General features: G+C 42.6%; 1 protein-coding gene across 1 annotated transcript; it reads left to right on the top strand.

Moving 5' to 3' along the window:
* Positions 1 to 36,508: 36,508 nt before the first annotated feature.
* Positions 36,509 to 131,210, top strand: LOC124711961 (cytochrome P450 6j1-like). Its single transcript, XM_047242243.1, has 7 exons — positions 36,509 to 36,905; positions 47,047 to 47,171; positions 96,674 to 96,933; positions 109,119 to 109,263; positions 112,494 to 112,715; positions 125,326 to 125,577; positions 130,656 to 131,210. The coding sequence occupies exons 1-7, from the start codon at positions 36,517 to 36,519 to the stop codon at positions 130,826 to 130,828; spliced, it is 1,566 nt and encodes a 521-aa protein (XP_047098199.1). The 5' UTR covers positions 36,509 to 36,516; the 3' UTR covers positions 130,829 to 131,210.
* Positions 131,211 to 144,179: the final 12,969 nt, after the last annotated feature.

Below are 144,179 nucleotides of genomic sequence, written 5' to 3'. Positions count from 1 at the left end.
GACTGCACTTTTCGGCGCCAGGCACGTGTGAGTTAATAGTATTTTGTAGTTATTCCTACAACTCATGAGAAAAGTAACCCATGAGACTTCTGTAAAATCATTCTCATTCCGTTTTATTTCCCACACTGATCTTTCCGCTCCGAGGCCATTCTGACATGTCGTCCTGCCTAAAAAATGATACGTATTATTTTCTGCAATTGTGTGAATGTGTGAGACTTTACGTGTGAGCGTATGTACGCCCATGTTGCGCTTTTGACCTTGCCTTACCCCTACTGAACTATATCTGTTAATATAGCCTAATATAGTATGTCCTTATGGAACCATAGTGTTAGAATTTTTATACATGCTGCATGCGTAGGTTCGGGAGTAGACTCCCTCTTTAAAATAAATGTGTTGTATTCATCTGTTTAGTTCTTCCCCAGTGGGAATACAAGCAAGAAATATTTCATTAACCTCATGCATCCTGTAGGAAAATGTTGAGGGAGACAGTCAGAACAGTTCAATCTCTGGTAGCCGATCGTAAGTCCGATAGTTAGATTTCCGTTGTGCGTTTTTCTTTGGGTAGAACCTAGGGCTAAATTCACTCTATGTTTTTGGGACTTCAGATGAATTGGTACTCATGGGAAGGCAGAGAATGTTAGGCGCTGTGTTCGTTCAATAGGAAGCTCGCGACTACATAAACTCCCTGTTACAGGGCGAAAGATCGTCCCACCAAAGAATCAAAAACTAATATTTACGAGGAGACATCTCAAGGGGCGGGACTGACTTTTTAAAACAATATGTGGTGACGTAGGTTAGCGTCCCAGTTATCTCACCCTGAAGCAATTCACTCTAGTGGGTCCTGTTTGCGAGTCATCGAAGAAAGAAATTTGGTAATTTTGTATGATCTTCTAGTATGTTGAAACTGACAGTCATGCGTTACTGGTGTAGTGGGATAGCAGTTGGAATAGAAGATGAGGTGCTTTAGGTTGTAAACGTTGAAATCTTGAGAAATGCCTCAAAAAGTTATCTTTAAACAGTTACCGAAATGACTTTTATCCTTACTTCTATTCAATTAATTTGCTTAAATTCAATATTCTGAAATTTCTAAGCGTTTGTCAAGCGATTTTCATCATCGTATTGACATTTACACTCGCTCTTAAATTTTTTTTGCGATCATTCTGTTTCCATTTTGAATCTTTGTGGATGTGGTTTTAATTGTGTTTATTTATACATCACCGTATTTAGACATTTGAAAATTCCGATCTGTTGGTTAAAAAACGGAAAATGCAATAATGTATTAATACTGAGTGTGCAGTCGACTCAAAAATATATTTCTCGTTACGTCAATATATATATATATTTTTTGGATGGTAACCGTCGCACAAACATTTAAAACAGAAATTCCTGCTGCATTATGGACAAAATAAATCAGATGAAGAACGTAAATAAATGCGCAAAATGAGGAATATAAATAATGAATGCAGTAATACGGAGAAAAGCTGATCAAACGGAAGATATTAAATCGAGATAAACGCAGAAATAATTAAAATCAAATGCACACAGATTTCATTAAAAAAAAAGAGATAGGAAAAAGAAACAGGAGTAAATGTAAAAGGTAACACGACAGTAAAAATGCTGTGGAAAGGGGTGAAAATTATAAAATATTACGTTGAAATAGAATAAAACTAATGGTCCCAGTCGTTTATATAACTGTTTAAACAATTTATGAGAGGCTGACAAGACTGATTTCTTAAACTTCTGAACGCCACTCTCGTACTCTAACCACAATGCTACAGCATAACTAATGCATAAATGCCAGTTTTAACTGTCTAGAACATTACGAAAAATTACCAAATCTTATGGTGAGTGGCTCCAGGGTGACACACCTGGGACAACCTACATCACCATACAGATGGTTTCAGAAAGTAGATCCCATGCGTGGAGATTTCTGCGGATAGGTGGCGCTGGATGGCAGTGTGGGTCGACCGACAGGCGTGCCAAAATACTCCGCGCAACAGCAACAAACAGTGTGTTCCGGGTGGCGCAGTGGTCAGCCCACCTGCCTAGCGAACAAGAGATCCCATGTTCGAATCTAGGCGCAGCACAAATCACTAGGCCCTTTCCTTTCCTTCCCTTTCTCCCCTTCCATCTTCAATTTACATGTGATGTATCACAGCTGCAGAATCCGCGTGGTGTCTGTTCATTAGGACATGTCCGAAAGAACAGACACCCTGCGTTCATGTAATCCGTACAAGACGCCGCGAATTGATATCCTTGTCAGACGTTTTTTGAAATCGAGAAAGATTGTGTGTCCTATTAATTACAAAGTACACACACCTTTAATAGAGGCGTGATGCCAGTTCTGAGTGCGCTAAGTGGGATCATATAAATTAGTGTTAGGTTACCATGTGAGCAAGGCGTTCCTGACGTGACAGGTGACAAGGGAGAGGCTGTTTAGGGCACCTGTCTCTAATTAGGATTGGCATGATTTTTTTTTTCATCAGTCTTCTGTCTGGTTTGATGCGTCCTCCAAGAATTTTCCTTCTGTGTCAACTTCTTTATCTCCACCTTCTACAGCTACCTATAGCACCACTAAACTTATTCTCTGATGTCTCAACATATGGCCTACCTTTCTGTCCCTTCCTCTTGCATTGGTTTCCATATATTTCTTTCCTCTACGATTCTGTGCAGAACCTGTGTTCGATCCTAGCAGACTTCTCTTCGCCGTGAATACCCTTTTTGCTAGAGTAAGTCTATTTGTGATGTCATCCTTGCACCGCCCGTCAGGGTCTCTTTCACTGCCTAGGTAGCAGATTTCCGTAACTTCGTGACCATCTACCCTAATGTTAAGCTTTGCGCCGTTATCATTTTTGCTAATTCTCATTACTTTCGTCTTTCTTCGATTTACTCCCAGTCCATATTCTGTACTCAGTATACTGCCCATTCCATTCAGCAGATCTTGTAATTCTTCTTCACGTGCATTGAATCTTGCCTTTGATACCTCTTCTCCTTGAATTTTAATTCCACTCTTTTATCTTCCTTTCATTTGCATCATAGCTTCTTCGATGTATAGATGGAACAGCAGGGTCAAAAGATTACATCCCTGTCCTACACCCTTTTTAATCCGAGCACTTCGTTTGTGGTCTTCCCCCCTTATTGGCCCCTCTTGGTTCTTGTACATACTGTATATTACCTGTCTCTGCCTACAACTTAGCCCAATTTTTCTCATAATTTAGAACATACTGCCGAACGCTTCTTACAGGTCGTCGAATCATATGAACGTGTCTTGATTATCCTTTAGTCTTGTTTCCTTTATCAATCGCAACGTCAAAGCTGCCTCTCCGTTGCCTCTAGCTTTCCTAAAGCAAAACTGATCGTCATCTTACACATCCTCAATGTTCTTCTCCGTTCTTCTGTATATTATTCTCGTCAGCAACTTGGATGCATGAACTGTTAAGCTGATTGTACTATAACTCTCATACTTACCAGCTCTAGCAGTCTTTGAAATTGCGTGGATGATATTTTTCCGAAAGTTGAATGGTATAACGCCAGATTCATACACACCAATGTGAATAGACTTTTTGTTACCACTTCTCAAAACGGATTTAGATATTTTGATGGGCTGTTACACATCCCTTCTGCCTTATTTGGTCTGAAGTCTTGCAAAGCTTTTTAAAATTCTAGTACTGGATACCCTGCCTCATCGGCTTTTGTTTCTTTTCCTAACACGTCATCAGGCAAGTCTTCCCCCTCGTAGAGACCTTCAGCGTACCCTTTCCGCCCATTAGTTCTCTGCCCTGCATTTGACACTGGAATTCTCGTACTTTCACCACCTTTTTTTTTTTTAATTTCGTCGGAGGTCATTTTGACTTTCCTACGTGATGAGTGAGTTTTTCCGACAAGCATTACTCTTTCGATTTCTATGCATTTTTCAAGCACCCATTCCACTTTAGCTTCCCTGCACTTCCTGTGTATTTCGTTCCACACTATGTTTCTCTGCGTTCCTGAATTCTCCAGAGCATATTTTTACCTCCTTCTTTCATCGTTGAAATGAAGTATTTCTTCTGTTATCCCTGGTTACGTCTCAGTTAACTTCTTTGTACTTACTTTCCTTTCTAACTTCTGTGATTGCCTTTTTTGGAGATGTCCATTTATCTTCAATCATACTGCTTACTGAGCTATTCCTTCACGCAGTATCTATAACCTTGGAGAACTCCAAGCGTGTCTCTTCATTTCTTAGTACTTCCGTAACACACTTCTGTGAGCATTAATTCTTCTTGAGTAGTCTCTTAAACTTCAAGCTACTTTTCATTACTACTAAATTGTGATCTGCGTCTATATCAGCTGTTGGCTGCGCCTGACAATCCAGTATCTTACATCGTGATCTCTGCCTGACCATGAAGTAATTTAACTGGAATCTTCCGTAGTTTCAGACCTTTTCCTAGTATACCTCCTTGTCTTGTGATTTTGAAAAGGTTATTCGTTATTACTGTCAGAAATTTATTATAGAACTCAATTAATTTTTCACCTATCTCATTCCTACTACCAAGCTCACATTCTCCAGTAGCCATTTATTCCACTCCTTCCCCTGAAACTGTATTCCAGTCGCCCATAACTATTAGATTTGCGTCCTCCCTTATATACAACCGTTCAATGTCATTATACACTTCCTCCGTCTCTTCTTCCTCGGTTTGTTCTAGGAGCTACAGTCTGGAACCGCGCGACCGCTGCGGTCGCAGGTTCGAATCCTGCATCGCGCATGGATGTGTGTGATGTCCTTAGGTTACTTAGCTTTAAGTAGTTCTAAGTTCTGAGTTTGCGACATCGGCTTGTATACCTGAACTATCGCCGTCAGTGTCGGTTTCCTGTCGATTCTGGTGAGAACAACCTTTTCACTGAACTGCTAACAGTAACACACTCACCGTCCTACCTTTTCCTGTTCCTAACGAATCCTACACTCTTTATACTATTCTCTGCTCCTGTTGACAATTCCTTGTACTCATCTGAAAAGAAATTCTTGTCTTCTTTCCATTTCACTTCAACTGAGCGCCAATATATCTGAATTGAGCCTTTGCATTTCCGTTTTCAGATTGTCTAGCTTACCAACCACGTTCAAACTTCTCACATTCCACGCCGTGACACGTAGAATGTTATTATTTCGTTGATTATTCAATCTTATCCTCATTCACCTCTCCCTCGGAAGTCTCCGCCCGGACATCCGAATGGGGGACTATTCCGGAATCTTTTTCAAATGAAAAATTCATCATGACACTTTTTCAATTATGGCCACATTGTAAGTAGTCTGTTTAGGTTCTTATATTGGTAACACCACGTAGCACTCTGTATGAAAATCACTGGCTGTGCTGTGTGCAGTCTGTGGCTAGTTTGCATTGTTGTCTCCCATTGTAGTGTTGGGCAGCTGGATGTTAACAGCGCGTAGCCAGCAGTGGTGGATGTGGGGAGAGAGATGGCGGAGTTTTGAAGTTTGTAAGACTGGATGTCATGAACTGCTATATATATTACGGCTATTAAGGTAAATGCATCATTTGTTCTCTATCAAAATCTTTCATTTGCTAACTATGCCTATCAGTAGTTAGTGTCTTCAGTAGTTAGAATCTTTTATTTAGCTGGCAGTAGTGGCGCTCGCTATATTGCAGTAGTTCGAGTAACGAAGATTTTTGTGAGGTAAGTGATTTGTGAAAGGTATGGTTAATGTTAGTCAGGGCCATTCTTTTGTAGGGACTTCTGAAAGTCAGATTGCGTTGCGCTAAAAAAATATTGTGTGTCAGTTTAAGCACAGTCATGTATATTTTTTCAAAAGGGGAAGTTTCAAATGTCGACCCTTAGCCGAGGATACCTCACTGGAATCTTCTGACTTTTTTCTTGTAGTTTGTGTAATTAGTGTAGCCTTTGTTTATTGCTAGCGCGTAATCAAAGAGAGAATTTCCTTTGTAATTGTAGTTTTTCATTGTTGTACAGTAAAACAGTTGTGACATGCATGTAGATTTGCACCAAGTATTTCGCTGCTGCGCTTGCAATTAAGTAGAAATTATTTCCATTGCTATGTTATCTTATTTTGCTCTTCAAATTGTGCTTTTCTGTGTTATCGTGTGAAATATTGTGACAATTATGGCGCGTGAAAAACGTAATACTAGGCTCCAAAATAAACTGAGAAATGACAGTGAAGACGAAAGCAGTGTGTTAGCGCCACCGTGCAATGAATTAACTAATGTTTAACATAGTAATTTGGTAATTGTGCATAGGGAAATGGAGCTGGCGGCAAACAATGGCGTAGGCAGTGATACAATTAGTGAACAGGGAAGCATTATCGATCGATCGGTCGGCAACAGCTCGCCTCAGGATTCCGAAATGACAGGACACAATTCTACAAATACTGTAGATTCAGGTTTTGCGTCCTCACCGTTTTCTCAAATAATTCAAGACACATTTTCTGCTTGTCAAAATGTGAATGTTGCCGGTGCAAATGCACTGCCGAAAAGCGTAGAGGAACAGATTCCAGACACTAATGCATTGTTATTAGAGCTAATGCAACAAATGGAACAAAATCAGAGACAAACACAGCCAAAGCTTCAAAAGTTGGACACAATGGAACAACACCAGAGACAAACACAACAACAGTTAGACACAATGGAACAAAATCTTCAAAAGTTAGACACAATGGAACAACACCAGAGACAAACACAACAACAGTTAGACACAATGGAACAAAATCAGAGACAAACACAGCAAAAGCTTCAAAAGTTAGACACCACACTTGAACAAACACGTGAAGATTTAACTACTGAGGTACATAACATTGAATCGAAATGTAAAAAAGTCTGTAATGAAGTAAAAACACAAATTTGTGAGCATTTTCAACCTAATTTTTCGCAGCATGAAAATGCATTTCAGAATCACGAAGCAGCCATAAAAGAACTGCAAACCATTGTTCATGAAAATCACGACACCTTGCAAGCTAAGATTGACTCAGTTGCATCTACCGATTCGGTTACGCAACTTGCAAAAACTCAGGAAAACTTAAAGGACACAGTAGATACTCTGAAACTTGGTTCAGAAAAACACACTGAGGAAATAAGTACAATATCGGAGAAAGTAGCCGAACTTTCGGATCAGTTCACTAACTTATCTACGAAGGCAGATGATAATCTGAATGACACAAAACCGGTAGTCTTTAATGAGACAGAAGAGTGCGAACAAATTAGGAAACTGAAACAAAATCAGAATCAAATTAATACGCAACACCAAAGAGAAATCCGGGAAGTACAAGATCAGCTGACACAGGTAATACAAGAATTACGTATTTCAGAGGACACTCGCGCCCCAATACGGGATGAGGGACACAGAAATATGGAACAGACACAAAATAATAACACTGGACACTTCGGAAATTATGAAAGAAATTGGCAGGGCGCATTGGATTTTGAGATGGAACCGCCGAAACGAAGTAACAATGAGCGGTGTGCGACTCGCCGACACGATGATTTCGACTATAAGCTGTTCATTACTACACGTAAATTAAAAACATTTAAGAATTCTGACAACGATATTCATCCACAAGCATGGCTTCATCAATTCTCTCATTGTTTTCCTCCCAACTGGTCGTTAGAACACAGATTAGAATTTATGTGTGCCTACTTAGAGAGTGAACCAGCTGTAAGAATGCGATCGGTCATTCACGATTGCCACAGTGAAGGAGAATTTTATCACGCCTTCCTCTCAGCATATTGGACTCAACCTACACAAGACCGAGTAAAACATAGCATCATAATGATGAAACGTTTCGAACAATCTGAATTTTCCAGTCTTGTGAAATATTTTGAAGACATGTTGCACAAGAATCAGTACCTGTCAAACCCATACTGCCCCTCAGAACTCATCCGCATTTGCTTAATCAAACTGCCAGAACATTTAAGAAATATTATTTTGGCAGGGCGTTGCAAAGACGACATTGAAGCTTTTCAGGGACTCTTACAAGAATTAGAAATTGACAGAGACAGTCGCAGGATGCGAAAACAGAAAAACAATCACTACAGGTCACATCCATCACAATTCCGTGACGACAGAAACAATAACTGGACACGACAAGTCTATTCTCACAACACAAATCGTGACCAAAACAGACACCACCCGTATGACAACCACTGGCAGAGTAATAGTTACAGAGAAAGATCGCGTTTCCGTAGTAATGAATATGACAGAGACAATCATAGAAACAGACAATACGGCAACCAGAACTATTATTATGAAGGGAGACACAATAACTTCAGACGCAACGGTCCACAGTGCAGTCATAATTCGGGGGGAAATTCTCCACCACGTAACCGACAAGAAAGAAACTATGGTATCTACCGACATGACGACAGACGATGTGATCGTAGCGACAGACCTGAACTGCATCAGAACTGGCGGGATTCAAACAGAGCAGGGCTCCCTTGACAAGGTGAATTTGTAGAAGTTAGGTCTCATAATCCCAATAACGACGCGCACCAACAAAGAAACAGTCAATGACTCGCACCGCAGGCAGCCACGTGCGCCTGCTGGCTCAGGAAAAAATAACATAGACGCTAACCTTGAGGAAAATTCCAGTATTCTTTACCGACGTATACCACATGATAATTGCGTTAAAGCTGAAATCTGCATACTAGGAAGAGCAAAGGGTTACACCACATTTCACATGTAAAACCATTTGTTGAGAGATAATCTGCTTTTTAACTTAGTCTTTGCTATAAAATTTTTCACTTCACGTTACTAGTATTCTTTTTCAATCTTAGAATCTGTTAATATGCAACAATGTTTGAAGTTAAATATCCAGTCAAGAACCCAGAGAACTTATTTAGCCAGAAATTACGAATGCATTGTTATTGTGAACAGACAACACGATGTTATTGTGTGTGTAGATTCTTGCTTGTTAGTTGCACGATTACGTAACGAATATAAGGCTCACATACGTAGAACACTTACCAGTACTGCTAATGAGATTTTAATGCAATATTTTGGTTTACTTGAAAATATATTCTGGATTTAAAGTACTTTCTGTGAGATACCAGATGACACAGTGGTTAGTTTATGTGACAGCTACACGATTTTATCACGACGCTACTAATGAGTGACAATTTACAATGTTGCTTTTGCGGTGTATCTGTTTTATATCTGCACAGTTTTTCTGAATCCTTCTGGAAAGTAAAACATGTTTTAGTAGTAACTTTTGTGGTATAGCTACAAGGAGACAGCCTTTTCTGTAGCACAACAATACGTTACAGCACAGTACTTTCTTCATCAAGGCAATAAGCGTAATAACTAAGATATCTATATGCAAAGCATTTCACTTTTGTTTATGATGAGGTAAGTACATTGACTTCAGCAGAACTTTCCTTACAGAGGATGATAACTACGACACTTCCACAGAATTATCTTACAGCAAGACGCACATTTAGCGCTACAGGACACGCATTTGAGTGATTAATTTTGTACTTAAAACATTTATATTTTAAAAATTTTTGAATTACAAAGAAAGTTTTCCGTGATACATTTCACTCCATTGCTGTAATCTGTAACACCTGAGGGTAGAATTACATTAATCCTCAGGGGGGTACATGCTTACTTTGTGTACCATGTGTCTGGCAAGCACAAGGAGCCCTAGCTAATATGGTATTTGCTTATACAACTTTACACATTGGTACCATATTTCTCTAACACACAAATTACACAGCTATCTGATCATTTAACTGAGAGATAAACATTTTTTTACTACATCAGTGACACATGTTTACGCAATTACACAGTTGGGTAACTTCACACTTACGAAATTGTATTTTGTCTGTACTTTGTGAACTGTTCATATTTTTTTGGAACCATTGTGATATTATGAGAGCTTTGAATGATATATTTGGTATGGGATCACGATTTTTAAAGTACGTTTGAGGCAGATGATACTTTTGACATGAGCAGTGAATTTTTTTAGGTTTTGAAATTATTGGAGGAAGCTACGATGATTTTGAGAGTTGAATAAGGTGTTATGATGTTATTATTACGATGACTATGTGTATTATGCTGTTGTGGTATGTTTATGATCAATAAGCTGATGCTATATGAGTTATTTGAGTATGCTACATATCTGTTATGATGAAATATTGAAGAAGTGTCGACAAATAAGGTAAGGAATAATGAGTAGTGGTTAGGGACTCTGACTTGTGAAAAAGTATGTTGGAAACCAAGAATCGTACTTTAAGAGTTATGAAATGTATGTAAATGCGTGAATGTATTACAATGCCGACAAAAATTTTTTGGACTCTGTTATATCAATAGGATTTTGTTTCTACAGATTTGTAACGCAAATTCTTGACCTGTGAAATGTTTTTATATGAGACTGTCACTGTAGAGGAAACTGCTGTCATAAATATTTCCATAAGAAAGTTAAGTGACCACCTGCACGTAATGGGTCATGGGCAGCTGCACGACAGTCGCCTTTCAGAGGCACAGATGAAAAAAAGGAGGCCATTATCCTCGCTATTGATATTTCTTTGTAGAAAGCATCGCAAATACGACACGCTCAAACTTGAAAACATATGATTATACTGTGGAGCTTTTAATTTATGATATTTACTAAAATGCCTAATGAAATGATGAGAAACATTGTACATCTATTGTCTTTCTAGTTGAGAGTTTGCTCATTATGTTTAATATCAAGTTTCTAGCTGCAGCAGCATTGGTTAAAATAGAATTTTATAGATGTACTAATATAAATATTTTCTGTCTACAGATCCACTAAATACAAATTTTGTAATACACTTCCCAAAAAATGAGGGAGCACAAAGACATTTCCCTTCACAGGAACTGCATACATAATTTACTTCTCAAGTACTTGGTAATTTTTACGGTAGAATGAGTTGTGGTTCACCACTTTAACTACATAGACATTAAGATGTGAATATACATTTCCCTTGTCTGCATTGTTATCTTTAGTGTAATATTTTTTCTGCTTGAGCTATGTCATGTTCAGATATAAGTTACTGCATTTGCTGCTGCTGTTTGCCAGGCATAGTGCTACTGAATTTCACTTTGTATTACTCTGTTAAGCCAGTTTTACTACTGATTTATTTTTCTTGTTGCTGCACATTGGCTCATAATAGTTGTAATGTTGCATTTTCTCTGTTAATTTAGATTTACAGCTGCTCGGTTTGGCAATTTGTATTTTTTTTGTCATTGCTGTTCGTGTTAATTGTTTTGTGCTGCTGCATTGCCTCGTCCCTTAGTTTAGCATCTGGGCTCAGTAGATTTACGTTAGCTTAAGATGGGGTAGGCCATATAAGAGAACAAGTTGTGATGAATTAGAAGAAATGCATTGAGAAACTACAAGAAAATGGTTTGGCCAAAAAAGTATTTGGAAAGAGGATATGAACAAAAAAATTAGGGTTTAGGGACAATAGGTTTAGGTAGGATTTTCTTGGAAATAAATGATGAGGTAAGATAATGGAAAATAAATAATGAGGTAAGAAATATGTGAACATGTAAATACAGAAAGCATGCTTGGATAGGATTTTTTTGGTGGAAACAAATGTTAAAATAAGACGAAAGATCTATGGAATGAAGTTTTAGGTTGGACTGCAGTACCAAATGTTACACTGAAAACAAACCCTGCCCTTTCCTCTTGTGTTATTCTGCTATGTGTTTGTGTACTCTTGTATATTTGTGTTTTTCCTGTCTTTATGTGTTTAGCTGATATGAGTTACGTTGTAGAGTTTTTCTAATACTATGTTATTTACTTTGTAAAGATGTTTAGACATTATTTATCTGTTCTGTTTTGTTGCTCATATGTGAAGTTGATGTTTCAAAAGTTATTCTGATCTTTATGTATGTACTTATGTCATAATTCTTGTAACACTGATGTGCATGTTTATTTCTATTCTTTTGAAAGCCTGTTTTACTACAAATGTTATGTGTACTATTATGTTCTTTAATGATGTATTTTGTACCTTTGTTATTGTATTCTTATGTTATAAAATTGTAATTGACACCAGTTCATCAAAATTAAGTAACTTGTAAGTTACATTTCACTGCACACGTTTCTGTTGGTCATAGTATATGGACAATATGTGAGAAGTAGGGACTGTTAGTGTTTGCATGTGTGTTAATAATTCAGCAACGGACTGGATAACAGCATTGCTGGTTCTAAGGACAATTCCAAAAACTGTGTGAGTGCACAAGTGGTGGTTTATGGACTTGCTATATTCTCCGTAAGACTCTTCGATGGAGATTGTGCACCTGCACAGTCGCAGCAGATGGCTGCTGGCCATCTCTACAAGGACTACAGTGGATCTACTCTGTGATGACCTACCTACCAATATTCTTCAAAACCTCGACTGACTCTGCGGTGGGTTTTCTCTGTTGTGACCCATTACCTGTCTGCATGTCAAGAGTCAGCACTGTCTTTTCGTTGGAAGGACAACATTACTTCTTCAAGACTGCATGGAAATCCACTACTTCCGTGTGCATTTTCTTCTACTGCTCAGACTTTGAGACAAACACTGCTATTTTACTGTGATGAACGATCAGGACTGTCTTTATGGACTGTGAGAAAATTTTAGGTTTTGACCAACATTGTATCAATAAGTGTGTGCATTTGATTTCTTTGTTATTGTAATTATGACAATTTTTTTCAAATCATTATTGGCCACTGCCCAAAACAGTTTCTAAAATTTTTTGTGGGGAGCATGGGGGCTATGTAAGTAGGCTGTTTAGGTTCTTATATTGGTAACGCCACGTAGCGCTCTGTATGAAAATCACTGGCTGTGCTGTGTGCAGTCTGTGGCTAGTTTGCATTGTTGTCTGCCTGTTGTTGGGCAGCTGGATGTTAACAGCGCATAGCGTTGCGCAGTTGGAGGTGAGCCGCCAGCAGTGGTGGATGTGGGGAGAGAGATGGCACAGTTTTGAAATTTGTAAGACTGGATGTCATGAACTGCTATATATATTACGACTATTAAGGTAAATACATCATTTTTTCTCTATCAAAATCTTTCATTTGCTAACTATGCCTATCAGTAGTTAGTGCCTTCAGTAGTTAGAATCTTTTATTTAGCTGGCAGTAGTGGCGCTCGCTATATTGCAGTAGTTCGACTAACGAAGATTTTTGTGAGGTAAGTGATTTGTGAAAGGTATCGGTTAATGTTAGTCAGGGCCATTTTTTTTGTAGGGATTTCTGAAAGTCAGATTGCGTTGCGCTAAAAAAATATTGTGTGTCAGTTTAAGCCCAGTCACGTATATAATTTTTCTAAGGGGACGTTTCAACATGTCCTGTGGTTACTCTTTATGTGTTTTTAATGCAGTGGTTCCCATTGCGTTCTGCAGCCTCACGTCCTTGATCATTGGCGAATCTTCTACCTTTAGAGGCCGTTTTCTACTCCAAGGGCCAGAGAGTGCTCTGAATCTCTGTCCGCTCCTTCGACTTCTTTCACAAGGCCGTTGCCAGAATTAGGGTGATTTCTTATGCCGGAAGTCTTCGGCCGCCAACGCCGATGATTTTTGATCTACATTTAAATTCCGTTAAGTGGACTTCTTTAAATATTCTTTTACGTTGTTGTATGCTACTACCGATGGAGTTTCTAGGTTAGAACGTTTGATTGTTCACCCAAACGTGAGGTACACAAGAGTATATTAAACATTAGCATTAACTGATTCTCCTGATCCATAGACCCGCTTGGCTATACGTGATTCTGACCGATGTACTTGCCCCAGGCGAAGGATTGTGCGGACCAACAGGTCGAACGAAAAATCGGTTTTGAAATCGTAGGTACCAGTGACACAGGAAATCTCCTCATTGTAAATGCGCAATAACATCGCCTTATTTACAGTGACCTTAAGGAAATATGCCCACTGAGATAACAACTACAATTACTGGACTTTACAGATTAGTAGAAAGGCGACTCCTTCCCATACTGGATAACGGTTATCAATAGACTCGTTCCTAACAAACGGTCGCATATCAGGAAAAGGCAATTACAACACGTTATCTTCGATAAATTATTTATACGTCGGACGACACCGAAGGCCACTGTGACACATGCGTTCTGGTACAGTAGTTTCACCACACACAACATTGTTTTCCATTCCAAACAACACTCAGAAGACCTTTTGTCACATTCCAGTGGAACGATAGATACGAAAGGACTGCAATTTAACGGAGACGTCAATCACCTAAGCTGTAACAAGATTATTCTCACTCCTATTGCCGCATATTTAAACTGTAATTATTAAGTGACTACCCTTTCTTTTGGCAGAAGGGATATGATACACAGTTTAGCCCAAGACTGATATGAAGATCTATCCGCGTCTCGAGTAGTTCTGTGGTGTCAAGACAGATTAGTTCATGAGTACTTAAAGTACAATTCACAGTCCTAGAACGGTATCGAACTTACATAATATACCAGGACAGTGTGTTAACCCCGCGTGGGTCAAAACATTTGGGAGCATCATAGTCTGCATCACTTGCGGTATTGGTCTGCTAAAAGAATGTGACCGCTCGTCACCCATACAGACAAACAAAGATCCACAAGCTGCGAATAAAACAGTGACCCGTATATAGAATAAATTTCCTTTACTTTACGTCTATGGTCACATTTTTTTTTTTTTTTTTTTGGTCAACGGATTACTGGTTTCGGTCTATAATGACCATCTTCAGATCTGTTTCATAAAAACAATGAAATAATCTACTGCAGCCACAGTGGCATCGTCAAATGTTAAATGCAAAATCAGCACCAGCATCGTCAAATATAAAAGAGGGTTGGAACTTTAATAGTGGCAACTATTTATTTACAGCCTGTACAAAATAGATATGTGTTTTAAGTTTTACTGACCTCCAAAGTAGTCACCAGCATTGTGTATAGCCCGTTGCCAGCGATTTGGAAGTCGTAGGATACTCTTAGCAGCGCCAATCGTATTGACAGTTCGAGCGGCGCGGTCTATTGTCCGACGCATTTGTAGCAGTTCGGAAGCGAATGTCGTGGAGCGTTTCCTTTAGTTTAGAAATCGAGTTCAACTTAGAGGGCTTAAGTCAGGGGAGTGCAGAAGATGGTATAGCACTTAGCAGCCCCATCAGTCAAACAAATCAGTAACAGTTTGCGCTGTACGTCCTTGAATCTTGTCCTGCAAAATGATGGTCAAGTCCTGCAGAAAGTGTTATCACTTGTGTCTCTAAGGTGATCGTAGGTTGCGTTCCAAAAATGAACAGCATAGAGAGGGTCCATCCAATATGGTCTCCAGTCCAGGAGAAGCTCTGCAGGCGATGTCGTGCTGTTAGCAAAGTTACACGCGTCGGTCGTCTGCTGCTATATTACAATAACGCCAAATTTCGCCACATTGTCCTAAGGGATACGAACCGACTACTCGAAGCAAAGGCCCGCTGCTCTCGGTCGTTAAATGAAGTCCTTCGGCCACTGTGTGGTCCGTGGTGGGAGGTAACGCCAAAAATTCGGTATCCTCGACGCACTCATGATATTGTAGATCTAGGAATATTGAATTCCCTAACAGCTTCCCATGCGTCTAGCTCCATCTACTATTCCCCATTCAGTCTATTATTTCCCGTCGTGCGGCCATAATCACATCGGAAAAATTTTCACGTCTCTCATCACAGGCGCAGTGCACTTTTATAGCTTGTGTACCGCAATTTGTGTATGTGCATATCGCTCCCCGAAGGTTCTTGCAACCTGAGGAGCGGATACACTAATTGCTTCAATGGGCTGAATTTTAATTTTCGTTTACAGTACTGATCAGAATAATAAAATATCCATTATAGCTATGGTTAAAAGCTCAGTACAAATATACTCTGAAGAGCCAAAGAAACTAGTACATCTGCCTTATTTCATGTAAGGACTCCCCTTCCTCCCCCCTCCCCCCCCCCCCTTCAGGAGCATGCAGAAGTGCCGCAACACGACGTGGCATGCACCCGAGTAATGTCTGAAGTAGTTGTGGAGGGAACTAACACCATGAATCCTTCAGGACAGTCCTTGAATCCGTAAGAGTACTGGGGGGTGGGGGGGGGGGGTGTAGAGGGGTGGAGATCTTTCCTTAACAGCACGATGCAGGGCATCATAGATATGTTCAATAATGTTCATGTCTGGAGTGTTTGGTTGCCAACAGAAGTGTTTACATTGAGAAAAGTGTTCCTGGAGCAATTCCGGAGGTGTGTGGTATCGCATTGTCCTGACTGCATTGTCCGTCTGAATGCACAGTGGACATGAATGGATGCAGGTGACCCGACAGGATGCTTACGTACGTGTCACCTGTCAGATTCGTACCCAGACGTACCACGGGTCCCATATCACTCCACACCATTACAGAGTCTCCACCAGCTTGTACAGTCCTCTGCTGACATGCACGATCCATGGATTCATGAGGTTCTCCCCGTACCCGTACACGTCCATCCGCTCGATACAAACTGTAACGATCCGTCTGACCAGGCAACATCTTTCCAGTGAACAGTTCAGTGTCGGCGTTGACGGGTCCAGGTGAGGCGTAAAGCTTTGTGTCGTGCAGTCATCAAGGGTACACGAGTGTGCCTTCGGCTCCGAAAGCCCATGTCGATGATGTTTCGTTGAATGATTCGCACGCTGACACTTGTTCATGGCCCAGTAATGAAATCAGCAGCAGTTTGCGAAAGGGTTGCACTTCCGTCACGCTGAAAGATTCTCTACAGTGGTCGCTGCTCCCCTTCTTGTAGGATCTTTTCCGGACGCTGCGATGTTGGAAATTTGATGTTTTACCAGATTCCTGATAGCCGGCCGAAGTGGCCGTGCGGTTAAAGGCGCTGCAGTCTGGAACCGCAAGACCGCTACGGTCGCAGGTTCGAATCCTGCCTCGGGCATGGATGTTTGTGATGTCCTTAGGTTAGTTAGGTTTAACTAGTTCTAAGTTCTAGGGGACTAATGACCTCAGCAGTTGAGTCCCATAGTGCTCAGAGCCATTTGAACCAAGATTCCTGATATTCACAATACGCTGTCAAATGGTCGCGCGGGAAAATCCACATTTCACCGTTCCTCGGAGATGCTGTATCCTATCGTTTGTGCGCCGACTATAAAACCAGGTTAAAACTAACTTTAGTCTTGATAACCTGCTATTGTATGAGCAGTAACCGATCTAACAACTGCACCAGACACTTGTTTTCATATACAGGCGTTGCCGACAGCAGCACCTTATTCTACCTAGTTACATACCTCTGTATCTGAATGCGCACGCCTGTACCAGCTTCTTTGGCGCTTCAGCGTATTTACAAGTGTATTGCATTGGACTTAATCATAGACATTACTTCTAATATGCTGAATTCAATTTTCTTCCGATTTCTGCCCAAACTGACTTCTTTTGCATTTAGTTTTCCAACTCGACGTCAGCCATGTTCCACAAAATATGTAGTTCGTCTACCAGCTCGATAAGCTGCTCATCCTCTGTGGCAGAGAAGCGCTCAGTCGACACTTCTGGTGAACGTTTCAGTAGTTGGATAGGAAGAATTGTCTACTCCCTTACTGCCCGTGCGGGCGAAACAGGCACCCCAGCCAGCTATCGCCCAGTAATCGCTGCTGCTCAGTTCGACTTCCTCCCAAACTCTTCTAACCAAGCAAATCGTTGCTGCGTGCGTGACGCGCTCCTCGCGCAGGTACAGCCCGCAGCGGCACAAGGTGGCCCGCACCCTAGGAAAACGGTCTCGTATGTTTCCTCGCACGCGATTGTCGCAGGTAGGAAAACGTAGCATGAGGGTAGTGCAGTAACTCACTGTCTGCTCTTATCGTGCAGCGGAATGTGTGCCGCGTCGGCTATTAACGCGCTATCGGTTGGCGCTACATCCTGAAAATAATGCGGTCGCCCCGCACTCAACGAAGTCATTGTCAGCAGGTAAGTCTTGCGCTGTCGCGGACGCTTTGCAACTGTCTCGGCCTACAGCAAGAGACAGGCCGTCTTACGAAATACACCACTGCCCGTTAAAATTGCTACACCACGAAGATGACGTGCTACAGACGCGAAATTTAACCGACAGGAAGAAGATGCAGTGATACGTAAATGAGTAGCTTTTCAGATCATTCACACAAGGTTGGCGCCGGTGGCGACATCCACAACGTCCTGACATGAGGAAAGTTGCCAGCCGATGTCTCATAAACAAACAGAAGTTGACCGGCGTTGCCTGGTGAAAAGTTGTTGTGATGCCTCGTGTAAGGAGCAGAAATGAGTACCATCAAGTTTCCGACTTTGATAAAGGTCGGATTGTAGCCTATCGCGTCTGCGGTGTATCGTGTCGCGACATTGCTGCTCGCGTTGGTCGAGATCCAATGTCTGTTAGCAGAATATGGAATCGGTGGGTTCAGGAGGGTAATACGGAACGCCGTGCTGGATCCCAACGGCCTCGTATCACTAGAAGTCCAGATGACAAGGCATCTTATTCGCATGGGTGTAACGGATCGTGCAGCCACCTCTGGATCCCTGAGTCAACACATGGGGACGTTTGCAAGACAACAAACATCTGCGCGAACAGTTCGACGACGTTTGCAGGAGCATGGACTATCAGCTCGGAGACAGTGGCTGCGGTTACCCTTGACGATGCATTACAGACAGGAGCGCCTGCGATGGCGTACTCAACGACGAACCCGGGTGCACGAATTGGAAAACATTTTTTCAGATGAATTCAGGTTCTGTTTACAGCATACGAGTTTGGCGACATCGCGGTGTACGCACATTGGAAGCGTGTATTCGTCATCGCCGTACTGGCGTATCACCCGGCGTGATGGTATGGGGTGCCATTGGTTACACGTCTCGGTCACCTATTGTCCGCATTGACAGCATTTTGAACAGTGGACGTTACATTTCAGATGTGTTACGACCCGTGGCTTTGCCCTTCATTCGATCCCTGAGAAACCCTACATTTCAGCAGGATAATGCACGGCCGCAGGTTGTAGGTGCTGTACAGGCCTTTCTGGATACAGAAAATGTTCGACTGCTGCCCTAGCGAGGACATTCTCCAGATCTCTCACCAATTGAAAACGTCTGGTCAATGGTGGCCGAGGAACTGGTTCGTCACAGTACGCCAGTCACTTCCCTTGATGAGCTGTGGTATCGTGTTGAAGCTGCATGGGCAGCTGTAACTGTACACGCCATTCAAGAGCTCTGTTTGACTCAATGCCCAAGCGTATCAAGGCCGTTATTTCGGCCAGAGGTGGTTGTTCTGAGTACTGATATCTCAGGATCTATGCACCCAAATTGCGTGAAAATGTAATCACATGTCAGTTCTAGTATAATATATCTGTCCAATGAATTCCCGTTTTTGATCTGCATTTCTTCTTGATGTAGCAATTGTAGTGGCCGGTAGTGTACTACTGTGCATATTTTCCGAAAACTGTCTTGAAAAGATAGTTGTACAACCGACAAGCAATGGAAGTATTTTAGGCCTTGTAGCTACAAACAAATCTGACCGTATCGACGGTGTCAGTATAGAGGCAGGGATTAGTGATGTTGACGTCATCGTAGCGGCGATCGCCACTGAATGTAATGCACTGACGTGACGAAAGTCATGAGATAGCGAGAGGTGCATATACAGACGGCATTAGTATCCGTTACACAAGGTGTGAAGGGGCAGTGCATTGGCGGAACTGTCATTTGTACTCAAGTGATTCATGTGAAAATGTTTTGGTGATTATGGTCGCACGACGGGAATTAACAGACTTTGTACGTGGAATTGTAGTTGTAACTCGACGCATGAGACATTCCTTTTAGGGAACTATTAGGGGATTCAATATTCCAAGATCCACAGTTTCAAGAAGGCGCCGAGAAGACCAAATTTCATGCATTACATTTCACCACGGACAACGCAGTGGACGGCGGCTTTCACTTAACGACCGAGCAGCGGCGTTAGCGTAAAGTTTTCAGTGTTAATATACCAGCAACTCTTCGTGAAGTAGATACAAAAACCAACGTGGTACGTACGACGAACGTGTCCGTTAGGATAGTGTGACGAAATCTGACGTTAATGGGCTATGGCAGCAGACGACCGACTCAAGTGACATACCCTGCAGCACCCCTCGTGGCCTCATGACCATATCGATTGGACCCTAGACGACTGGAAAACCGTGGCCTGTCAGAAGAGACCTGATTTCAATTGGTAAGAGCTGATGCTAGGGTTCGAGTGTGGCATAGACCCCACGAAGCCTTTGACCCAAGTTGTCAACAAGGGACCCTGTGAGCTGGCGTTGGCTCCATAACGGTGGGGGTGTATTTACATAGAATGGACTGAGTTCTCTGGTCCATCTAAAACGATCATTCTCTGGAAATGGTTATCTTTGGCTACATGGAGACCATTTGCACCCATTCATGAAATTCAAGTTCCCTAAAATCAATTGAATAGTTATGAATGACAATGCCCCATGTCACCCGGCCACAATTGTTAGCGATTCGGCTGAAGAACATTCTGGACACTTCAAGCGTACTGTTTGGCCCTCCATATCGCCCGAAATGAGTCCCATCGAAAATTTATGGGACATAATGGAGAAGTCAGTTCGTGCACAAAATCCTGTGCCGGAAACACTTTCGTAATTGTAGACAGCTGTAAGGCAGCATGGCTCAGTACAGGGTACAGGCAAAATAATTTGAACAGTGGTAGTAATGGGATGGTTGTGTTTGACGGTCAATAACGTTAGTAGGTCACGTGTCGTGCAGAAATGTGTGTGTTCAGTACTGACTACGCATTGTACCAAGTTGTTTACGAGTCCCCCCCGATGAACTATGGACCTTGTCGTTGGTGGGGAGGCTTGCGTGCCTCAACGATAAAGATCGCCGTGCCGTTGGTGCAACCACAATGGAAGGCATCTGTTGAGAGACCAGACAAACGTGTGGTTCCTGAAGAGGGGCAGCAGTCTTTCAGTAGTTGCAGGGGCAACAGTCTGGATGATTGGCTGATGTGGCCTTGTAACACTAACCAAAACGGCCTTGCTGTGCTGGTACTGCGAACGGAAGGGGAAACTACAGCCGTAATTTTTCCCGAGGGCATGCAGCTTTACTTTATGGTTAAATGATGGCGTCCTCTTGGGTAAAATATTACGGAGGTAAAATAGTCCCCCATTCGGATCTCCGGGCGGGGACAACTCAAGAGGACGACGTTATCAGGAGAAACAAAACTGGCGTTCTACGGATCGGAGCGTGGAATGTCAGATGCCTTAATCGGGCAGGTAGGGTAGAAAATTGAAAACTGGAGATCGATAGGTTAAAGTTAAAAATAGTGGGAATTAGTGAAGTTCGGTAGCAGAGGAACCAGACTTCTGGTCAAGTGAATACAGGGTTACAAATACAAAATCAAATAGGGGTAATGCAGGAGCAGGTTTAATAATGAATAGGAAATAGAAATGCGGGTAAGCTACTACAAACAGCATAGTGAACGCATTATTGTGGCCAAGATAGATACGAAGCCCATGCCTACCACAGTAGCACAAGTTTATATACCAACTAGCTCCGGAGATGACGAAGAGATGAAATGTATGATGAAATAAAAGCAATTATTCAGATGGTTAAGGGGGCCGAAAATTTAATAGTCAGTGACTGATACTCGACAGTAGAAAAAGGAAGAGAAGGAAACGTAGTAGTGGAATATGGAATGGGAATAAGGAATGAAAGCGGAAGCCGCCTGGTAGAATTTTCCATAGAGCATAACTTAATCCTAGCTAACACTTGGTTCAATAGTCATAAAAGAAGGTTGTATACGTGGAAGAAGCCGAGAGATAGTGGAAAGTCCCAGATACATTATACACTCCTGGAAATGGAAGAAAGAACACATTGACACCGGTGTCTCAGACCCACCATACTTGCTCCGGACACTGCGAGAGGGCTGTACAAGCAATGATCACACGCACGGCACAGCGGAGACACCAGGAACCGCGGTGTTGGCCGTCGAATGGCGCTAGCTGCGCAGCATTTGTGCACCGCCGCCGTCAGTGTCAGCCAGTTTGCCGTGGCATACGGAGCTCCATCGCAGTCTTTAACACTGGTAGCATGCCGCGACAGCGTGGACGTGAACCGTATGTGCAGTTGACGGACTTTGAGCGAGGGCGTATAGTGGGCATGCGGGAGGCCGGGTGGACGTACCGCCGAATTGCTCAACACGTGGGGCGTGAGGTCTCCACAGTACATCGATGTTGTCGCCAGTGGTCGGCGGAAGGTGCACGTGCCCGTCGACCTGGGACCGTACCGCAGCGACGCACGGATGCACGCCAAGACCGTAGGATCCTACGCAGTGCCGTAGGGGACCGCACCGCCACTTCCCAGCAAATTAGGGACACTGTTGCTCCTGGGGTATCGGCGAGGACCATTCGCAACCGTCTCCATTTAGCTGGGCTACGGTCCCGCACACCGTTAGGCCGTCTTCCGCTCACGCCCCAACATCGTGCAGCCCGCCTCCAGTGGTGTCGCGACAGGCGTGAATGGAGGGACGAATGGAGACGTGTCGTCTTCAGCGATGAGAGTCGCTTCTGCCTTGGTGCCAATGATGGTCGTATGCGTGTTTGGCGCCGTGCAGGTGAGCGCCACAATCAGGACTGCATACGACCGAGGCACACAGGGCCAACACCCGGCATCATGGTGTGGGGAGCGATCTCCTACACTGGCCGTACACCACTGGTGATTGTCGAGGGGACACTGAATAGTGCACGGTACATCCAAACCGTCATCGAACCCATCGTTCTACCATTCCTAGACCGGCAAGGGAACTTGCTGTTCCAACAGAACAATGCACGTCCGCATGTATCCTGTGCCACCCAACGTGCTCTAGAAGGTGTAAGTCAACTACCCTGGCCAGCAAGATCTCCGGATCTGTCCCCCATTGAGCATGTTTGGGACTGGATGAAGCGTCGTCACACGCGGTCTGCACGTCCAGCACGAACGCTGGTCCAACTGAGGCGCCAGGTGGAAATGGCACGGCAAGCCGTTCCACAGGACTACATCCAGCATCTCTACGATCGTCTCCATGGGAGAATAGCAGCCTGCATTGCTGCGAAAGGTGGATATACACTGTACTAGTGGCGACATTGTGCATGCTCTGTTGCCTGTGTCTATGTGCCTGTGGTTCTGTCAGTGTGATCATGTGATGTATCTGACCCCAGGAATGTGTCAATGAAGTTTCCCCTTCCAGGGACAATGAATTCACGGTGTTCTTATTTCAATTTACAGGAGTGTATAATGGTAATACAGAGATTTAGGAACCAGGTTTTAAAATATAAGATATTTACAGGGGCAGATGTGGACTTTGTCCACAATCTATTGATTATGAACTGTAGATTAATACTGAAGAGAGTGCAAAAAGGTAGGAATTTGAGGAGATGGGACATGGATAAACTGAAAGAACTAGAGGTTTTAGTGAGCTTCAGGGAGACCATTAGGGAACGATTGACAAGAATGGGGCAAAGAAACGCAGAAGAAGAAGAACGGGTAGCATTGAGAGATGAAATTGTAACCGTAGCAGAGGATCAAGTAGGTAAAAAGACGAGGGCTAATAGAAATCCTGGCGTAACAGAAGAGATACTGAATTTAATTGATGAAAGGAGAAAATATAAAAATGCAGTCAATGAAGCAGACAAAAAGAAATACAAACGCCTCAAAAATGAGATCGACAGGTAGTGCAAAATGGCTAATCAGGGATGGCTAGAGGACAAATATAAGGGTGCAGAGGCTCAGATCACTAGGGGTAAGACAGATAGTACCTACAGGAAAATTAAAGAGAACTTTGGAGAAAAAAGAACCACTTGTATGAATATCAAGAGCTCAGATTGAAAGCCAGTTCTAAGCAAAGAAGGGAAAGCAGAAAGGTGAAAGGAGTATATAGAGGGTCTATACATGGGCGATGTTCTTGAGGACAATTTTATAGAAATGGAAGACAATGTAGATGAAGATGAAATAGGAGATATGATACTGTGTGAAGAGTTTGAGAGAGCACTGAAAGATCTAGGTCGAAACAAGGCCCCGCGTGTAGACAACATCCCATTAGAACTACTAACAGCCTTGGGAGAGCCAGGCCTAACAAAACTCTACCATCTAGTGACTAAGATGTATGAGTTAGGCGAAATATCCTCAGACTTCAAGAAGAATATAATAATTTCAATCCCAAAGAAAGCAGGTGTTGCCGGTCGAAGTGGCCGAGCGGTTCTAGGCGCTACAGTCTGGAACCGCGCGACCGCTGCGGTCGCAGGTTCGAATCCTGCATCGGGCATGGATGTGTATGCTGTCCTTAGGTTAGTTAGGTTTAGGTAGTTCTAAGTTCTAGGGGACTGATGACCACGGCAGTTAAGTCCCATAGTGCTCAGAGCCATTTGAACCATTTGAAAGCAGGTGTTGACAGATGTGAAAATTACCGAACTATCAGTTTAATAACCCACAGCTGCAAAATACTAACATGAATTGTTTACAGACTAATGGAAAAACTGGTAGAAGCCGACCTCGGGGAAGATCAGTTTGGATTCCGTAGATATGTTGGAACACGTGAGGAAATACTGACCCTACGACTTATCTTAGAAAATAGATTAAGGAAAGGCAAATCTACGTTTCTATCATTTGTAGACATAGAGAAAGCTTTTGACAGTGTCGACTGGAATACTCTCTTTCAAATTCTGAAGGTGGCAGGGGGTAAAATACAGGTAGCGAAGACTAAAGATCACAACAACAAAAACAACATTTACGTGTAGTGCACACAAAGTATTTGCTTTCAGAGGCTGAGGTCGACGTGCAATGAAAGAGCTAACAGAGTTCCAAAGAGAGCAGATTGTGATGGCCCGGTTAGGTGGAACATCAGTAACCGAGACAGCCAACGTACTGAATGTTTCAAAAGGTACTGTTTCAACGGACATGACTGCCTACACATGCCTAAACATGAAAAGACATCATCGTGTACACGTAATACTGGGTGCAAATCAAAAGTAAATGACAGAGATCGTCGCACGCTAGCACAAATTGTGTCAGAACAACCCAAAGGTCGTGTTACAGCCGACGACTATGTGAACATTTAGGTGATCAGTTGCACCCCATGATTCAAATGTTGTTCGCCAAGAATGATGCCGTATTTCAGAACGATAATGCACCCGCACAGTCAGAACAGTACAGTCGTGGTATGTCCTAGCGTTGCTGGCTATGGATCACGGGGTCCCGGGTTCGATTCCTGGCCAGGTCAGGGATTTTCTCTGCCCAGGGACTGGGTGTGTTGTCCTCATCATTTCATCCTCATCATCATCATTAGTGACAGTGACTAGATTGGGCTGTGTAAAAATTGGACTACGTAAAAACTGGGTCTTTGTACGGGTTCTAGTGACTGTAAAGCGCCTCACATACCAAGCATCATCATCATCATCATCACAGTCGTGGTATTAGGAGCTTACGGCTGAACTGCAGCGTCTTCTCTGGCCAGCAAAGTCCCCGGACTTCAACATTATCGAACCCTTATGGACGGTTTTGGAGCGCAGATTCCGGAGCATAGATTCGGCGCCCTCGTCACCGCAGGAGTTAGAAGAGGTTCTGATCGAAGAGTGGCATAACATTCCATTGGAAAGTATACAATCATTATACGCCAGTATTCCAAGAAGAACTGCAGCTGCATTACGGACAAATGGTGGTCCAACCCCTTGTTAACAAACCATTCCCAAGTAAGTACAGGCGTTCACATTATTTTGCCTATCCCCTTTATTTCTGCAATGGATTTCCAAATACTTGTTGAGTCAATGCCAAGTCGAGTTGCTGAACTACGCCCTACGAAAGCCGGTCCGACTGATATTAGGAGGTGTCCCATGACTTTTGCCACCTCAGTGTACCTCAATCAAGGAGGCCAGGGATATGTTTTTGCATGAAAGGCAGATAAGCAGGTCTTACCTTCTGCCTTGGACATTGAATGGACATCATTTCGTTCCGTTGGGATGAAGGTAGGGGAATTATGGGCGATGTTTAAACTGGTTAAAACTGGTGTTCTGGAGAAGTATCAGCCGAGTAAGTGGATTAACAATGGAAGAGACCCAGAGTGGTTCAATAACTAAATTAGGAAAGTGCTGGGGAAGGAAAGACTATCGCACTCCTGGTTGAAAAGAGGCCATGCGTATGACGACAAGCAATAGTTAACAGAAATTCGTGCATCTGCGAAAATATATATGGGCGAATTAGCAAAAAACCTTGTAGAAGACCCGGAAAGTTTCTGGCCCTAGGTAAATTCGCTCAGCAGGCCGAATGCTTCTATTCAGTCAGTCGTTGACCACTCTGGTGTGGCAGAAGTTTTAAATTTAGCGTTTAGGAAATGGTTCACGCAGGAAGACCGTCCAGACATGTCGTCGGTTGGAAGTCGCAAACACTCCTGTACGCAAGATGTAGTAATAGGCGTCGTAGAGAAGGAACTGACACAGTTGAAAACAAGTACGTCGTTAGGTCGGATGGAACCCCATTTCGATTTTACAGAGAGTATTCCACGGCTTCTGTCCCTCACATCAGCCTGCATTTATCGCGAATCTCTTTTCCAGCCTAAAGTGTCAAGCGAATGGTAAATACAGCAGCTGGATCAAGTATATATACTACTTTCCAAAATTAAAGCAATAAATGGAAATTTTGCAAGGTTGCGTTTATTTTGCAACAAAACAGTGTAAACAGGTAATACACTCCTGGAAATTGAAATAAGAACACCGTGAATTCATTGTCCCAGGAAGGGGAAACTTTATTGACACATTCCTGGGGTCAGATACATCACATGATCACACTGACAGAACCACAGGCACATAGACACAGGCAACAGAGCATGCACAATGTCGGCACTAGTACAGTGTATATCCACCTTTCGCAGCAATGCAGGCTGCTATTCTCCCATGGAGACGATCGTAGAGATGCTGGATGTAGTCCTATGGAACGGCTTGCCATACCATTTCCACCTGGCGCCTCAGTTGGACCAGCGTTCGTGCTGGACGTGCAGACCGCGTGAGACGACGCTTCATCCAGTCCCAAACATGCTCAATGGGGGACAGATCCGGAGATCTTGCTGGCCAGGGTAGTTGACTTACACCTTCTAGAGCACGTTGGGTGGCACGGGATACATGCGGACGTGCATTGTCCTGTTGGAACAGCAAGTTCCCTTGCCGGTCTAGGAATGGTAGAACGATGGGTTCGATGACGGTTTGGATGTACCGTGCACTATTCAGTGTCCCCTCGACGATCACCAGTGGTGTACGGCCAGTGTAGGAGATCGCTCCCCACACCATGATGCCGGGTGTTGGCCCTGTGTGCCTCGGTCGTATGCAGTCCTGATTGTGGCGCTCACCTGCACGGCGCCAAACACGCATACGACCATCATTGGCACCAAGGCAGAAGCGACTCTCATCGCTGAAGACGACACGTCTTCATTCGTCCCTCCATTCACGCCTGTCGCGACACCACTGCAGGCGGGCTGCACGATGTTGGGGCGTGAGCGGAAGACGGCCTAACGGTGTGCGGGACCGTAGCCCAGCTTCATGGAGACGGTTGCGAATGGTCCTCGCCGATACCCCAGGAGCAACAGTGTCCCTAATTTGCTGGGAAGTGGCGGTGCGGTCCCCTACGGCACTGCGTAGGATCCTACGGTCTTGGCGTGCATCCGTGCGTCGCTGCGGTCCGGTCTCAGGTCGACGGGCACGTGCACCTTCCGCCGACCACTGGCGACAACATCGATGTACTGTGGAGACCTCACGCCCCACGTGTTGAGCAATTCGGCGGTACGTCCACCCGGCCTCCCGCATGCCCACTATACGCCCTCGCTCAAAGTCCGTCAACTGCACATACGGTTCACGTCCACGCTGTCGCGGCATGCTACCAGTGTTAAAGACTGCGATGGAGCTCCGTATGCCACGGCAAACTGGCTGACACTGACGGCGGCGGTGCACAAATGCTTCGCAGCTAGCGCCATTCGACGGCCAACACCGCGGTTCCTGGTGTGTCCGCTGTGCCGTGCGTGTGATCATTGCTTGTACAGCCCTCTCGCAGTGTCCGGAGCAAGTATGGTAGGTCTGACACACCGGTGTCAATGTGTTCTTTTTTCCATTTCCAGGAGTGTAGTTAAGCATTAACAATATCAAGAATACAGATCGTAAACAACGGAAGACGGAAACGTTCTTCGTTTTTTCCAACTTAACTGATTTCTACGCACATTTCGACAACTGATTAATGTGCGCAGTATGGTTTGTCACTACATCTGGCAACAATAGAGGCCTGACAACGATAGGGAGTGACAACAATCTCATTCTTTCTGCAGGGCTGCTCGCAAGTCTTGGCGAGTGTAGCTGGTGGATGAAGCACCCGTCCCTACAGCGTGCCAGACATGCTCTGTGGATTTCAAACGGGGAGAGCAAGAACGCCGTCCCATGCGTGCAGTATCTTCCGTTTCCAAGAAAACATGAACCACCTGTGCTATATGGGGTCGAGCATTATCGTCTATCAGTACGAAGTCTGGATCCAGAGCAACTCGCGACAACCGCACATAAAGTCCAAAGATCTCGTCACGATATCTGACTGCAATTAAACCTTGCCTATCAACCAGTACAATTTCATGAAGAGGTGTTCAAGTGGTCAATATAATCCATGCCCCCCCACCATCCTCCTCGACATCGGTCTCTCCCACAACGGTAGGGTCCCGAAATCGTGTTCCCCGTTTCCTCCAGATACGAATCCGTCGAGAATCAGTCTCCATATCTAATCGGGATTCATCTGTGAAAAGAATATTGGTCCAGTTTTCTCCTGCCCAGGTGGCATGTTGACGTCGCCACTCTAGAAGTTCCCTTCTGTGAAGACCCGTCAGAGGAACACATACAGCAGGTCTCCGACAGTAAAGGCCACTCTGCCGAATCTCTCTGTACCCCGTTTGTGTCGATACAACACGTCCAGGGGATTATGCGAGGTCAGATGCCAGTTGCCGTCCAGCACTAAGGCGGTGCTGCAGTGCCCTTACAGCCAAATAACGGTCTGCACTGGTCTTCGGGATACAGTTTCGGTCTCTGTAAACTGTCGCCACACCCGAGAAACAACGATTCACACTAAGCCATAGGCCAACATCAGTTAGCAACTGTGCCGCTTCTAGTTCTCCTGTGTCCCTCCACCACGGAGAGTGGGGTAGGCCTCTTCCCTGTGTCATACTGCAACTGTGTACACAGCGACTATGGATGTGGGACTAACCAACAAACACTATCCGTTTGATAGGTGTCCTGACGTCATGGTCAGTGTGGTTGTCCTTTGACCAAAATGCCATCTTCCATGGGGAACACGATCGTACGAACACCTGTAAACATTTTGTGTGATTACATCGTGAATGTGACACGGAACGGCGAAACAGCTGTTTGTTGCTTGAATTTTGGACACAAGTGTAAGGAGATTAAGATACAGCACACACAAAATTACAGCCCAATACCCTTCACTTCGGTTTGCTGCACCGTTCTTGAACATATTCTCATTCCGAGTACGATAAAGTTCCTCGAGATGGAAACTCTACTGTCCAGAAATGAGCTCAGTTTTAGAAAGCATCGCTTAGGCGATACAAGTTTGCCGTTAGCTCACGTGATATACTGAGAACCATGGATCAAAAGCAAGAGGCAGATTCCATATTTCTAGATTTTCGGAAAGCGTTTGACACGACGCCAAATTGCAGGCTGTTAATGAAGTTACGAGCATATAGAATAGGTTCCCACTTATGTGAGTAATAGAAACTAGTATGCAGGACAATGGCATAATCAGTAGCACCCCAGGGAATTGTGATAGGACCGCTGGTCTTTTCTGTATACGTAAATGATCTGGCGGATAGGGTGCCCAGCAATCTGAGTACGTTCGCTCACGACGTTGAGCCGTATGAGAAGGTGACGCCGTTGACTCACAATAGGAGGATGTGATTTGGAAAAACTTTCTAGTGGGTATGGTGAATGGTAGCTAACTCCAAGTGCAGAAAAATTTAAGTTACTGGAGGTTAGAAGGAAAAGTAATAGCGTAGTGTTTGAATACGGAATCAGTACTGTGACGCTTGGCATAGTCACCTCGCCTGAATAAACAGGCGTCACGTTGCAAAGCGATGTGAAATGGAAGTAACATGCAATAATTGTGGTGAGGAACGCCAATAATCGACGTCGGTTTATTGACGGAATTTTTGGGAAATTTGGGTCGACTGTAAAGAGGACCGTGTATGGAATACTAGTGCGACTCATTGTTAAGTACTGATCGAGTGTCTGAGATCCCAACCAGGTCGGACTAGAGGAAGAAGCGAAGAAATTTAGAGGTGGGCTGCTGTAATTGTTGCAGGTAGGTTCGATCAACACACAAGTGTTATGGAGATGTTTTGGGAACTCAAAAGGAATGCTACTGGGAAAATTTAGAGAACCGGCATTTGAAGCTGACTACGGAACGACTCTACCGCCGCCAGTGAACATTTCTCATCATGACCATGAAGATTTGATACGAGAAATTAGGGCACATATAGAGGGATATTGAAAATCGTTTTTCACTCGTTCTATTTGCGAGTGGGACAGGAAAAGAAATTTATTTAATTTTAATTATATAACCTGATCTGATTAGAGCCATAAGGTCCTATCTTACACAGGACCAGGGCTTAACACACATAGTCCCATAGTTAATTAAGAAATTATAGTTTCAATATGACAAGTCGTATTAATGTAATTTCAGTGTCTACTGTGATCTATAGTGGCAATGTGAGTAAATTTACCGACTATGAACTAATAGAACTAATACCGGTTATAAAGTTGATGCATTAAGTTGTTCTGAAAGCGGTGCTGATATTCAAAATAATAAAAGCGGGTTAAAAGCTGTGAGCTATCTGGGGAACTTGTCCTTGCATTACTGAGCAACTGTTTCACCAGGTATCCAGTCTAGTTTACCAAATTGCCAACCAGACTAACATTAATTATAATCTTTTAATAGTCATCTTATGACAATCGGTGATATATATATCAAAATAGAATTTAAATAAAAATAAATAAATCAGTTTATATTTGGACATTAATTTTAACATTGGTCATTGTTCCATTAAAATTTCAGCATATTAAACTTGATTCATAACTAAACTGGTGCCTTATTTAGGATTGTGAAAATGTGAGTTTGTAATCTTACGGAGCACATCAAATATGGAGCCAAGATTGGGAGGCTGCATACAACACTGCATTCATAAAATAACACGAAGAACGTTGAAACATATGCAAGTGGAAGTTAATCACAACCAACCGATTCAATTTTCACCCAAAGAAGTTACGTTCGTAGCGCAATCCTGTCTGTCATGAAATTACCACACACTGCTATACTAAATTCATACTAACTCTTTGTGAAATCTTCCCGAAAAGAATAGTTGAGGGCTACTTTGATGATTACACCACATGCTTCACGTGGTCAACTTGGTTTACACGAAGAGTGTAACTCCACAATAATTTTGATAATGAAAATAAATTACATCGAAACGCAATTTACGAAAGAAAAACCTTGAACTGGTTATTATCGTCTTACTATTAACCTGATGGGTCAAACAATTGTATAAGCACATGCTACTGCTCTCACAAAGTACACCCCACACGGGTTGAACATAAAGAAAAGTTGCTATACTGAAAAATTTTGTCAAGACGAGACGTTATAATCTCACGCACATTCGCATTTAAGATTGATGATCTTAGTTAGAGTTGCAGATCATCAACACATGGTTCCACTTTACTCACAAAGTAGTGACAAAGGAATTACTGGAAGATATTCTGAACTTCACACTCGAATTACACTGCATTGCAATTTAAGATAACATTAGATATTTTAGATCTAAACCTGAAATAAAGGTGATTAAATTTTCAGTTAGGCTGAATTTAAGAAATCTATTGTCCTATGGACTTAGCAGAGACGCGCTTAACCAGAGATCTTACCACTTCAGACGCTCGCCGCGGACAGACTGGCGTGGGCCCCTACCGAGGGTGCTTCACAGATACATTCGGAAGTGACCAGAGAAGCAGCTTCCTATACCAACATGACAAGGGACAGACAGGACCATACTAAGAATAGAAAAGCGTAGCTACCTGTTCCACTGTTGGTCCTACTGTTCTCTAGCAGACAGGCTTGTCTGCTACCACCAAGCATGCAACTAGAAATACATTTGCTCATTCATCCTTTGACACAGAAGGGAAGGTTATCTTTCCGGTCCTGCTACAATAGCGGCCTGCCGTCACCCTATTGTGCTCCAGAGCTCAAGTGCCATGACGTCTGTCTAGCTACTTCCTGTTTTTAAGCAGTAGCAATACCTGCACGAGCCTTCCACCCAGAGCCATTTCATCTCCACTGTCGTTCCAACCTCTACTAGTGTAGTCAATCATTAATTACGCCGTTCTGATAATGAAGATAATCCGTCCCCTTTCATGCAAAAAGCGTTAATAATTATTTACAAGGCATACGTGGCAATGTCAGTCTCCATTAAATATTCATATATTCGATGTACAACCTATCAAATGATACCTAATTGTGGCTCTAGTCCACGGCGAAGTATGTGGGTGAGTGCTTGCAGAGTGCGAAATTATAGCCACCTTACAGGTGTACAAAACAGATTCTTGACTAGTACTCACACAGAACATCGGACCCACAGACCAGGTTATCTCCTCTGCCCCCAAGTCACCAGAACAGCTATATCCCTGCATTCTCGCAACTAACACCTCAACTGAATCGTGTAACTGTTTACAATGTCCAACCTCGGTAATGACGACAAGTAAATCCCGAGCTCTGTTAGTATAATGCACCAGACGAGCTTTAATTCTACTAAGCTGTGAGAGCGAAGCACCTGTTGCTCAAAAACAGACAAACTGATCTCTTTGGTAGCGCACACGCAGTGCTAAGAAATGCCCCACTCACCTCAGCTACTGACAGATTAGGGGGCCTGCAGGCCGATCAGCTGTTTCCTTCAACCGGCGCGCCATGTCGGCCACGCTTCCGTAAGTGTCACATCAGTTACTACTCAGTTCGTAGATAATCTCGTCTTTCTGTAACTCCGCTACGCCAGGCACCTCCCTCATAGACATACTTCCTCTGTAGCACGAACAATTACAAGTAGTTTCCACAAGACCAAGCAAGATCACAAAGAACTATTTGTTACGATTAAAAACAGTTAATAGTCTAAACTGAAGGAGAACGGATATTAATGATAAGATCTACAGATAACATTGCTATGCTATATGAAAGTGAAGATGAATTACACGGTCTGCTGAATGGAACGATCAGTCTAATGGATACCAAATCTGGGCTGAACAAAACCAAAGAAAGACGAAAGTAATGAGAAGTTGCAGAAATGAGCACAGCGAGAAACTTAACATCAGGATTAGTGATCTCGAAGTAGAGGCAGTTAAGAAATTCTGCTACCTAGGCAGCAAAGTAGCGAATGACGGACAGACCAAGGAGGACATCGAAAGTAGATTAACACCGGGAAGAAGGGCGTTCCTGTCGAAGAGAAATCTGCTTAGTTTAAAACGTAAGTCTTAATTTGAGGAAAGAAATTCCGAGAATGTATGTTTGGAGCACGGTGAAACATGGACTGTGGGACAACCGCAAAAGAAGAGAGTTGAAGCATTTGAGATGTGGTGCTACAGATGAAGGTTAAAATTTAGGTGTACCGATAAGGTAAGGACTGAGGAGGTTCTGCGCAGAATCGGTGGGGAAAGGATTATATGGAAAACACTGACAAGGAGACGAGAAATGATGATATGACATCTGTTAAGACATCAGGGAATACGTTACATGACACCAGAGGGGGTACAAACTGTAGAGGAAGACAGTTCTCTGCCAGGAGGAGTTGTCTCCAGATGAACCTCGAACGTGTTTGAGAATTAAGAAACCTACAAACCAAAATCATAAAAAACCTATCACAGAACTCTCTTAAAAGTTGGCTGTCCATGACACAGACATACAAATAACTTTCTAATAATAAACAAAATAGTATGACACCAATATATTTTATTAGAAATAAATAATATTCACGCGGGACTGGGCTTGGAGAATATTAATCGAACTGAGCGGAACAAGAAAGGAACTCAGGAAACAATGTCCCAAAGCAAGTGGTGATATTCTAAAATACCAAAAGATGCTTTAAACGACAGTCCTTGGACTAAGCGCGAAATATCAGCCACTAACTCCAGCCACACCAGCTGGATTACAAAATGTTCTTATTCCACTTGCTCGTAAATTACAAAACACACGAAGTAATACATCCACCTTCGGATTCAACACAGTGCAGGTGAGTCAGAATATTACAGTGGAACAGCTTCCAAGACACGCAAGCGCAATTTTTTCCCCATACACGATGCAATAGCTTCTTAGCAGCAAGTTCCCTGTGCTCTTAATACATGGAAGCCATCGGAAGCCGACACCTGCCCAGGTGTGGCCGCATCGTCGTCTTCGTTCGAGACGTATGGCAAAGCTGACCGGTGCACAGAAAGAATTCTTCTACTGCTGGGAGTACAGTGCCGCCCGTCCAGTCTTCATTAAAAGTAATCGATTGTTTTTAATCGAGAAAGATGTCGCCATCCAGAGATAGTCACACAGTGGCACCACGTGGAGTATGGTGGTGCCCTCTATAAATGCGACAGCCCCTCAATACTTCCAGGCAGTATCCGTGTTACCTCGCTAGATGTCTCCTGCAGTTCGAGACGAAACGTTAGGAAGCAGTTTTATACATGGGTAGCACTCATCTCACGCTAGGTGAGGAGAATCCTATGTCATAGTGACGTAACGCCACGTCATCGTGACGCAAATGACCTACATCTACTACATGAGTACGTATATCGATGTTCGCAGTTGTGCCGATAACGTCAAAGCTAAATGTAAATACATGTGTACAAACGAAGTGACAGGAGTTGTGTGGTATACTCATCCCAGATGTCTTGATTATTAAGCTGTAATCCCAACAATTTGGGATGTTATTGTGCGTTTTATGACTTATTAGTCATTTGATATCTTCCTCCGAATCACAGAAACCACAATACTTGCCGTCGTTACCGATGGCAAAGTATTTCAGGCTATCCTTTAGGATCTCCTCGAAAGCTTTCTCATCCCCTTTAGAGACCATGTTCAGAACGACGTTACAAGCTAGCAACACCGGACAAGAAGACAATAAAAACACACAAACAAATAACAATGCAGATTCAAGACGCACACAACAGTCGATATGTACAGAATGCACACGACAGTCGATAGGACAACTCGTGAAACTCACGATGACGTGTACCTATGTCACTATGACGTAGGGCTCTCCTCACCTAGCGTGAGATGAATTCTATCCATTATACATAGATCACGGCCTCGCTGCCCGGAAGTTTCAACTGAAGAAGACGACTTGCATGAAACCCTACATTCAACAATAAAAATCACAGTCGATCCGCGGTTGAATTATCATAGTTATTTACAACATTCAGCGAAGCTAACACTATTCATAGGGTCTAATATTTGCTTTCATAGTGTTCACGTCAAAATTTGGTTCTGATTGGGTTCAAAAAATATAAACTAGTGCATGAGGTTGCGTGTGTTTTCATCCGACATAAGGCTTACACGGTTCAAAACACACATGCCTACACGACACGATACTGGACGCCCACTAACTGTCACTTTTCAGATTAACTATCGATACCACTCTCGCCTCACAGTTTATATAACAGTTCTCCATATTAAATTTACGTTTGCACAGTGTATTTAGCAAAAACATTACATAGAAGCTCAAACATTGCTTGAAACTGAATTAATACAATTTTCATGTATCAATGTACATAAAGGAAAACGTAGTCATATTTCATACCATAGAACAAAACAAAAAACATTGTACACCATCACAGATATACGTACAACGTAGGTCAAGGAAAGGAAAAGAAAGAATTTATCACTCATACTTTTTTCCTGTTTGGACAATGTAGTATTTGTTGCTATTACTCCATGTAAATTAATAAATTCCTGATTTTCTCAGTTTCCGTGTAGGCTTTATGATGTCATGGACCAGTTTATTTCTTGAGTTGTTGTTGGTGGCGAAAGTGATCCTGATATCAATGTTTTCAAACAGCTTGGTTATTTCGTATGAGATGACTCCAAAACATGGTTCAAATGGCTCTAAGCACTATGGGACTTAACATCTGAGGTCATCAGTCACCTAGACTTAGAACTACTTAAACCTAACTAACCTAAGTACATCACACTCATTCATGCTCGAGGCAGGATTCGAACCTGTGACCGCAGCAGCAGCGAGGTTGCGGACTCAAGCATCTAGAACCGCGCGGCCACAGCGGCCGGCTCCAAAACATGGCTTTGTTGAATGCTTAGGTCTTTGTATGCTGTCGGCGCTAGCAAAGTATGTTTGTAAGATTTTGTTTTTAGTTATGCTTTGTAAGAGTATATCTACTTCGTGTTCATGATAGCCTTTGCTGTGTGCAATGAATGGTCACTATGGCTTCAAATTACTGTAAGAACCTCTTTGAATCTCTTAACAGCAATGTAATTTTTCTACAGTGTTTCCCTTGAGCTATGGCGCTAGTGACGAGCAGTTGGATGCTGGATGCAGTCTTGCTGTTGGTACCCCTACTTTGCTGGTACACGACGCGGAACTTCGGTTACTGGAAGAAGCTGGGAATCCCCTACATGCAGCCCATTCCCTTCGTCGGCAACATGGGCAGTGTGGTGATCGGTCAGAAGCACATGGGGGAACCAGTGCTGGAGTGCTACCGTAGAGCTGGTAACACCCCCTTTATGGGCATGTTCGCCTTCGACCAGCCGCTGCTGATGGTGAAGGACCCAGAACTTGTGGGCCGTATCATGTCCACAGACTTCTCTACCTTCTACGCCACCAATGCGAAATGCGATCCAGCTGCTGATCCGGTGCTTTACATGTCCTTGTTTGGACAACATGGGCAAGGGTGAGCACTATCTCATTCTCTACAGCAAGAATATGTGTATGCATTCACCGATAACAATTTGTAGCAACGCGAGGGAATCACAGGTCCATAAAGAACACGTTACCACATGACACTGACAGCGATAAGTTTGACACCGAGGTAATCAGATCAGTATGACACAAATGTTTTCTAAATCTGCAGTAAATTAGAATATAATCATCTACTCTGCTGGGAGAAAACTGTACACCTTGTTAGAGGTTTGCAATTCATTCCATATCTATTTTCGCAAGAGTGAATATGGACTATACGAAATAAAAACATTTACAGAATAACAGGGCAGCCCGGTCACCCATGGTGTAACTGTAGCATTAGTAATAAAAACGTGGTATGTCCCGGGTTCGAAAGCCGCCATCACTTAAATTCTGAATAACAGTCAGCACTAGCGACCCAACCGGTATAGCGAGTCATCCACAATCTGCCAATGGCCTTGTCAAAGAAGGCAGAGGAGTGGACAGAGGTTCAGGGCACTCTCTGGTCCTTGGGGCGGGATTGTGTCCCTAAAGGCATGAAGATGCAGAAGGCAATGGATACCACTGCAATATAGATACATAATGTGTATCCACAGGAAATGTGGCCTGCAATTGAAAAGGTGCTATGATGATCTCTCCATTGACACAGATTCCAGAATAGACCCCCATCCGGATTTCCGGGACGGGGCTGCCAAGAGGAAGGTGATCACTACAAACAGACTGAATAATCAAAGAAGGGATAACGTTCTACGAGTCGAGGCATGGATTCTTAGAAGCCTGAACGTGGTATAGAAACTATAAAACCTGAAAAGGAAAATGGAAAGGCTCAGTTTAGATACAGTGGAGGACAGTGAAGTGAAATGGAAAGAAGACAAGCTTTTCTGATCAGATGAGCATGAGGTACTATCAACAGAAGTAGAAAATGGTATAACAGGACCAGGATTCGTTATGAATGGGAAGGTAGAGCACAGAGAGTGTTACTATGAAAAGTTCGGTGACATTCTTGCTTTCATCAGAATCGACAGCGAACCAACACCTTCACCCAACGATGCTTCAGTTATACATACGGACGTTGCAAACGGAGGATGAAGAGACAGAAAAAGTATATGAGGATCTTAATAGGCAATTCAGTACGCAAAGGGAGATGAAACTCTAATAGTCATGGGGGACTAGAATACAGTTGTTGGTGAAAGGAGCAAAAGAAAGGGTTATGGGAGATTATGGACTCGGGACAAGGAATGAGAGAGGAGAAAGACTAATTGAGTTATGTAATAAATTTCGGCTAGTAACAGTAAACACTTTGTTCAAGAATCACAACAGGAGGAGGTATATGTAAGTCTGCAGGCTTTCGTGGCCGTTGTCACTGAAGTTAAAATCTTCTGGATTAGTAGGTGGCTTCATATTTTTTCTAAAATGATCGACGTTTCGACGCTTCTGCTGCGATCTTCCTCAGGATATTCTGGTGTTCACTACTGCCAGAACACAGCAGCAGTAGTGGACACCAGAAGATCCTGAGGAAGATCCCAGCAGAGGGATCGAAACATCGATCATTTTAGAAGAAATATGACGCGGCCTCATAACCCCGAAGATTTTAACTTCAGGAGGAGGTGTGCATGGGAAAGGTCAGGAGATATTGGAAGATTTCAGTTATATTACATCATGGGCAGTCAGAGATTCCGAAATCAGAGACTAGATTGTAAGGGTACCCAGAAGCAGATATAGCTCAGATCATAGTTTAATAGTGATGAAGACTAGGCTGAAGTTTAGGAGATATGTGAGAACGAACCAATATGGAAAGTAGTGGGATATGAAAGTAGTAAGGAATGAAGTTTTCTAAGGCTGTTGATACTGCTCTCAGTAGGTAGTACACTTGAAGAGGAATGGACATATTGAGAGAGAGAGCAGTCACAGAAGCTGCAAAGGAAAAATAGGTATAAACCAGGTAACTGCGAAGAAACAAAGGGTAACAGAAGATATGCTTCAACTGATCGATGGAAGACGTAAGTACAAAAGTATTTAAATCCAAGAGCACAGACACAAAAGTTGCTGAGAAATGAAGCAACTATTAATTCAGGATAGCTAAGACGAGACGTTTGCATGACAAATGTGAAGAAATCAAAAAAGGAATGATTGTCGGATGGACAGACTCAGCATGCAGAAACTTCGAAACAACATTTGGTGAAATTAAAGGCAACGGTGGTAACATTACAGGAATTCCACTAAGAGAAGAGAACGTATAGATGGAAAGAGTGCATATAAAGGGGAAAATTTGTCTGGTATGATAGAAGAAGGAACAGGAGTCGATTTAGAAGACATTGTGGATCCACTATTAGAAACCGAATCTGAAAGAGTTTTGGAAGACTTAAGATCAAATAAGGCAGAATGATGGAAAACATTTCACAGAATTTCCAAAACCATTCCGGGAAGTGGCAACAAAACATTCGCGTTGGTGTGAAGGTGAGGGTTGTAATAGCCGGTAAGTGCCAGAGTTATCCCACAGTTACCTTAAAGGCTCATGCATCCAAGATGAAGTTAAGAATAAATTACAGAAGAATAGAAAAGAAGATTGGGCATGTGTTAGATGACGATCAGCTTGGATTTAGGAAAGTTAAGGCACCAGAAAGGCAATTATGACATTATCCTGTTGATAAACGAAGCAAGACTAATGAAAAATCAAGACACTTTCATCGGATTTGTCGACCTGGAAAAAGCGTTCGGCAAATAGTGCTGGATGTTAGAAATTATGAAGAACATAGGGGTAAGCATTAGGGAGGGAAGTGTCATATGCAACATCTACAAGAGCCAAGAGGAAATAATAAGAGCAAGGGACCGAGAATGAAGTGCTCGGATTAAAAAGGGTGTATGTCAAGAGACGTAGTGTTTCGTTCCTACTGCTCAATACATACCTCGAAGAAGCAATGATGGAAATAACAGAAAGATTCAGAAGTGGAATTAAAATTCAAGGTGATCGGATGTCAATGATACGATTCGCTGATGACATTGCTATCGTCAGTGAAAGTGAAGAAAAATTACTTGATCAGCTGAATGCAATGAACAGTATAATGAGTACAGGATATGGAAAGAAAGTAAATCGAAGAAAAACAGAAGTATTTACAAGTAACAGAAATTTGAACAGCGAGAAACTTAACATGAGTATTGATGGTCACGAAGTAGATGAAGCTACGGAATTCTCCTACCTAGGCAGCAAAATAACCAATGACGAACGGAGCAAGGTGGACATCAAAAGCAGACTAGCACTTGGAAAAAGAGCATTCCTGGTCAAGAGAAGTACAAGTATACTAGTACTAAATATAGGCAAAAATTTGAGGAAGAAATTTCTGAGAACTTACGTTTGGAGCACAGCATTGTATGGTAGTGATGCATGAACTGTGAGAAACCCAGAACAGAAGAGAATCGAAGCATTGGAAATGTGTCGCTACATACGATTGTTGAAAATTAGGTGTACTGATATGGTAAAGAATGACGAGGTTCTGCGCAGAATCGGAGAGGAAAGGAATACACGGAAAACACTAGTAAGAAAGGGGGGACAGAATGGTAGAGAATAATATCCTTGATACTAGAGGGAGCCGAATAAGATGGAAATTGTAGAGGAAGACAGAGATTGGAATACAGCCTACAAATAATTGAGGACGTTAGGGAGAAGGAAACCGTGTTCTCAAATACCATGTTTCGACGCATGCTGCAAAGCCTGTACGTGACGCAGCCTCCATGGGCGGAAATGCAGGCGATCGTACAGATGGCGAGTACTGTTCTGGGATACGATATTCCACGTCTGCTCGACTTGCTCTGTATGGGGTGCTGGTTGACGAGTCACACAATTCACTTCATCACTTCGTATGTCATACGTGCCAGATTGGAGACAAGTTCGGAAATTGTGCTGGCCAGGGAAGTTCTGCACGTCGTTCAGACCATCTTGAGTTTCACAGGCAGGGTGTGGACGAGAAATACTCTGTCAGAGCAACACATCACCCTCCAATCACAAGAACGTAAAAGTGCGAATCTAATAACATTCTGCACGTACGGAGCTCTGGTTAGGGTCCTCTCCAGAAGCATGAAATATGTATGGGAGTAGTAGTTTATCCCAAACTGACCATGAGGTCTGGGGTGGGGCCGGTGTGTTTTGGATGAATGCACTCTATGGCAGAGCGCTCGCCATGTCTACGTCGTATCGCGGAAATGACGGTCAGTTGAGTGCAGGCAGAATCTGCTTTCATCGCTGAAGGCCATTCGCGCCATTTCATCTTCCAAGTGCTCCTCTGACGGCACCATTGGAGCCTTGCACGTCTATGCTATGGTGTGAGTGATTATGCGTTAGAAGTGTGCTCGCCCGTAGTCCCACTGCTAATAACCGTTTCGCAACAGTTCGTGTTGATACGTCTGGGCTCACAAGCCGTCTCTCGGTGCTGTGGTAGCTGTACGATACATCACGGCTGCCCTTGCAATACGACTATCTTGGCGGGCGTCTGTGCTGTGTTGACGAGCAGAACCTTGTCCACAGGTGCAGCATCGTTGCAAGAATTAAACAGCACGTCCAACTAGGGTGGCATTCTCTGAATGGCCATCCTGCTACTTAGAAGGCCACAATTTGATCCCTTTCAAACTCGCTCAGTTGGCAACACGAAGCACGAGTGGGTCTCCGTGGCACGGTTACCTGCTTGCTTCACATGTCTGCACCAAAGTGCGGGTTTTGGGTGTGAGTGTTCCCTATTAAAGTGTAGACACAGGTAGTGCACTGGTAGCTATGCTACTATTCTATCTGTTGCCGGTCGATGCTGAAACTATTATTAGGACATCTGCTAATCCGCAGGTGACATAGTCCATCATTGGAACAAAGTCAATGTCGTCTTTCCAGGTGTACTATTTTTTTACGGCTGTGTATATGAAATTAATTGCAGTCCCGTGCAGTTGATGGGCACCGGCCTGGAGATTCGTTTCCAGTTGTGTGCAATTCTGAATTTCCCCATAAAATATTGTCGACGAATAGCTGACACATACCGCTGCAAACTTTGCAGCTACTCTCTCAAGAATGCACCACACTTCTTGTCTCTCACGTTCTATGCACTCAAGTGCGTAAGGCTGTATTCCTCAGTTTGATGTCATAAAACACCTGCTTCTTAGGAATGGTCTAGCGGTTTCCGGAAAATTTTGTTTGTATTTTACTTGTATCGTCATTAGGTAGCGTAAATTATGTATCCAACTGATGATTCTCTCCCAGTGCTACAACAACCTTGTTTTCCGATTTTCATTTTTCCTTGCACGACACTGTACGCATGTATTAAATTTTGAAGCGCTATAATGAAGTCAGGATAAGGGAATAGGTGATTATTTTTACTATGATCGATAAAATTTCGGACGGATCCTCAGTAAGCAAAAGTGGAAGTGGTTTTTCACCCTCCACCAAAGACAGCAGCACTCCTGGGTTCCGTTAATGATGATCTGGTGCTTCAGAAGCCTGAGGTTTGCAAGATCCCCTAAGCATGCAGCCCGTTCATACATCAGACAGAAGACACGTACTGTCCACGAGAGATGCACAGAGCACCGCAGGTACACCCACCTCTTACAAACTAATAAATCTGCGGTTGCAGAGCACTGTATTGACACTGGTCACTCTATGGTGTACGATAACGTCGAAATTTTAGCCTCGACTTCGCCTGTCTGGGACTCAGTAGTGAAGGAAGCAACTGAAATTCGGTTGGCGACGAATTTAATTAATACAGATAGCGGCTTCAGCTTGGGAAAATCATGGAATCCGCCAATTTCTGTAATAAAATGACAAAGATGTCGAGATAGTGCAGGTCGATGATACATCAATATCACAGTGTGGATCGACTGTGCTGCCATGATCTATTTCCATGCGTATGCCATACCTCTTTGCCCCCGATTAACGTCTCTGGTGCCATTTGTATCTGTGGCTGCATGCGCAGTGGTGCAGTCTCCAGGTGTAAAAGGATGGAGCAAGTACTGGAGTGTTCTGCTCATCACCTGTCTCTGGCTCCCCACCTTGCACCCACACCCAAGGTAGTCGATGAGTACCGTCGCGCCATCTGGGATGCCTACTGGGAATCCATCGCTACCCAGGTCGAAAGCCACGCTCTTACCTATCACCATTCTGACGATATCGTCCACACCTCGTCCTTCCTTCAGACGGCTATTACTGACGTCTTTGAGGCCCATGTTCCCACTAGCTCCATCCACCCCCACCTTCCTACTCTCCCTCCTCCGGCTGTCCTCCTCCTCTGAGAATCCCTCCGCCTCTATCTCTCCTTCCTGCCCACTTGTGACAGGGATACACCAATGCCACTGGGAAATGCTGCAACTTGTATGGAACCCCATTACAGCAGAGAAACGACGGGACTGGTGCCAGCCTTGTACACGACTCAATGCCACCCTCCCTATAAACTCCAAGTACTGGTCAGCCTTCCATCGCCTTACTGGTTCCCATTCTGCACCCCATTACCCCCTTCTCCATAACGACTGCCCCTTACCGACAACCTCAGTAAGGCCAACCACTTCGCTTCCCACCTTTCTGAGGTCTTCTCCGTCCCTGATGATCCCCACTCGGATTATTCCCTTTTCCCCACCATAATGGAACGCACCGATACCTCGGTTGGATCATTTGCCCCCCACCCCCCCTCAAACATAAACACTTTCATCACAGTGCACGACATTAAACTTACTTTCCAGTCAAAATGCAACACTGACCCTGGTCATGACTGTATCACCTACCACCACCTCAGAAACGCCACATATCCTTCCTGACTGTCTATGCCAATTTATACAACGTAATCCTCTCTACTGGCTCCTACCCCGACCTGTGGAAGAGTTCCTGTATCCTCTTATTCATCAAACCCAACAAACCCCCTTCTGTCACCTTTTTCAATCGTCTCATCTGCCTCATCTAAGTCTATGAATCAGCTAGGTCTTTGAATAGATCCTTTCTTGTCATATCCATCATCACCTTCAACAACGCCAACTCTTCCCCCTTACCCAATGTGGCTTCTGACACTCCTTCTCCACCGAAGACCAACTCCTTAACTTCATCCACCTTCTCTCCCTGCAACTTAACTCCCGTTGCTCTGCCATTTTTGTTTCCCTCAACATCCAAAATCCCGACGACCACATATGGCATCTCGGTCTCCTCTGTAAACTCCAAACCTAGGCCCTGCTTATCAATTTTGTCCGACAGGTCGGTTCTTTGCTGGCACACCGTCCTTCCTATATCACCTGCCACAACACCAATTCCCATATCTATTAACCCACTGCTGGCATCCCCCAGGGCAATGTCCTCTCCCCTCTCCTCAATCTACTGTACATTGCAGATAGGCCCAAGCCACTGCACCTGTTCACCTCCTACAATATGCTGATAACACCACCTTCCTGGCTATCTATCCTAACCTTCAACGGTCCCAATGCGCCTTTCAACCCGACTTTGACCAGTTCACCATTTGATGTAACCAGTGGTTCCTTCATATCAACGCCTCCAAAACCCAGGCAATCATCATAGGCCAGAGCACTTGCTCATTCTGTCTCCATGCTTGTTACCTAAAAATTTATGGTCGTCCTATCTGGATTACCCCAATCCTCTGACACCTTGGCCTCACCCTTAACCGTCACCTTACCTGGAACCCTCATCTCCAGACCATCCAGCAGAAAGCCCATTCCTGCCTCTGCCTCCTGAAACTCGTGTCTAGCCAGATACGGGGATTGCATTCTTCCACCATCCTCCACACCTACAAATCCCTTATCTTATCCTCTGTTATGCCAGCATTACCTGGATTTCCTCCCTCCCCCCCCTGCTATTATAAGTCCCTCCAAATCCTAGAACATCACGCACTATGCCTCGGCTTCCATATCTGCCTTCCTTCCCCCACATGCCTCCTGTATGACCCTATCCCCTCCACTCACCCACTCCTTTTCCTCCAACATCTCCACATCAGTTACACGGTCCACAGGTTTGATCCCACCAACCCCCTGGTTTCCTCCTACCTCTCCATGCCCCACCTGTTGATGTACCTCTATCACTGTATTCCTCCATATCTCCACCTCCATACCCTCCATCTCCTTCATCAGGGCAATTTCCAGCATCTCCTTCTTCTGGATGTTGAACTTCGCTGTGACATCTACCATTCCTACCAATAGTAGCCTGGCCTTGTTTCCTTCTCCTTCCAGGGCACCCCACTGCCTGTCCCCTCCTTCTCCTGGAGCGGATTTTCCTCCTTCACCCCCCCTCACTCGTCCCTGCACCCCCTCCTCAGCTATTTTCATCTCCCATCCCTCCCCTCCCCTGTTCCCTTCTGCTCGCCCCCACCTCATCCCCCTTTCTTTCCCCTCCTCCTCGCCTCCTTTTCCCTTCTCCCTTGTCCCCCACCCCTGGCAGATACTCCCATGTTTTTATTCATCATCAAGTGTGCTGCATTACTGTTGTTGTCGGTGTTATTATACAGTGTCATCAAGTGTTATTGTTTTAACTGTGTGCTCGACCTGTATATAGTCTATGATTGTTCCATGTTACGCCATCCTTCACGTGGCTGTTTTAGTTGTTCTTCGACTTTTTATGCTCTGGCCTTACTTTGCCTGGTGCCTTTCAATCCTTACAGTGTGGTTTTTTTTGTATAAAATACTTTTTTAGACTTTTACCTCCGTTTCACAGTCGCCGCTTTTTGTATGTGTGCTCTCCTATCTTACACCCTTCTTTTCTATGTTTCGCCATGTTTTCTTCTTTGTATTGTTTTAAATGTCATCCTGTCTACTTGTAATGTCTTTCAGCTGAAGAGCAGCACCTGTGCTGCTGCCAGCTCACCCCAGATGGGGAACTGAAGATAGAATATAGGGAAAAAAAGCTCGATCGTCAGTCACCTCGGCTCATTCAGAAAAATGGCTGAACGGTATTCAACAGAAAAATTAGAAGAGGAAGTCGAATTCATGCGGTTGCACGCCCTAAATCTTATGGATCAGTTTTTGTGCCGCGAAAATATAGATATTTTTACTATTCTTGCCTCTAGCTTCTTCATATTTTAATTGGCAGAAGACGGGAAGGCCCATGGAATCTGCGTTCCGGCACCGTTAAACCTGAAGTACAGTTTAAAATAGCAGCAGTCACAGAATTACATATGGATTTTTGTGAGAACTCTAATTTTTATTGTAGCATTATAACCATACGTCAATGATAGTACAGTGCTTGTTATGCGAACCAGTTGAATATTTGTCGGCCACTCTTAACTTCACGGGTACTTTACCAAAGAAACACTCAGTGCAGTTATGAATCTGGCTTAAAATGTGACTGAAACAATTTAGAAATGGTTCTAATTTCCTTGTTCCGCCTAAACCTTTCTGAATTTCACTTAGCAGTTAGGTGGAAACTTGAAGCCCAGTTCTGGTTACGGTATTCCAAATTTGGCGCTCGTTTGCCTCAGTTTCATCCGTCTGGGATGTGGGTGAAAAAATGAGACGCTCTTTTTCCTCTTGGATAGACAATCAATGCTGCAAACCCCTTTCACGCTTCAACGCTTGCTATGGCAATACTATAAATGGTTGACAACTCTTTTCTTTATACTTCGCACCACTCTCTGAGGGCAGTAATTAAATGGTACTGACGTAGAACAATGCTTAAGTGCTTAAGGGAATGTTATCTCTCATCAGTACTGCTCTCATTGGTGAATCGCTCTTACTGGATTGTATTGGATACCTGTACAGTCTTATTCATTGTTGTCTCCGGCGTGTGCCTTCCTCACGACATAATAGGTCGATTCCAACTCGGTCAGCGCAAATGGTGCGTATCATTGTACATTACCTCGTTTTACGGATCTTTGTACATATACTATCAGCAGGTTTTACTAGTGGATGTCAGCACACGTTTCTTTACATACTCTAATAAATAATTAGTTTATTATTATTATTATTATATTTGAAGTAATTCCAGAATCATCTATCGAGTTTACTGTGATCGTAGCGTACACAGGGCCAGAACATTTTCGTTAACTCATTATCAAGTTTTGGGACTTACGATTTTTCACATTAATTAAAGACGTTGTAAGTTGCTCTGCCTAGTGGTCCACAGCAGTTTCGTGGTTCTTCGATCGAAAGTGTAAAAAAAAAAAAATTATTTGTTACAGGTGGAAGAAACTACGCACGCTGCTTTCTCCTGCTTTTTCTTCTGTTAAAATGAAGCTCATGTTTCACCTCGTTAACGAAGTCGGACAGAATTTGGCACGTCAGCTTGAGGCCGCTGTTTCTGAAGGTACTGTGCCATTCCGATGACAGTTAAATAATTGAAAGGATGAGTCTGAAAGAAAAATCTGATGATGTACTCGTTCACGTAATTGCTACTTCGGAATTTAGAAAAGCAATTAGTTAGGTTTTTACAGAATTTTATAAAAATAAGTCTGTGGTACAAATGTTGATGAACAGTCAAAATAAATAAATAATAAATAAAAAATAGAAACTGTAAATGAAAACGAAACGTGGTAATACTCTCATCGGTTTGACTATTTTATAATGTACATATTGATTTCATTTAGTCATATGTCGATAAATGGCACAACTGAATCATTCGCAGGAAATACGAGGTGTCTTCAAAAACTTCCGCAACATTGTCCACAAATTTTTTCACTCTTACCTTTTACTTGTTCTGCATGGTATCCTTCGAAATACTCTCCTCCGCATTTGACACTATGCTCCTAAAGCCGTTTTCACTTACGGAACCAGTCTAGGTACGCCGCTTGCTGGATCGCTCGAAACTCCGTCTGCGAATTTTGTTTTATCTCGTCTATCGTTGCGAATCTTCGTGCTCTTAACGGGGTTTTCAACTGGTCTAGACACTACGAAGTATGAGGCAGCACAGTAATTTCATTTTTTGTCGAATAGTCACGCACCAACACGGATGTATGTGCTGGGGCGTTATGTGATGAAAGAGCCATGAACTTGTCTCGCCACATTTCAAGCAGTTTCCTTCTCACATTTTCTTACAGGCGTCGCAACACGTCCCAGCAGTACTATCAGATGGATGGTTCAGATGGCTCTGAGCACTATGGGACTTAACAGCTGAGGTCATCGGTACCCTAGAACTTAGACCTACTTAAACCTAACCTACCTAAGGACATCACACACATCCATGCCCGAGGCAGGATTCGAACCTGCGACCGTAGCAGCAGTACCATCGATTAACAGTTTATCCCTGTGGCTCGAATTCATGATGAACTAATCCTTCAAAGTCAAAGAAAACTGTCAGAAGGGCTTTGACATTTGACCAGACCTGACGAGCTTTTTTTTGATCTTGCAGAACCTTTCCCGACCCATTGTGAAGACCGAACCTTGCTATTAACGTAATAATCCACGTCCAATCACCAATCATGATTGTCTTCAAGAACATTTCGTTATTTGTGGGATCCAAAATCTCTTGACAGACTGCGACGCCAAGGTCTTTCTGTTCATGATTCATAAGCTGTGGGACGAACTTGGTAGCATCACGATGCATTCCAAGATGCTGTGTTGGGATTTCATGACATTTTCCAACCAAAATGTTACATTCTTCGGCAATCTCTCGGACAGTCAGTCCACAATTTCGATGACGTTCCTGACAAGAGCGTCGACAGTAGCCGTCCAAGGGCGTCCTGAACGAGGATCTACATCTACATCTACATGATTACTCTGCAATTCACATTTAAGTGCTTGGCAGAGGGTTCATCGAGCCACAATCATACTATCTCCCTACCATTCCACTCCCGAAGAGCGCACGGGAAAAACGAACACCTAAACCTTTCTGTTCGAGCTCTGATTTCTCTTATTTTATTTTGATGATCATTCTTACTTATATCGGTTGGGTTCAACAAAATATTTTCGCATTCGGAAGAGAAAGTTGGTGACTGAAATTTCGTAAAAAGATCTCGCCATGACGAAAAACGTCTTTGCTTTAATGACTTCCATCCCAACTCGCGTATCATATCTGCCACACTATCTCCCCTTTTACGTGATAACACAAAACGAGGTGCCCTTTCTTGCACCCTTTCGATGTCCTCAGTCAATCCCACCTGGTAAGGATCCCACACCGCGCAGCAATATTCTAACAGAGGACGAACGAGTGTAGTGTAAGCTGTCTGTTTAGTTGACTTGTTGCATCTTCTAAGTGTCCTGCCAAAGAAACGCAACCTTTGGCTCGCCTTCTCCACAATATTATGTGGTCTTTCCAACTGAATTTGTTCGTAATTTTTACACGCAGGTACTTAGTTGAATTGACAGCCTTGAGAATTGTACTATTTATCGAGTAATCGAATTCCAACGGATTTCTTTTGGAACTCATGTGGATCACCTCACACTTTTCGTATTTAGCGTCAACTGCCACCTGCCACCTGCCACACCATACAGCAATCTTTTCTAAATCGCTTTGCAACTGATTCTGGTCTTCGGATGACCTTACTAGACGGTAAATTACAGTATCAGCTGCGAACAACCTAAGAGAACTGCTCAGATTGTCATCCAGGTCATTTATATAGATCAGGAACAGCAGAGGTCCCAGGACGCTTCCCTGAGGAACACCTGATATCACTTCAATTTTACTCGATGATTTGCCGTCTATTACTACTAACTGCGACCTTCCTGACAGGAAATCACGGATCCAGTCGCACAACTGAGACGATACCCCATAGGCCCGCAGCTTGATTAGAAGTCGCTTGTGAGGAACGGTGTCAAAAGCTTTCCGGAAATCTAGAAATACGGAATCAACTTGAGATCCCCTGTCAATAGCGGCCATTACTTCGTGCGAATAAAGAGCTATCTGCGTTGCACAAGAACGATGTTTTTTGAAACCATGCTGATTACGTATCAATAGATCGTTCCCTTCGAGGTGATTCATAATGTTTCAATACAATATATGCTCCAAAACCCTACTGCAAACCGACGTCAATGATGTAGGTCTGTAGTTCGATGGATTCCTCCTACTACCCTTCTTAAACACTGGTGCGACCTGCGCTATTTTCCAATCTGTCGGTACAGATCTATTGGTGAGCGAGCGGTTGTATATGATTGCTACGTAGGGAGCTATTATATCAGCGTAATCTGAAAGGAATCTAATCGAAATACGATCTGGATCTGAAGACTTGCTCGTATCAAGCGATTTGAGTTGCTTCGCAACCCCTAAGGTATCTACTTCTAAGAAACTGTTGCTAGCAGCTGTTCGTGTTTCAAATTCTGGAATATTCCATTCGTCATCCCTGGTGAAGGAATTTTGGAAAAGTGCGTTCAATAACTCCGCTTTAGCGGCTCAGTCGTCGGTAACAGTACCATCGGCACTGCGCAGCGAAGGTATTGACTGCGTCTTGCCACTTGTGTACTTTACATTCGACCAGAATTTCTTCGGATTTGCTACCAAATTTCGAGACAATGTTTCGTTGTGGAACCTATTAAAGGCATCTCGCATTGAAGTCCGTGCCAAATTTCGCGCGTCTGTAAATTTAACCAATCTTCGGGATTTCGCGTTCTTCTTAACTTCGCATGCTTTTTCCGTTACCTCTGCAACAGTGTTCGGACCTGTTTTGTGTACCATGGGGGGTCAGTTCCATCTCTTACCAATTTATTAGGTATGAATCTCTCAATTGCTGTTGCTACTATATCTTTGAATTTGAACCACATCTCGTCTACATTTACATAGTCAGTTCGGAAGGAATGGAGATTGTCTCTTAGGAAGGCTTCTAGTGACACTTTATCTGCTTTTTTAAATAAAATTATTTTGCGTATGTTTCTGGTGGATTTGGAAGAAACGATATTGAGCTTAGCTACAAGAACCTTGTGATCACTAATCCCTGTATCAGTCATGATGCTCTCTATTAGCTCTGGATTGTTTGTGGCTAAGAGGGCAAGTGTGTTTTTGCAACCATTCCGTCTGTCCATCTTTAAACCGTGTGAAGCATTCGCAACAACTAGTATGGCTTAAGCACTCATCACCGTGGGCTTCCTGCATCATTTGGTGAGGCTCTGTAAAAGTTTTCTTGAATTTTACGCAAAATTTAATGTACATAGGTTGCTGCTGTCTAACTCGCAAACTGTGCGATACGACGTTCTACTCATTGTAGCACTGAACAATAACTACCATACACACAGCAACGAAACTCTCAACTGTTACATGTTAACCACAGGCGTGTGCAGGGATGTCAACCGCATTCCGCTCCGATACATCATTGGCACGAAATTACGAACGTTCCGGAATTTTTTGAACAGACGCTTTACAGTACATTTCACAGTTCCTAGCGCAGCGATCTTGAAGTTTTACAGGGTACTTTCTACACAGAATTCTGATGAGTAATCCACGTTCGGAAATGTACCGTTTGGATGCAAAATAACTCTGAAGATATGATCACTTTCAAATCTCCTGCTTCACGGTAGGTACGCAGCGGAACAATAGGCCATGACACGGGCAATGTTTCGTGTACACACCATCGGGTTCTCTGATACCTGACGAAGGACGTCCTCTGCAATGTAGAGAGTGCGGCGCGTGGGTGGAGTACCACAGTCAGTTCCACCTAGGTCCGAACGTACCAGTCTCTCGCAGCCGTGGTTGGAGTCTGACGAAAATGGTGTTGGTGATGTTATAATTACAACACGGTTTGAAGGCAGCGCTCCCTTCTCAGTTCGTGTGCGCACTATGAAGCCGGTGTTTGGAAATGCCCCTATATTCAAATTTATTTTATATCTAAACGCTGCATTTCTGGACACCGCTTTCTGATATGGTAGGAGCTATGAAGGAGTGGTAAGGTGCCGGGCAAAGATTAATTGAGAAATTCTACAACACAAATTTATTGATAAACAATTCTTACTCAACACTTATTAAAAACACATTGCCATAACTATTTTCTTTTTCTTTTAAAGGGTAACCATTACAATGTTTACTCTTCATTAATTATATTTACACTGATAAGGTGTCAAGGTTGAAACACCGGTGATACGATAGTGTGAAAGTTGAGCCCAAAATAATTACAATATCAATTAAAAATTTAACCTCTAGCTCGATAACTGCTTGTGATAGGAAGTTTAAAATCCCCATTGCTACCTTAAACATGCATTTAGTAACCCTTAAACAAATTTATAATAAGAAACTGACAGCAATTCAAACCAAACAAATATTCAGATAAATCAGTTTTAGCAAACGCACTTGAAATACACAGCAACAGATTACAGAGGGACCTCCGTATCACCTTCTGTACGCACCAGTTTTTCTCGGGCCAAAACTTAAAATTTACCATTTACTGTACACGAGTACAGAACAATATCAAAACAGGTTTACGAGCAAAACTCCTTCAGATGAACGTCAAATTAACAGAAGTGAACTGTGCAATTGCAATAGGTAATTCCTTAACACAACAACAAATTTATCCGCTGCTACCTCAGCGCGTTTACAGAGGTGTAATATTGCTATCTTATTTCATTTCACACTTCAATCTTGCGCTCACTTCCTAACAATTAGTTACACACTTCATTAAATTGACACGATAAGACCTGAATCATAAATCAGTTACCACTGGCCCTACACATGCGTACAAAATAATGGTTCAAATGGCTCTGAGCACTATGGGACTTAACATCTGAGGTCATCAGTCCCCTAGAACTTAGAACTACATAAACCTAACTAACCTAAGGACATCACACACATCCATGCCCGCGGATGGATTCGAAACTGCGACCGTAGCAGTCGCGCGGTTCCGGACTGAAGCGCCTAGAACCGCACGGCCAAAATAATGGTGCCCACAAGGGCAAACTAAATGACAGTCTTGCAACACGAACAGTTAAAACAAACAAATGACCAGTCACGATATAATGGAACTAATGGCGTCCCCAAGGGTCGACTCAATTACAGTTTTCTAAGACGAACAACTAAAGCACGCAGATGGCCAAGTGCTCAATAATGAAGTTACCCGACTTCGCGTGGAGTTACCCAGTACTCGTGTGTCAGTGCAACCACGTCGCAGCGACAGTATAGCGACGGCTGTACAGGCCTCCAGCCGTTGCTTTAACCGTCGATCTCGTCGTGGCAACACCAGTATTAGGCAACCGAAGTGCTCTTGCACGCAAAAGGGAAGCTCTTTTCCAAATTACAGCTTTCCAAACAACGGCGACCCACTACAACTGGGCCTAGCTGTCACTCCACGTGAGGCCAAGTCGTTTTCTGCCACATACGGGCTGATCCCAGCAACGAATACCGCTCGCCACCTTCCACGTGCTGCTGCTACTTACACACTCCCGCTGCAGCTCATCAAACGTCGCCTCGCGGAACAGTTTAGCACCCAAGCCTCTCTGGCAAAGAGATACTACACAACCGCTGATTCCACCAGAGAGGCAGTAACTCGAAAAAAAAATCTAAACTTTGCGGAAGGGATCGACGCACGGCACAGTTCCTTATCAAAACTTTATCCAGTAAGATCCAACCTAATAAGCTGCAATACGAATTGTCAGACAGCCTGTATATTTTAGCAGAAACAATGGAACATACCACACTGCGAATGTTTCACAGAATTCACACTTTATCTTCGCATTTACTTATTCCAGGCCATAAGCTGTAACGCAGGACTCTCAAGAACTATTTCCGAACATGCGTCTGCTGCTTACAGAAACATTTAACTCGGTGATATAACACGTCTCGCTGTGTGAAACAATTACAGCACCTCTTAGTGAGAACTAGTACGGATTTATAGTGCGAATTGCTATACAAATAGTTGGTCAAATCTCGAGAAGAACAAAAACATAAAATCATGTCTCTCCAAACTGTATCAGCAATGTCACTAGACTCCGTTGTACGAGTTTGCCAACAATTGTTGGAATTTTGCGAATTCATAATAAGTAACCGCAAGAATGACCTGCGATTTTGATGAACTGGAAATGAAATGGAAATGAGCGTTTGGCGTCATTGGCCGGGAGGCCCCTTGCGGGGCAGGTCCGGCCGCCTTGGTGCAGGTCTTATTAAATTTGACGCCACATTGGGCGACTTGCGCGCCGGATGGGGATGAAATGATGACACAACACCCAGTCCCTGAGCGGAGAAAATCCCTGACCCAACCGAGAATCGAACCCGGGCCCGTAGGACGGCAGTCCGTCACGCTGACCACTCAGCTATCGTGGCGGATAAACGGCAACACCAGTGGAACACTAGATTATTAATTTCCAGCCTGGGGGTAGTTACACCCTGAAAAAAAATTCCAAGTGGAGGAAAAAGGGGGGCCATTATTTTCTGTTCCATTTGTCTTGTAGCTTATGTGTAGTAGATGAAGTCATTTTTATTGTTATATATATTATGACAAGGCTGCTTGCTTTTCACATTCTTTAATTTACAGGGACGACATCGAACACATGCTCTTTATGATTGGTCTTTTTTTATTTTATTTTATCTATTTATTTAACCTGATCTGATTACGGTCAACAGGCCCTCCCTTACATGGGATCACCGTTTCACGCATTCTTTAGGTTTTTACATTGTAGTTATCTAAGGATTAATAGTTTCAGTAGGACAAGTAATATTAAAGTGATTAGAATGTCTGAGATGGGAATGTGACCAAATAATACTAAATATGAACTAGTAAAGTTAATACTGACGGTACTAGTACCACTGCTGCTGTTGCCACCATTAGTGATAACAGTAGTTGTTGTTGTTGTGGTCTTCAGTCCAGAGACTGGTTTGGTGCAGCTCTCCATGCTACTCTATCCTGTGCAAGGTTCTTCAACTCCCAGTACCTACTGCAACCTATATCCTTCCGAATCTGTTAAGTGTATTCATCTCTTGGTCTCCCTCTGCGATTTTTACCCTCCATGCTACTCTCCAATACTAAATTGGTGACCCCTTGATGCCTCAGAATATGCGCTACCAACCGATCCCTTCTTCCAGTCAAGTTGTGCCACAAATTTCTCTTCTCTCCAAATCTATTCAATACCTCCTCATTAGTTATGTGATCTACCCATCTAATCTTCAGCATTCTTCCGTAGCACCACATTTCAAAAGCTTCTATTCTCTTCTTGTCTAAACTATTTATCGTCCATGTTTCGCTTCCATACATGGCTACACTCCATACAAATGATTTCAGAAACGACTTCCTGATACTTAAATCTATACTCTATGTTAACAAATTTCTCTTCTTCAGAAATGCTTTCCTTGTCATTGCTAGTCTACATTTTATATCCTCTCTACTTCGACTATCATTAGTTAATTTACTCCTCAAATAGCAATACTCACTTACTACTTTAAGCGTCTCATATCCTAATCTAATTGCCGCAGAATCACCCGATTTAAGTCGACTACATTCCATTATTATCGGTTTGCTTTTGTTGATGTTCATCTTATATCCTTCTTTCAAGACCATGTCCATTGCGTTCAGCTGCTCTTCCAGGTCCTTTGCTGTCTTTGGCAGAATTACCATGTCATCGGCGAAAGGCTCCTCCAAACGTGTACTGCACCACGGACGCAGGCTGGGAGGAGCAGTATTATGCGATGATAGACACTTTCCTACCCCTGCGTGGTACCTATGCCGAACGGAAAATTTCAGTTACGTTGTAAGACGTGTATATTTCTATTGTCTATTGTCAAATCACTATTTATGAAAGATGTTTATATTTTATTAATAGGATTAAGTAGGAATAATTAATATTTGTCATGTTGGAAATAATTGTGGTAGGAAGGAATGTCTGCACCAAAGTATTGTTGGCAAGAGAGACCGCACATTGATACAATTTTAAAAAGGGCGGGAGAGACAGCGCATGGATACATTTTAAGAAAAGAGCGGGGAAGACGGTGCATAGATACATTTTGTAATGGTAGCAGGGATTGTCTGCACCAGAGAGCATTGTTGGCAGGAGGGACCGGAGAGGAGCGGTGTGCCTGCCAGCCACTAGCTATGATTTACAAGAGATTATAAACGGATGTACAGAGACATCAGCTAACTATTATCATAAGAGGAACTAGTATTATTGAATTAATTTTTTGAGAAACTCAAGACTACTGAAGGTAGGTTTGCGCATTGCTAGTTGTAAGGTTATTGTAAAAAGTAAGTCGCATTTGAAATTGTGTAAAATAATTTCATTCAGAATATAACTGATTTTTGCCAGCAATATTGCATTACTGATTATAATCCATCACAAAAACCATCAACGTAAAACTTCACCAAATTTTATTGTTGTCAAGAAAACGTTTAACTATGAATTACGTAACGACTGAGGGCCACGACGACGACATATTCCATGTTTCGTCGAAATAATCAAAAAATAACTTTTAATAAGCAGCATTTAAATTTATATGCGAAGATAGAGAAAGAGAATTAATTTCAAAGGGAAGATTTCATTTGTTATTATTAAGTAAGAGGTAGAAATCGTAAGGGAAGGTTTCATAGGTTATTGTAGAAGGGAAGGTTATCATTAACAAAAAAGATATAGAGGAGACGGGAGGATTTCAACGCCATATACACTGACGAGCCATAACATTAGGACCACCTGATTAATAGCTTGTTGGGTCACCTTTGTATCGCAGTATACCACCGATTTCTGCGCGTCATTGATTCTACAGTTCCTTGGTAAATTTATGGAACTGCACGGCAGCAGGTGTCTGCACAGGTCATATAATTCCCGTACGCAGCGACGGGGCTCGATAGCGACCCAAACGGGAACCACCGGATTCAGAATAGGCGAATTTGGTGCCCAAGACGTTAACGTGATTTCGCTATCATGCTCCTCGAACCGCTATAGCACGATTCCGGCTTCGACACACGGATTCTTATACTGCTGGATGATGACATCTTCGTTAAGTAATACATCAAGCAGCTGACACTGTGTCTTCGGTTACTACCACAGGTACCACACAAGGGTAGGAGGGTGTCTATCATCACATAATACTGCTCCTCCCAGCCTGTGTCCGTGGCGCAGCGCACGTTCGAGGAGCCCTTCGCCTGGATGATGGCGTTTATGGAGAGGACCATCGACCTGGTGTCCAAAGCGTGGTTCATCCGACGAGCTGACCCGTCACCCTCGATCCTCTGTCATCATGCTCTGACTCTCAGTTGTATCCTTGCTCTTTCTCTTCCGACTGACTTGTACTTCTCACCAGTATTCTGGCCACAGCCTTCTCAACATGGCCAGTAAAAGCAATTGTCCTATAGTCTTTATATTGACTGACATTGTATTTGTTTGGTGAGGGAAACATTATGGTCTTAAGGAGATATTCAGTGGGCTGTGCTGCGGCTCGCGTTGGTGCCAGACCGTATCGTTTAGTTGGCATGTTTGCGTTGTTTCTCTTCTTCTCGTGTTCACTGGCGCCACTCAGTTTCGTAAGCGTTGCCAGTCTGCTAGCGGCAGCAGCGGCGCTTTTCGATACGTAGTTATGCTGCCCTATCTTTGGGGCGACCTCGTTCTTATTCCGTGTGGTGTGAGTGTGGAGTTCGGTTGGCGAGGCAGGAGAAGTGAGGTCCGCGCAGAGCGACAACACGCCGGGACCGCTGGCAGCGTGTATGGACTGCCGGATCCTGCATGTTTAAGTTGAGTGCATTGCAACTCGCAAAGAGAAACCTCCACCGCTGTGAAAGCTCGCGATTCTCCAGTGACTTGGGTTCGTGTTGCTGCTCGCAGTGTCGCCGAGGCGAAAATTTGGTGAGTGGAGTACCTTGGAAAGGCTGATCTGATTAGCCTTCCTGAGCTTCTCATTGTTATTTACATCTTCTTACATTTTTAAATTCAACCAGCGGTACTTTTCTGTCTTGTGGCCTCTAACGCCCCAGTTACCTGCCCTGGGGGTCAGTGTATGTAACGCCAGTGTACGTTTCCTCGCCTTGCCGCCGCTGTCCGGTGAGGAGTCTGACAGCTTCTTGATTTTAGGTTGGGTGGCGTTCTTCTACCTTAGTGGTAGTCATACCTTCTTGTTCCAGGCGCTCTAAGCACAGACCACTGGTTCCGGTTTTGGCATGATTTTACATCTTTCAGTTGTTTTGTTTGATGTCAGGTAGCCTCACCAAGATTATCATTTGTCGCTCGTTAGACTGCCACTAGTCCGAGTTATCATCTTGTGATCTGAATGCAACTCTTGGCTGCCCAGTCGCAGGTTCGAATCCTGCCTCAGGCATGGATGTGTGTGATGTCCTTAGGTTAGTTAGATTTAAGTAGTTCTAGGGGACTGCTCAGAGCCTTTTGTACCATCTTGGCTGCCTTTCTCTTCGTCAGCGAAAGTGTTCTGGTGTGACCTACTCAGAGGTTGATTCCAAGAGCACCGTCTGTCACTGGCCCTGATGTCTTATTATTGTGTTATTATTTTATTATTGTATTATTAAGTTAACATCATTTGTCTCACCTCTTTGGTGATCTGTTGTTTTTTTAATTAACTTTTGCTATGCCATTCGCCGTTTGACACTATATTGGTAAAATTTTTAATAATTGCCACTTTGGGCGTTAAAGGCCTTCAGCTGTGATTGTAGTTACTTGCTTGAAAAGTCTAATTGCGACCTCATTGCCTTGTTTTAAAAATGCAAACCAATAGTAATTTGTTCGGTTCCCTTCCATATTCGCAACCCAATCCTTCCTTCCTTAATTACCAGGTCTCATTCAGGTCAGATACCTGTATAATATGTTGGTTGACTCTTTCCCTATTATTGTTGTCGTGGTCAGTCAACCAGTCTCCGGTCCTCTTCTTTTGTTCTTTTTCCTTTTGTCTGGTGTCTTCATGTCTGTCGTGTTCGTTACCGCGTTTGTGTTCTTTTAGGGCCTGGGGGGGAGTCTCCTTCCCCTTGAGGTTTTACCTGTTTCGTGCATTTCTGTCTCGCCTTTTTTTTTTTGGAATGGGGGACTGATGACCTTAGCTGTTTAGTCCCCCTTAAATACCCCAACAACCACCACCTGTATCATATACTCTGTCGATCAAATTTGTAATTCTAATATCAGCATTACTGCCTAAGGCCTTCAGTGGCTCAGACGGTGTTTCATCACAGCCCGTCACTTTCCTTTCCTTAAGACCTTGGACGGTTTTCTCCACCTCCCATTTTTCTATTGCGGATCCCAGTAATTTTCGTTCTAAGACTAATCCTTTATCCGGAGGATCATACAGATCTTCTATGTATGCCTTCCATGAGTCTTTGTTTTCTTCAGAATTCTTTGTTACCTTTCTTGCTTGTTTATTATTCTTACTTGCTAATGTTTGCGAGACTTTCATTGTTATACACTTTGCATCTCTGTACATTTAATCTATTTTCCCTTGCGTTTCTAATAGGTCTATTTCTTCACATCGCTTTTTCATTAAGTCTTCTCTTGCTTTGTCAATAGTCCTCCTCAATTCTTGTTTAAGTTTTCTTCTGAAGAGCCATTTTTGCATTTTCTCCGCTTAGTTTATCTAACACGTGTCTCATAAGTTTCCAGCATTGCGTCTCTGACGTAACGTATTCTTCTGATGTATCCTAACTCATCTCAGCGTTCCCACATTTTTCCTCCATACTATCTGTAAAAGGCTCTTCATTTTTCAGTTTTGCTCGATTCCACTTTTTCACTAGTTGTATGTTTTTACTATGTTTCGGCCTAATTGTGATGACTGCTACATGCAAGCTGTGATCCATGTTGGCATCTATTCCGTGGAAAGCTTTAGACATCCTGATGCTGTTTTAAAATCTTTGACTGGTTGAAATATAATCTACCTGGTACGTAGCTTTATCAGCAGCCTTTTTCATATGTGCAGTCTTCAATTCCTGAATCTGGTGTTAGCCAAAACTCAAGCCTCTCACTTTATGAGTTTATCTCCTCTTTCATTCCGTTGTCCTAGTCCGTAATGTCTAACAATATCCCCATGCTTACCTTTTCCCTCACCCGCGGTTCCAATTTCCCGTCATTACTGTTCTTACGTGACCTACTCCATTTTCTTCAAACACATCTTCTATCTGTTCATATATCTTTTCCAACTCTTCCTGTACTGCTTCTGATGTACGCATGCACACTTGCCAAAATAAGATACCTACAGTGTAGCTCAATATCTTTATTGCTATTACTGTGTCACAGACGCTTTTATCCAGATTCTTCTTGTAAAATAAATCAGCTCTTCCTTCTTTACAGTCCCCCCCCCCCCCCCTTGTAAATCATCCTATACCCACAGAAACAAACTCTGCTTCACGTAGTCTTAAAACGCTGATGTTATATGTTTTCATTTCGTTCTTCACGTTTTTTAGTTAACCTTCTCTTTCATTGTTCTCACATTCCAAGTTCCAGTCCTCAGTCTAGACGTTTCAGTCTTCTTGTTTAATCTCTCAGCTCACGGTTTCCCTGGAGTAGTGCCCACCTGGAGATCAGATTGTGGGCATATTACTGCGGAATATTTCATCTCAGGAACAGCCAGTCCATAAAGGGTTTCGTCCAATGGGACTAGGGATACCACCAGGGTATTTACTGCCGTGATTTCCTATTGCTTTCGGCGTCTTACGTCATTAACCTTTAATAGATTCTTCCGCATTTAGATGTGATTTTATCATTTCAAATGCACAAGGGTGCGCGTGTGCCCTCCAAAGAAGCTGTTTGTGGTTATGGAGAGCAGACCACCTATACACATGGTCATTCAGTGTGTGGTCACAGATTAACGTCATGCCCGGGACACGTTGAGGCACTATCCGCTCGATACAACAGTGTCTAAGCACGTCTTAAGTCCTCACATGCAGGAGTCGATGTAATATAAACATACTATTTGGATAATACTAGGCAGTGAATGTTAGAGGTATTACGAAGGCATAAACATATATACGACGTCATCTAATTATGTTAACAAATAATGTAGTTCATATCGTACAGCCACGGGAAGACACATGATGTCAGCTGATGAAGACTAAGTGGCACGTTTGTTAGTCTTGGTAGGAAAGGGTTTCCTGACGTCTCACGTTGAAACAGGTGGCGCTCAGGCCCGCTGTACAGCGTAAATCAGCTCCTGAGGCTCTGCAGAGGGGGCGTGGCGTCCGTTCGTTCAACAATTGCGATCGTACCGTCCAATGGGTTACGCTTAGGTAAATGTTCTCTCTGCAGTACTGAAGGTCCATCCTAGATAATGGTTAACTCGGCAGGCCGGAATTCGTGTTTAATCTCCTGTGGCGGTGCAGACAAAATTTAATACGACCTTAATAATTTTGCATGCTTGAGGCTCTTAATGCCGTATTATCTAACATGCCGCATTATTAAGGTAATTTAAAAAGAACTGATTTAAAAATAGGGATATAAGGAAAACCTCTAATTTTAATGGGAAAACAAGTAACAGTTACTTAGTGGACACAACAGGAGAGATTGTAGCAGAAAAGAATAAAAACTCCAGTTACGAAATGAAACAACCACCACGGATTTCAAAAGACGAAGAACAAGATTATTAATAAAAATTTTCACCAAGTATCTGGTGCAGTTTAATTGGAAACACTGTCTTCAGGGATAACACAGTTACCTGACGTTGTAGAGGGCGAGGAATACATCGGACTGGTATCTAACATTCACGGTGAAGCTGAAAATTTCTTCTGAGCCCTCTGAAACATTGCAGACCTGTCCGATTGTTTCTTGAATTCTTTTCTTGAACAATAATTATTTTGTACAATTTGCATATTAATAACTTCAGAAGCGTTGTATTATTGGCTCCTCTCTATGAATTTCACAAAAGTGTCTAAGGATTCTGAAGCCTCAGCATAAGAGGTGTGAATTGTAGGCGTTTCTCCTCCGTCACTCTCAGTTTCTGGAGCCTTCTACGTCTTGCAAAGTCATTTTAATATCACATAGTCAGTCAGCTCATATTCGATAGCTAAACTTCATTCAGTAGATCCATTCGTCAAATAGTTGTGCTGAAAACGCAATCATTTCGTTAGTGGTTGTAGAATTTATCACTGGTTGAAGCTCACATGAACCATGGACCTCGCCATTGGTGGTGAGTCTTGCGTGCCTCAGCGATACAGATAGTCGTACCGCAGGTGCAACCACAACGGAGGGGTATCTGTTGAGGGGCCAGACAAACGTGTGGTTACTGAAGAGGGGAGCAGTCTTTTCAGTAATTGCAGGAGCAACAGTCTGGATAATTGGCTGATCAGGCATTGTAACATTAACGAAAATGGCCATGCTGTCCTGATACCGCTAACGGCTGAAAGCATGAGGAAACTACAGCCGTAATATTTCCGGAGGGCATGCAGCTTTACTGTATGGTTAAATGATGATGGCGTCCTCTTGAGTAAAATATTCAGGAGGTAAAATAGTCCCCAGTTCGGAGTACGTTTCACAATGAATAAAAAATTGAAGCGCGGTTAAGCCACTACGAACAGCATAGTGAACGCATTATTGTAGCAGAGATAGACACGAAGCTCGCGCCTACCACAGCAGTACAAGTTTATATGGCAAATAGCACCGCAGATGACGAAGAGATTGGAGAAGTGAATGATGAGATAAAATAAATTACTCGGATAGTGAAGGGAGACGAAAATTTTATAGTCATGAGGGACTGCAATTCGATAGTAGGAAAATGAAGAGAAGGAATAGTAGTAGGTGAATATGGAATGGGGATAAGGAATGAAAGAGGAAACCACCTGGAAGAACATTGCACAGAGCATAACTTAATCATAGCTAACACTTGGTTTAAGAATCACGAAGGAAGGTTACATACGTGGAAAAGGCCTGGAGACACTGGAAGGTTTCAGGTAGAATATGTAATGGTGAGACAGAGATTTAGGAACCAGGTTTTAAGTCGTAAGACATTTCCAGTGGCAGATGTGGACTCTAACCACAATCTATTGGTTATGAACTGTAGATTAAAAATGAAGAAACTGCAAAAAGCAGGTAATTTAAGGTGATGACACCTCGATAAACTGAAAGAACAAGAGGTTGCAGAGAGTTTCAGAGAGAGCATTAGGGAACGATTGACAAGAATATGCGAAAGAAATGCAATAGCAGAAGATTAAATAGTAAAGGCAACAGAGGATCAAGTAGGTAAAAAGACGAGGGCTAGTGTAATTCTTTGGGTAACAGAAGAAATATTGAAGTTAATTGGTTAAAGGAGAAAATACACAAATGCAGTAAATGAAGGTGGCCAAAAGGAATACAAACGTCTCAAAAATGAGATCCTCTGGAAGTGCTAAATGGTTAAGCCGGAATGGCTGTAGAGCAAATATAAGGCACATATCAATATGGATAAGCTAGACACTGCCTACAGGAAAATTAAATGGAAAACGAGTTCTAAGTAAAGAAGGGAACGCAGAAAGGTAGAGGAAGTGTATAGAGGGTCTATACAAGAGCGATGTAGTTGAGGGAAATATTATGGAAATAGAAGAGGGAGTAGATGAAGATGAAATCTGAGATATAATACTGCATGAAGAGTTTGTCAGGAAACTGAAAGACCTAAGTTGAAACAAGGCAGCGGGAGGAAAGAACATTCCATTTGAACTACTGATAGCCTTGGGAGAGCCAGCCCTGACAAAACTCTGCCATCTGGTGAGCAAGATGTGTTAGACAGGCGAAATACCCTCAGACTTCAAGAACAATATAATAATTCAAATCCCAAAGAAAGCAGGTGTTGACAGGTGTGAAAATTAATGAATTGTCAGTTCAGTAAATGACGGTTGTAAAATACTAACACGAATTCGTTACAGACGAATGGAAAAAACTGGTAGAAGCCGACCTCGGCGAAGATTAGTTTGGGCTTCATAGAAATATTGGAACACGTGACGTAATACTGACCCTACGACTTCTCTTACAAGGTAGGTTAAGGAAAGGCAAACCTACGTTTCTAGTATTTGTAGACTTAGAGAAAATTATTGGCCATGTTGACTGGAATATTCTTTTTCAAATTCAGAAGGTGGCAGTGGTCAATTACAGGGAGCGAAGGCTGTTTACAACTTGTACAGAAACCAGATGGCAGTTATAACAGTCGAGGGGCACGAAAGGGAAGCAGTGGTTGAAAATGGAGTGAGACAGAGTTGTACCCTGCCTCCGTTGTTTTTAAATCTGTATATTGAGCAAGCAGTAAAGGAAACAAAAGAAAAATTTAGAGTAGGAATTAAAATCCTTGGAGAAGAAATAAAAACATTGAAGTTTGCCAACGACAATGCAGTTCTGAAGAGACAGCAAATTACCTGGAGGAGCAGCTGAATGGAATGGACAGTGTCTTTAAAGGATGATATAAGATGTACATCAACAAGAGCAAGACGAGGATAATGGAATGTAGTCGAATTAAACCAGGTGATGCTGAGGAAATTAGATTAGGAGATGAGACACTTAAAGTTGTAGATGAGCTTTGCTGTTTGGGGAGCAAAATAACTGATGATGGTCGAAGTAGAGCGGATATAAAATGTATACTGCCAATGCAAGGAAAGCGTTTCTGAAGGAGAGAAATTCGTTAACATTGAGGATAGATTTAAGAGTCAGGAAGTCATTTCTGAAAGTATTTGTGTGGAGCGTAGCCATGTATGGAAGTGAATAGCTTGGACAAGAAGAGAACAGAAGCATTCGAAACGTGATGCTACAGAGCGGTTCTAGGCGCTTCAGTCTGTAACCGCGCGACCGCTACGGTCGCAGGTTCGAATCCTGCCTCGGGCATGGATGTGTGTGATGTACTTAGGTTAGTTAGGTTTAAGTAGTTCTAAGTTCCAGGGGACTGATGACCTCAGATGTTAAGTCCCATAGTGTTCAGAGCCATTTGAACCATTTTTTTGTGGTGCTACAGAAGGATGCTGAAAATTAGATGGCTAGATCACGTAACTAATGAAGAGATACTGAATAGAATTGGGGAGAAGAGGGATTTGTGGCACAACTTGACTAGAAGAAGGGATCGGTTGGTATGACACGTTCTGAGCTATCGGGGGATCATCAATTTAGTACTGGAGGGAAGTTCAAAAAATGGCTCTGAGCACTATGGGCCTTAACTTCTGAGGTAATCAGTCCCCTATAACTTAGAACTACTTAAACCTAACTAACCTAAGGACATCACACACATCCGTGTCCTAGGCAGTATTTGAACCTGCGACCGCAGTGGCGGCGCGGTTCCAGAATGACGCGTCTAGAACCGCTTGGCCACTCCGGTCGGCTGGAGGGAAGTGCAGAGGGTAAAAATCATAGAGGGAGACTAAGGCAGGAAAACGCTATATAGATTCAGAAGCATGTAGTTGGCAGTACTTGGAGATGAAGTAGCTGGACTGGATAGAGTAGCGTGGAGAGCTGCATCAAACCAGGCTCTCGACTGAAGACCACAACAACAAGATCAGCAACAAGCTCACACAATTTTACCGACGAGGCGCTGTGCCGAACTCGTAAGTCGGACTGGAGCACATTTTTCCATAGTGTACACATTGTGCTACATGCTGCAAGTAGAAATGTCGTGTGGCTAAGGCCTCCCGTCGGGTAGACCGTTAGCCTGGTGCAGGTCTTTCAATTTGACGCCACTTCGGCAACCTGCGCGTCGATGGGGATGAAATGATGATGATTAGGACAACACAACACCCAGTCCCTGAGCGGAGAAAATCTCCGACCCAGCCGGGAATCGAACCCGGGCCCTTAGGATTGACAGTCTGTCACGCTGACCACTCAGCTACCAGGGCGGACTATGCTGCAAGTGTGGTAGTATGACATCCCTGTTTTTACAACTGCCCCCAGTATGTTTAAGGTACACAAAGAGATCCCCACGATCTGAGGAATATAAATTTTACAGTATATTAAAGTTTATTGATGATGCCCGTGAAGAGGAAACGCATCAATAAATCTATTCTTTCTCCTGCAACCAATAAATGCAACACACGGTTGCTGTACCAGATATGCCGTGCAGTCCAAAGAATTGTGCGTACCATATGGAAGCTCCGCTCAGGACGTTTGCACCAGTCCATCGCACAGTGCAGACTGCAGAAGACGGCTTCGATTTGTTGACGACGATGCAAACTTTCATTCCTCCACTTCGCACAAGTGCTGGGTTTTTCTTTGTGTCAAAACTAGATTGTGTGTAAGTATTTTTGACTGTAATTAAAAATTTGCTCTAAGAATTCCTGTCAACTGATTCCTTGTTGCACATCTTAGTAGCATAATTGCATATAAAGAAAGGAGAAAATAGAAGAGATGATTTTCTGTTGGAACCAAAGTTACATTTATTATATTTATTATTATTATCATTGGTATTATTTAAATCTCTTTTGCATTGCTAATCTTGTCCCACCAAACTCAGCTCTCCGGCCACTACACAGAAACACTTGACACTGACGAAGAAGAGCGAGGTGAAGTTTTGGAAAAGGTCGACACAGATGGAACTAGCGAGACAAGAGTAAGATGCTTTATTTAAAACAACCGGTTTCGACAGACTTTGCTGTCACCCTCAGCTCTTAAAAAATCTTTTTGCTCTGAAACGTGTTAATTTCACGTTGGACCCAACGGGAAGTTCTTATCTGTAAAAAAAAATCAGCACATCCTGACAGTATTCTGATTTATATCCACATGACAACCTTGGCATGAGGGTCACAGTAAAATGTACACGTTTCATAAGAAAAAGATTTTTTAAGAGCTGTAGATGAGAGGACTTACGAGTTCGGCACAGCGCCTCGTCGGTAAAATTGTGTGAGCTTGTTGCTGATCTTGTTGTTGTGGTCTTCAGTCGAGAGACTGGTTTGATGCAGCTCTCCACTCTTGTCTCGCTAGTTCCATCTGTGTCGACCTTTTCCAAAACTTCACCTCGCTCTTCTTCGTCAGTGTCAAGTGTTTCTGTGTAGTGGCCGGAGAGCTGAGTTTGGTGGGACAAGATTAGCAATGCAAAAGAGATTTAAATAATACCAATGATAATAATAATAAATATAATAAATGTAACTTTGGTTCCAACAGAAAATCATCTCTTCTATTTTCTCCTTTCTTTATATGCAATTATGCTACTAAGATGTGCAACAAGGAATCAGTTGACAGGAATTCTTAGAGCAAATTTTTAATTACAGTCAAAAATACTTACACACAATCTAGTTTTGACACAAAGAAAAACGCTTTCACATACATACGTGGAATCAAAAATACAAATGATCTTCACTGCTTCTCTGTCAGTTAAGGAAATTCTTCAGTCGACAAATTCTGGTGTAATTCTAGGAAAGCTTTGGTAAAAACATTCAGCAGCCAAGATCGCATAATATTTCGTTATTTAAAATAACCGATTTCGACAACCTTTCCTCTCATCTACAGCTCTTAAAAAATCTTTTTCTTATGAAACGTGTATATTTTACTGTGATCCTCATGCCAAGGTTGTCATGTGGATATAAATCAGAATACTGTCAGGATGTGCTGATTTTTTTTTACAGATAAGAACTTCCCGTTGGGTCCAACGTGAAATTAACACGTTTCAGAGCAAAAAGATTTTTTAAGAGCTGAGGGTGACAGCAAAGTCTGTCGAAACCGGTTGTTTTAAATAAAGCAAAATTAATGGGATTTCGACTGCTGTGTGTTTTTAGCAAGTAAAACGGATCGCAAATTCGTTCTTACCAAAATTAGAAAATTCAATCAAACCATTGGTATTGTAAGATAAATCCTTTCGGTGGTTATCAGTTTGCAAATGGATTTATTCGAAATATAAATCGGGAGACGAACTTTCAGTTGCAGTCGGAATTGGCTTTAGAAACACATCTAGTGTTGGCTATAAGTTAGTAATTTCCTGTAATCAAAACAAAACCAAATGTTAATAAGTGAAAGTAATGTGTAAAGTTGCCCTCAAGCACGGAAAAGCGTTATTTTACAATAAACACGCACAGTGAGGTGATGTTTTTAATATAATGTTACATTTGTACGCTTAAGAAGACAGACCTTAACTTGCTGTTAGTAATGTACCGGGACATTGCCCGGAATCGGCCGCTAAACTCATTTTGAAGATATTGTCTCACCCCGACATGTTTTTCAAACCGCCCTCTTTCCTGTACAGATGTCAAGCAAAACCGTATTATCGTTTGGAATAAAGATTTTTTTAAAATTCGGCTAACTTATTAAAGGTAAAAATTTATGTATTGCTTACCTAACTCAGGAAAGAGTTGTGTACTTTTTTTCTGAAAGGTTTACGCTGGAAAGCTTTTATTTTCCCAATCATGTCTTTAATAAAATTATTTACTTTTTGGAGTTTCAGGCTTAAATTATTTAGAAGATCCATAATTTGAGCGAAAAAAGAGAAAATAACTTTTCCTTTGCTCAGCCAGCATACCTGAACTTGGAAGTGGGTATCTAGATACTCCTCTTCAAATGAAATGAAAAATTTACTGAACTGAGGATGAATGAGCCCGTGAGAACGAATACAGTTCACGACACGCACCACTATGTCAATCACGCCATGAAGAACGATAACTTTTGAAAAAAGATCCTCTTGGTGTGCTAAACAGTGAACGAAAGGTAAATTAGACACGTTAGGTTTTTTCCGCGGTAGGCCAATAAATCCTTTTATTTTACTGTGCATTGTTGGCGCTCTGCCAGTGGTTATAGAAAGCAGCTTTTCCAAGTGAGTTCTAATTATTCAGCTGACATTTCGACTGCATCTAAATTTTCCGTCGTTGTAGCAATGCCCTTCATTGAAATCATGTCCAGGAGGTCTTCTGTTACATGTCGGTTGTCGTCCAGGCCAGGCGAAAAATGGCTAACGGAGGCATGTCGCTAATATACATGGACTCATCAAGTGCGGTGCAGAACACTAGCGGGTTTTCAGTTTAGGTCGGCCACTGTTCGTGCTAGATCCTGGCAATGACGCTGACTCCCCGAGATATTGTCATACTGAAAAATGGTATTCTGCTGCATGCGAGAGCTAATGTGGGATTCATTGTCTCTGCTACCCCCAAAGAAATTATTCTTTAATAACTTGAATGTTTATCAATAACAGTTAATTAATAATTGGTTATGAACCAGCCTTCCTCTCTTTTGGCCATCGTCAGATTACTTAATACTAAAGAGATAATCCACACAACTTCATCAAGAATTCATGGCTGTCCAAAGATTGCTGTATAAAGCTACGTGAGATTTTATGACTATATCGATACAAAACAGAAGCATAGTGTAATAAATAAGGAGACTCTGAACAAATAAATCTTATGTTACAGTGTATTCAAATATTAAAACTATATAAATGTTTGTGTGTGCTGCCGTACGCTCAAGCCATGACAGACTCGGTGGCAACGAGCCGCCAACGTCCTCTCGGCCACCGTTATATAGGTTGCCGCCATAGACGGGAGGGTTTGTTCATTCAGTCAGTTCCAGTTAGCTCGAGCCTGTTGCACCTAGTGAGTTCCAGGTTGTCACCGAGTCGGAGCTGCAGATTTAGCCTCTAGCCCAGAGACTGGCAGCATACAGCAACAATATAATGACGTGTGACTAAGGTCTCCCGTAAGGTAGACCGTTCGCCGGGTGCAAGTATTTCGATTTGACGCTACTTTGGCGACTGGCGCGTCGATGGGGATGAAATGATGATGATTAGGACAACACAACACCCAGTCCCTGAGAGGAGAAAATCTCCGACTCAGCCGCGAATCGAACCCGGGCCATTAGGATTGTCATTCTGTCGCGCTGACCACTCAGCTACCGGGGGCGGACATACCGAAAATAGAGGATTTCTGATTCACCGGCAGTGAGGTTAAAGTGGACTATATAGAAGAGCTTGTACCACAGCACACGGAAGCCTAAGTTCATCTAATAAAGAATCCAGTTAATAACTGCTAGCAGTTTGTGTTATACAACGAGGATACCGACCACCAACCAACATCCCGTCCTCGCTTCCCATCGCACAGCTCTACAGAGACAACGAGACGACATGAAAGCGGCTAACGAGGATTCTACAGTGTGAGCCAAAAATCTTCTACAAGTGAATAACGGTACAGGCTACTATGTTAAAGGGACAAACTGGTGAATGCGACGAATAGACCGAAAAAAAGGGGAGGATAGAATGAAGTCTATGGAATGTGGGTGTGGAACAGTTATAAGAAGCATCTTATCTAATGGCGAGAGAAATAATAACTGGCTACTGCTACTTTAATAAGGATGGGTAATGGAGGACCAGGTCAGGATTCTCTGATTGCTGTTTATTAACGGCCAGAATTTCAAGTAATATTAGTTTTGTGCCTTTAGTTGCTTCACGGAGAAATTCACATTTCACATCATATGAATGAAATCCTTTCGGAGCATGTGGACTCTTTCAATTTCGGTTTCCAGCTACTTTCATGTTCATTCAGTCTAGTAGTTATAGCTCTACTTGAAACTACCTGGCAGATTAAAGCTGTGTGCCGGGCCGAGACTCGAACTCGGGACCTTTGCCTATCGCGGGCAAGTGCTCCACAAACTGAGCTACCGAAGCACGACTCACGCCCCGTCCTCACAGCTTTACTTCTGCCAGTATCTCGTCTCCTACCTTTCAATCTTAACAGAAGCTCTCCTGTGAACCTTGCAGAACTAGCACTCCTGAAAGAAAGGATATTGCGGAGACATGGCTTAGCCACAGCCTAGGGGATGTTTCCAGAATGAGATTTTCACTTTGCAGCGGAGTGTGCGCTGATATGAAACTTCCCGGCAGATTAAATCTGGCCTTGCAACTCTCACTAAACATGCAGCAACTTTGTAACTAGTTGTAACAGTCTTTTCGCAGCGCCCTTCTTATTCGCCATAAATTAGAGAGAAAAGATACTTTCACGAATAATTCCACCGAAAAAGAAAGCGAATACACATTTGAGAGCAATTTACTGTCTGTATGTAAGGCTAATACGTGAAACTCCGGTAAGCATTTCGATATGGTTTCACACTAACAGACTGAGTCACGAGAAAGATTTGTGTCTATAATTCATTGCCGCTACACCAGACAAGAAGTCGGCTATACATACATAGTAAGAGGAGCATTCTGTAAGTAATGTAATACATTTTTTTCCTCTGCCACTTTCAGGTGAAAAAATGCGCAGTTTTTTGTGGAGTATTGTGGAATATTATTGCTTCAGCCCCTGTAGTTTGAAAGGTCTCTGTTGGATTCCTTTCATGTTAATTTCTTAAAACTGTTGTCATTTACGGCATTCATTCCACTTCTAAATTTACTGTGGTGTTTCTGACTCCATCTGGGAGGAGACTGAGCAGTGGAACGTGTTACTTTTACACATAAACAAGAACGATCTGTCACACCATTACACTTTAAAACACAGTTTATATGTAATTCATGTCACACAGTCTCATACGGAACCTACATCCGCTTACTTTTATATAGTGTATATGATAAGATACTGTCATCTCCTTCCCCTTCTGTGTGAAAGGATGAATGAGCAAATGTATTTCTAGTTGCATGCTTGATGGTAGCAGACAAGCCTGTCTGCTAGACAACAGTAGGACCAACATCAGAACAGGTAGCTACACTTTCTAAAAGAAAAGAGGTTTCTATTCTTAGTATGATCCTGTCTGTCCCTTGTCATGTTGGTATAGGAAGCTGCCTCTCTGGTCACCTCCGTTTGTATCTGTGAAGCACCCTCAGTAGGGGCCCAGGCCAGTTGGTCTGCGGCGAGCGTCTGAAGTGGTAAGATCTCCGGCGATGCGCGTCTCTGCTAAGTCCATAGCACAATGGATTTCTTATGTTCAGCCTAACTGAAAATTTAATCACCTTTATTTCAGGTTTATATCTAAAATATCAAATGTTATCTTAAATTGCAACACAGTGTAATTCGAGTGTGAAGTTCAGAATATCTTCCAGTAGTTGCTTTGTCACTACTTTGTGAGTAAAGTGGAACCACTTGTTGTTGAATCTTAACTCTAACTAAGATCATCAATCTTAAATGCGAATGTGCGTGAGATTATAACGTCTCGTCATGACAATATTTTTCAATATAGCAACTTCTCCTTATGTTCAACCCACGTGGGGTGTACTTTGTGAGACCAGTAGCATGTGCTTATACAATTGTTTGACCCATCATGTTAATAGCAAGACGATAGTAACCAATTCAAAGTTTATCTTTTGTAAATGGCGTTTCGATGTAATTTAATTTAAATATCAAAATTATTGTGGAGTTACCCTCTTTGTGTGAACCAAGTTGACCACGTCAAGCATGTGGAGTAATCATCAAAGTAGCACTGAGCTATTCTTTTCGGGAAGATTTCACAGAGAGTTAGTATGAATTTAGTATACCAGTGTGTGGTAATTTCATGACGGACAGGATTGCGCTACGAACGTAAATTCTTTCGGTGAAAATTGAATTGGTTGTTTGTGATTAATTTCCTCTTGCATATGTTTCAACATTCGTTGTGTGTCTTTTTATGAATGCAGTCTCCCAATCTTGGCTCCATATTTGACGTGTTCCGTAAGATTACAAACTCACATTTCCACAATCCTAAATAAGGCACCAGTTTAGTTATGAATCAAGTTTAATGTGATGAAATTTTAATGGATCAATGATCAATGTTAAAATAAATGTCCAAATACAAACTGATTTATTTCTTTTTATTTAAATTCTCTTTATATATATATATATATATATATATATATATATATATATATATATATATATATATATCCCCAGTTGTCGTAAGATGACTATAAAAGAAATATAATTAATGTTAGTCTGCTTGGGAATTTGGTAAGCTAGACTGGATACCTGGTTACACAGGTGCTCAGTAATGCAAGGTTAACTTTCAAAGATAGCTCACAGCTTTTAACCCGCTTTTATTGTCTTGAATATCAGTACCACTTTCAGAACGTCTTAATGCATCAACATTACAAGTTTCATAAAGAACCAATGGGCTGCAGCGCTAGATATAGCCATCAAAATGGCCTCTGTAAAGAAGGTACTTTCCAAGCAATGGGTTTACGTTTCTTTCGGAAAACCAGTGCATCGCAAGCACTCCTAGTTGCTTGCAGAAGGTCTACGGACACCTGGCAGTCAACAAAAGCACGGTGAGTCGTGTGTGGCGTCTGTCATCATCGCAACAAGGTCACGCAAACCTGCCACATCTCCCGGGGACTGGCCGGCTGACTATAGCTGTGACTCTTGCAATGTTTGAACGAGAAGACATTCTCATTTGAGGTGATCGACAGATTAAAATCGAACACCTCACTGCACAAGTAGATATATCTGCTGGTAGTGATGACACGATCGTCCACCAGCTTGGGTACTCAAATGTGTGTGCCCGCTGCATTCCTCGCCGCCTAAGAGAAGGCCATAACGAGCAACGAAGGAACAACTGTACGGAATTGATTGCTCCTTACGAGAGCGATTGTGAGTTTTTGTCGAACATCGTCACAGGTGATGAAACATGGGTTCATTATGTAGAACCGAAAACCTAATGACAATCATCGGATTGACGCCATGACACCTCCCCCCGGATGAAAACGTTTAACGCCACACCCTCAGCCGATAAAATCATTACAACGGTGTTCGGGACTCTGAAGGGGTTATTCTGTTTGATTTCCTCCCTCGTGGCGCAGCGCAACTCTGACATTTATTTTGCTATCACCAGGAAACTGAAGAAACTTCTGCTGCGTGTTCGTCGTCAAAAAATACAAACTAACTTCTTGATACAACAATGTAACAACAGCCGTATGTATTGTAGAATTCTATTTTATGAACTTCTTACATGCTACCAGATTGGGCATTTCATTGATGCCAGCTTCTGGCTAGAATTATGTTTGGAAAAAGTTTGTTTGGGCCTCTGCGTCTGCCTCGCCTCCTCTTTATACACTGCGATCCAAACCTCCTCTATGCCATAAATTTTTTGTGCGTTAATTTTTCGTTCACACAATCGGAACGAACTAGCAGATGAGTCTAGAAGACTGTGAGTAAGGTGGCTCGTTCCTTAGGTTAGAACGTGGTTTTTTAGAAATGGAAAGCCACTGGGACGTTTTAGCAGACTGTCAGACAAGGAAATTCATATTTTACAAGAATATTAGGGAAAATCTATCAGAGATAACTTATATAGTGTGAAAAAAATGCAGCAAGCCGTGTGGGCGATATTCTTTTACATACGTTCCACCGATGATAATCATTAGCATTCCCATAGTGACATATAGTGGTGCAAAATATCTCCAGACAGAAGCAAGTGGAAAGCCGTACATCTACAAACACGGTTTGCACTTGCTGTTTTAGATATTATAAAACTAAGTTTCAGGAACTTAGCCAATCCTGGACTGTTGAAAAAATGAGTACATTGAAAAATGCAGAAAGCAAATGAAGGCTACACTCACCTGACACGAATATGTTATCCAAAAACAGTATTTACGTCCTCAGTTGTTGTAAACATAGCTGTATTTGATGCCTCTAGTGTTTAGTAGCGGAAATGTAGGTAAGATTAAGTTTATGCAGACACTAGGTTTAGATCCAGGTGCATTAACACAGAAGATACACAGAAGCATCGATGAAGTGCGACTGGACAAAGCTCAGGCAGCAGAAGAGAAATACAAAAGTTGGCTTGACAAAGGAGGCAGGGGAAAAGATTACTCCAAGAAGTCATGGAGGAGGATAAACGCTATGGATATGGACAGCATTAATAACTGTAAGTGTAGCAATATTGTTAAAAATTGGAATAAAAATTCAAATTCTTATTACTGTATACTGATTTTTTTTGAGTTACAATGTACCTTTTCTCAGGTACTATATTCCAATAATTTGTCATACTTTTTAGGAAGTACTTAGTGAATAATCCTGTGCAGGACCTCTCCATTATCGTTTCTCGGAGAAAAGTTATCCTTTCAAATTTGAGAAAAATAGAGCAGTCTCGTGTAACGCAACACTGAAAAGTTAATTGCAGAGGAACCATGACCATAAACTAAAATCTATTCCATACATTATATTAGTGTCTTATGCAGATGTAAATTGTAAAAATCCAATTTTATTGCTTGATTAATTGACGAGAAAAGTTACGGTATAAAAACAATGGTAATTAAAAGTTCAAATCCTTATCAGATATTTGTCAATTTTCAAACATAAATTGCACAGAGTATCAGACATTATGGTGTACGCGATAGTGTCAAGTTTTCCTATTTTAACTGTAATATTTTTCGATATATATATGTTTAAGTACAGGAAAGCATTTTGCCCTACGTCTGTCCTTAAAGTACTTTTTATTCCAAATTGAAATCTAGTTTCGATTATTATGCATCATGTCATACTTTAGTACAAATCACGTCTGAAGCGGCACATGAAATCACATTTTTGTTCTAACACGGAAGTTTTAAATTCATCTACATATGTCTACACGACTGCTCAGAAATTCGCACGTAAGTACCTGGCAGAGGGTTCTTGGAATCCACCTTCAGACTATTTTTCTACCGTTCCACTCTCGCACAGCCGTAGTAAAAACGAACACTTGAGCCTCTCTGTACCAGCTCTTATTTCTCTTATTTTATTATTATAGGTTTTCGACAGCAAAAAATGTTCATGTTCATGGGAGAAAGTTGGTGACTGAAATTTCGTGATAAGGTGTTGCCGAAAAGAAAACCTCCTTTTTTGCAATGATTGTCATCGCAACTCACTTATCATATCCGTGAAATGTCTCCCCTGTTTCGCGATGGTCCAGAAGATGAGCGCTTATTTGAACTTTTGCGATTCCTCCAATGATTCTATCGAGTAAGGATCCAATAAAGTGCAGGAACACCTTAGGAGAGGACGAACAAGCCTAGTGGTAGTGACTTTAGTAGAGTTCTGGCAGCTTGTAAGTGTTCTGCCAATAAACCGTAGTCTTTCGTTTGCTTTTCCAATAACATTATCTACGTGGCAGTTCCAACTTTAGTTGCTCGCAATTGCAGTTCCTGGGTATTTAGTCGAATTAGCAGCCCTTTATTTTTTTTATTCGTCTAGTAATCGAAATTAAACCGATATCCTTTTGTAGTCATGTGGACGACCAACATTTTTCTTTATTGACGGACAATTCCCACTTTTCGTAGTATTCAGATATCGTGTCTAAGTCGTTTCGCACTTGGTTTTGTTCTTATGATGCATCTCTACATTCATACTCCGCAAGCCACCCAACGGGGTGTGGAGGATGGCACTTTACGTGCCACTGTCATTGTCTCCCTTTCCTGTTCCAGTCGCGTATGGTTCGCAAGAACGACTGCCGGGAAGCTTCTGTGCGCGCTCAAATCTCTCTAATTTTGCATTCGTGATCTCCTCGGGAGGTATAAGTAGGGGGAAGCAACATATTCGATACATCCAGAAACGCACCCTCTCGAAACCTGGACAGCAAGTTACACCGCAATGCAGAGCGCCTCTCTTGCAGAGTCTGCTACTTGAGTTTGGTAAACGTCTCCGTAACGCTATCACTCTTACCAAATAACCCTGTGACGAAACGTTCCGCTCTTCTTTGGATCTTCTCTATCTCCTCTGTCAACCCGACCTGATACGGATCCCACACTTATGAGCAATACTCAAGTATAGGTCGAACGAGTGTTTGGTAAACCACCTGTTTTGTTGACGGACTACATTTTCGAAGGGCTCTCCCAATGAATCTCAACCTGGCACCCGCCTTACCAACATTTAATTTTATATGATCATTCCACTTCAAATCGTTCCATACGCGTACTCCCAGATATTTTACAGAAGTAAATACTACCAGTCATTGTTCTGCTATCATACAATCATACAATAAAGGATCCTTCTTTCTATATATTTGCAATTCATTACATTCGTCTATCTTAAGGGTTAGTTGCCACTACCTGCACCAAGTGCCTATCCGCTGCCGATCTTCCTGCATTTTGCTGCAATTTTCTAATGCTGCAACTTCTCTGTATACCACAGTATCATCCGCGAAAGGCCGCGTGAAACTTCCGACACTATCTACTAGGTCATTTATATATATCGCGAAAGGCAATGGTCCCATAACACTCCCCTGTGGCACGTCAGAGGTTACTTTAACGTCTGTGGACGTCTCTACATTGAGAACAACATGCTGTATTCCGTATGCTAAAAACTCTTCAATCCAGCCACACAGCTGGCCTGATCTTCCGTAGGCTCTTACTTTGTTTATCAGGCGACAGTGCGGAACTGTATCGAACTCCTTCCGGAAGTCAAGGAAAATGGCATCCACCTGGGAGCCTGTATCTAATATTTTCTGGGTCTCATGAACAAATAAAGCGAGTTGGGTCTCACACGATCGCTCTTTCCGGAATATACGTTGATTCTGAGTTTCCAGAAATGACATGATACGCTAGCAAAAACATGTTGTAAAATTCTACAACAGATCGATCTCAGAGATATAGGCCTACAGTATTGCGCATCTGCTCGACGACCCTTCTTGAAAACTGGGACTACCTGTGCTCTTTTCCAATCATTTGGAACCTTCCGTTCCTCTAGAGACTTGCGGTACACGGCTGTTAGAAGGGGGTCAAATTCTTTCGCGTACTCTGTGTAGAATCGAATTGGTATCCCGTCTGGTCCAGTGGACTTACCTCTGTTGAGTGATTCCAGATGCTTTTCTATTCCTTTGACACTTATTTCGCTGTCAGCCATTTTCTCGTTCGTGCGAGGATTTAGAGAAGGAACTGCAGTGCGGTCTTCCTCTGTGAAACAGCTTTGGAAAAGGTGTTTAGTATTTCAGCTTTAGGCGTGTCATTCTCTGTTTCAATGCCATCATCATCCCAGAGTGTCTGGATACGCTGTTTCGATCCACTTACTGATTTAACGTAAGACCAGAACGTCCTAGGATTTTCTGTCAAGTCGGTAGATAGAATTTTACTTTCGAAATCACTGAACTCTTCAGGCATAGTCCTCCTTACGCTAACTTTGACATCGGTTAGCTTCTGTTTGTGTAAGAGGTTTTGGCTGCGTTTAAACTTGCAGTGAAGCTCTCTTTTTTACGATTGGCTTGAACTTTTTCCATACACACTCTACATTTTCAGTGTCGGAACAGAAATTTTCATTTTGATCTGTTAGGTAGTCTGAAATCTGCCTCCTATTACTCTTGCTAACCAGATAGAGCTTCCTCCCTCTTTTTTATATTCCTATTTACTTCCATATTCAGGGATGCAGCAAAGGCCTTATGATCACTGATTCCCTGTTCTGCTCTTACAGATTCTTTTCGTGACTGTTTGTCATCAGTAAGTCCAAGATGTTATCTCCACGAGGCGGTCCTCTGTGTAGTTGCTCGGGGTAATTTTCGGATAGTGCACTGAATATAATGTCACTCGATGCTCTGTCCCTACCTCCCGTCCTAAATATCTGAGCGTCGCAGTCTATATCTGGTAAATTGAACTCTCCACCTAAGACTATAACGTGCTGAGGAAATTTATGTGAAATGTATTCCAGATTTTCTCTCACTTGTTCTACCACTAATGCTGCTGACTCGGGAGGTCGGTAACGGAGCCAATTATTAACGAAGCTCGGTTGCTGAGTATAACCTCCAACCATAATAATTCACAGGAACTAGCCACTGCTATTTCACTACAGGATGAACTACTACTAACAGCGACAAACACGCCACCACCGGTTGCATGCAATCTATCCTTTCTAAACACCGTCTGTGCCTTTGTACAAATTTCGGCAGAATTTATCTCGGATTCAGCCGGCTTTCCGTACCTATAACGATTTCAGCTTCGGTGCTTCCTATCAGCGCTTCAAGTTCCGGTACTTTACCAACGCAGCTTCGACAGTTTACAATTACAATACCGATTGCTGTTTGGTCCCCGTATATCCTGACTTTTCCTCGCACTCTTTGAGGCTGTTGCCCTTTCTTTACTTGCCCGAGGCTATCTAACCTAAAAAAGAAAACACCTCGTTCACGTCACACAACCCCTGCTACCCCTGTAGCCGCCTGCTGGGTGTAGTGGACTCCTGACCTATCCAGCGGAACCCGAAAACCCACAACCCTATGGCGCAAGTCGTGTAATCTGCTGCCCACACTGTCGCAGAACCGTCTCAGCCTCTGATTTAGACACTCCACTCGGCTCTGTACCAAAGGTCCATAGCCAGTCCTGTCGACGATGCTGCAGATGGTGAGCTCAGCTTTCATCCCGCTAGCGAGACTGGCAGTCTTCACCAAATCAGATAGCCACCGGAACCCAGAGAAGATTTCCTCCGATCCATAGCGACAGACATCATTGGAGCCGACATGAGAGACCACCTGCAGATGGGTGCACCCTGTACCCTTCATGGCATCCGGAAGGACCCTTTCCACATCTGGAATGACTCCCCTCGGTATGCACACGGAGTGCACATTGGATTTCTTCCCCTCCCTTGCAGCCATATCACTAAGGGGCCCCACTATGAAACTGACGTTGGAGCTCCCAACTACCAGTAAGCCCACCCTCTGCGACCGCCCGCATCTTGCAGACTGAGGCACAACCTCTGGAACAGGACAAGCAGCCATGTCCGGCTGATGGTCAGTATCAGCTGGAGACAGAGCCTCAGACCAGTTCGTCAAACAAACTGGAGAGGCCTTCTGTTCAGCCTCCGGAACGTCTTTTGCCCCCTGCCACACCTAGAGACGACCTCCCACTCTACCGCGGGTAAGTGGTCAGCCTCAATGCAGGCAGTATCCCAGGCAGCCACAGCCGTAGTCCGATCGGGGGATGCGTGGGACGAGCTGGCCGTCCCCGACAAACCCCCGTCCGGACCCCCACAGTGATGCCCATTGGCAACAGCCTCAAGCTGTGTGACCTAAGCCAACACTGCCTGAAGCTGGGAACGAAGGGATGCCAACTCAGTCTGCATCCGAACACAGCAGTCGCAGTCCATATCCATGTTAAATACTGTTGTGCAAAGAACGTCTGATCTAATCTACAGAGAGCACAAACAAGTCGACATAAATTGTAGACGGTAAATGACAGTACCAGGTCAACCATCAGTAAACAATCTATGACGTCTGCTGAAATTGTCTCCTAAATCGTTTATGTAGATGAGGAACAGCAGAGGACCTACAATACTTACTTGGGGAACACGGGATATCACTTCTTTTTTGCCTGATGATTTTCCATCGTACTACATACCTTGCCTTTGCTGAGAGGAAATCGCAGATTCAGTCGCAGAAATGAAGCGATACTCAATAGGCACGTAATTTGATGAGAAGTCTCCAGCGAGGAACGGTGTTAAAAGCTTTCTCGAAATCTGAGAAATATGGAATCGATATGTGGATGCCTGTCGATAGCACTAAAGCGCTTGCTGTGTTTCACAAGAAAGATGTTTTCCGAATCCATGCTAACTGTGTGTCAACACAACGTTATCTTCAAGGTAGTTCATAACGTTCCAAAACAGTCTACGTTCCTAAATCCTACTGAAAATTGACCTTAGAGATATAGGTCTGTAATTCAGCGGAACTGCGTACTGGTGTGACGTGTGCAACTTTCCCGTCTTTTGGCACGGATCTTACGTCGAACGAGCGGCTGTGTGTGATTGGGAAGTATGGAGCTATTGTGTGTGCTTACTCTGAAAGGAACTTACTTTAAGTGGAAGGACGTTGGTAGATCTAAATACATGTGATCTTATGTGGACAAGGCTTTCCCAACTAGGGGGCAGGGGAACAGTAGCACAGCCATAGACAATATCTTTATTCATTCTTCATTACTAGATGGGCATTCTGTTAGTAAAAGTGTAAGAGACCTTTCAGACCATGATGCACAAATTTTAACACTAAAGGGCTTCTGTACTCAAACAAATGTCACATATAAGTTACTGAAAGGGCTGTGTATGTAAGGATAATTGATCATTTTATATCGTATAATTTGCTATCAAATGTACAGTTCGGCTCTAGAAGTCGTTTAACAACTGAAATGCTACGTTCTCTTTTTTCTGTGAGGTGATGGTTGTGTTAAACAAAAGGTTTCGAACGCTTGGCATATTTTTTGATGTAACTAAGGCGTTTGATTATGTTTATCGCAAAATATTGCTCCAGAAGTTGGACCATTACGGAATACAGGGAGTAGCTCTCAATTGGTTGATCTCTTACTGTAACAGAAAAAGGTCATTACTCACAGTGATGAGAATGGCTGTGATGTGGGATATGAGTGGGGTACTGTCAAATAGGGGGTGCCGCAGGGCCACTCCTGTACCTTATTTATATATACCTGATATGCGCTCTAGTATTACGAGTATATCTAAAATATTTCTGTTCGGTGATGACGCTAGCTTGATAGTAAAGGATGTTGTGTGCAACATTGGCTCGGTTTCAAATAGGGCAGTTCATGACATAAGTTCAAGGTTTGTAAAAAATAAACTAACGCTAAATCACAGTAAGACTCAGTTTTTACAGTTTCTAACAGACAATTCGACAAAACCTAACGTTTTAATTTCGCAGAACGCTCATATGATTAGTGAAACTGGAACAGTTCAAATTTCTAGGTGTTAAGATCGATAGTAGCCTGTCATGCAAAGCCACGTTCAGGATCTTGTTAAAATACATAATGCTGCCATTTTTACTATTCGTGCGGTATCTGAAGTAACTGACCGTTCGACACGAAAATTAGTCTACCTTGCTTATTTCCTTTCACTTATCTCGTATTGTATTCTATTATATTTTGAGATAATTCTTCCCATTCTAAAAGAATATCTTGGGCTCATAAACAGGAGGTTGGGGCAATAAATGGTCTAAGTTCACGGACCCCTAGTCAACCTGGTCACTAGCCTGTGTATTTTGACATTGACCTCTCAATACATATATTCTTTACTGGCGTTTCTTCTTAACAATATCAGTTTATTTCCAAGAAGAAGCAGCTTTCACTCAGTTTATACTCGGGAGAAATCGAACCTGCATATGGCTCTGACTTCCTTAACTCTTGTGCAGGAAGGTGTGCAGTATACTGCAGCATCCATTTTCAATAAGCTACCACAGGAATTCAAAAATCTTAGCAGTAATCTATGCGCTTTCAAATCGATACTGAAGAGCATCCTTATGCTGTAGGGAAGCAGCCTACTCACGCCGTATAAAATTCACATCAGTCTTTCCATTGTGTGCCAGCCAGTCCGCTGTAACTAGCTCTCACATCATAAATATTGCGCAATACTTTAAAAATCAAATAAATAACCTGAAACGTTTCTAGCATGTCAGGAGTAATACTAAATCAATATGTGTTGGATATCAGTTCAACAACTTTAACCATTTCCGAAATTTGGACTTTTTCTGTAAAAATCATGTAAAAATCATTGGCGCAACAGAAAAGAGCTAGAAACTTAAACATTTATATTTACATTCCTTTTTCATAATAATTTAGTTGAAACAGTGTGCCGGATCTCATAAATTGAAATTTTAGTTGAAATTCATGATTTTCTGGTTTCTGTCTTAAAATTTAATGAAGCAAGATAGATTAAGTAGGTGAATAAATAAGGCTAGGTTGTTTAAATTTAAGAAGAAGGGAGATCCACTATAATGATAAAGATGTAAGAAGTTTCAACTGAATGACTATAAAACTATAGCGATAGCGTATCTCCAAAGAGCAAGTTCAGAGCTTGTCTTCTGCGTGTAGTGTAATTAAATTAATTCTCTCTCCCAAAATATTTGACTTAGGCACGTCAGACTTTTATTATGATTACTTACCTGTGTGCTGATAGCACATTTAAATTGAGAGCTTCATCGGCCATCGGCAAACGAAGCAATCATTTATTCAATAACTTAAAGTGGTGCATTACTAGCCCAGCGGCTAGTCGGGAGAGCGGATTTGATCAGGCGTTCCCTTAGCCGTCCGCACCGCAGCTTTATATATAAGAACGCTGCGAGAGAGAAAAGGCCCCAGTTCTCTCCAGACGCTGATTAGCACACCACCTGTGCTGGGAGTGGCGCGCGTCGGTTTCATTGCTATAAACAGCCTCGGATGCCATATTAAGTTACTCGGGATACGGGCAACTACGAAATCGTTTTCGAATGAAGTGTTAATTCTGGGATAACTTTAATGATCTATCTTCAGTTTGCGTATGTCGTATTTTCACGTGCCGACGCGGGACAGACATTCTACCATTATTCATCATGGCGTTTGATGAACATTTTCATCAAATTATGGCGAGTATTCACTTAAAAATTTAATTTGAACAGTTATAGTTGCATCAGCGCATTAGACTCTGAACTGCTCTGGTAGTTGGATTGTGTGGGTTCTTTTTGGTCTGTGACTTTCAGAATATAGAGAACATTTTAGAGAGAATCGTTTTTGATAATGAATTCCAGACGATCTCCTAATTACTTAGAGCTATAAGCTGTAGGTATAAATGTATTTCTGAGATGATGTGGGCACTAGGCATTCTAATTACAGGCTTCACGTTTTGCTAATCACTTTCTGGTTGCCAATATTGTAGTTAGAGAGCCAGTGTTGAGAACGGCAAACAACAGCATTAAATAAATAATAACAACATTTCAGTTACAATATTCCACCCGCCACCCCACATATGTCTCTAATCAGCCGGGAAGGCATTTTTCTACATTACATTCTTTTATGTTCAATTATTCCACCCGCCGCCCCACATATGGTGCATCGGCCGGGAAAGAAACTGAGTAAAAGTGAAAGTGATTTTTAAATATTCGGATTCAGGAGTGAAATGTGACGTGCAACTGAGTAATAGAACAGTGATGGTGTTACGTGTGCAGTTGGGCGACGAAATTGGATTAACAATGCATCTGGATTGACAGAGCTGGCACTGAGTCTAGCGGCACTGCTGGCATCGCGAGAAGCCAGTTTCGCCTCAACGCAGTCATCCGCCAGAGCAACCGGAGCCACGCCTGCAGCTGTGGGCCACACGGCAGCTGTCGAAGTGCCGTATGTAGTTCAACGCGCCACGTCACATCAGTAATCCTGGTACGCCGCGCCAGCAACGCCATACGTCGTGCAGAAGGAACTAAGTTAAGTGAAAAGCTGTTAAAAATTTTACTAACCTGCACTAAAAGACTGTCGGCGATGGAACCACCAGAAGAAACGGAGGTTAAACTTAATTCAGAACCTATGTCTGTTGGGGGAACTGTAAATCTAGACAATGGTTGAAGTGTAAATATGCATGAAAATAATAATGTTAAAGTGGAATATGAAGTATTGTCTCCTGACAGTAGTGTGAAAAGGGGCAATGATTCAATAATAGAGACCCCTGTAGTAAAGCAGAAATCAGAAATTGTTAATGTATGGGATGATAGTTTACCTGATACGTTCAAAACGAAACAGTCAACAGAGGTGGTAGAGTTTAAAAAGGATAAGTTAGATGTGACTGATCGATCAGAAGTTTCATTTAGTTTTGATGATTCTGGTATTTGAGCTAGTTTTTCGTCACCTGAGTGTGACAAAAAACCAGCTAGTGAGCAACCCAAAGATACTGGGGCTATTGATTTAAATGTTATATTACAAGCAATAGCTACCAGTAATGCTGAATTAAACTCTGAAATAACTGAGGTCAAAAGCAGTAATGCAAAAATGTCAGCCAGTAATGCTAAAATGATACCTGAATTAAACTATGAGATTGTGGACAGCCAAACTAATTTTAATAAACGATTGGAGATAATGGACAATACCTTCAAGGCTGGTTGCTATAAGTTGAAAGAGGATCTGGACAGTTTGAATTATAAAACTGATTACAATTGTGAGGATATTAAGAAAAAGGTTGCTCAACAATTTTCTGAAACGTATAAAACAGTAAAATCCGAAGTTGCTGAGGTTCTCAAAGACTTCCAAATGGAAGATGCGAAGCTGGAGCACAAGTTAACAGAAAAGATCGAGGCAGAATCTGAACTGTGCTCAGATACGTTTAAAGATGTTAATATAAAAGTAAACAAATGTCAAGCAGAAGTAGACGCAGTCAAAACTGATACTACTCATATTGTGCAAAGAGTAGATAATGTTGAAATGAGAGTAGAAAATATTAGTACTAACATTGCTAACATTGAGAGTAAACTAGCTTCAGTAACTTCTGGTAATGGCAGTATGCAACAAGTTGTAGCTGCAAACGCCGCTTTTATCGGGTGTCAGCAGTTCTTGCGGTTCGATCCAGATAAAAATATCCACCCGCTAGATTTGAGGAACGATTTTGAAGATGTGATTCCACCAACTTGGTCTGAACGAGAGAAAATCTTATTTATTAGAAGCCATTCAGCAGGTGATGCCATGCGTTGGTCAGCTGATGTTATGTTGAAGTGTAAAACATTAGCGGAATTTAAAACAGCTTTCATTAATGAGTATTGGTCTAGTAATAAGCAAAATGAAGTGTTGAGAGACTTTTGGAGTGGAAAACGCTTCAATTTAGGCAAGGAATCTATTAAAGAGTTTGCTAGGTCATGGATCTCACGTTTGTCACATTTGGCCGAAAAGCTAAAACCTGAAATGATAATACGAGGACTTGAAGCCAAACTGCCATGGTATTGGCAAACTGGAATTATATCTGCCCCTATAGATAATCTGGATCGTTTCATTGAATATTTGGAACGTGTAGAGAATGTGGCTGCCAATGAGGAGCAAGCACGTAATAACAGAAATGCTAATAACACTAGTAGTAATTTTAAGAACGAGCAGAATGGCAATGTAAACATCAGAACAGTAGGTGTTCGCTATCCTAAGAGAGGTAGGAATTGGAGAAATAATTATCAGAACCAACAATGGCATCCAAATGATAGTAATTTTGTTCCAAACAACAGTACGGAAAGCAATGCTATGCCACTTAACTATAATGAAAATAAAGGAAACAGTAGTAGGCCGAGGCAGGAAAACTAGTTCCCGCGTATGAGGATACTGGCGCTCACCAGGCGGTTACTTTTCCTAAGCCAGTAGTTACGAGAATTGGTAATACAGATCAGAATACTCAGACTGAACATGTGGATGAAGAGTCGGTAGTACCTAAGAATACAGCAGAAATATTAGATCACTCACAGTATTTGATAGATACCGTGTTAGAGACGCTGTCTAAGTGGGAAGAGAAAGAGAAGGCGCAGCAGTGTAACGATAGGGAGGAGCTACAAAATACTGAATTGTCAGGTGAAGAAGCAGAAGAAATTCATGCTTACATTTACGATGAAGATGATGAGCTCTTATCTAAAGTGCCTGTGCAGGATGTTGATACTGTACTAATAGATTTAGGACAGGAGGTAAGTGAGAATGTAGAGGATAGCCTGTTGGGGGTCGATGAACCCAGTAGCTGTGACCAGTTGTCACTTGAGAAGGAACTCGACGATAGTAGTGAAATTGGTTTAGCTGTAACTAGTGTTATGCCCGGTCTGGAGGCGCAGAATCGTCAGACTACAGTAATTTGGGTCATGTTCAGCAAACTAAATGTAATTAAGTCGTGCGGTGTTTCGGTTTGAAATTAATAGACCGACTGGAAAAGGCAGTTGAAAATGTAATTCAGGAAACCCCTACACACTTTGAACTAAATGTAATGAAGACAGATGTCGATCACTTTAGTTGGAGACAAATCCTAAAGGAACTATTGGATGAATTTGAGGAACCACCTGTACAAATTAGAATAAGCCACCCTACAATAATAGTGAATATGTTGGGTATCAATGTACGTTGTCTCTTAGACAGTGGAAGTGAGGTGAGTGCGATATCGTAGTTCTTCTTCGATGCATTACCTGGTAAAGACAAGCTTACAGTAATGAGGGTATCAGGACTAAGAATAATTGGTGCTACTGGCAAGGTGTCAAAAACGGGATAGCAAGAAGATTTGCTGCCCTTTGATATTAATGGTAATTTAATTGATCATCCATGCTTAATTGTAAATAAACACAGTACTGAGGTTTTAATTGGCATAGATTTCTTGTCAAAATATCAGAGTGTTGTTGACTTTGAAAGAAGCCAGTTAAAAATGGTCTTGCCGATAACCGGAGTAATTACGGTACCTTTTATTCATAAACATGTAGTAACTAATGATGAATCTTGGGAGCTGCTTATACGAGTTCTGAAAAATAGGAGATATTGAGACGAAGGTGTTAATCTTAGTAAAAGTAAGCTAAACACAGAAGAAGAAGCAATTATTTTGGACAAGATAGAAGCTAAATGGCAGGAAATCGATAAAATTTCAGCTAATCACAAGGAAGAACTGAGACAGGTTTTAAAAAGACATCGTAAGGTATTTTCAAATCGACCTGGCGTGGTCAAAGGTTATGAATGTCAGTTAAGCGTGAAACCTGGCCAAGTGTTTTTCAGGAAGCAATACCAAATACATGTAGCTAGGAAGGAGACGGTTCGAAAGGACATACAGAGAATGCTAGAGTGGGGTGTGATTGAAAAAGCGGTCAGTGAGTACAATAATCCTCTTGTTGTTGTACCAAAAAGAGACGGGAGTGTCAGATTGGTCTTGGACGCTCGTTGGTTGAATGAAATAGTGGTTAGGGAAAGTGATAGACCGCAGAACATGGACGAGTTATTGCAAAAATTCCGGGGAGTAAAATTCTTAACCTCTACGGACATCACGTGTGGAAATTGGAATTTGCCACTGGCGGAAAGTTCAAGGAAGTCCACAGCTTTCCTGTACGAAGGAGTTTGTTACCAGTACCGTGTGGTACCGTTCGGACTTAATATCTCTGTTTGTGCCTTCGTACGTGTGATGTGCCATGTTTTAGGACCAGCCTCAATTAATAAATTCACATGATTCTTGAGTTTCTCTCGGCGTATTTGATAATCAAAATATCCACGGGTGTGCTGCCGGTCTATAGTGTCCAACGGGCACGATATTTCGGCGATCATACATGTCGCCATCATCAGGTGAACTGACGGACTGAGTTCCTGTGAACGTGCCGGCACGGAGATCCGTACGGACTGAGCTCCCGTGAACGTGCCGGCACGGAGATCCGTACGGATCACCGTGCCGGCACGTTCACAGGAGCTCAGTCCGTCAGTTCACCTGATGATGGCGACATGTATGATCGCCGAAATATTGTGCCCGTTGGACACTATAAACCGGCCTCACACCCGTGGATATTTTGATTAATAAATTCACAGTCTACATAGATGATCTGTTAATAGCAACTCGTACCTGGGAAGAACACATAGTTTTATTAGAGGAAGTGTTAGAGGCTATAGAGAGAGGTGGCATGAAACTAAAGATTGAAAAGACAGAGTGCGTTAAAGAGGAAATAGGTTTCTTGGGAATGTGTGATAAGTGGAAAAGGTATTGTGCCTAACCCAGACAGTCACTGAAAAATTTGAGGCTCCCAGAAACAAGAAGCAGTTGAGATCGATGTTCGGTCTTTTCGGCTTCTATAGGCGTTTTGTTAGTGATCAGGCTTTTAATGCGCCCTGTCTTCACATCCTGCTGAAAAAGAATACCCCTTGGATTTGGACAGCAGAATGTCAACAGGCGTTCGAGGTGCTTAAACAATCTTTAATTAATAGTCCTATTTTACATCATCCTGATTTTGAAAAACCATTCTGAATGTCTGTTGATGCTAGTGGCTATGGTATAGCTGTGGAGATATTCCAAGTAGAAACAGAGAACGTACAAGAAGTGCACAAGACTATAGCATTCGCAAGTCGATCTTTACAGGCAGCAGAGAGAAATTATGGCATCTCAGAACTGGAAGCACTGGCAATTGTATTTGGGGTACAGAAGTTTGAGCAGTATCTATTGGGTCACAAGATAATTGTTTGCAGTGACCATAAGGCGATGACCTTTTTGAAGACCTGTAGGTTGAGGAATGCTCGTTTGGTAAGATGGTCATTGTAGCTCCAACAGTTTGACCTTGAAGTTAGATATATTCAAGGTGAAGACAATCTGGTAGCTGATGGGTTATCTAGAAGTGCGGAGCTCTGTGATGACGCGGGAATTACAGCAACAGACCAAAGTGAAGTACGAATGTTTGCGTTGCACGAAGTAAAGGAAGAAAGTACATTAAAGAGGGTGATTACGAACTTGAGACGTGAGCAGTATGCAGATGACCAGCTGAAATTAGTGAAGAGCTATTTGGGAGATGCAAACTATCATAAGGTTTCGCAATACTACTGTCTGCATAAAGGTATTCTGTTTAGGAGGAAAAAGGTAGGTGTTTCTGAGTGGAAGCTGTGCCTTCCCTCACAACATGTAGACTTAATAATCGACTATGTACACCTGAGGTATGGGCACTATGGTGCAAAGAAGTGCATTGCAAAATTATAAGAGAAAGTTGTGTTTGACAACATGTACCGCCGTGTTGCCAAGCGTCTACCATCTTGTGTAGTGTGCCAGAAAGTCCGTGCTGCTAACACCAGAATACAAGTGGATATGCATTCAGTAGATCCAACTGAAACGCTATAATTACTGGCTTGTGATTTGTTTGGCCCTCTTCCTGCTTCGAGAGGTGGGTGCACCCATGTTTATGTTGTTGTGGATGGATTTAGTAAATATGTTAAGCTATACCCAATTAAAAGAGCAAATGCAAAAACGTTGGTAGAAAAGTTGGAAAAAGATTTCTTTGTGAACATTGGCGTTCCGAAGAATTTGCTGTCAGACAATGGGCCTCAATTAACTTCTGATAGATTTAAAGAATGTCTGGATAAGGCCGGAGGAAACATCTGAAAATATCTCCGTATTTCCCCCAAGGAAATATGAGTAAACGTATTATGAGAGAATTGAATAGGCTTTGCAGGACTTATTGTGCTCGGAAACACTCAAGTTGGGCAGAGCACATGAAGTATTTTGAGAATGTAATTAACAACTTAAGGCATGATGCAACTGGTTTTGCGCCTTGCGAATTGATGTTTGGCCAAGAACCGCACAATGTGATTGCAGATATGGTAGAATTCCCTGTTCTAATGCAAATATCCACAGACGAGAAGAAGTTAAAGGCTAGGGCAAATATAAGAAAGAGGAAGAAGCGTCATGACGCAAAAGCTGTACCCACCAGTTTTGAAATAGGTCAGTTAGTCCTTGTCAAAACCAAGGAAAAATCAAAGAAAATAAATGCAGAAACAAAGAAATTCATGTTCTTATACCAAGGACCTTTCAGGAACATAGGAAAACCATATGCCAATGCATATAGGCTAGAGTACCCTAACAGTAAAAAGCTATTAGGTCTCAGGAACGTGATCGACCTAAAGAAGTTCATAGGTAGTGAGTGAATTCTGTAGGCAGGAGGTTGTTCTGTAACCTCTACACAGTGCGGCAGCTGTGCAGTCCCAGCTGTGTGAGATCTTCTATCCTTTTCAGGTCTCATTCATTCTTCATCTTTCCTATCCACCAAAATTTCGGCTCTTACTCTCAAATACTTAAATCTTCTGGAATGACTATCAAGCCAGCATTAAGTTAGTGAATTCTGTAGGGAGGAGGTTGTTCTGTAACCTCTACACAGTGTGGCGGCTGTGCAGTCCCAGCTGTGTGAGATCTTCTTTCCCATTTCGGATTTCACTTATTCTTCATCTTTCCTATCTACTAAAGTTTCGACTCCTTCTTTGCAATACAAAAATTTTCCGTCATGGCTATCAAGCCATGAGTTCTATAACCATTCTATCCACCGATTAGTGAAAAAATATTACCTAATGTGACAAACCTAACAGTGACATAAACAACAGAGAAGTATGGTGTAATTAAGATACAAATGTATTTGAGTAACAAGTATGTATAGAACTCTGGTAATATTGTAAGTGCAAAGTGTTGTTTCATTGGAAATGGTGCCACAATAATATTAAAAAAGAAAACGATATACAAATTCGTGTACAAGCAGGATCTGAAGCGGCAGTGAAACCTATTGTATGATGTAAAGCTAACTAATTAATAGTAAAAGAGATTGCTTAGTGTTATGAAAAATATGCAGATAAGTGGTAAAAATGAACTCACTTTGTGTAGCAAGGAATGGCAGTGTAATAGAATTGAACAGTGTTTGTGGTTGAGACGTGAAGGACACGTCCTTGAAATATTTATAAGGTTGGAGCTGGGCGTTATTTGGTGTAGTATGTGACAGAACACACCTACACGTATTGAGGTTATGAGTTGGAGGCGTGACTGCGACCATAGGTACCCTTATGTTAGATGAGACAGAGCAGCTCATGGCGTCCTATAGGTTTAAGGAATTTAGCATTATTCTCGTCCATAATTACTTAATGCACTTTTGTGGTAGGTCGAGGGAGACTACCTGTGGTTTCAGCGTCCGATCGAGTGGAAATGGATTGCCACGTGAGCAAACTGATCAGCTGCAATACACTATAGATATGAAATAAATGTGCTATCCTATACTTTAGATGTTAATAGAGTGAGTGTTAAGTAAGTACATACACTAGCAACATAATTGAGTAACATAATCGCAGACGTGAAACATTGTTTATAGCTCAGCATAAATACACTTCGATGAAGTAAGTACATAATTGCAGATGTGGAATTGACACTGCAGCAGAGGACCAATAAGTGGATTTGGTAGTCACCTAAACGTAGTGTGTTTTGAACACTCAGAACTGTACTGTTACCACAAGTTACTCACATGTACAAAGAAGCTGAGAAGACAACTACTAATCAAATATACTCATACTATCTCTAAGAATAAGGTAATCGAAGATGAGTTCTTATAAGTAAATAAAATACAGATTGGTCAGGAATGTATAGAGCATTGGTTCAGTGTTCCGGCCCAGAAATAATCAATTGAAATTAAATGGAATTAATGATTGTATGACCGAGCGAGGTGGCGCAGTGGTTAGCACACTGGACTCGCATTCGGGAGGACGACGGTTCAATCCCGCGTCCGGCCATCCTGATTTAGGTTTTCCGTGATTTTCCTAAATCGATCCAAGCAAATGCTGGGATGGTACCTTTGAAAGGGCACGGCCGACTTCCTTCCCCATCCTTCCTTCATCCGATGAGACCGATGACCTCGCTGTTTGGTCTCTTCCCTCCAAACAAACAACAACAATGATTGTATGCTTGAGCATAAATTTTCTCTAGTACGTGACTAACGGCGTTTTGAGCCATTTGTTTATCGATTTTATGACAGTTAAGTAACCGCGAGAGTAAAATTGGAAAAGTTCTGTTAACTTTGTTCCAGTATCATATTTTAGGATAAAATGTATATATCCACATTTCATTGTGACCCACCCTTGATATTAAGTGAACAGAGTCTGAGGCACTCTTTTTGTTTGTTCTACAGGACAAACCAGATAATGGCAGCCTGGTACCTGCGTGTAAGCGTGGAGTGACTTGGACACAACTCACAGTGACCCCTCCCCTTTCCTCATGTAATTTGGAGTGAACGTGAAGGACGCACACCATAGCGACTTCCCCTCCTCTACCCTTGTGAATGGAAGTGTAGAACGCCAGCCAAAGCGGCTACAACCACGTGTGTAAAAAAAATGAAACTGTCGTGATTTGTGAAATTTTCACTCAGGTTTAGAAAAGACTGATACGATATAATTATCTGTTTATGTATCATGAATAACTGTGTTACTTTCTTTGAATTTGTGTATGTAAAAATGTATTTAATGGATTTAAGATTTTCATAACTTCACATATTTTATGTGTTTGTCTGTCTAAGGCAATATGTATGCCAAAGTGTTTCATTGATTTTGCTTAAATTTTGAATGATAATATTGCTTAAGAGGCAGTGAACATGCCAGCAATTTAAATAATTGAAGTAGGTAATCAATTTTCCTTTAATATTTCTATATGTTTACATTTCAAATTTATTTTCGTAGGGAGTTAAGCTGTACTCTTGCTTCCCTTTTTGTAATTAATTTCTTTTTCCATTCAACGTGAAGGACGCACACCATAGCGACTTCCCCTCCTCTACCCTTGTGAATGGAAGTGTAGAACGCCAGCCAAAGCGGCTACAACCACGTGTGTAAAAAAAAATGAAACTGTCGTGATTTGTGAAATTTTCACTCAGGTTTAGAAAAGACTGATACGATATAATTATCTGTTTATGTATCATGAATAACTGTGTTATTTTCTTTGAATTTGTGTATGTAAAAATGTATTTAATGGATTTAAGATTTTCATAACTTTACATATTTTATGTGTTTGTCTGTCTAAGGCAATATGTATGCCAAAGTGTTTCATTGATTTTGCTTAAATTTTGAATGATAATATTGCTTAGGAGGCAGTGAACATGCCAGCAATTTAAATAATTGAAGTAGGTAATCAATTTTCCTTTAATATTTCTATATGTTTACATTTCAAATTTATTTTCATAGGGAGTTAAGCTGTACTCTTGCTTCCCTTTTTGTAATTAATTTCTTTTTCCATTCACATTAAAAAAAATTAAGTGGAGGGTGATGTAGGGAAGCAGCCTCAGACGCTGTATAAAATTCACATCAGTCTTTCCATTGTGTGCCAGTCAGTCCAATATAACTAGCTCTGACGTCATAAATGTTGTGCAATACTTTAAAAATTAAGTAAATAACTTGAAACGTTTCTAGCATGTCAGGAGTAACACTAAACCAATATGTGTTGGATATCAGTTCAACAACTTTAACCATTTCCGAAATTTGGACGTTTTTCTGTTAAAATCATTGGCGCAACAGAAAAGAGCTAGAAACTTATAAATTTTTATTTAGATTCTTTTTTCATAATAATTTAGTAGAAACAGTATGCTGGATCTCACAAATTAAAATTTTAGTTGAAATTCATGATTTTCTGGTTTTTGTATTAAAAATTAAGGAAGCAAGATAGATTAACTAGGCGAATAAGTAAGGCTAGGATGTTCAAATTTAAGTAGAAGGAAGATCCGCAATAATCATAAAGATGTGAGAAGTTTCAACTGAAAGACTATAAAACTGTAGCGATAGCGTATCTCCAAAGGGCAAGTTCAGAGCTTGTCTACTGTGTGTAGTGTAATTAAATTAATTCTCTCGCCCAAAATATTTGACTTAGGCACGTCACACTTTTATTATGATTACTTACCTGTGTGCTGATAGCACATTTAAATTGAAAGATTCATCGGCCATCAGCAAAGGAAGCAATGATTTATTCAATAACTTAAAGTGGTGCATTACTAGTCCAGCGGCTAGTCGGGAGAGTGGATTTGATCAGGCGTTCCCTTAGCCATCCGCACCGCGGCTTTATATATAAGAACGCTGCGAGAGAGAAAAGGCCCCAGTTCTCTCCAGACGCTGATTAGCACACCACCTGTGCTGGGAGTGGCGCGCGTCGGTTTCATTGCTATAAACAGCCTCGGATGCCGTAATAAGTTACTCGGGATACGGGCAACCACGAAATCGTTTTCGAGTGAAGTGTTAATTCTGGGATAACTTTAATGATCTATCTTCAGTTTGCGTATGTCATATTTTCACGTGCCGACGCGGGACAGACATTCTACCATTATTTATCGTGGCGTTTGATGAACATTTTCATCAAATTATGGCGGGCATTCACTTAAACCTTTAATTTGTACAGTTATAGTTGCATCAGCGCATTAGACTCTGAACTGCTCTGGTAGTTGAATTGTGTGGATTCTTTTTGGTCTGTGACTTTCAGAATACAGTGAACATTTTAGAGAGAATCGTTTTTGATTATGAAGCTGTAGGTATTAATGTATTTCTGAGATGAAGTGGGCACTAGGCATTCTAAATACAGGCTTCACGTTTTGCTAATCACTTTCTGGTTGCCAATATTGTAGTTAGAGAGCCAGTGTTGAAAACGGCAAACAACAGCATTAAATAAATAATAACAACATTTCATTTAAAATATTCCACCCGCCGCCCCACAGTGGGTCGCTCCTGTTCTGTGTACTTAAACTTATGGGTTAACTTTATTGGATTCATAAGGATTTTATTTTTATCTGTTATAACTTTTATATTGTAATTTCATGTTCTGACACGTTAAATGACCCTAGGGATTTGCTCCTCAATTTGGTCCTTCGGAACTTGACGTGCAGATAAATAAATAAATACAATTTGGACTCCCTCCAAACCATGGACCGTTCAAAAATCGTGGAGTTGCTCTTCCTTTTTCTCCGTAACCTCCGTTCCTCGATACATGTACGCATAACCAGTACATCACCAAGGTTTTGTATTGATCACCAAGCATGATACTGAAGTGCACGAAGTAAACATTTTGCTCGAAACTACTAATTCCCTGTGTTTTCTCAGAGATTATTTAGATTTCTTTCTGCGGATCTTCGGCTTAAAATATGAATGAGTTGCATGATTTGTGGAGAAACTGTACGTGACAAAAAAAAAAGTAACAGATCTGAAATGTGGCCAAAAACATACACTACTGGCCATAAAAATTGCTGCACCAAGAAGAAATGCAGATGATAAACGGGTATTCATTGGACAAATATATTAAACTAGAACTGACATTTGGTTACACTTTCACGCAATTTGGGTGCATACATCCTTAGAAATCAGTACCCTGAACAACTACCTTTGCCGGCCGTTGTGGCCGTGCGGTTCTAGGCGCTTCAGTCTGGAACCGCGTGACCGATACGGTCGCAGGTTCGAATCCTGCCTCGGGCATGGATGTGTGTGATGTCCTTAGGTTAGTTAGGTTTAAGTAGTTCTAAGTTCTAGGGGACTGATGACCTCGGAAGTTAAGTCCCATAGTGCTCAGTCATTTACACCAACTATCTTTGGCCGTAATAACGGCGTTGATACGCCTGGGCATTGAGTCAATCAGAGCTCTTAGATGGTGTGTACAGATACTGCTGCCCATGCAGCTTCCACACGATACCACAGTTCATCAAGAGTAGTGACTGGCATATTGTGACGAGCCATTTGTTCGCCCACCATTGACCAGAAGTTTTCAGTTGGTGAGAGATCTCGAGAATGTGCTAACCAGGGCAGCAGTCGAACATTTTGTGTATCCAGAAAGTCCCGTACAGGACCTGCAACATGCGGTCGTGCATTATCCTGCTGAAATGTAGGGCTTCGCAGGGATCGAATGAAGGGTAGAGCTACGGGTCGTAACACATCTGAAATGTAACGTCCACTGTTCAAAGTGGTGTCAATGCGAACAAGAGGTGACCGAGACGTGTAACCAATAGCACCCGATACCATCACGCCGGGTGGTATGCCAGTATGGCGATGACGAATACACGCTTCCAATGTGTGATCACCGTGATGTCGCCAGACACGGATGCGACCATCATGATGCTGTAAACGGAAACTGGAATCATCCGAAAAAAATGACGTTTTGCCATTCGTGCACCCAGGTTCGTCGTTGAGTACACCATCGCAGGCGCTCCTGTCTGTGATGCAGCGTCAAGGGTAACTGCAGCCATGGTCTCCCAGCTGATAGTCCATGCTGCTGCGAACGTCGTCGAACTGTTGGTGCAGATGTTTGTTGTCTTGGAAACGTCCCCATCTGTTGACCCAGGGATCGAGACGTGGCTGCATGTTCCGTTACAACCATGCGGATAAGGTGCCTGTAATCTCGACTGCTAGTGATACGAGGCCGTTGGGATCCAGCACGGCGCTCCGTATTACCCTCCTGAACCCACAGATTCCATATTCTGCTAATAGTCATTGGATCTCGACCAACACGAGCATCAATGTTGCGATACGATAAACCGCAATCGCAATAGGCTACAATCCGACCTTTATCAAAGTCGGAAACGTGATGGTACGCATTTCTCCTCCATACACGAGGCATCACAACAACGTTTCACCAGGCAACGCCGGTCAACTGTTGTTTGTGTATGAGAAATCGGTTGGAAACTTTCCTCATGTCAGCACGTTGTAGGTGTCGCCTCCGGCATCTTCGGTCCTGTCGGTTAAATTTCGCGTTTGTAACAAGTCATCTTCGTGGTGTATCAATTTTAATAGCCATTAGTGTATTTTTTGAACAGTGAAAACTATAGCAAACTAGGAACATCGTATTGCCTAGTGAAATCAGGTGGGTAAATCGTGTAGTTAATGAAGAGAAAAGAAGTTTCTGGAACAATTTATGGAGTGATCAGTTGAGTTGAAACATCCAAAGCCAACAACCAATGGTCGATTTAGGCGTTTCTAATCCAAAAACGCGTGCATACATCGGTTAGTTTCAGTGCGTCTCGATCTGCTGCCCTTGACAATCACTGCGCTCGTTACAGGTGAGCACGTGGAGCTGAAGGACCTTACGTCACGCTATGCTACGGACGTGGTGTGCTCCGTCTTCATGGGTGTGGACGCGGGGGCGTTGCGGGCCGTCGACAGCCCCATCCGGACGCACCTGCGCAACGTCGCCAGGGACACATCCCTGGGCAGGATCGCGGCCACCCTCAGTTTCTTCGCCCCCCGACTGATGTCCATCTTTCCCATCCGGTTAGGAGATAAACGAGCTGACGACTACTTTGTGCACAGCACTACGAAGGTAAAGGCTTTCTTCACTTATGAAGTACTAAATATCACCTCGGAAAAAAATCGAAATGTGACAATGAATCTTCGCGATACATTCCCCGTCCTCTTCATATCCATTCTCCAGTGAGACACGTATCTACCAGTGGCATACAACTTGGGGGAGGTTTCAGTTTTTGATGCCCGGATTTCAGCTTTTAGGGCACGCACCTCAAAGTGACCTCGTCATTACTGTAACAATGCTAGCCGCGCAATGAGCAATGTGGAAGAAAGCAGTCACTGGGTGCCAGCGATGTCAGCAGAATACGAACGCAGCAGGGAGAGAGGAGGTGTCATTGGTTGTTTGGGTGATGGGAGAGGGGGGGGGCTGTCCTCGAAACGTTAACGTTCACTTAGATTAGAGAGGTGGTGGGCCCAACTACACTTGATCCGTCCGTACCCAACCATGAGACAGTCACTGACCGACCGAACGACTTGCTAGCCATCAATCGGTACATGAACACGATGACCAAACTGTTATGGTCGTGATTATCCACAATGAAATATGTATTAAGCTGTCAAAACTACACACCATATTGCACAGGGACAACAGGTGAGGGAAGGACACTGCCTGAAATTACGTTAGTGGCCAGGGCAGGTAACCGGAACACTAACGGCCATAAGGCAGAAAGTTCCGCTGGTACACTTGAATTTGAAATGAGATAATATAGTTAACTCCACCAAAAAGAACACTGCCTGAATTTACGTCAGTGGCCAGGGCAGATAACCAGAACACTAACGGCCACAAGGCAGAAAATTCCACTGGTGTACTTGAATTATAGTGAACGAATATAGTTAATTCCAATGCAAAGCGGCTCGATTTCACCACTACAAACACTCAGTGTGGCTCACAGGAAATGCTCCCCAACAGCGAACCATCGAAACGAACGACACAACATAAACGGACGTGGCTCGGGTACTTAAGACACCACTCAACTTTGACGTCCTGGGTCGGTGAGCTACAAAGCTCGTTTGCGATCGGACAGCTCCACACACGCTCCGACACTGCACAGAGACCGCCAGCGGACCCAGCCAACCACGCCGCATGGAGATATCCTCCCCGGTCCGCACCAACCGACCGACTACCCGCACGTAGCCAGAAACTATATGCACAAGACCAAAGATGGTACACTGTACAAATATCGATACACATCGCTGGTGCCACACATAGGAGGATGAACCACGGCATAACCGCAACAATGGCGGGAACCAAACACAGACAGACAGCCAAGTTCAAGGAAACGCATATTTCGGAGTGAGCCGGCCGGAGTGGCCGAGCGGTTAAAGGCGCTACAGTCTGGATCCGCACGACCGCTACGGTCGCAGGTTCGAATCCTGCCTCGGGCATGGATGTGTATGATGTCCTTAGGTTAGTTAGGTTTAAGTAGTTCTAAGTTCTAGGGGACTTATGACCACAGCAGTTGAGTCCCATAGTGCTCAGAGCCATATTTCGGAGTGAGTCCGGCCTACCTGGAAGCATTCCATCTCGGGATAAAGGCGCTCACAACCCGTCCTAAAAGTAGCAGTTACTGGTTTCTGGGCTTTGGTGTGTGAAACTATTAGTCTATGTACAATCAAACACAGCTCGTTAGAAACACACTCATGACATAGATATAATTTATAGTCCTTTATGTTCCATGTTTCATGCGTAATACATGTAGAATACTTAGGATGTCTTAGGAGGGATGATCAGTATACAGGAATATGAGAAGGACGGTCACTGGAAGCAAGAAAGGTCTAGTAAACATGGGCTCTAACAAGGGAAACTCGCCTAACCAGGGAAACTCCTCATCGCATCCCCCTCAGATTTAGTGGTAAAGTGGCACAGTGGACAGTTCATCAAAAATTGAACACAGATCAGCCATGAAAACAGGAAGAAGGTGTACTGAACTGTGAAAGAAAAAAGGGAAATATAAACATCGAGCTACCTGCAAGAACCACAGCGTCGTGGATTGTGTGGTCACAGTGTTGGAATGCAAAGCTGGACATCCGTGTTAAAATCCCCGTTTGTGTCCCACGTTTTTTTACAAAATTATGAACTGTCTTTTAGGTCACTGACACGAAATTCTCCTTCAGTCGTCATGCTATACATTGGTTATAAAATATGAATCATGTGATATCAATGTATTACCGTCGCAAGTAAATATCAAGAATAGTGAGAGCAGGTGAGATACCGCATAGGCCTCTCACAGAAATGAAAATAATAAATAAGCGGGTGTGAACTACGTTGCAACGAAGGAATTCAAGTCAAAATTACATTGGTGTGGAAATTGTGTAGAACAAATTGGATGTATGTATATCTGGATGTCCCTCTCTTCCACCTCGCTGTTGCAAACGGACGTTACACCACCGCAGAGACACAGATTTGGATACAGTGAACAGACACTTCAGTGACCGGACTGACAGTTAATACTGCGGGGAAAAATGAGAAGCGAGGGAGGTTTGAACACGTACCTCTCCCATCGCAGCACAACTCCATGAGTACGGAACCACAATACCGCGGTCCATGGAGATTGCATGAGTATTGCTTCAGTTTTCACAGTTCAGTACACCTTCTTCCTGAGTTTTTGTTTTTGACGGGTTCACCACTGGGCCATCTGACCTCTAAAACTGAGGTGGGTGCGATGGAGACATTCCCTTGTAGCATTCTTATCTTAAAAGCTCCACACTCTTCATCTTCGTTAATGTTAAACAAATCTCTTCTACCGTAACCTCTTTGCTTTCCATATTTTGAGAGGCGGTAGTACAGATCGAAACAAAACAAATTCTAACGATGATGGGTCCTGAACCGCATTTATTCAGAATTCTGAGAACCTCTTCGTATTCGCTAGTTTGAAACACATTTCTTCGACTGAGCACGAGGTCATAGCTCTTAAAATATGCATCCTAGAGCCCAGGTTTACTAGGACATATTCTCATGTTTTGGTCCTACAACCTTCTCTTAAATTAAGGAAAGCAGTATAAGACCTATTTTTCACGATATCGAAGATAAAAACGATATGCGTTTTAGAGCCCATGTTTAGTAGAGTTTTACTTAGCGTCATCATTCCTGTCACATCCCTGAATACTGACCATTCCTCCTGCGCCACCTGTGTGTCCGCGAAATATCAGAATTCTTATTCAGTCAGTATTTGTCAAAAACTTACTATTCACTGTACAGTTTTCAGGCTGTCGGTAATAACAGTATACATGGTTTCCTGAAAAACAATTTCATATAACGAATTACTTGAAATTCACCGTTCACAAAACTCACTCGCACTTCACAATTCCACCCTGCTAATTGTTGTTTTAGATTCGACAAACTTCATTTGTAGGCCATTATTTTCATCTTTTCTCTTATGTTTTAAATTGTGTAACATGTGTCCTACGCAAGTCTTTAAAGATGTGTCGCACACAGAGCCACAGTCAGCTGGTGGTGGTCATGCCACTAAGAAGCACGAACACTGTATTTTGATGATCAGCGTCATCCACTGTTATTTTCAAGCCACTTCCACTCTAGCATTCCAAGAGTGCTCATTTTGTCCACGTAGTCAATCAGTCCCCAGTATTAAACAGGTAAAACTCCATGTCAGTCAGTATTACGCATAACCCATTGCTTAAAGCCAGTTCTTGATTAATGTTCGGTATGTAGGTCTGCAGTTCTATGTGGAACAGCATGTTTTCAAGTGATCTATTGCTACGTAGTTATTGACTATTGCCATTACTATGGAATTTTACCTGAACTGTATTACGTAAAACACTCTGAACTGAAAATCTTAATTAATAAAACTCATATGTGGTTGAAAGTGACCAGTAAGCGAAGCCTTTGATACAGTCCTAATACGATTCCTAATTAAAGTTCGTAGCTAAGCTGCTTCAAAACACCTAGGTACAACATAAATTTTACTAAGTCTATAACTCAGCTTCATATCTGAAATTTAAAAGTAGTCTTCCATCATATCATTTTACATACGTAATTAACATCTGTGTCAGCTATAACGTCATTTGGCGATAATACCAAATACGATTTGTATTTTTACGTCTATCATTAGCCAAATCAACGAAGATCGAAAAAGAGTGAATAGGGGAAAAATTACGTTTAGTTGCTGAAGTTTTGTGCAGTGGTATGGGATATGTCGTGAACAACATACTACAGATTCCGACCTTTTGGCTGTGGGCTTAGGGGAGCAGAAACCTTCAGAGGTCATTATTTTACGTTTCCTTCAATAACGCGGCTTCTAGAGAAAATTTTTCCCAGTGCACAGCTAAACTACGTTAAATATCCTATGAAGGGAGTACTATATATTTATTTCAATAGGACTAGTGCTTTCCGCGTTGCAGGCAACCGAAATATTGTATATTATTGTAAATAGCGTTTTAGTGGTGTACAGTTAACGTCTCCTGCTGAATGAAGTCAGTTAAGGCCATGTATGTGTGTACCACGTTAAGATGCATCAGAGGCGTATTAATAAATGAATTGAGTTCTCGGGATGTGACAGACTGGAGGGACTGGGGCAGAGAGTAGAAATGCGAGATAAGGTAGTCGTCGGAATGTGGTTATTGCAGTTCCCTCCATCGTTGGTGTGTAAACAAAAGGTGATTCCTGACTCCACCTAGCCCACTACGTCACAAAAAGCAACTACTGAATGTTTCGTTAAGTTACACTGACCCTCCGCACCATACCTTATGAATCACTGGTGATACAGTATGCACAGACATCCCCAGGGCGAGTTTACTTTGCACAAAGCAGACCTACAACACATGGAACAAAAATATGAGTTACTTATAATGTTAACGCAAGCAACGCATATGGACAGATTCTACGTAAATCTCTGCATACAGTTCTACACCTCTAGAAGGGAAACTGAATCTTGTCATCCCATACGATAGCTGTAGCGTTCTTCTGGTTAAAGCAAGTTCCCCCACTACGAGCACTGGACGTTTTTTATTTTGCAGACAGACTATACGTCCCTAGCATGCCTGTCCAGTACTCATATGTAAGCAGACAAAATAAATTAGCTGAGTTCATTTTCATACAGTGGAGTTCTTTTCAGTTTATTAAATGAGTACTTATTTGAAGTTGCTAAATGACCTTTTATGTAAAATACATTCTATAAACAAAGGCTAAGATGTGTGCAATATATTGTGATATTATCTGTGACCTCTGTTATGACGGTGAGAAAGTAACTGGACTGATGAATGGGGAACCTACCTGCTGTCTGTCGTTGACAACATATTGCAAAGACTTGTAAATGTGTTCTAGTCACTTGCTGATGAATTAATGAATTGCCAAAAAGTTAATGCACTTCTCTCACCATTAATTTGTTACTGGTAGATTGTACAAATCCTCTTCCATTCAGGAATTGCTGTCATTTTTAGAGTTGGCTGCACTGAGTGGAGCAACTGTCAAGGTGGATGCACCAATTCACATTAGATCACTGAAGTAAAGTATTGTTGGCCATGGCCAGTACTTCGATTGACGAGGCCCGTACTTGGATTGGTTACAGCTCCGATATATTACGTTATAACACTACACGCCAACAGAACAAGGTGTCCTGTTACGGGAAAAGTCACGTGTAACACTAGTATACAGGGAACTGCGCATATACTTATATTATACACCTGTCATATAACGTTAACCCCCTTACAGAATTTAACCACGATGTGTGACTAATGGATTTGGAAATCAAACTAATAGCTCTTTTCCTAAGAATTTTCTACTTACTGAAAATAAACGTACTAAAAATGGAATAATATTGAATCAAGGATCTTTCTGCACCAACTTCATTAAATGGTTTTCGCAAAGGATTTACGGTGGCCAATCTATCTAGACAAAGAAATGGTTAAGTTTCAGAAAAGTAGAAGAGGAAATTTTGGCCTACTTTCTTATTGTTTCCTTACATAACTTTACAAATAAATATAACTTGACACGCTATGGTTTTGAGAGAAAGACACAGAAATCTTTGGCTGCTACATCGACATACCTATATTATTGATCTAGAAAGGCCACGAACTCTTAATCATCACTATGTGCTCAAAACAATTTGGCTAGTGGGGACCTCTACGTCTCGATTTTGTATAACTAACAAATTAAATCCCTAAATATTTTAGCAGCGTAATAGCCGCATTTAAATTTGTTTGTACGTTTCTCTTAACAAATGATGTGTCAAAATCCAAAGGTAGGTTGTTGTCACTTTTTATTGTCATTCCGGACTTCTGTGCAACGCTACTTTTGTGTTCTGAGCAATGTAGGCAGGTTTATTTTATGGCTCTTTGTACTTTACTGAATTTCATTTACAAACTGAAACAGGTTTATCTTCACTTTATTCAAAAGTTATTTACTGACTAATTAGTTCACAGCAGTTATTTTCAAACATTTATTCAAAGGTGAAAATTAGTGCTTGCAGGTGGTGAATAAAGCATTTCAAATGTTTTTTTCGGTTACTCTGACTGTGATAGTAACATGACTCGCTACAAAATTGGACGAATTAACTGCCTGGGTTGGTGCAACACAGACGTAGATCAGTACCATATTGGTTTCCTTGCTCTTGTGCGGAGCCGGCCGCGGTGCCATAGCGGTTCTAGGCGCTTCAGTCCGGAACCGCGCTGCTGCTACGGTCGCAGGTTCGAATCATGCCGTGGGCATGGATGTGTGTGATATTCTTAGATTAGTTAGGTTTAAGTGGTTCTAAGGCTAGGGGACTGATGACCTCAGACGTTAAGTCCCATAGTGCTCAGAGACATTTGAACCATTTTTCTTGTGCGGAATATGTCACATCGGACACTTCGCCAGGTGCCCTGCGGTACGGCCCTGCGTGTGTCAATCATACCATACACTGCAAATAAGTACTTCAGTTAGAGAAATGCTGTTTACGAACAATATCATGTTAATTTGTGGTGCACTGTGAGCGGAATATCGCGTCTTTGTAGCTTACAGTATAACTGGCAACAGCACTTAATTTATACATTTTTGTAATCAGCATCACAAGTATATTCATACATACAGCATCTCAACAGTAATTGTGATCGCAGCTTGCGCTATCTTCCTTGTTAGTTATACGTTTCCCAATATTACCTCGATTGTGACAACGCCAGTCTTCGAGTACCAGAGACGCCACTTCCGCTCTATTCCCAATTACTCATAGAGAGGCGTTATGCTTCACATTCTTGCGTTCTTTGTCATTCAGACTTTTTTGGCCACACTGGAAGTATCTGCGCCAACGTGCCACAAGACATCTGATGATACAGGGTCACCGTACATTTTCTCTCCAACTCAGCGTGGATTCAAATGGTTCAAATGGCTCTGAGAACTATGGGACTCAACTGCTGTGGTCATAAGTCCCCTAGAACTTAGAACTACTTAAACCTAACTAACCTAAGGGCATCACTCACATCCATGCCCGAGGCAGGATTCGAACCTCCGACCGTAGCGGTTGTGCGGTTCCAGACTGTAGCGCCTTTAACCGCTCGGCCACTCCGGCCCGCCTCAGTGTGGATTGTGGCACCGTTGCTTCCTACAAAAGAACAGAACGTTGCACTGTGCTATACTCCACATTATGAATGTTTTGCTGCGCCATTTTCTGTTGCCTCGTCTTGAAGCGAGGTAAGGTAATGTTGCGTGGAGATACCGGTGTGTACCAGCAGCGCTTTTGATATATACCTTGAAATAAACTAAAAAATCAGTGACATTACCTACGCTCTCGAAAGTTCAACAGGAATGGAGCGGGTTGTTCGAGATGGGCCCATTAAAGTCTCGCGGTTAATTGCGGCCAAATGTACCAGTTGGCTGGGAGCAGAGTGGAGGGAGTCCCAGCTAGGAGTATCCTGGTGGGCTATTCACCTTGATAACGATGGGAAACGTGGTCGGAACAGGAGGATTGGGACTATAAACTTTCTGAGAGGTAATTAAATTGTGTATGTGTGTGTGTGTGTGTGTGTGTGTGTGTGTGTGTGTGTGTGTGTGTGTGTCTGAAGAAGGACACTTGTGGAAGGCTTTACAGCACACAACATATTTAATGGAAGAACTACGCCATTTCCCTAAACACTGCAGGAAACGTCGCTGAAAGATCATCAACAGCTAGCAGACACTTTTACCCAGCCTTTTTTCACATATTGAATGTTGTCTTCACTTTATAAGACATGTGGCGGTTTACCTATTCGGTTGGTGATTTATTGAATGATGTCATAAATAAAATAAATTAAATATTTCCCCATTTAAGGCACAACTACCAGTTAAGACATTAGCCCTGATTAAAATGTTTACCTGACTGCGTAAAATGTTACTTGTCTTCTTCTCTAGGCGCATAACGCACTAAAGACCAAAAGAAACTGATACACCTGCCTAATATCATCTAGGACCCCCACGAGCACGCAGATGTGGCGGGGACTCCACTAATGTCTCAAATAGTGCTGAAGCGAACTGACACCATGACCCTGCAGGGCTGTCCATAAATCCGTAAGAGCACGAGGGGGTGGAGATCTCTTCTGAACGGCAAGTTGCAAGGCGTCCCAGATATGCTCAATAATGTTCATTTCTGGGGAGTTTGGTCGCCAGCGGAAGTGTTGAAACTCAGAAGAGTGGTCCTGGAGGAACTCTGTAGCAATTCTGGACGTTTGGGGTGCCCTGTACCTGCCCAAGTCCGTCGTTATGCACAATGGACATGAATGGATGCAGGTGATTAGGCAGGATGCTTACGCACGTGTCACCTGTCAGAATCGTATCTAAACATATCAGGGGACACATGTCACTGTCACTGCACACGATGCACAACATTACAGAGCCTCTACTAACTTGAACAGTCCCCTGCTGACATGCTGGGTCTTTAGATACATGAGATTGTCTCCATACTCGTAAATTTCCATCCACTCAATACAATTTGAAACGAGACTCGTCCGACCAGGAAACATGTTTCTAGTCACCAATAATCCAATGTCGGTGTTGACGGGCACAGGGAAGGCGTAGAGGTTTGTGTTTGGCAGTGATCAAGGCTCCACGAGTTGACCTTCGGTTCCGAAAGCCCATACCGATGATGTTTCGTGAACGGTTCGCACGCTCACAGTGGATGCCCCAGCATTGACATCAGCAGCAATTTGCGGAGGGGTTGCACTTCTGTCACGTTGAACTATTCTATTCAGTCATCGTTGGTCCGGCTCTTGCAGGATCTTTTTCATACGATTTCATACGATATCACAAACGTGGTGTTTTACCGGATTCCCGATATTCACGGTACGGGAAAATCCCCACTGCCTCACTACCGCGGAAAAGCTGTGTCCCATCGCTCGTGCGCCGACCACACCAAGTCCAAACGGACTTAAATTTTGACAACTTGCCATTTTAGCGTGATGACTGGGTGTTGTGATATGTCCTTAGGTTAGTTAGGTTTAAGTAGTTCTAAGTTCTAGGGGACTGATGACCATAGATGTTAAGTCCCATATTGCTCAGAGCAGTTTGAACCAGTTGCCATTTTAGCAACACTAACCGACGTAACAACTGCGCTAGACACTTGCTATCTTACATAGGCGTTGCCGACAGCAGCGCCGTGACATATATTGTAATTGAATACGCATGCCTATATCAGTTTGTTTGGCGCTTCAGTGTATGAAAGTTTCAATTCTCTATGAATGATAATTCACTCCACGAAATAAACGTCTTGCACTGTTCGTGATTACCTTTACGTAAAGTCAACTTTTTTCTGAGAATATTAATGTATAAATCAAAGTCACATTTCTGTTTCCACACACAATTACATCCAGTTACGAAGGAAAATGAATAAACTGCTATAATTCAGGCTGATGTACTCTGACAACATTATATTACGTGTATTAAATTTACTGCACCTCACATTCCCTAACTTACTTAAATTATTTCAGTTAATTGGGTCAAATGGCTCTGAGCACTATGGGACTTAACATCTATGGTCATCAGTCCCCTAGAACTTAGAACTACTTAAACCTAACTAACCTAAGGACATCACACAACACGCAGTCATCACGAGGCAGAGAAAATCCCTGACCCCGCCGGGAATCGAACCCGGGAACCCGGGAGCGGGATTTAAGTTAGTTATTTTTTAATATTTATCAATAAAATATTGACTTCTCGCCAGATAAACTGTACTTGACCAACTAGAACACAAAAAACGAATGAATATCCAATGTTAGATATTTTTCGTTTTTTCATTCAGTAGAAACGAAATAACGAAGATCCTTGGCACATTGCCACCGTTGCTCTAGCAGCATATTTGGATACTGCCCGGCTTATTACAATAGATAACTTCTGAAACATATTGTGTCCGCTATTAACAAAACGAAAAGGGCAAGTGGTGCGGCAACTACCATCGTACGGAATCTGGACAGGAGCAGAAATGGTTGACGAAAAACACCGTAAACTGAAGATTTACTTACTTGTATTTCTCCAAGCTTATGAAGAATCGTTACAAATAACTCAGGAAGAAATAGAGTCCAGTTCCCAACATCAAGAAGGTAGAGACTCCCTGACTAAAGCATGAAATATGGTGTCGGAGCCGCAACGACGTGGCCCCTGCATAGCATTAAATAGGGGACAGGCTCCAGCTGCTAGTGGTGAAACGTCCCCTTTGAAAAATTAATGAATTAAAGTTCTGATAAACCTCTTACATTATTTGCTTTTCAAACAGCTGAGGAAAACAGAACGTACTCAGACATTACTCCCTTTACTTATTCTGATCAACACCAAACTGACGCACAATATTTTTAGCGCAACGCAATCTGACTTTCAATAATCCCTACAAAAGAATGGCCCTGACTAACATTAACCTATACCTTTCACAAATCGCTTACCTCACAAAAATCTTCGTTACTCGAACTACTGCAATACAGCGAGCGCCACTGCGGCCAGCTAAATAAAAGATTCTAACTACTGAAGTCACTAACTACTGATAGGCATACTTAGCCAATGAAAGATTTTGATAGAGAACAAACAATGTATTTACCTTAATAGTGTTCAAACGTCATAATATATATAGCAGTTCATGACATCCAGTCTTACAAATTTACTGTATCTGTCCAGATCATGCGCTCTCATAACTCCGCCATCTCACTCCCCACATCCACCACTGCTGGCGGCTCACCTCCAACTGCACAACGCTACTCGCTGTTGACATCCAACTGCCCAACACTACAATAGCGAATGTTACAACAATGCTAACCAGCCACAGACTGCACACAGCACAGCCAGTGATTTTCATACAGAGCGCTACGTGGCGTTACCAATATAAAAACCTAAGCAGCCTACTTACAGTGGGCCATGGGGCTGCCGCTCGCCATCCTATACTCGTGGGGCGGAGCTGCTGGAGGCGTGCCTCAGCGGGAATGCACCATTGGGTCCGCCGAATCCTGCACGACTACAGTTGCCGTCTACAGAAACTTTCAGTTCCCTTGCCATTTTTGACGCTGATGGGGTAGTATAATTGATGCCACAAATATGTTCTCCTGCTTGTAGTTCGCATGGACACTCAGTGGTTTTTCTTGATCAAAGTCTCCTATCTTTACGATGTATTCAAGGATTAAAATGACGTGCTGAAGGTCGTCCTAGGCAGTCTGTCATACTTTTGGACATGTATTTTAGTGGATGTTTGACAGTTGCATTGAGAGGAATGGGGAGATATGTAGGCATACACAGTGAATCGTAACACTGAATGTAGTCGCATGACATTTCGTGGTTGTCTAATGATGTGCAGAAAACTCAATTCTGGCATAAACAAGTTACTGTCGTATTAATGAGAATATGATGTTAGCATCTTGATGCTGCGAATCAGATTCAAGCAGATAAGTCTTCGTATTGGTTCTCTGATTTCGGTCTTTGTATTTTCGATGTCGTGAGGTGGTACTACACAACAGCACCCCAGGCTAGACACAGGATGCGTATTCAGTCCTAAAATTCTCATGGTTACTTTCCATTATGAATAGCTAGGGAAGCAGGTACGCTGACTGATTTCACATGTTAATTAGGGTTTGCTTTATTTATAGCAGATCCACGAATTTTGTCAAACAGTTTTTCGGGAACTAACTTGTCTGTACACCGAAATTTGCATTTTCATTGCTGACAGGATCTGATACTGTTCTCACTAAAAAATTATATTGACTCTTTCTGCCTTCTTGCTTTCTCTCTTTTTCTGTGCTATAAATATATTTCTCTTTTGTCCACAGCTTATAGAACAGCGCAAGAAGACCGGCGTGCTGCGAAATGACCTTATAGATATGCTCCTGAAGATGCAGGAAGACCATCTGTCTGAAACGGTCGTGAAACAAGACGTCACGAATGCATTCTGTGACTCAGTTGACAAGACATACAGTGAGTAACGCAACTCATGATCTCTGCAGTGATAAATCAGTTTTTTGTACATTTCAAAGACTAGGGAGAGAGCGGCATTTAGGAGATGCCTTCCTTGCTAAAATGCCACTGTCTCCACTTCTTCCTGAGAAGCGCATAACAAAATAACATCATTGAGTTGCTCAAACAAGTAAATTCGACATCTTTTACTCCTGTAATTATTGCTAGTTTTGGGAACAATAAAATCAACATCTTTACGTATTTTTCATGTTGTTGTTGTTGTCGCCTTTGGTCCAAAGATATATCTCTTCAAGCTAGTCTATCCTGTGCAAGCCTCTTCATTTCTACTGCAACCTATATCCGTTTTATGCAGCATACTGGCTGGATTCGGGCTTTCCTCTCCCTCAACAATTTTTTACTCTCCACACTTCCCTCCGTTACCAAACTGACCTTCTGCTGATGTTTTAACTTAAGTTCAGTCTTGACCACAACACTTATGTATCAATAACATAGGTGACCGGTTTCGGTTATATTTATATAACCATCTTCAGACCCATGGCTTCCTTGGAGGATGGTAGGCGGAGCTCTCCTCAGCTGCTACGAAGTCAACTGAGATCAGTTCTTTAGTATGCGATGTTTACACACTTCTGTTTTCCGTAAATGCTATTCGCGCTGTTGACTGTTTGTATTTTGTATACTGTCTAGTTCTCCCAACATCAGTTATTTTACTGCTCAGATAGTAAAACCTGTCTGATACTTTCCTGTATCATTTCCTAACGTAACCCTTCAGCACCACCTAATTTAATTCGACTACACTAGGTAGATGTCTTAACACCATTTGACCATTTGCGTGCTGTCACCGAATAAACAGTATTTGCTGTTTGGATGAATTGCGCGTTGTTTATGATACACGAAACTGGAATTCCATTAAATAAAGAGAACTGAATTTTGCAAATTTATCTGTTTTCTACATCCAACTGGTTAGCACAACTTGCTGTCTTGTTATTACCCCACCGTGCTGGAAATCCTGAATTAACAGCTTTTTTAATTTTTTAGTCCTCAGTCTTCCGACTGGTTTGATACGGCTCACCACGAATTCCTCTCCCGTGCCAGTCCCCTCATGTCAAAGTAGCGCCTATAGCCTTCGTCCTCAGTTATTTGCTGGTTGTAATCCAGTGTTTCCCTCTAGAGTTTTGGCCCTCCACAGCTCCCTCTACCACTATGGAAGTTAGTCCTTAGCATCTTCACGAATGTCCTACCATACTGTAACTCATTCTTGTCAGTGTCTTCCACATACTCTATTCCTTGTCGATTCTCTGGAGAACCTCCCCATTTCTTACGTGATAAGTCCGCCTAATTAGCAACAATTTTCTGTAGCATCACATCTCAATTGCTTCAATTCTCTTCTTTTCTTACTGTCCACGTTCCACTGCCATTGAGAATGGTGCTCTAAGAGTACATGCTCAGGAATTTCTACCTCAAATTATGACCCATATTATATACTCTAAAAGCACATACTCAGGAATTTCTTCCTCAAATTATGACCCATATTATATACTGGTAGAATTATTTTGTTCTGGGATGTACTTTTTAGCAGTACTAATCTGCTCTTTATGCTCCCTTTTCTCCGTCTTTGATGGGTTATTTTGCTACCTAGGTAATAAAATTCCTATACTTCATCTACTTTGTGATAATTAACTATGACAAGTTTCTCGCTGTTCTCATTTCTGCTACTCCTCATTACTTTCGGCATTCTTCGATTTGCTCTCGATTCGTATTCTGCACTCATTCCGTTCAACAGATCCTGCAATTCCAATTTCATTGAGGGTAGCAATAGATTCAGCGAATTTTATCATGGATATCCTTGCACCATGGAGTTTCGTTCCACTTTTGAACATTTCTTTTATGTCTGTTATTTCTTCTTCGAGGTACAGATTTAACTATTGGAGCGAAACGCTACATCCCCGTCTTTCATCCTTTTTAATCCAAGCACTTAATTCTGGACATTCCACTCTTATCGTTGCTTTTGGTTCTTGTACATATTGTATATTACCCGAGCTTCCTCATAGCTTAATCCTGTTTTCCCCGAGATTCCGAACATGTTGCACCCCGTCCGAGACTCGAACTCGGGACCTTTGCCTTTCGCGGGCAAGTACTCTACCATCTGCGCTACCGAAGCACCACTCACGCCCGGTCCTCACAGCTTTATTTCTGCCAGTATCTCGTCTCCTACCTTCCAAACTGTATAGAAGCTCTCCTGCGAAACCTGCAGAACTAGCACTCCTGAAAGAAAGGATACTGCGGAGACATGGCTTAGCCACAGCCTAGGGGATGTTTCCAGAATGATATTTTCACTCTGCAGCGGAGTGTGCGCTGATTTGAAACTTCTGGCAGATTAAAACTGTGTGCCCGACCGAGACTTGAACTCGGGACCTTTGCCTTTCAGGGGAAAGTGCTCTACCATATGAGCTACCGAAGCACGACTCACGCCAGGTCCTTCAAGGTTCGCAGGAGAGCTTCTGTAAAGTTTGGAAGGTAGGAGACGAGATACTGGCATAAGTGAAGCTGTGAGGACCGGGCGTGAGTCGTGCTTCGGTAGCTCAGATGGTAGAGCACTTTCCCACGAAAGCCAAAGGACCCGAGTTCGAGTCTCGTTCGGGCACACAGTTTTAATCTGCCAGGAAGTTTCATATCAGCGCACACTCCGCTGCAGAGTGAAAATCTCATTCTGGAAACATCCCCCAGGCTGTGGCTAAGCCATGTCTCCGCAGTATCCTTTCTTTCAGGAGTGCTGGTTCTGCAAGGTTCGCAGGAGAGCTTCCGTAAAGTTTGTAAGGTAGGAGACGAGATACTGGCAGAAGTAAAGCTGTGAGGACCGAGCGTGAGTCGTGCTTCGGTAGCTCAGATGGTAGAGCACTTGCCCGCGAAAGGCAAAGGTCCCGAGTTCGAGTCTCGGTCGGGCACACAGTTTTAACCTGCCAGGAAGTTTCATATCAGCGCACACTCCGCTGCAGAGTGAAAATCTCATTCTGGATGTTGCACCCCATTTTTCATTGTCGAACGCTTCTTCCGGGCCAAAGAATCGCATGAATATTTCTTGATTTTTCTTCAGACTTGCTTTCGTTATCAACTGTGACGTCAGAATTACTTCTCTGGTGCCTTTATCTTTGCCAAATTGATCGTCATCTAACAGTGATATCGAGTTTGTATTTTTGGGGTTCTCGCAGAAGAGTGTGCGTTATTTTCCGCAGAGATAACGAACGAGAGCATCGCGGGGCAGCTGATGTCGTTCCTGCGAGCCGGCTTCGACACGTCCGCCTCCGCGCTGGCGTTCTCCGTGTTCGAGCTGGCGCGCGACCGCGAGCTGCAGCAGCAGGTGCGGCAGCGCCTGAGGGCGGTCCTGGGCAGGCACGGCGGGCGCGTCACGTATGAGGCGCTCAGCGACATGAGAGACCTCACCAACGTCATCAACGGTGAGTCGCAAACTCCGCTATGCGAACACAGCCAGGCAATTTACTTTGTCTTGTGTAGCAGAGTAGAATAGTACAATCCTGAAATAATAAGATGTCGCCAGTTGGAATTTTCTTTGATTTTCCGAGGTGACTGACTGCACGTATCGTGATACTCTCTTAGGAAAACTCCACGTTTTATGGAATTGATGGCTTCATGAGCACCTGGTCTGAATCATACTTGACAGACAGAATGTAATAGATTGTGCTGAATAATGCAGGCTACGTCGGGACGATAGAACATTATAGTGAATAGGGGAAAAGAAAAGTGACAAACTGGGTACCACAGGGTTCAATTTTGGGTCCACTCCCATTCCTCATGCACGTGAATGACATTCCACTTAACATTCAACACGAAAAATAGCTATTTTTGCAGACGATACTAGTGTTATAATGAATCCCATTAGACAGAAAGCCACATAAGAGTTTGTAAATTATATTTTCCAAAGAATTATTAACTGGTTCTCTGAAAATAAACTCTTCCTAAATTAAAGAAAGAAACACAACATTCAATTCTGTAGAACAAATATACATACCAGCAATTGAAGTAGCACACGAGCAGGTGTCATTGAGTAGGGTTAGAACGCTCCATGTTTTCGAGTGCACTTACTGATGAAAACATGAACTGGAACAAGCATTCTACTGAGCTTCACAAAAAATTAAGTTCAGCTACTATTTCTCTTATCGACCTTTTGACATTTTTCAATATTTCTACTCAGTAATGCCGTACGGAATAATTTTCTGGGGTAACTAATCACTTACAAAGAAAGTATTGATTGCACAAAAGTAAGCAGTAAGAATAACACGTATCGTTCAGCCACGCACGTCATGTCAATACCTCTTCAAGGAGTTTAACTGTGCCCTCACCATACATATATTCGATAATGAGATTCGTCATTAATAATCCATCATAATTTGAGAAGAACTGCCATGTACATTTCTGCAACACTAGAAGGAAAAATGACCATTATTGTCCATTGTTAAACCTGTAAGTGGCTCAGAGTTGAGTTCAATACGCAGCAAAGAAATTTTTGGTCATTTCCCCAATAACATAAAATGTCTTACAGGTAATGAAGCACGTATTAAATCCAATTTAAATAATTTTTCCTGGACAACTCCTATTCCAATGATGATGCTCCACTTAATAACTGGAAGCTACTCTCATGCTCATAAATTAAATATGATGCTGATACACAGTGAAACAACGCTCTGGTGGGCGGTTTGCTGGTTTAAATTACCTCGGGGTATGGCCATGCAGTGCATTTGACCTGCGATCGTCGCACATTGGCGCTGGCAGCAGTCCACATATACAGGGGTGTTGGTGCATGTCAGAGTGCGGTGCAGCGAGTAAGTGTGCAGACGTTTTCAGATGTGCTGATGGTGACTGTGTGTTGAAAATGCCTCAAAGAACACATATTGATGATGTTATGAGGGGTAGAATACCAGGGCGACTGGAGGCTGGTCAAACGCAGCAGGTCGTAGCACGGGTCCTCCATGTGCCACAAAGTGTGATCTCAAGATTATGGCAACGATTCCAACAGACAGGAAACGTGTCCAGGCGCTACAGTACGGGACATGTACAGTGTACAACACCACAAGAAGACGGATATCTCACCATCAGTGCCCGTAGACGGCAATAGAGTACTGCAGGTGGCCTTGATCGGGACCTTACCGTGGCCACTGGAACAGTTGCCTCCAGACACACAGTCTACAGACGACTGAACAGACATGGTTTATTCGCCCGGAGACCTCCAACGTGCATTCCACTGACCCCTGGTCACAGGAGAGCCCGTAAAGCCTGGTGTCAAGAACACAGTATATGGGCATTGGAACCGTGGTCCCAGGTTATGTTCACGAACGAGTCCAGGTATAGTCTGAACAGTGATTCTCGCCGGGTTTTCAGGAATCAGATACCAAGGGACTTGTATGGAGGTCGTGGTTTGATGGTGTGGGGTGGGATGATGATTGGTGCACGTACACCCTTGCATGTCCTTGACAGAGGAACTGCAACAGGTTAGGTGTATCGGGACGTCATTTTGCACCAGTATGTCCACCTGTTCAGGGGTGCAGTAGGTCCCACCTTCCTCCTGATGGATGATAATGCACGGCCCCACCGAGCTGCCATCGTGGAACAGTACCTTGAAACAGAGAATATCAGGCGAATGGAGTGGCGTGCCTGTTCTTCAGACCTAAACCTCATCGAGCACGCCTCGGATGCTCTCGGTCAACGTATCGCTGCACGTCTTCAAACCCCTACGACACTTCAGGAGGTCCAACAGACTCTGGAGCAAGAATGAGAGTCTATACCCCAGCAGCTGCTCGACCACCTGATTCAGAGTATACAAACACGTTGTGCGGCATGTGTATGTGTGCATGGTGATCATAACCCATATTGATGACTGGGTACATGTGAAGGAAACAGTTGCGTTTTGTAGCACATGTGCTTTGGGACGGTTTTCTCAACTTATCACCAATACTGTGAACTTACAGATCTGTGTCGTGTGTGTTCCCTATGTGCCTATGCTATTAGCACCAATTTTGTGTAGTGCCACGTTATGTGGCACCACATTCTGCAATTATCCTTAATTTATGAGCATGAGTGTAGTTAATAATAATAAAAAGAACAGTTAAAGGTGGCTGAACGAGCAGAACTAAAAATAGTAATGTGTTCGTTACTGTTAACACCAGTTATGTATATGTATCCTGTAAACTGACTTATTACACATCATTTCGATGAAACAATCGTTCAGATGACCTAAGGAATATATAACTAACCCATTAACTAACTTCACGTGTTACTGTAAGAGCTACAATTAGTCACTTTTGGTTCCAATTACTACTTGTTTAAAAATCAACTGAGACGATAATTAAATAACTGAAGACGAAGGACTGTTAGTACTGTCGTGGGTATTGTGGATTACATATAGCCTAATACTAAAATACTGTGCCGCATATGTTAGTACAGCAGTTATCCACAATGTGTAGTTATTATTTTCAGAATGGTCAGTTACCTCAGCGACTGATGTACTCAATGGTGAAACCACGGCACTGAAAGAGATGTCATGATGTTATGATTTTGTGTAGTACTGTAATTTTAAACTTTTTTGATGCGATCAGTGTTTGAAAGAGTTATTTTATACATAAGGGTAATTGATAATTTCACTACACGTAACTTGCTGTGTAACGTTCAGTTCCGATTTATAAGAGATTTCTGTGAGGCACTAGAAGGATTAAAAAAATCAGCGAACGTTACAGCTCTGCTTCAACTAAGGCGTCACAAAATATTACTGCAGGAGTTGCACCATTGTGTAATAAGAGCTGCAGCTCACAGTTAGTTTGTCTCATACTTCAGTAACAGACAGCAAAAGGTCATCTACTGCAGTAATGAGAACGGCTGTTGGGTGTATCCTGATGGAGGAACGGTAAAGTGAGTGATACTGCGGAAATGGAAAGTGCTATTGATGTGCGGTTTTCGCAGAATAGATTCGTAGTCAATGAGTTGTACTGTTAGCCAATAAACACATTGTGATGATACTTAGAAAGTGTATGTTTTGTGCAAACATATACCTTTATAAATGGAACAATGCATATTGATACTGACAGAGTTAAAAGTAGGTTAACTTAGAATGTCAGTGCTGTTTGTTGTAGGATTCTACAGTGAGTCGTTTACGAGATATCGTGTTTTGAAAAGTTCAAATGGCTTTGAGCACTATGGGACTTAACTGCTGTGGTCATCAGTCCCCCAGAACTTAGAACTACTTAAGCCTAACTAACCTAATGACATCACACACATCCATGCCCGAGGCAGGATTCGAACCTGCGACCGTAGTGGTCACACGGTTCCAGACTGTAGCGCCGAGAACCCCACGGCCACTCCGGCCGGCTTGAAAAGTTCCCACACCGACGCTTGTACGAATCTGTGGTAGCTCACACTAAAGAACGAGTATATGCACTAGCTGTGTGGATGCTGGCAAGTAACTAGACAACTGACCATCAGAGATTGTGTTCAAAATTACTGCCTGCAGCGGTAATACATGCTTCATCTCTGGTATAGAACGATTGCTGCACACGTGCAAACAATTCAGCGGAGATGTCCTATCAGGCTGCAGTAACACGCCGTTGCGTATGTCCTTGTAGACAGCGTATTTCAACTTTCCCCACAGCAATAAGCCTACAGGCGTGAAATCCGAAGAACGAACCGGCCAAGATACAGGACCTATGCGTCCAATCCAACGATTAGGAAACAATTCGTCAAGACATGCTGTACGTGCACCATGGGCCGGACAGTCATTATGTTGGTACCACAGGTTCCTTCTACTCTGCAGAGTACCATTTTATAACATCCGTGGAGGGTGGTCTTTCAGAAAACTGCGATTCTTGGCGCATTCAGTGTTATGTCTGAGGAAAACTGGCCTATGAGCTAATAGTTCACTATCCTACACCAGGCATTTACACTCATGGACGGTGGCGTTAGACATGACGAAACCAACGGGAACTGCCAACAGACCAACAGTGGTGCATGTCTCGGTAGTTTACCTGACCATGATCGGTAAATGTGGTTACATCACTTATCATAGTAGTTGATACATCTGGGGTATCCAGTCGTAATGTTTATGCACATAAGTTGACACGAATCTGGTAATCATTTCCATGCAGCTCTTTATGAAGAGAGATGTGGTATGGATACAACCCACGCCACTGGAAAATGCTTAGAACTCTAGGCTGACTCACGCCATTACCACGTTCGACTCCGCGGGAGATAACGTGCGGAACTACTGCAACCACAGCAAGAACATTAATTTTCGCTTCTTCTGTCGTTACTTGTTTCCTTCTGTTATGTTGTCTGCGTGTTCAGTACTTCCACGTAACGGGCTGTAGGGGTTGCTAAACAAATGCCGGGATGATTGACATCTACTGGGATTTCATACCGCATACACTGTACTAGAACACTCTCCATACACCCTGAGCGTGCCGGCTTATTCTGTTTTGGTAAATCCCATCCTCTACACTTCAGCTACTGCTATGACTGTCACACTCTAACTAATTGGCAAGTCGCAGTGCACCAAAGGAGCATACAAGCACAATTTAATCAAACGATACAACATCGTACCTAGAAACTACACAGGTGTGGAAACTTTTCAAAATATGATATCTCGTAAGCGTAAGGACCAGAGACAACCGGGAAATCCGGGAAAAAACCCGGGAATTTTTTAATCCGGGAGAAAACGGGAAAAAACCGGGGAATTGTTTAGAGTTCCGGGAATATTTCATTATTTAGTATTCAGTTAAATTTTTGTGATTTTGACTGGAATGGACCAATACTCTAACAAAGGATATTACTGTATCCCGCTACGGCAGAATAATACTGCTGCAACAAAACATGAACGAGAGAGAGAGAAAAAAATAGATCTTAAGTTGCAAAGGAAATGCGCCGTGTACAACAACAACACGGTTCTCATACAAGCGTCTGCCAACAGCAAAGTGTGTCAAAGGCTTTACGAAGACTATGCAATGCTTCATAACAACAAATTGCCTCTGATGAGCGTTACGTGACAACTGTTTAAATTAGATTCGTTTGAGCAGTTGCGGGCGGACTCTTGCGCATGCGCAGTTGAGTCGCGTATGAGTAGTACCTTCTCCCGCTTCTGGTTATAGAAGTGTGGCTGCGCGCCACTACTTAATACTGCCCCGGTTCGGAAATATAGTAAATCTGGGGCTGATGCACAGAGCAGTCTGAGTTGTGGTGGGGAGGTGGGTCGTCTCCACGTGACCTGTGTTTACGTTCAGTGATTTTGTTGTTTCCTCTTCGTTTATTGCCGGCCGCTGTGGCCGAGCTGTTCTAGGCGCTTCAGTCCGGAACCGCGCTGCTGCTACGGTCGCAAGTTCGTATCCTGCCTCGGGCTTGGGTGTGTGTTATGTCCTTAGGTTAGTTAGGTTTAAGCTGTTCTAAGTCTAGGGGACTGATGACCTCAGATGTTAAGTCCCATAGTGCTTAGAGGCATTTGAACCGTTTTCTTCATTTATTGCTCTCATGATAAATGATAACAAAACGGATTTTTGTAACCCGGAGCTATCAAATGAATTAAAATACGTTCGCATAAATATGTTATTAGTTTCAGAATTTATTTCCATCTTTCTTGACAGTCAAATATTAATCGCCTTGCAGAACAATGAAGTTATTTTTGCTGGTTTGCTAAAGAGATTTGGTTTCTATTAATCTTTTCTGCTGAGGCAGTCAATTTATTTGAAACGAAGTGCTTAATTTCACACTATTGGCTAGTTTCAACTGTTCACTGCATTTCAAGTGCACATATGGCATTATGCCATAATAAAGATCCAAACATGAGATAATACGGTACTGGTACACCAAGAAAATTTACATACGAATGTGCATTTTAAGCCGACTTGCATTTTAGTATGGTTCACAAAATTCCGACACTCTTGAAGTAACCTCTGATGTCTTGTTTCTTTTATGACATAGTGTAAGATCTTTTAATATTTTACACGTACGAAGTTTTTGGCTTCCCGCGTCATCGCAGCTGCGCAAGAGGGGTGACGCCTGTTATCTGGCGCTCTCTTGTAACTGCTGAAACGAATCTATTTCTAACAGGTTGCGGGAAAATATTGCGAATGCTGATTTGAAAAGCGTTACATTCAAAGCAAATGTCCTTTTCCGCAAGATGAACAATGTCCGAGACTGTACGATGAATTTCTTAAATCACAAAGTATTTGATTCTCATTTTAAAATCAACTCTTTGAGGACGACCATTTAGAAGAATTTCCAGCCCAGAAGATCAGACATTTATGTCGTTATTAGAAATTTTACTGGCACACTTGTGTGATGTATCTTTAAGTGTAACACAGTCAAAAAAGATCAATATTATACGTAGAAGGTTAGCTTCTCTTCCAGCTTATTAATCTTCGAGACCAATATTATATGTGAATGCTATGTATGTTAATTTAAACCATTAACTTATCTTATTTGTGTGTTTGCGCTAATTAAGAGTGAACTTGCTATTGGCTGAGTACATCACGTGTCCTACACTGTCATCAGCTGGCGATGTCACGTGACATGAGCTATGATTGGCTTACAAAAGCGCATCGCAATCTCGATTTCAATGCTTCGGAAAGTGACATGCGGCATTTGGTGGAATTCAAATTTATACCTTCGTAATACGAAAATATGCAGCATACATGTTGCTGCACATCAAAGGTCTTGCAAAACGTGTTTCCCCCCTGTGTTTCGTTTTCTTAAGTTCCAGGAAATTCTACGTCGGTATATAAAACCATAAACATTCAAAGGAATGATGAGTCTTACAGTGCTGAGGAAGACCACCAAGGGATCACCAATTTAGTATTGGAGGGCAGCGTGGAGGGTAAAAATCGTAGAGGGAGACCAAGAGATGAATACACTAAGCAGATTCAGAAGGATGTAGGTTGCAGTAAGTACTGGGAGATGAAGAAGCTTGCACAGGATAGAGTAGCATGGAGAGCTGCATCAAACCAGTCTCAGGACTGAAGACCACAACAACAACAACGAGGAAGACTATAGTTTCAATCAACATGGAAAAAATGTATTTTCACCTGGGAGAAAGTGTATTTTTAACCAAGAAATCAGGGAAAGATCCAGGAATCTTTTTCTCCTTGTCCTTGTCTGGCACTACAATCCGGCAATAAACACCACCGACATTCTAATTTACCGTTCTTTTAATTTATTAGTATCAGTAGGGATTGCTCCATTTAAAAAAGTGTAACTTGGTACAAAAAATTCACTCTCTAAGTATTTGACTGGCTAAAATTACAAGCCCCTGCCTACCACCACTCCACTATGTGAAAACCACACCTCAATACCATTTTCCATTTTCGCAAAATTTGCGGTGCAGAATACTTCTAATATGACAGATTTTTCTAAAATATTCCTTTTTTCTCACGACACTAGTTTGTTACTGAAGGATGCTGAGTGCAATATAGTTTATGTATCATATACTGCAGTTCAAGGCACAAATTCATGGTTTGTAAAACATAAATTGGTGGTAAGTCACAGTAAGACTCAGTTTTTACGGTTATCAGCATACAATTCAACTAAAACTCAAATTGTGATCATGCGTAGATATGGTCTGTGGGGTCGGAACACCACAAAGTTCTAGGTGTTCAGATAGATGGTGAGATGTCATGAAAAGCCCAAGTTCAAGAACTTGTTCAAAAACCGAGTGCTGCTATATTTACCATTCGGACAGTGTCTGCAGTAAGTGATAGTCCAACATGAAAATTAATCAATTTTGGTTATTTTCATTCACATGTGACACACAGGGTTACACTCTGGGGTAACTCTTCCCAGTCAGGAAGGGTATATTTGGCTCTGTGGGCAGTTCGAGCAGTGTGTGGTGTAAGTGGGTGAAGTTCTCGTTGACTCCTGTTCAGACGCTTCTGACTTCTGACATTGGCCTCTCAAGTCATATTTTCTTTAATGTCGTTAACAATATGAGCTTACTCACTCAGTTGATACTAGGAATTTGTATCGCACCTCCTTGATTCTAGCCAAGAACTGTGTGTAGTATGGTTTTATATATAAATTAATTGAGCTGACACACGAATAAAAAAATCATAGTCGTAACCTACACACTTTCATGTCCAGACTGAGCAATGTCCTTATTATTAATTATGCTAGTACATATTTTTCGTTTGAATTGGGTCTGTGTAAATTTCATTTTATCTACTACTACCTTTTCTGTACTGAATCATTCCTTGACCTTGGAGACTTGCTCCTCAGCTTGCTCCTACAGAACTAGACATATAAAGTTAACTGATCAGTAAAACTATGCTCATGGTGTAGTTAAAATCCTCAGTGTTCTGAACAAATTTGAGCAACTGAAATTTCAGTGTAACAGAAGGCATCTCGTATGAAAATTTCATTTATGTAACATCCGTAAAGAATCTATACGCTGTAACACTGCGGCACGTGGACGTTGAATGACAGCTGGCAACTGTTCCGCCCGTGTGTTCAGTGCACATCCATACTTGCTCAATCACATAAGTCAAGCCTCAGACCACAATAAAGATCATCCAACACAGAACTGATGCTGAGGATTTCACAAAGTGAAAAGAGACACAGAAATGAGTGCAGAAATCGGATCCCAAGTCTGAAAATATAGTCTGACATGCCTCCATAAAGCAAATTCGAATGTTTTATGCAAAACAGCATGCGAATCAGCATGATGCACGACAGTCTCCTGAAAATATCTTCTATAGGACTCTCGAGTCGCTTCACAATGGACTTCGAATCATATCTGCACAAGGCATAAGGTCTCACAGCATGGACTCCAGGTGATCCTAGACTGATTTCTGTATCCTCCGAATGACTGCTCCTAAAGAGTCTGGACTCCAGCTGATCACGAGACTGCCCTGCTCAGTCTTCAATGTCAGCCAACGAACAATAGACGCTGTGTAACCAGGCCTGTCACTCTTACTTAAAGGAAGATAAAATTTACTCGCACCTTCAAACCGTATCTGTGCTTCTGCTAGTGTACAACACTGGAACTCAGCGTCAGTCTCACACCATTCCTGTTGTAGTTACTTCTACTTATAATCACTAGTTACCTAGTGACACAATGCCGATTTCTTTCTTTTTTTGTGGGGGGGGGGGGGGGCGGCGACCATTGAGAATTCCTCCAGCTATTCCTAGGTATTCCTGAGCGGTCTAGAAGTTTACAGCTTAAAAAAAATGGTTCAAATGGCTCTGAGCACTATGGGACTCAACGTCTGAGGTCATCAGTCCCCTAGAATTTAAAACTACTTAAACCTAACTAACCTAAGGACATCACACACAGCCATGCCCGCGGCAGGATTCGAACCTGCGACTGTAGCGGTCTCGCGGTTCCAGACTGTAGCGCCTAGAACCGCACGGCCACTCCGGCCGGCTACAGCTTAACTATCGCAATATGAAAAGCGGTGGTTGGGGGAGGGAGGGAGGTGTATTTAGTGCCCATCTTTTAAACATATTATAATCTATTCATCTTCATTTCCTTTGTGCCTTTATCCCACTTCAAATCCTTGTTACCATGGATTTGGCGGTGTCAGTGTCAGAGGGTGGTCAGATGCCCTTCCTGAGGCCACCCTGAACCCCTTCTGGACGGAATTCGTGTATCCGAGATGTCTGCGTCTAGTGTAAGCCATGAAATAGTGCAAATGTCTGCGAGTCGTGTAACTGAGGCAAAACATGGGGATCAGTCCGGTATTCATCTAGCGGAATGTGGAAAACCGCCTAGAAATCACTTCCAGGATGGCCAGCATACCGGCCCTTGTCGTTAATCCGCCAGGCGGATTTGATCCGGGGCCGGCGCGCCTACCCGAGTCTGGGAAACTGTGCATTAACGCTCTCGGCTACACTGACGGGTTGCTGGAGTCTAGTCTAGTACTGTATATTTTAAAACTTTGGAAAAAAATATTTACTTAACCCAATTTTCTTAAATATTAATAGACACTGAGACTTTCCAGAACAAACGTCATGTTCATCCTTTCAGGTTCAGGACTCTTCTTACATAAGTAGATAACTTTAAAAGGTACATTGTGAGAGAAAATCAATGACTATTAACGAAATTTGTAATATCCTTTAATCTTTTGTGGTGGTCATAAAGTACCCGACCACTCGGAGTAATGGGTTGGTGTGGCTAATGTTGTGCTAAGAGATGACGTCATTTTCTTTGCGCCATTTAAAAATCAGTACTTATTTAACAAGTATTTTCGTAATAGGAGTTAAACCCCTTTAACTTAAGTTGGTTTCATTAGCTTTTTAAAGCGGTGGGCAGTAAATACCCCCTCATCTTGGTATAACACGTTATGGATAATGCGTTGGTATTGCTATGGTTAACAATAATCCCGTTTGTAAAGGGAATGCCTTTAAGAACTCGCTCAACTGCCAGTTCCTAAAGGGAACAAGCCTTTCAGAGCGAAGCAAACACTTGTGTTAAACAGCACCTGTCCATCCTCGGGTTTAAATGGAGCAGTCTATCTGCGAAGATTGTAATTTCTGTTAGAATCGAGTGTTTTTAGGAATATAAGGGATGTACCCACAAGAATAAATGGGCCGTTAGAAAGCATTGGGATGATCTGCTGCAAAAGACACAGTGGGTAGAACCATAAAAAAGTACTGCCACTTGGTTCTGTCAACTTTCTTTGGGAGTCGAAATTTCAAAAACCAACCAGACTCTCAAACGTTTACAGCTTGGACCTCCATGAAGAAGTCAACGTATGTATCCGTGACAGACACTGTCAGCTTCCAGATCACACTGTCAATCAGGCTAGACACCGTATTGTTGCAGTATGCCGAAGTGTAGAAGTTTCGGGAAAGCTGCCAGATTTCAACGAATGAAATACGTATTTAACCCTTACAGTGCCAACGAATTATCCATAACGTGCAATACTGATTCCAAGGGGGTACTTTGTGCCCATCACCAAAAAGACTTAAAGACGAAAAATTTCGTCAAATGTGCTTAGCTTTATTTTAACAACACACTTTTCAGTAAATCGGTGCTATTGTACAGGGTACAGAAACTGATAATATTTTGCAGTACTTTCGGTTAAGTTTTTCTGAAAAATTTAGAAGTTATGGAATCTGATGTAACAAATCATTAAAACAAAGAAACTTTTTTCCAAATTTTGAAACGTAAAGTACCAGACTAGCTTACGATATTTGGAAAAGGAGGTCAGAAAGTACCGCCCGCTTCCACTCCTTGGAATTTAGAGGGTTAGGCGTTTTGTTGGTTACTCTATGCTACAACTCAATCAGTGAATGTCACGAAGATAGATAGAAAGTACAGCCACAACCGAGCGTTGGAGTCATTTATGCTGCCGCTCAGGTAGCCACAAATCTTCTGCTGTCATTGTAGCGTCATTGGACATAATCTTTCACTCACTTGCGTTCATTTTCTCGCATTCACTTATTCTTCGATATTTTTTCTTGTTGACCGAGCAGTGACAGCTGGTCCAATAAACTGTTGAATGGAAAACTACGCTTTGTCAATAATTTCAGCGTTATGGTGTCACTTGATTAAGTAGCTTCGTAATTTCCCAAACTGACTTTCTCGTGACCCTTTACACTTAGGTAGTACGTGGAACATGTCCTCTCTCATAGAGTGAACCAGAAGTCTTGACAGATAAATATATGGCATTAATAATATATCCTCAACATTGGGAAGTACTTCATACATTCGTCTCCGGAAGTACTGTTTTCCGTGGGTCCTTGAAGCTCTGTTAATGACTCATTATTTCTAACTTCCTGTCTACATATTCCCATAAAATAGCCTTAAATTTCTATGTATGTATTTTTCTTTGCCAACACATGGCGCGTCAGTAACGTTTGACACAATATACTGGGAATATCCCAAAAACAAGAAAAAAACATTTTTTAGTATCATTCGAAATCCACCTGTTAATGTCCTCTTCTCCCTTCGTATTTTCTGGACCGATGTTGTTGTCCTCAATCTGTGAGCCTTGTTCTTAACATATTGGCCACGTACGCTGTGCTAGTACAAGGAGTGCGGGAATGCCGTCTGAGCGTCTGATTTTCAAATTTCAGAGGCGCTGCGGATGTATCCGCCGGCAAACTTCCTGGACCGCGAGGCTTCGCGTGACTACCAGATCCCGGGGACCGACATGGTCCTCCCCAAAGGCACAGGCGTTGTTGTGTCCGTGACAGGCCTTCACCACGATCCCCGCTACTGGTCGGAACCGCACCGGTTCATCCCAGATCGGTTCAAAGAAGAGAACTCAAGGGACAGACCAAACTACACATTCCTGCCCTTCAGTGCTGGGCCCAGGATATGCATCGGTGAGTACATAGCGTAAGGCTACCATGAAGCTCACACAGGATGACAGTTGTTGAACTATGTGAAATAAAATCCTCGTAGCTTCTGGAAGATTTGCAATACGACGTTCAAACACACGGTTGGCCGCGGACACTGATGGGAATTAGTATGTGCATGGTGCAGCGACGAAGGCCACATTCATTTGGATAGCTTCGTCGGTAAGCAAAATTGGAGCATTTTAGGACTGAGAATCAGCATTTTGCGATCGAGAGTGGGTGACTGTGTGGTGTGCAATGTCCAGTCAGGAATAGTTGGAACGGTAACTACCGAACGGTACGTGGAGGTTTTGAAAGTTGATTTAATCCCCATTCCCAAAAGTGACCTTCGTTTCCACAAGATGTGGTTCATGGAAGACGGACCTCGATCTCATAGAAGCAGGAAAATGTTTGATGTCCTCGAGGAGCGCTTTGAGGACCTCATTCTGACTCTTGGGTACCCAGTGGCCACGGATATGGCCATCGATTGGCCGACATATTCTTCGGATCCGAAGACATGCGACTCCTTCTTGTGGGGCTATATTAAGTGCAAAGTGTATATCAATAACCCCAAAAACCATTGTTGAGCTGAAATCAGTCATTCAGAGGTTATCGACAGCATCGATGTTCCGACCCTTCAGCGGGTCATGCCAAATTTCGCTATTCGTCTATGCCACATCATCGCCAATAGTGGCAGGCGTATCGAATATGTCATAACCAAAATCCGAATATCTGCAGTGACGTTTACGTATTGAATGAATTGTGAGCGACCCGTAGTTTGTAACTAATATACTTTTTTATGTAACTCAATAATGGTCATCCAGTAAACTGTGAAACATATTGCTCATTAAATACACACCATTTTCTGCATAAATCGAACTGAGATAAATTACGCCACAGAATTAAAGAAACACTGTTTCGAAAACCCGTAATTTCTACACATTACGACGCTTCAGTTTCTGATATGCTTCAAACGTATGTACAACGTCCTTATTTAATGGTACAAAAGGGCGGCGCCCTGCAAAGTCACATTGGATGTGACGACGCATCAAACAGTAAGGTGTAGACACACCTCGGTAGTTCGTGTGTTGTTAAGGTGCGTTGATTAAGTCACAAAGACGGCGCCCTGCAAAGTCACGTTGGATGTGACGACGCATCAAACAGTGAGATGTAGACACACGTCATCCCAAGGAGGAAAGGATTCTCATGTTTTTCGGCAAACCTGCTTTGTGTGTTCCTGTGCTATGATTACAGGGGAATGCGGTTTGACTCATGCGTGAATTACAGGGGAAAGGGTCCCCCTAAGACCTCTCTGTACAGAAAAATTGCTGTTGGTCCTCACCCATCTTTATTGACAGCCTTAAAAATTTACCTATACAGATAGAACCCGTGAAGAAGCTCTAGGAGCTTGCGGACTGGCAATCCCTTCCACACTCTCGATTCCGGATGCCCTGCTACCAGGTGCAATGGCAAAAGTGCGGCGGTGAAAGAGCAGCAGCGTAATCTGCCCACAGGCGTCCGACACTCTCTTCGTGGTACAGGTACATTTTTATGGCGTTCAACAAATGTGGGTAGATAGAACGGTCTGCCGGACTTGGGAGATTTTGGAATGATGATTCACCGTTTTATTCACGCAAGTGTCAATGCTACGTCCTCTACGCACCCCTCATATCCCCACGCTCCAACCCCTAATCGTGCCACAAGAGAACGCGAAGTACGAGGGATGATAAAGCAGAAGCACCTTTTTGCTGCATTGGATCACATTCAGCTTTTGTCGAATGGTGTTGAACGATCCCTAGTGGACCCAGCCTGTGCGCGAAAGCTAAAGTTGCGGTCGCGCTGCGCTGCAAATGCGTCAGATCACGTTCAATGGGGTCGCTGCCTTCAATTTCCTTAGAGAAAGATTGAAACGCCCGAGGGTGTCAGCACTGTCAAAGGTTGCGAAGAATGACTCACTCTTGCTCATCACACAGCGAACCGTCAGTCTCGTCAGCGAAATGTGTGGAATCAACGCCGCAGGGACAGGTGTGGTTTCATTGGCACTCTTCACGCCACCCTCTGCTACCTTTCCTCTGCTTTTTCAGGTCTATGGTCACAAACTTGTAGGTCCTCAGACTACCGGTTTCTGTCAACAGTGACCATCTTCAGATCTATTCTATAAAAACATGTCCCAATATACTGGAGCCATAGTAAATTAATATATTAAGACATAGCTAGAAGGTATGTACAGTGTAGAGGCAGATCTCAGAACCTCGTGAAAGTGTTGCATCCCAATGAATGTGATGTACCGGATGGTAGAATAAGAAAACCTTTATTCATTGTTTCCAATGTCTATCAATGTTTGGTGCTATCGTAGGAAACTATCCCAATACTGAGTGGACTGCTAGAGAGTGCCTACTTAACACTAAATCAATTGTTTCGGATCTGTTGATTTTAAGACCCACGAATTCTTCATGCCAAAGATTTAGTTTAGTTTGTAGATTAATACTGTGTATAGAAGTTCTAAATAGCTTTAGTACTGACGGCTGTTGACGTGGGTGGACGAACGGAATAAGACGCGACTATTTGCTCTTGTGTGACTCTGTAACGTCAGACACGCCAGTAGATCGACACAGCACCATAATGATCTATGAGTACTGGCTGACTAGATTATTTCCAGTGACGTCATGGTGCAAGAGGAGACCGAAGGAGAGGTCAGATGCATTCCACTGAAGCGTTCTACCATTTTTTGACAGCTCCTGCAATCATATTCTGTAGTTCCACCTGTAGCTCGACGAGCTAAGTGACTCAGTCTGGCCTGTTTGACAATTAGGCTATGGACGCTCAAGAAATTGTGAGTCGTCACATTTAAGTTGTTGCCCACAAACAATCTTGTGCTAATGACTTGGCACATCCTTGAAACAGAAAGCTGAAAGTGATGTATAGCCATAATTGGAAGTTGACCCAAACGCTGGTCACCAAGAGTGTAGGTATTTCTTATTCGAACGTCCTTTTTATTAAGCTGAAGTTGATCCACCAGCATAGCGAAGACACTGAGATTTAAGAACTTCTTTTTTGTAGTTTTTACACTTTACAGCTTGCTCAACTAGCAAGTTATTCGTTGATGTTTTAATCAAGTCCTGTCAATCTACCCGTTCTTCTCGTCAATGTTCTTCATATGTTCTTCTCCTTGTCGATCCTGCGTGGGAGAAACTTGTCATTCCACATCTTATTAATCCACCAGATTTTGGACATCCTTCTTTAGCACCACATATGAAATGTTTCGATTCTCTTCTTTAACGGATTTCACAACTGAGTGTCATGCAAAGCTGTACTCCACATGTACGTTTTCAGAAATTTTTTCCTAAAATTAAGACCTATGTTCGACACTATCAGTCTTTTTTTGGCTGGGAATCCTCTGTTTGCTTGTCCTAGTCTGCTCCTTGTGCCGTCTTGCTGCGTCTGACATGAGTTACTTTGCTTCTGAGACAGCAGAATTCATTCATTCGTCTACATCATGGCCCACAGTTCTGATATTAAGTTCACAGCTAATCGTGTTTCTGATACACCTCATTATTTCCGTCTTTCTTTCCCTTGCTGTCAATCGATATTCTGCGCCCATAACACTGTCCAGTCCTGCAATTCGTCCTCACATTAAATGTGATCTATGAAGAGTCATGATCTAATTCTGACTCTGGTACCGGTCCACCATCAGCTTTCATCGCACTTCTGTTTTAATTCTTTTCCGTCACTGCTTCTTCAATGCTTCCGTTGAACAGTAGGGGCGAGAAACGACATCCCTGTCTTATACATTTTCTTAATCCGTTCGTATTCTTCCATTCTTATTGGTCCCCTTCGCTTTTTTGAGAAGTTTTATAGATGGTGAAGGAAGAGAAACAGTAAAATAGCTGCTCTCTTCTTTATGGGCAAAAATTATGTATCGAAGGAATTGTGTAGGTTCTGTTACAAAAAATACATGCAAGTTAAATTTATTGTTGTAGAGTATCGGAAAGAAAAATGAAGACTGCACCGCGGATTGCTTAGAGAGTTAGTGTGTTAAAGAGCGAAATAAGGAATACAGGAAAAAACCATGTCACACGAAGAAAAGGGAATACGATAGCGACACACGAAGTAGACCAAATTATGGAAGCAACAGTGTTATGTTAATGCAGAAAGAAGTAAAATCGTAATACACCAAGAAAGAAGTGGTCCCCCAAATTTATTTTACGGTACTTGGCTACAATAGCCAATGATTTACCGCACGGTCTTCAGTACTTATTCTTTAAATGTTCGTTGTACGCTTTGTATGAATTAGTAAAACAAAATTTTAAAGTTTAGCAATTTACTTTCTGCAACAGTGTTTAGTAAGCATGTATGATGTACGTCTGCTTTATGAAAAGTTGAAATTCTCGGATCAGTGGAACAAACACTACGTAAGAGATAACCGTACCAAACCTAAGGGATGCTATACAAAAATGAAACATCCTCACTGCGTTGTGACTTTCAATTATCATCGAGGTCAATAGAATGAAGTATACTTCCATTGTATAAGAAACAGTTGTCTTGCCATTGTTGAAAGATGCTAAACATACTTGAGAACTCATTTTCGGTTGCCAATAATAAGCAACTCATTATACGTTGTCTTACACAATTTTCATGAATTTAGCTTAATAAGGTGGTGGATGTTAAATATTCTAAGATAAGTCTGTCTAAAATAATATAAACAATTAAACAATTTTTACTGATTTTGTTCAACTGTTTTTGTAAGACATTTTGTGATTAGTGGAAAATTTAAGGTGTCGGTATGAAACAGAATAATAATGAACATCTAAAGCACGTTTCCTTAATTCCAATGACGCGCTTCAGCAACATCAGGCTACCGTCCGATGTAAAATGTGGAGAGTGACGGTTATCATTGCCAGCAGCTCAAGGTAGCCAATGGCTGCAATAAAAAATTTACTCTAGGCTGTGCATTATTCATAAAATTATAAAGTAAGGTCTCTGTTTTCTCTCTCTTCGTGATCTAGCGCCGCCATATGTACACTTCTCCTTGATTTTCAACTCCACCTTTGTTCTCTGTTTACCAGGGATGAGAGTTGCATACCTGCAGGTGAAGATCGGCCTCCTACACATCCTCAACAACTTCGAAGTGTACGCAGTGCCGGCGACGCCAAACACTTTGCGTGTCGACTCATCCAAACTGATCGTCACTCCATCCGGCGACGTGGTCCTAGGATTCAGAAGAATCCCTGCGATGTGAAGACTCCCAATGGTCCTCACTCACAAGGCCAGGACACCACCTATCATGAAATCGATGGAGCTGTAACGCTTTTTGTTACTGAGAGTCCCTTCTATATCATTTCTTCGGTACCGAATCACTGGGCTTTCATAACAGTTGATATGAAGCTGTCATTTATGTCGTTAGAAGATATGAAGGGCTTATTTGAATAGTTGTGTAAGTCCATTAGCTCCACTTTTTTGTCTATAATGCTTCTGAAATTAATGAGCCAAACAAACAGAAACATAGGTTCATCTCCAGCAAGAAGGCATATGCTTGAACATTTCTGGTATCTCAACCGATTTTTCAGCTCTCATTTACCTTTAGGATTTGTACCACTATTGAAATAAGCCCTTAATATATTATTGGTGCATCATTAATGTGTTGTACTGTTGAGAAAATATATCTCTCAATGTATCTGAAAAATGAATCAGTTTTGTACTTTTTATGACAACACGTATCTCCCAATGAAATTTCCTCGAAAACCGTGTGCCGAGCCGAAAGTCGAACTTGGGGCCTTATCACTTAGCAGATAAGTGCACTACCGACTAAGCTACCCAAACACGATTCGTGATCCCCTCGTCAAAGCTTTACTTGCACCCGTACCTCGTCTCCTAACTTCCAATCTTCACAGAAGCTCTCTTGCGAAACTTGCAAGACTAGAACTCCTGGAAGTAAGGACGTTGTGGAGACATGGTATAGCCACAGTGTAGAGGATACTTCCAGAATGAGATTTTCACTCTGCAACAGAGCGTGCGTTGGTATGAAACTCTCTGGCAGGTTAAAGCTGTGGGCATGGATCGTGAATCGCGCTTGGGTAGCTCAGTTTATATATATAAAAAAAAAAAAAACTGTATGAATGGATCAACGATGAACTTGAACTGGTGTCAGAAGACGTCTGCCCCAAACAAATGCAACGAACAATAACAAACAAAATGAGATTTTTGTTAGTCGGTTTAGTCCCACTCCACGCCTCGGGTGACTAGATTCCGTCTGTTCTCGCCTATATCGCAGCGCCGCAAGAGCTTCCTTGTTTGGGTTCAGTGTTGGGTGAGTCCTTGAGAACGTCGCATCGTCGTTTGTCACTCATTGTTTCGTGTTTATGACTCCAGTTTGATGCGGCGTTGGCTTGCAGCCTGATGCCATACATGGCTCCCAGGAACATTCCACACACATGCATCGTCAGCTTTAGTTTAGACATGCCCACGTGGCATGTACAGTCAGGTTCGTTAGAAATTCATGATGAGTTTGTTGTCACAACTGAGGTAACTTCAGAATAGGTTTAGACGGTCTGCAATAATTCTGGATTGTATGTGTTTTATCATAAGTTTCTAGACTCTCTTAAGGATGGCATGCTCCTTTTGCAGCATGAACTCATTGCTATGGGTCTAATAGTATGGCTACTCTGGCGAATTTGGAAGTCAGAATTTTTAACCTTCCGCTCCGAAGTTATCTCAAGACCATTCTGCTTCTGTTTGGCGACACACGGAATATATGGTAGGAACACTGGTCCTCGCAAAATCGAAGTTTATAATGATGTTCGTTCCGTGGACATGTTGGTCCCCCTCAATTACAGATGTTGGATACCGGGTAAATACAATTTACTGAAGACAAGTAGACACCTATTTTATATGTAATGAGAGTGGACATCTCCCCACAAATTGCCCACGTCGTATCACGGTCTTAAAACCCACTTACGAACATCGTAAAAGGCTAACTTCAGCAAACCTAACGAAGTTCCTGAGGGGTGACGCGAGCCTTTGCTTGATGGCTCTAGCGGATCTCCGCCCGGTAGAGACTGCTGTAGGTCCCGCGTCACCGCCACCTCCGCATTAAATCAAGCGTAGACTAGACGGACACAAGATGGCGAGGAGTCAGAAGATACCTTTTCTCTTCTCCGCTGTGCTGTAAAGATTCCGTCTGAGGAGGCTTCTCCTGTCACCAATACTGGATGACAACATGACAGCTGCTGCTCGAGATTCGAAAGAACCGAGCTCCGTCTCAGACCTGTCTCCCGAGACACAGACAGCCTCTACGAGATAGCATGATGTTAGACCTGTTCCCGGAACTCAGTACCATATCGACATCTCTGCCGGGCATCTCTGAGTCTGTAACATATACCCACCCATCTTCTGCGCCCTCAGACGGGGAAATCGTACCACCGGCTGCATCTGATCGGATCCATATAGTCACATGGCAACCGCAAAACATACGGCCAGTTTTCATTTGTGTTCTTTCTCAGGAGCTACAGCACTGCCCTGTGGAAGAGTGGGTTGTGTTTTCCGCACCTGATACTGAATTTCCGCAGCTCCCCTGCCCCCTCTCTCAAGTTGCCCCCTCCATGTCGCAGTCGCCTTCCCGCTAAACCATAACAAACAGCGTTTTCAACCTAAGCATCCGGCGTCGCGAAAAAGAAGAGACAGAAAGAGGGTGGAAGAGACAGAAGCACCTTACCTTCAGATTCATCCGACGGCTCCGCCACGAGCTATGAGACACAACCTTAAAGGTCACTTGCAAGTAATCATATGAACTATTTTGGTAATAAATGGATGCGAATGTGAACAGAATTTGTTCCGGTCTTAGACTTGCAGCGCTGCGACAGTTTATTTACAATTCAGTTTCAGGCGTGATATTTTTACAAGATCGTTTTTCTCTTCCCGGCTTTTCTAATTTCTTTAATGTGGCTTCTGAACTATCTACTACTACTGCGTTATTTTAAAGAGAGGAAATACCACTAACTGATTTCGAAGCTCTAAATAAAGGCCGAGGGATAGCCTGCACTTTCTTTGACCTTACTTCAATTCTATGCTCCTCCAGGACGTGGCCATACCACATATCGAGTGCTTCTTCACAAAGTGGATGCAGTTTGCTTACTTCGTCAAACCCTGCAAAACTTCTGTTAGGTGGAGATTTTAGTGTTTTGCGTCCTGTGTATCAGATACAGAATTTTAATTTCAGTACGGAACTAGACGATTTAGCGCGCTTTCGAAAATATTCAATGCATGGATCTCTCGCTTTCCCCTGTCGCCAGGTATACGCACTTTACAGCTATTTCCAGCAGCAGACTCGATAGTTTTTATCTTTCTAATTCTTTATACAGGGGACTGTTAGCGACAAATGTGAATCCCTCTTCTTTCACTGATCACTGCACCGTAGCTGTAACCTTAAAATATTTGCGGCTCCCAGTAAAATTCTGTCGCCTCCCTTGGCTGTCTGGTCCGCAGCTAGTGATCGTGCGGTAGCGTTGTCGCTTCCCGCGCCCGGGTTCCCGTGTTCGATTCCCGGCGGGGTCAGGGATTTTCACTGCCTCGTGATGACTGGGTGTTGTGTGATGTCCTTAGGTTAGTTAGGTTTAAGTAGTTCTAAGTTCTAGGGGACTGATGACCATAGATGATAAGTCCCATAGTGCTCAGAGCCATTTCAACCATTTTTGAACCTTGGATGTCAAACACATCTCTCTTAAAAGACCATTCCCTCGAGATTACCGTTCGAGAGGTTTCGATCCGCAGCTTGTTTTCGCCGTCCTCCTCTTACGGAATGGTAGTAAGGGCATGCAACAGATTTAATGCGTTGCGACTCTGAGAGGGCAAGGGATCTTCGGGATACTCAGGAAGCTTATTATTGCGTCTTAAGAAAAGTTTGTGAAGCTGCCAGACAAGCTTACTTACGGATTGTGGATGTCCGCCCTGTTAAGGCGAAGCTTCTTCAGTTAAAGATACAACGAATGAAAGGATACAGGAAGCGGTCAAAATCCTGCTCATTGCTAGAGGGTCTTACCATCTTATCCGGTTGGCAGTGCGTCGAGAAAAGCATGTGTCACGTTCCTTACTCACACCGGTGTTCACGTACTGACGTGCCAACGTGACATTTCCAGAGTGATCCATAATTACTTTTTCCGGACTTTATGATTTCGGTGCTACCGGTACGACTTTCCTTGATGCATTTACTCCTCTCCCGGACTGCGTGGTTACTCCTACATTCAATGATGAATTTCTGAGTGACTTCACTCATGATGATTTATGTCAGCTTATTGTTCGGCAGTACAGCACTGCGCTGGATTCTTCACTGACAGAAGTGAACGCAGGGCTCAAAATCCGTTGGTTCCAGTGCCTGCACAAGTTCTCTATGAGAGATGTGCAATACCTGTTAAGCCAGTATTCTCCACACTACATCCTTCGAAATGAGCCTTTCATGGGAAAGTTGAAGGGTGCTTGTTGCTGGGCGATTGGGCACGCAATCCAAAACCATCTCCTCGAAGTCTGGTGTTCGGGCACGTCTTTGACGGGAACCTTCGCCAGCTATGGTGGGCAAGCCCCAGCTCTCGGAAGTTGGTACTCACGGAGATAAACGTCTTCCAGTTAGGATAACGCCTGTTGGAAAAGAGTGTTCTGTACATCTGTGCTACTTTGCGGGCATTCCACCCTGCTGCACTGTGCATTAAATGTATTTATGCAAACTCACGAGCCGAGTAACGTTCCATATTTGAGTACGCGTCATTCACTGTATGCAGTAACACACCTACCCTTGGACACATCACAAATTGTCTGATGCAATCGGCAATTGACACCAGGGACAATGATTCAAATGGATCTGAGCGCTATGGGACTTAACATGTTAGGTCATCAGTCCCCTAGAACTTAAAACTACTTAAGCCTAACTGACCTAAGGACGGCACACACATCCATGCCCCAGGCAGGATTCGAACCTGCGACCGTAGCAGTCACGCGGTTCCGCACTGAAGCGCCTAGAACACCAGGGACAATGGTGTGCGTGTGGCACAGGTTAATGCGCTGGTGCTATGTGTGCTGTTGTCACATGACACAAGTGCTCTACTCTAAATCGTATGCAATATGTCTCTTTGGTGTTGGGAGGTGTTCACTGTTCATTAACCGCTGCCTGTCCCAGTCTACAACATACACCCTCGATCCTCGCGGGAACAATTACTATGACATACGTTGTTGTTGTTTTCGTTGTTGTGTAGTGTACACTGTGTGTGTATGCCCATAATACAATAAATACGAGTCTCCGACCATTGGTTCCCTGTCCCAGTATAATCAGTTGTGGACCCGCTGTCACTTGTTTCAATTGGACGTAAAATGTTTGAGACAACTCGTAGAGGGTGAACCTGGACTCCACCGGCAACGGTTTGCAGCTTGTTCGGGGATGTTTTATGAGTAATTTGGTAAAAAGAATGCGTGGTCTGCGGTGGTTCATTACAGATTATTTTCAATTTTATACACGAGTTACGTTTATTTCTGTGAAAAAATGTTCATAATAATGAAGAAACCTAAACGTACAACTCGAAACAGAGACTAATGCAACGCCTGTCAGTAATATTATACTTTAGTTAGTTAATTTACTTATTTAAGAAATTTTGTTTAAGAAAATTCTCTGCTTCGTATTTATTTTTGGTATGATCTCCACTGGTTTTATTTAGGTTTTAGCTTAAATTTTTTAAAAGCTAAAGAATATAAGCCTTCAGTTTTAAATACCACAGGAGAGCTAGATATACACTGCTGGCCACCGTAAATGCAACACCCTGAAGGAAGCATCCGAATCAAGTGAAATTTACACCATGGGTTTGCAGCGATGAGATATGCAACTGATTAGAATTTCAGCGCAGACGCACATCACGCGCGCCTGTGGCGCCACCTCATAGCGCCATTTAAGGCTTGGCGATTTCGACGAGTGTACGTTCGGCACGTGTGTTTACCTTGTGGTTGTTTCACAAGACGATCAGTTATGCCTCGTAGACAACAGCTAACATCGTTTGATCAAGTATCCGAGTTCGACAGAGGAAGGATAAGTGGCTTACCGAGATTGTGGATTATCATACAGAGAAATCGCTAGTCGTGTTGGACGAAACCAAACAACTGTAATGCGGATATGTGACCGTTGGATGCAGGAGGGTACGACGGACCGATGTGGTCGATCGCATTCACCTCGGTGCACCACTGCACGTGCTGATAGGCAAATTGTGCGCATGGCAGTGAAGGATCGCTCAGTGACATCCCGAACCATAGCACAGCACATTGCGTCTGTAACGCATCATCCAGTGTCTGCGCGTACCATTCGACGCCGTTTACAGCAGAGTGGTCTGTCCGCAAGACGTCCATTGCTTCGTCTACCATTGACGCGGAGCCACAGGCGTCTCCGTCGCCAATGGTGTGATGACAGACGTATGTGGACGGCAGAATGGAATGACGTTGTCTTTACTGACGAGGCACGCTTCTGTCTGCAGCACTACGATGGTCGGATTCGAGTTTGGAGACACCGTGCAGAGAGGATGCTGGACAGTTGCATTATGCACCGCCACACTGGTCTTGCACCGGGTATTATGGTATGGGGCGGTATTGGATATTACTCTCGCACGCCTCTAGTACGCATTGCCGGTACTTTAAATAGTCGGCGCTACATACCCGAGGTGCTGGAGCCAGTTGTCCTTCCTTACCTTCAGGGCTCGGTCACAGCCATATTTCAACAGGATAATGCGCGACCACACGTGGCACGCATTGTCCAAAGGTTCTTCGTCAATAACCAGATTGAAGTGCTTCCATGGCCGGCTCGCTCTCCGGATCTTTCGCCGATAGATAACATGTGGTCCATGGTTGCTCAACGAGTGACCCAGATTACATCCCCAGCTGCCACACCAGAAAATCTTTGGCAACGTGTGGAAGCTGCTTGGGCTGCTGTACCCCAGGAACACATCCAACGTCTCTTTGACTCAATGCCGAGACGTGTGGCAGCGGTGATCTCCAACAATGGCGGCTACTTTGGCTACTGATTCTGGCAGGAACCACATGTCACAGACGTCTGTAAACGTAATCATTTGATACTTGGTCAACATGTTATCTACAAAATAAATTTTCTTGTGCTACCTCTTGTCTTTCTTGGTGTTGCATTTACGGTGGCCAGCAGTGTATGTCCCGCAGCGTCGATCTCGCTGATGGGCCTACTACTCGTCGGAACTGCTCCACCTGACATCTCTAAAATTTTTATTTCGCTACGAAGATCGTTCAGCACAACTAGGTGCTATGTTGTATGATGCGTATGGATTGTTGTGTCTAACTTATTTTATCAACTAATAATTTTATTGCTTCTTAGATATTCCCTCGAAGAGGATTGACCGTGAAAAGATGCAGGCTCGCAACATCATTCCACACTGCACCTCCGATCGATCTAGGTCTTGGGATTAATAATTCACCGCACCCCAGAATTAGTTTTTCGCCATTTATGATCCGTAACACAGTGCTGTGACGTGTTTGTGGTTGGTGCAAGTGCAGCTCGGCGAGGCATTGTCGCGCCAGTCTTCTTCTCAACCCAGACGCTAAGTGTATATCGGCCTACTCTTCACAAGTAAACATCCACACCGCTGTCTATCAGTGTTAACCTACAACTGACACGGCTGGAAAAACAAAGCTGTGACAGAAGAGAGCAGCAATGAGTATAGTGTTGAGGAGGGAGAGTAAATTGGGCATCACTGCTGCGGCAGCAGGTACCCTGAGTGAATGGAACAAGATTGTTTCCAAGGACAACACACGGCACACACCGCTGACATTTGTGCTGTTGTGCAGGTATTTTCAGTGCAGTGTTGTACTGAACACCTTCCGGAACTCACGAACACAGCCTTTTGAGCAATATCAACGAACGGAACGAGCTGTGTCGCACAGGATTATTGCTGGGGAGTCCCTATCAATTACTACAGAATTATGGCCTCCAGGAAGGTCATATTTTGCGAGCAAAAAGGTATTTCTAAATAATATAACACTTTGACCTCAGGAATATGGAACTAGAGTTGTGTGCGCCTGTTCGGCGAGCCTTCTTGAAAATGGGAGTGACCTGAGCATTTTTTCACTCAAATGCTACGCTCCACTCCTCCAGCCACTTACTTAGACTACTACTAGAAAGAGAGAGAGAGTTCTTTCACACTCTCCACATAGAGTCTAATACGTATCTGATTAGGTCCAGTTCCCTGTACGCTGTTGGACGATTTTAGATGGTATTCTCTCTCACAGCCTCTTATTCGCATACTTGCCATTTTGGTGTTTGCATGTCGACTGTAAAGAGATGTTTGCAAACCACATCACTCTACATGTCAAGCATCTTGTCGACATTCACTCTGTACACACATCAAAAAATACACTTTTACATACACTTTGCTTCAAGTTATTTGTCTGGGGCCTTTCATCCCAGAACTAAATTGGTAAACAGGTCGCGTACCCCTGTTCCATCCAAGGTTTTCGAAAGTCCCACGTATTTCAAATTGAGTCTGTCCCTGCCGCATTACCAGCTCACAACGGGGTTATCGGCTGCAGATTCCCTGGCTGTCCAGTCGGTTGTTACTCCGACAGTCCGCTGCTATCTCTAGACGTAGAAAATGAAAACTGATACAAAACTCCAAGGAGGAACCGAAGAATGATTGTAAAACAGAAACTTTCTGAGACGCTCAGAGCACATATCAGATTCGTTATACCTGTCCAGCCTAGTCTCATCACGAAAATAAAGAGTAAAATAAAGTTAAAACCACATCGCTAGTTCTTATGTGAGGTACCAGTTGTGGTAGGAGTACAACCTGTTGTACTAAGCTGTTCGATTTTGTGTTTGAAAGACCGGGTCATTATTTGTGTATTTTAGCTATATCTTGTGATTCCGTCGAGTGAGTTCTCTTGTAATAAGTGTACACAAGTTATCGTTTAAGACATTCCTTCAGAACAGTCTTAATTACTGACAATCAGTTTAACCTCTTTAGTCAGTTGTCAGAAGGGACGGGTTGGGGTCCAGCCGCACCTTGGTTTCCGATTGAAATTAAGAGGTTCTTTGCTTTGAAGTAAGCCTCGCCACTGTCATATTGTTTGCTGATTTGTTTAACCTTTAAGCACAGGTGCGCATCTTAACCCCGAACCTTTCAACATACAACTTTTAAATTAAAAGTTAAGTCATATCTTTTTAGCAACTGAATCACTCTTGTCACGAATAATGCTCATATAGTTTTCATGTGTTGCAGATGGGCAGTCAATATCACAGACTGTGTCCAGTGCGGTAGTAAACATTGCTGTTTCAGACGATAACGGGCGGGTTGCAGGTCCGGCCGTCTTTTAATCATTGTCATATCGTTTGCTTTTTTTGCAATGCAGCACTTCAGATTTCTTTTGCAAAGGTTAAAAACTTATCCAAATTAAGGTTTAAGATCAAAAGAATTTAGCAAATTTGTTCTTTTGTTAAAGAAAATATTATGGTTAAATGCTTCGATTATCTCTAAAACACAGTTTATATATTGTTAAATAAACAGGTTGCGTGAAAAGAAAGTTATATTGGTCGGTCCTCCCTTTCACGTATCAATAGCGGAAAATTGATCTCAAAAATACGCTTACCTCGTGCATTCAACTTCTAGGCTTTCAGGTCTTTGAAAACCCCACCAACTACATGGGAAAGGCAGGAAAACAAACAATGAAGTGAAAACAGTAACTGACAATGCGAATCTTGATCAGAAATTACTGGACAGTGTAAATGAGGAACTACTAGATCAACGGAATTTGCATATGATCCTCTGAAATATGTTAGTGAACAGTTTCAGAGAAAAACAACCGCGTTACACAACCACACATTCGCATTCCTTACGCAGTAGCGATTCAACCGTAGGAGGGACATGGCTGCACACTCATTAATTAAGAAATCGGGAACTTAGTCTACTCATTTATAGATTACAAGTAATTTTTCCCAAAACAGCTGACTCCACTGACAGCGTGACTAATTACACTACTGGCCATTAAAATTGCTACACCAAGAAGAAATGTAGATGATAAACGGGTATTGATTGGACAAATATAGTATGCTAGACTTGACATGTGATTACATTTACACGCAATTTGGGTGCATAGATCCTGAGAAATCAGAGCCCCGTACAACCACCTCTGGCCGTAATAACGTCCTTGATACGCCTGGGCATTGAGTCAAACAGAGATTGGATGGCATGTACAGGTACAGCTGCCCGTGCTGCTTCAACACGATATCACAGTTCATCAAGAGTAGTGACTGGCGTATTGAGACGAGCCAGTTGCTCGGACACTATTGACCAGACGTTTTCAGTTAGTGAGGGATGTGGAGAATGTGCTGGCCAGGGCAGCAGTCGAACATTTTCTGTATCCAGAAAGGCCCGTACAAGACCTGCAACACGCGCTCGTGCATTATCCTGCTGAAATGTCGGGTATCGCAGGGATCGAATGAAGGGTAGAGCAACGGGTCGTAACACATCTGAAATGTGACGTCCACTGTTCAAAGTGCCCTCAATGTGAACAAGAGGTGACCGAGACGTGTAACCAATGGCACCCCATACCATCACGCCGGGTGATACGCCAGTATGGCGATGACGAATATTAGCCTCCAATGTGTGTTCACCGCGATGTCGCCAAACACGGATGTGACCATCATGATGCTGTAAGCAGAATCTGTACTCATCCAAAAAAAATGACGTTTTGCCATTAGTGCACCCAGGTTCGTCGTTGAGTACACCATCGCAGGCGCTCCTGCCTGTGATGCAGCGTCAAGGGTAACCGCAGCCATGATCTCCGAGCTGATAGTCAATGCTGCTGTAAACGTCGTCGAACTGTTCGTGCAGATGGTTGTTGTCTTGCAAACGTCCCCATCTCTTGACTCAGGGATCGAGACGTGGCTGCACGATCCGTTACACCCATCTCGACTGCTAGTGATAGGAGGCCGTTGGGATCGAGCACGGCGTTCCGTATTACCCTCCTGAACCCACCGATTCCATATTCTTCTAACAGTCATTGGATCTCGACCAACGCGAGCAGCAATGTCATGATACGTTAAACAGCAATCGCGATAGGCTACAATCCCACCTTTATCAAAGTCGGAAACGTGATGGAACGCATTTCTCCTCCTTAGACGAGTTATTACGACAACGTTTCACCAGGCAACGCCGGTAAACTGCTGTTTGTGTATGAGGAATCGTTTGGAAACTTTCCTCATGTCAGCACATTGTAGATGTCGCCACCGGCGCCAACGTTGTGTGAATGCTCTGAAAAGCTAATCATTTGCATATGATAGCATCTTCTTCCTGGCGGTTAAATTTCGCGTCTGTAGCACGTCATCTTCGTGGTGTAGCAATTTTAATGGCCAGTAGTGTAAAAGATAATCGAATGGCGGCTTGGCGCAGTTTTCGCGATCACCCAGTGTTTAGGCCATAAAATACACAAGATGGCGTAAATCTGTAGAAGCTCCAGTCATCATTCATTGAAATGAAAGCCAAAGCAACAGTTTCACAGCAGGTTACTCATGTTCCCCATGGCCAGAGGGTTGACCGGGCTCCCAGGACTACCAACCTGCGTGTGTTCTGGGTGGGACGAACTGACCCTCGGCAGAAAGCCTAAGCGGGCATCGGCGTGTCTGCCTCCAGTTAAGCTGGCTCCAGGAACCTTCTGCCGTCGGGGAAGCACACAGTTGTACGCTTTCCAACGAAATGAAAGTGCTGAGAGATGCACCCTCGGTATCACTTTGTAGCAGTTCTTGGTAGATTTTAATTCGTGACCGGCATAGGAGCGATATTTGCCGCCATATTCGCAATATACGCGTTAGTTTCCATCACCTTGTAAGCAACCATGCAATATTAAGTTCAGCTTTAGCCAAGATGTTGGAGGCAATGCTCGTAGCACATCCACCCGTGATGAAGCTGGGAATACGCAATTTTCACTGGTAAGAAACAGACTCTCGACATTGATAGCGCAAGAGGTGCCACAGCCCCTCTCTGTGTGCTCGTAGCGCAAGTCTTGTTAAGGCTCATTTCCCACGTCTGTGATTCGAATCCTGCATCAGTATTGTCTCTAGGAACTGGACTAGTTGTCATTAGTTCTCTGGTGTTTCTACTTTTTCATACTTCTGGCTTGGCCCGCAATAAGCATGCGGATCGCGTGCATAGTCTAAACGTGTGGACCGGCATGTTCCCATATCTCTACTGTGTACTGAGAGCGCCTCACATTTCTAAGTGTTTTCAAAAATATATCCAGCTTTACTTGTGCTATTTGACTGTTACTGATCTGTAATCTCCCCATGTTTTCTGCCTTAATCAATTTGATTTATAATTGTACATCACTGTCTTAAGTACGCTACTAAACGTATTTTTTTTTTTCAAATTTATTTGACTTCAGTGCAGTAGTCAAGCCATAGTAGCAGTAAATTACAGAATATTTACACGACTAGTTTTGGTGAAGCTCAGTCACCGTTATCAAATATAACAAGTAAGAAGTCTTCTATTAATTATGAGAACCAGAAATATAATTAACATCTAATCACAACAATTTTGTCATTGGAAACAATACTGTGAGGTTATCATGTTAAATTAAACCTATTTATGTAGTAATGGCACAGAAGAAACATCACTGAAATTCATCGCTATGACGCCTCTGTCTATAAAGAACGTTAAAATCTTATCGTCGATATGTTGGATCAGGATCGTTGTTGTCCAATTACTCGCATAACGAACCTGACAATCCTTGTATAATGATCCAAATGATCAAATGCATTTGCAGGTTATTGCTCATCACTGTAAATTATGCCATTTATTCTCATCTACATTCTGTCTGTCTAAATGATTTAATATATAACCTAGACCTAGGGCTACGTTTTGTAATCCAGACCCTCCACACCAGATCATATCTAGTGATAAAGTTTGTAGTTCTTTCACCATTTGCTATACCGTACATATATATATATATATATATATATATATATATATATATATATAACAGAATATATATATATATATATATATATATATATATATATTCTGTTGTTGTTGTTATGGTCTTCAGTCCAGAGGCTGGTTTGATGCAGCTCTCCATGCTACTCTATCCCGTGCAAGCTTCTTCATCTCCCAGTACCTACTGCAACCTACATTCTTTTGAATCTGCTTAGCGTATTCATCTCTCGGTCTCCCTCTACAATTTTTAGCCTCCACGCTGCCCTCTAACACTAAATTGGTGATCCTTTGATGCCTCAGAATATGTCCTACGAATATATTATATATATATATATACACACATTCATTTCTTAGTGGGAATGATCTACCTTATGTTAGTTTTTATTCTCTGAATATTATATACACGAAATACTTGTTTCAAAGTTTAGTTGATGACTTTTATAAACGTGTAACCTACATTACGATGTTTCTATGTGTTTACGGACTACCATTATTATTGTTCAAATCATTGGATAATATTCGTCACTTCATTTTCTGTTGCTAAATGTTGCTTGTACCCAGCGTCTTTTAAGTTATCAGTATTTTGTAACAGATATTTTTATACGCAAGGCGAACACAGTA

The sequence above is a fragment of the Schistocerca piceifrons genome, chromosome 8, assembly GCF_021461385.2.
Source record: "Schistocerca piceifrons isolate TAMUIC-IGC-003096 chromosome 8, iqSchPice1.1, whole genome shotgun sequence".
NCBI classification, from domain to species: Eukaryota; Metazoa; Arthropoda; class Insecta; order Orthoptera; family Acrididae; genus Schistocerca; species Schistocerca piceifrons.
Note: the sequence above shows the minus strand (reverse complement) of the source record. Positions and strands in the feature narration are given on the sequence as shown.

Coding starts and splice junctions, on each gene's coding strand:
- LOC124711961 (XM_047242243.1), top strand. CDS start 36,517: ATGGCGCTAGTGACGAGCAGTTGGATGCTGGATGCAGTCTTGCTGTTG. Junction 36,906..47,046: donor TTTGGACAACATGGGCAAGG/GTGAGCACTATC, acceptor TATTTGTTACAG/GTGGAAGAAACTACGCACGC. Junction 96,934..109,118: donor TTGTGCACAGCACTACGAAG/GTAAAGGCTTTC, acceptor TTTTGTCCACAG/CTTATAGAACAGCGCAAGAA.